General features: G+C 45.7%; 1 long non-coding RNA gene across 23 annotated transcripts; it reads left to right on the top strand.

The window, feature by feature from the left end:
* Positions 1-271: 271 nt before the first annotated feature.
* LOC311512636 lies at positions 272-88,167 on the top strand. Of its 23 annotated transcripts, none has more exons than XR_014709492.1 (7): positions 272-480; positions 23,962-24,154; positions 30,510-30,536; positions 63,980-64,088; positions 67,534-67,751; positions 79,382-79,465; positions 87,802-88,167. It is a non-coding gene; the product is annotated as an uncharacterized lncRNA (long non-coding RNA). The 23 variants fall into 23 exon arrangements; XR_014709493.1 differs by lacking the exon at positions 272-480 and adding an exon at positions 23,659-23,673; XR_014709494.1 differs by lacking the exon at positions 272-480 and adding an exon at positions 23,672-23,734.
* The last annotated feature ends 33,729 nt before the right edge of the window (positions 88,168-121,896 follow it).

Below are 121,896 nucleotides of genomic sequence, written 5' to 3'. Positions count from 1 at the left end.
CCCAAACATCTGTGCCTCTCAAATGATCCAATCTGTCCACCAGGGGGCAGTATTGAGCAGCAGAAGTCAGTGTCAGGGGCAGACTCTTTTACCAAGCAAATGCCCTATGTTCAGCCCCAAAGAAAACAAGGTGGATGTTTCTATACAACAGATCTATTGTTTATTCGTATTACTGCAGCCCCTCGACCAGCACCCCATTGGCCTAGATGCTGTCCAAACAGGACAAAAAAGAGGATCCCTTCTCTCTCTCTCTCTTTCACCATCGCCTCCTCCTCTTCCAGGTTCCAACACTGCTCTTGTCTAAAAGTAGCCGGTCAGTCTTGCAGACCCACATGGGCTTAGTATTAAGCAGCTGAGGAAGCCTGTTGGAGTTCACGGGACTATTGGTGTGTTTAAAGTGAAACACCTGTGTACATGTTTAAAGGCTTAGGGCCTAGGCCAGGTCTCTTGCCTCAGCTCAAAGAGAATTTGTCCAGTGTGGTGAGTGGCTAAGATTTTGGTCCTGATCCATTTTCTTTGTTGGGGGGCTCTTCACCTACTAACAGTTAACCTGTAAATAAATTCCAGGAGGGGGTGGGGGAGGGCTTTTAAAAATGGTTCTGGTAAATGGTGAGAAGTGAAAATTTAATTCTGGATCTTTATTGTTTTGTAACTTGAAAAAAGACAAAGAAACATTTAAACACAGCCCCGAAAGGTAGACATGACTTTTAAAATTTTAATTTATTCTGGTTTGTTTTTTTCTATTGTTTTCCCTGTTCAAACAAATCCTACAGAAAAACAGCAGGGAAGAAATAGACTGTATTTATGCAAGCAGGTGTTATTGTCTAGCAATGCAGCTTTCGGTTTGAAACCGAACAAGAAGGCTGAGTTGGATCTTAAGAAAAATTGCAAGAAGCCCAAAGAGGCTAATTTTCATTTACACTAAGGCCTCTTTGCTCCGTTCTGGAGCTCTAAAGGGGCCTTACACAATCAGCGTGGTGTAAAAAGGCCTTAGTGTAAATGAGAATCGGGCCCAAAGCGCCTGTTACTTGAAAGAGTTAAAATCAACTGACCCTGTTTCTCATTCAGCTTTATTTTTATTTTTCTGTATGAACTTGTCACATTTAGCAGTAGGAAATTAAATGAATTTGGAAAATAGAGCAGAAATCCAACCCATGCTTACAAATCAAAGATGGGAGGTAAAGAAAGAAAAGATCTGGAAGAGACAGTCAGCTGGGTGGGTTAACATATCCCTCTGAAGAAGGGGAAAGTGCATTTTTTATATTATTTTTAAAGGAAGGAAGATTACAATAGAATAAAACTGAACATGGAGCTCTAATTTTTTCACTCTACTTTAAAATTTGTCTTTTTTTTCCTTTGCATGGACTCTATAGGAAAGCAATAAGTTAGTCTCAACATTAACTATCATGATGCTGCTTCCCAACTATGATATTTACGTAAATATAAGCAAAGCACTTTTATTCATAACTCCAAAGACTTTGCTACATTTATAATATAATTTCAATAAGGTATTTTTTCCCACCTGCTTTTAAATAAACAATGTGTTCTCCAGTGAATTATATTTTTTTGAATTTAAAACTTGTATTTTTTTATCTTATGCAGTTGATTAGATTGGAGGGAAGTTAATGAAAACAATTTAAAATGAATGACTCCAACTGGCTCCTCCTTAGAAATATAACAGGCATGGTCATTTCCTTTGCTGTAACAACAAAATTCCTGATTAATAATTATTAATCATATACAGCGCAATAAGGTGATATAAGCAAGAATTATGTTTGCTGAATGCACTTGCAAATATTGAATCTTCTAGGCCCCAAATGCTAGTTTAGGACCTTATTTTGCTAATACATTTTAAATAAACGAATGACTCCTATTAAATAGAAATTATTTCTGCAAAGATGCAGGTGAGTTTCATTGTCTCTGACAATCGTTCCAGCCCTTTTCAACCTCTGCTACTGAGAAACATTCCCTTTTCTTTCATTACAACTTAGTTTAACTACAATATTTTAATGCCTGTTATTTTTCCCCCCAAGAATCAGACTTGCTTTCCCCCCCCCCCATCTCATATTTTATTATCTTTTTGGTGTTAAATTCCAGAGAAATATGGTTAACACTGTGTTAGGATTTAAGGGAGAAAAAATCATTAACATTTGTGTATTTTGAAAGTGTGTGCCTGTGTGTTTGTGTGGCCTTGTGTTTGCATCTTTGTTCTTATGGTTGTACCTCAGCAAGAGGGGATGTCGTTTTCCCTTGTGTTTTCCTGTTGGTGTGTTAGATTTGTTCATAGAGAACTACATGGAGTCTCTAGATTTCTCCTTATTTAACATCCACGTGCTTATTAACAAAAATATGGAGGCAGGAGAGTATTACAGGGTTATGTATGAAGTTATCCTAGGCGTCTGTGTGCAAAGATGGGGAAAGACCTTCATTTAGTAACTTAATTGTGTGACTTCAGTGTGTGCTGAATACATGAGTTCTAAGTCTGTGTGTGTGTGTGATGATAAATTGTGGAAAATATCGCTGATCAATGTAACACATACATCTGTAAAATCTGCCTTTTTGTTTAATTTTGCTCTCTCCAATAGGACCTTGTGACTTTAGACTCCCTTGTAAACATTTAAAATTAGAACAAAGGTCTTTTTCTTCTTTTTTTCCGTTTGTTTTGTCCCTCAAAAATATTTTTTAAATGTTGCAAACTCTGACAGATTTTCAACCTTCCAGGAGTACCGGACGGCTGGGATCTAGCTCTGGGAACCCCCTTTACAGACTCATTATCAGAGCCAATTCAGAAGGATTATATGGTTTTGTTTCGTGTTCATTCCCTTTCCTGGCTGGCTTGCCTGACCACAGGGCTTGCCTTGTCTGTAGACACACAAACATCACCCGGGATTGCTTAGACTAGAGCCTCCCCGTAAAACTCTTGTTTTAATCTTTCGTTAATGGGTCACTTTAACCCATTACAACCCCCTTCCCTTCTCTCTCACCCCCCTTTTCGAGTGGGCTGTTTGATTTTTTTGGTGGAGCCAGGTGAAAACAACAAACCCCAGCGAGATCAACAGGCTGGAAGACTAGAATGAACCCACCAACCAGCCGAGTCCATTTCAGAGCCAAGGATTGGGAGCAAATGACCCCCCACCCCCGGGCCACCTGCTTCCACTTCTGGCCGCTCCCAGCACAGCCAGATAGTGCAGTGATTCTGTGTGGATGCATCGGGGAGGGGGTCGAGCCAGACCCCCCCCCCCCGCTAAGTTCACCCCTGTTTTGTTATCACCGTGCACCAAGAGCATCTTCCTTCCCTGCCCTGGAGCTGGGGGGGTTTCTAGAAAGAAAAAACGCCCACCCAGCTTGTGACGGGGGCTGCCTTCATTCGGTGCAGCCTATTACCCCCTCCCTCCCCCCAAAGCCGGTCTATTTGATTGTTGCAGGGCAAACGAAGGGATGGAAATATTCAGCCCCTGCAGGAGCCTTGCAACAGGGGAAGCAGAGTTTATGGGAAGGGAGCTTATGTTCGGATGGGCTGGTTTGGAGAGGAGCCCCCCTTGCCAAATAAGACCTTTAGCAGTCTCCCATCTCGCTGTATTTGATTTCCTCGTCCAGATCTCGCTCTCACACACACCTGGAATTCACAGCACTAAGTACCGGCTCACGGGTTTCTTCCTGGGTTACGTGATCCGAGTTTTATTTTAGACAGGTACCGATAACGCCCAAGGACGGCGGGTGGGGATGGAGAAGCTAAAAGCTCCCCTCCAGGTTGTGGCAACAGAAACATTAGCTCTGTCGGCTCTTCTCCAAGGGAGTGAGAGTTTTAATTTGATGCAGCAGCAGCAGTGGGATGGGACATGGCTAAAAACCAGGTCTCCCCATCGCCTGCAAGCCAGGAAAGGAGAGGGAAGAGATCAGTCCAGATTTGACCCTTTTCATTTTCAGGATTTCCTCTGCAGGGGGGTTTCAGGAGTTCAAGTTGCCTTGAAAGGAAGCTGAACTTCACCGATGGTTTTGTAGTTGGCAGGATTGTGTGTGCAAATCTCCCCTCGATTCCTCGTTGTTAGTTAAAAGGTCTTTTCGAGTGGAGAAATGATCAAATCTCGCCGTGTTTCCACACTGAGGTTTTCCCCCAGGAAACAAACAACGGACACAAAGGCACAAACTCCCCTTCAAACAGCAACACCACCGAAAAACACAAAACAAACCGATTAAAAACCTATCCAACCCCCCACCTGTAAAACAACGCAGAAAGCCCAAACAGCGGCAAAGAAACAAACCTCCCCAGCATCACACGAGAACAGAAGCAAACCACACAAATCTCCGAAACAGACCAAATCAGTCCTGGGGGGAGGGGGATCCAACAAACGCCAGAACTTGCAGGGAAACACCAACAACCCAGCCCAAAAGAGAAGGACCAGCCAGCCAGTCTTCTTAGAAGACCTAAGGCCTATAGCTCGGCTGCCATCAAAGAGGAAATCACATGATTTACAAACGAAACAAACATCCCCTGCCTGGAATGTTTGCAACCCCAAATATTGCAGCCTGCACAAATGGCTTGTGAAAGTGACTAGAAACAAACGTGAAATGGACACAGTTGCTTTCCATTGCTTAAACCCAGAGGAATAGAAAGAAACTCAAAAGCAAACCGGGCATTTTTTAAAAGAAAAAAAGCTTTCAGTTTCACTATTTGTGATTCTGAGTGAGGCGGAGAAGAACCCTTAAACTGGGATTTTAAAAATAGAAACGTCCCTTTTTAAAGAGTCCTCCCTCTAAAGATACCTCGATTAAAATCTGGGGATACATCACGGCTTCTCCTTATCACTTGGGGGTGGGGGTTTCAGGGAATCTGCTCTGGATAAGTTTCACTGGCACTTTTAATATGGCTTTCAAAGGTTGTCCAAATCTATGCCTAATTCCTCTCCTGAGAAGTTTATCTTTTGGTGAAGCGTGGCCAGAGAAGATTCAAATCTTGAACTGAAATGGCGCCGGTAAAATAACAGGCTAATGTCAATATTTATTTCGTTTTTCATTATTGAAAAGTAAATATTTTATTTTTAACATGTTTAGGTGAGCCCATGGGTAGAAAGCAAATTGAACGGATACTCCCTTCCCTTCGCAGGCCAGACTGTTGGGTATTTCTTCTGTTGGCTTGTATGGGTAATTTAATGGAACATATATTTCTTTCCCATTCTCTCGCTTTTAAAATAAGCATTTTACACAGTGGATTTTTCTCCCTAATGTTTACACGGCACTGGCCACCAGGGGGCGCTAGAATAGAAGATTCAACCTGGTCCTTTCTCAGTCTTATTACATTTGTCTAATTATCCGTCCATCCCCTGTCTACTATATCTACCCATCCCTCTACCCAGCCAGCCATCCCTCTACCCCTGTAATCTCCTTCTCTGACAACTGGCATGGCAACACCTTCATGGTGCTTCAGAAATGCAGGCCTTCTACCTCCCTCTGGCAGTCAGAAGGGTTGACACCTGCCCGGATCTACCTGGCCATCCTCCTTTGACTTCAGTAGATTTTGCAAACTGCAAACAGCTCGTTGCTGCACGGAATAAGACATCAGGGGTTGCTTGTTGGCAAGAGAGAGAAAAGCCGGGGAAGGGTCTGCAGGGGGGTGGATAAAGCGTAGGGATGATTCATGAAAGCCTGATTTAGCAGGTGAGATATTTTCCATCATAAATAGGGCCCGATCAGCTCGGTGCGTGGTTTCTGGGCCTTCCTGGGAGCTGAGGTTCTTGCTCCGCATTGAAATTAGGTGTTTCCTAGCTTGTCCCTCCTTCAGAAAAGTTTTCCCAGTGCTCCCAGGTCAGCCTGTCATCCTCACGGTTTTACCACAGCTTCCCTGGATTTTCTCTGACCTGTAGCATGGAGGCCTGTTCTGATGTCCTTGTACAGCTCCGTGTCCTAAACTAGCCTCAACTGGTGCATGGAGCTAGGTTAATTTGGCACCTGGCTGCGACATCTTTGAGCTCCTGTTACTGATTTGGATTCCTCGGGATTAAAATAAATAAAAAGGGCCCCATTTTCAGCTGGGGTAAATTGGTACAGTTTAGTTGACTTCAGGGGAGTTATGCCAGTAAATTCCTGCACCAGTGTAACTGGGGACCGAGTCTGACCCTCAGTGTATCACAACACATTTCCAGGTGTGGGACCAAATTCTGATCTCAGTGACTCCGGGGTAGGCCCAAAGAGTGAAATCCTTAGCTTCTGTAGATTGACATAACTCCAGAGAGTAACTCTTCGGAAGTCAACAGATGCTGAACATGTGAACAACTGGAAGACTTTAAAAGACACTTTTAAAAATGGAGCGATAATGTTGTTTGTATTACAGGGCCACATTGTGCTAGACACCTAGTGAGAGACAGTCTGTGCCCTAAAGAGACCACGCAAAGGGTGGGGGAGGAAACAAGAGAGGAAATAACTTGCCCCAGGTCAGGCAGTAGATCAGTGGCAGAGCAGACTGGGAATAAAATCTGGATTTTCAGACTCTCACTCTCGTGGAATTCTGCACCACTGCACATGTGTAGAATTAATGTCCCCTGCAGATTTCTTTGCTTCCCTGCAGAAAAATGACTTTCTGATGGAGAAGCAAAGGGAAGCCACAAAAGCGGTCATGTGACCCTCCCCAGCAGTATATTTCAGGTACCCAGGGCAGCCAGCAGAGAGGTAAATCATTGTGGGACAGGGGGCAGGATTGGGGAAGACCCGGCTGGTGGTTCCTACCCTGCCCTGGCCTCAGCTGCTAGTCCTAGCTGGGCTGGGGAGGATGGGACTTTCTCTTCTCCTGCATGGCATCCAGGGCTGGGTCAGACTCACCCCCAGATTTCTCCCTAGGCTGCAGGAAGCTCTGCATACTCCCCACCCTCTGCTTCCTGCACCCATCACTTCTCAGGTGCAGGGGGAGGGATCACTGTATGGGACCTGCTTCCCTATCTACCCAATGCCCATGCAGCCAGACCCCCTCATATCCAGACCCTGCTGCTGAGCCTCACCCTCCCTCCCTGCACCCAGAACCCCTCCTGCTGAGCCCCAAGCAGCTGCATCTGTATTCCCACACCACTGAGCCCCCCCACTGCCCCAGAATCTGGATCCCCATACTGAACCTCCCAGAACCCCTTGCTGAGCTCTATTTCCCCCCCCCCCCCAAGACGTCCCCGCCTCTGCTGAGCTCCAGCCATCTTCACCTGGATCCCCTTGCAGAGTCCCATTACCCTTGCACCCAAATACCCCACAAATCCCTATGCATCCAGATCTCCCTCCCACACACACACACACCTGGATCCCCCACTGAACTACTTGCACCCCGATTGCCCCACACACAACCTTCTCAACCCACATCTGGATCTTCCCACACGGATCCTGCTTTGCTGAGCCTGCCTGCCCACACCTGGTGCACCTGGCACAGAGAGCGGCAGGGTTCTGGGGTATTTCTGGGGCAGGCCAGGTCCTTGCTCTGTGTCAGGTGCAGCCTCACCACTAAGTCTGTGTCCTGGGGGGGGAGTTGCAGAGGGATCTCCCACCTTTGTGCAGCCAATGGCCTATGCTCCCCAATGCCATGTTGGCGTCACCACGTTTATTTGACAAGATGTGCAGAATTTTAAAATACTGTGAGCAGAATTTTTATTTTTTTGGCGCAGAATGCCCTCAGGAGTATCTAGTGTACTGCCCCAGTAAGCTACGGGGAATTGGGAGGCTGGCTGTGCTAGTAGATGCTGTGTGGTCTGCAGGTCATGGCCCCGCTCTGTGCCTCAGTTTCCCTATCTGTTCAACCGGGGTCTTGCTTTTCTAAAGCTCTTTGTAGGTGTAAAGTATTCCATTGCTGTTATTCGCACAACCCTGTCTCTGGCATTTCCCAGCTTGACTTTTGCTTGAGGAAGGTTTCTTGCTATGAAATGTAGACTAGAAGATACCACAAAGGATTAAAAATCACAGATCATCTTCATTTGCTGACGGTAAGTGCAGGAGTGGCATTCATTGTACTCAGCCTGTGTGATGTCCATGTCGCAGAGAGGGAGGCTTCCTGGCCTTCCTGTGGCTGTCATACACTATACATTTTGCAGTTGCACTAACTCAGATATGCATACCCACCCATCCCTGCACCCGCATCCAGAGACACGCACACATCCATAGGTCAGGCAGGCACCAACATCTGTAGATACAACCTCTCGGCTAGAGATGTGCATGTACAAACAGACACACCCCCTGCTATACATACGTCTAGAGATGTGTACACGCCAGGAGTTCTCAACCCACAGCCCGGGGGCCTCTTGTGGCCCAGTCAGCACACAGTTGCAGCCCACGTGACATCCTCAGGGCCGTACGGGTAGTGTGTATATTGTGTGGATGTGGCCCCCATAACACAGAGAGAGCTGCCTATGTGGCCAGCAACGGTAAAGAGGTTGAGAACCACTGGCTCACACACACACATGCTGACATACACACATCTAGAGATGTGCACCTATTCAGAAACCCACACCTACCAAGGCCGGCGCATATATCCACGAGAGACACTTGTATCCATCCAGAGAGACACACCCCTATTCAGACACACACATACAATTCCAGACAGACAAAGGCATATCCAAACTCTCACAAACAGACCCAAATATGCATCTCCACACACACACACACTTACAAACACTTTATGTGTGTGTCTCTCTGCTTACTGAGTATTTATTTTACAGAAGACCATGCTCTGGCTTTGAAGTAGATTTAAACAACAAAAAAAAGTGTTATACCCCATATAAATCTTTAATCAGAACATATTTTCCCCCTCCGAGTTTGCACGGCGGTATACAATCGGAACGCAAATCAAAAGGAAGCATAGTCAATTATTCATCTGGAATCTATTTCTGCTTTTGCTACAGAGGAGATTCGGCTGCCTAGTTCTGGGGTGCTGGGCTGTTAGTGCCATTTAATATTCATTCTAATATGTTGAGTTATATCCCCAGCGTCAAGAGCTTGCATGGCTGCCTGCAGCCTCCTGTTTATCCATCTTTGGGGCTCTCGGGTATTTCTCCACTGATAGTTATAAATCCTTCAGAGGGGCGAGGAACAGGTTACTAAAAGAGCGCCAGATCTTCAGCTGGTTAAATTGGTGCAGTTCCATTGAAGTAAATGGACATTATCTTTCTTTACCCTAGGCCCCTTTACACCACTGAGACAATGTAAAGGGGACTTAAAGTGGGTGCTGCTGTAACTTGCTCCTACTTTAACACCTCTTTACACCCTCAGAATCCTGTAAAGGGGTCTTAGTCTGACTGAGAAGCTAGTCCAATGGAACTACACCGCTTTACACCAACTGAGGATATGCCCCTATTGACTGTTGGCTATTCCTTACAAGATATTGTCATGCCTCTCGATCTTGAGACCTCCCTTTACCCACCTACACAAGCTATTTATAAAACACCCCCTTGGAATATACAGCAGACACAAGCCCCGTGTCTTTCCTATGAAATATCACATTATGTCGTTTGCTTTGTGTTTTGCTGCTAACACAACACAGAGGCATTTGGAAAAGCTAAACATTAGGGCCGGATTTCCAACGCTGTTCAGAGCAAGGCACTGGGTATATTTTATTGTTTGTGTTTTTATGACTGTAGGAGGAATACTGGGGTCCCTAGAGATAAATGTCCCACACAGTGAATTAGTCTCAGGATAAAGTGGAATCCTATAGTCCGTGTCAAACTCAACAGATCAAACTGTGAAATAAATTTCCAACAGTAAAAATATACAGTTCTGGCCCTTTCTTTTAATGGCCTTCCGCCCATTCTTTCGTCCCTTGAAATCTAAAGTAGTGAAGGATTTCATTGAAAATAATGGATCATTTTCCCATTTATGCATGATTCAGGGATTAATAACCTAATCCCATCAAAGGACATCTGCTTATATTGTTCCTTGTCAGTGAAAGTAAATAGACCCTTTTAGTCTTTAGACCTAAACTCCTCTGAGGTTATTGTGCTAGGGGAACCTCCTACAAAACCGTGGCTTTCTATTTCACTCCTGCTGCGACTAACCCTGGAGGGAGAAAAACAAACTTTGCTGGTCCCTGGACATAAAGGTTATTCGCTAGAATGGAGAAGGGTTTTATGGGAGGCTGGGTAAGTTTAGAGACCAATCCTCCCCTAAGGTTAGGACACAAGAGGAGGTTGTGTCCTGGGCAGACCTTTGAGTGTATTGTCCTTCATCTATATAAGATTTCCCCTTTCAGAAGATTGATACGGTCCCTTCGTGCCCCTGTGACTAAAGGCTTGTCCTCTGTCCTCATCAAAAACTGCCTTATTTACGATGGGTTTCTTATCTCTGTGTTTGGGGGTGGGGGAGAAGTAGATTCCTTTACAGCAGAGTCTGATCCAAAGCTCGTTGGAGCCTATCTAGGAATTGCTGCTTTTGAAATATCTTGGAGTCCAGTGGCACCTTGATGCCTCATTGTTCTTGTGGATACAGACTAACACGGCTACCGCCTGATACTTGAAATATCTTAACTTAGTGAGCCAGATCCTTGGCGAGTGTGAACTACTGTCACGATACTGAAGTCAACGCAGGATCTGCCCCGTTGTTGTGAATAACTGCAAGCATTCTGTGGTAGGGACTGTGTCCCATTGTGTGCGTAGGCAGTACCTACCACAATGAAGTTCCTGTATCAGGGGACTGGAGGACATAAATAATGGACATAAATAACAATGATCATGTGAGGTCAAGAGGCTTGGAAAATAAGTGTGTTCTTCTTAGCGGGGAGTGATAATAACAACTTAGCTCTTATGTAGGGTGGTTCATCAATAGACCTCAAAGTGCTTTACAAAGGAGGTCTGCCTTACTATTGCTATTTTACAGATGGGGAAACTGAGGCATTGGGCATGGTAGTGACTTGCCCAGTGGTCTATGATGATGCTAATAGCTTGTGCCGCTATGCAGCCTTCCGTGAGGGGATATTAAAGCACTTAGCAAATATAAATGAATTCACCTTTCCCCTGTGACCTATGTTTGGATCATTTCCATTTTACAAATGGAGACTCTCTCTCTATTATGTAGTTATACGCCCCCTGGCACTGAGCACCTCACAGTCTTTAAAGGACTGACTCTCATAACACCACGGTGAGGCAGGGCAGAGCTATTATCCCCATTGTACAGATGGGGAAACTGAGGCACTGAGCCTCACCGGCTTGTCTAAAGTCACACAGGAAGCCTGTAGCACACTAAGGGCCTGAATGTGGGTTTCCCAAGTCCTAGGCTACCGCCTGAACCCTGAGATCTTCCTTCTCCTCAGACAGAGAGAGAGAGACTGAAACTTGCTCAAGGTAACACAACAAATCTGTGGCAGAATCCAGAAACAACTCCTCCAACCCCCTCTCGCAGTTCTGTGCAGGTGTGATTAAATAAGCCTTGGGCTGTGGTCGTTGCATGCAATTGGAAGTATGTCTGTGTCTCCTTTATTGTACACATTTTATGCATTCTAAGATTCAATTTTACCCGGGAAGTGGAATAAGCAATGTTTTTTTTAAGGCGTCCTCATCATCTACCAAATTTGGGGGGTAATGAAGGGATAATGCCTTTGTTGCTTTGGAAAGGTTCCTTGCAGGCTACAGACGAAAACCAGGGAGGTTATAGTCTCAGACAAAGAGAGTTTCAAATAGACTACCAATAATAACACGCATATACTGCTAGTATTAGTTATGATAGCATCTGGAGGCCCAGTCTGATACCAGGCTTCTATTGTTATATATATATAGACCACCTCTGCCCTTAATTACCTCAGGGAAAGCTTGCATCCAAGTTTTAGCCCGTCTATAGTCCGCTAAATTCACCCCACTAAGGCTCAGTATCCTTCAGTTCTTGCAGGTCGATATCCAGGTCGACATATACTGTGCCTAAACGTGTGTGAATAAAGGACCCATTGAAAGCAAAGGCTGCTGCTATTGAAGTTGGTGGGAGATTAAAAGGAACTAGAGAGAACTAAATGGTCACAATTGTCCCTACCTCCTATAGCTCAAAGAGGAGAATATTTGAAAATGCAGGTTATCCCGTAAACACACAGATATGGATTTTTTTTTTAACCAGCGTATTAATATCAGGCCATGTGCATGCAGGCCCCTTTTGATAACACAGGCCGTTCTCCAGCTGAGCAGTTAACTTCTGACCAAAGCCCGTTGGACTCCATGGCACTTTCCATTGACTTCGGGGGGCCTTGGGATCATGTCCTTAGCTTCTGAGTCCAGTTTGGGGCACTAGGGGAAAGCACCTGAGTGACTTTCAGTGGGATTTCGCCTGGTGTAAGGCCCAGATCCTCTGATGTATTTAGGTGCCTGGCTGAATGGGAATTAAGTGTCTAAACTTCTGATGATTGGAGCCTAAATCACGTTTGGAAACAGGATCTAGACGCCCAAGTCACTTTGGTGCATTTGGACCTTTTGCCCCTTAGGGCCGTTGGTGGGTGGGATGAGCCCCGTCATGGTTACAAACTGGTATGAAATCGAGAAGTTGGGGAAGAATATGAAGCCACATTTGATCTTAACCCATTTCATATAACCCAGTAAACCCCTCCTTGGTTCCTAAGCAATTCTGTCTACATAGAACCAAGGGCAGCAGCTCATGGCCCCAACTTAGCGAGGTACTTGAATATGTGTCTAGCTTTAAGCACACCTGCACTCCCATGGGATTACTTTCATGCTCCAAGTTAAGCGTGTGCATAAGGCCCTTACTGAATTAGGGTTTATGTTGTTAAGGGCTGGCCTGTAACATTTCAGTTAACAACATTCATCGATCCAGCTTAAGCTCTCACATGAATTCTCTGGGTGTGGGGTTTTCCTTGCTGCCATCATATAAAGTGATAGTTTAGTTTCAGAGAAACAAATAAAATCTTGCTTCTTGACTGTAAGACTAGTTTTTAACACCTAAAATGCCCAGATAGAAAACAGTAAGATTAAGAGGAACTCTACATCTTAATTAAATTCAGAGAGCTGCACTGATTTCTTATTTAATTATTATTATTTCTGTTTCACATTCTACAGTGAACTGTATTGCATAATATAGGGAGTAGATTTCATATAGCTAAATTTATTTTAAATTCACTTTGGGCCCAATCTTGGAAAGTCCATTGTCTTCAATGTGACCAGTAATGCATTTAGAGTTGATCACATGCACAAATCTTTACAATTTTGGGGCCACAGAAATTTGTCATAAGGGTGTTATAAGTAAGACATGTATGAATATCCTACACAGTAGCATTACATATGGTAAGCATATAATATAAAGTAATATGTGTATATAAAATGTACACATATTCATATCTAGAATGCATGTGTTTATATCATTTACACACACACACAGATGAATTTGTGGGTAGGTAGCTTATATGTGTAAATGATATAAACACATGTTCATGTATAAAATCTTCCTGCTAATACACTTGTTAAAAGAGTCTATGACCCTGATCTTGCAGATATCTACCTGTGTGTAATTAAATATGTATGTGGGCTTGTGTATAGTGTATATTTGTGTGTGTGTGTGTATTCATACACACACATACATACTCAGACATCTGATGCTCAATCAGACATATGTGTGTCTTGCTTATAATATACTTGCTAAAAATTCCCATATGTGTAGAAACTGACATAGGTACTCTATGTAAAATGTCTGCATATATTTCTTGTTTACTCTTTTCTCATTTTTTTATTATTAATACATAATAAATGGGCTCGATCCTGTAGTTATTAGATCAATCTCCCAGGAACTGCCTTGACATAGTGCCTTTAAGTAGATGTCAGCATTTCCCTTTAAACAATTAATATTTGTGACTTTAAAAAGTCCAATTTCTTGCAAAGGATGTTTCTGAAAAGATCATTATGGAACTGACCCTGAAGGGGGTGGGGGATGAGCAAGCAGGTTTACAACAATCCTCCTTGAGTTGGAACAGAACAGTTCTGAGTATAAAATGAGTAGCTCTTTCGGAAAAGCGACAACTTGTGTTGTGAACACGGTTTTCTCCCTTAGCCTGGCCGGCACCGAAGCTGAGAGATGGTTCCTAGAACCGGTGGAAAGTTCTCAGGAGAACTGATCAAATAAGCCCTAAGGAATCTATGTTGAGATCAACTTTAAACAAATATTTTCTTTTTTTTTTCTCCTAGTGGTTCTAAAAATCCCATCTCAGGTGAAAGGTTTCGACTTTCAGCGGAGTGTAGCCTTTTGAAAAGCAGGGTGTGTGTTTGTTTGTTTTTAAAGGAAGAAATAAAGGATTTGCAAGAGCATGAACTGGCCGGCAGAAGTGTCGATTCCACTGTGCGACTTTCAGTTCTTGAACCAAGCTGGGGGCTGGCAACAGCCGCTCGTTTGCCTTGCTTCTTACCACCCCCCAGCGTCCTGAGTCTAACCCTGCCTGGAGATTCAGACGGGACGAATAGTTAGAGCAACACATCAGACCCAGAGCCCTGCAGATCTTTGCACCAGAGCTGCAGTGTCACGGTAGCTCTTATTCCAGTTTAAAATCCCTGTGGGGGGAGTTAGTCTACATCGCTCAGACCCCGTCTAGATGAATCTAGCCAGGACGGTCTCCCTTCTTTAAGGCTTCCCTGTGTTTGATGTCAAAAGAATTTGTTTCCAGCCTTTCTGAATGTTGCCTCTGGGTAGCTCGAAGCTTGTCTCTCTCACCTCTCCCACCTCGTCTCTCTCCAAACTTCGGGGTTACACATAACCCCACGCACAGGGATATAGTTAGCAAACTCCTTCCACTGCCGTTGTACAAGAGACTCGATGCTTTTGTCGAGTGCCGGGCTAAGGTATAAACTGGAGGGTGGGAGGGGTTAGAAGGGACATTGCACTGAAGTGACTTTCTGCATTTGTGAGCTTCCTTTTAACGGTGGTTTCCGAGGGGCAGCCCCGTCAGTCTGTATCGGCAAAAAGAACAGGGGGACACCTTAGCGCCTAACCTATTTATTTGAGCATAAGCTTTCGTGAGCTACAGTTAGCATGCGTCGGATGAAGTGAGCGGTAGCTCCCGAAAGCTTATGCTGGAAGAAGTGGGCTAATCTCTAAGGTGCCACCAGTCCTCCTGTTCTTTTAAAGAATCTCGCTTGTTGCAAGCGAAGGGGTGTATTTTCTTCGGGGCGCCGCAGCCAGCCTCGGTTTTCTTTTGGGGGAGCTGGCTCGTCTTTCTATAGCATCTTCCTTTTTCTCACCACCGGTTAAAACGTTGACTCTATTTTCTGATGCGCCTGGAAGACAGACCGAAGAGCTCTTCCCGGCAGAGAGTGATTTCGGTTGGCCGACAACAGGCTGGCTTTAAAATCAAAATAATTGCAAGGCACGGACTGCGTTTTGAATAAAAACCTCATTTCCAGGTGCCACTCTGAGAGGGGGGTTGGTTGGTTGTTTTTAGTCCACAGTATCTTAGTTCCACCATTTTTAAAAAACGAAACGTGTGTGTGACTGTAACGTGCATGGCTGCATCAAAATCCACTCAATCTGGAAAAAATCCTGCAAATATCAGAACAACTTTATTTTTAAAAAACCCCAACACCTTCTCTGAAAGTACTTCTTCCCCAGCCAGGTAAAAGAATGAACACAGCAGGTGCAGTATTGGAAAACAGAAGAGTGGAACGGCTGGCGACAGCGGTAAGAAATCCTAGTGCAGAAATTATAGCTGGGTGTATGAAACACATAGACCTGGACCCTGGACCCATGATCAGACGATAGAAGCAGATCATTCATCTGTGCTAGACACTGTGTTATGCAATATGTAATGTGCTATTCCATATACTTAACATGCATAAATATTAGATGCTGTTTCGTGTAATAGATACAGAATGATGTCTATTGACTATATATTTGGCGTATCTCTAATGGTGTATTGAATACTAGGCACAATATTCCATATTATAATGCACAATATCAAATAACACGAAGAAGCTAATATTCTATAATAAATTGCTTGTGTATTTCATAGATACATAGTGCTCATAGAATATGTGTCTATAACAGGCATCTAATTTCGATGTATAATATTTAAAAGCTTTTGAAGCTCTTTAGAATATTAAATAGCTAAAAACTATTATGCATAATATATAAATATGCTCTTTGCATTCAGTTACCAAAGGAGAAATTGCTTTTTTTCCCCCTATAAACTTAAACTATTGAGGAAGATTTTTTTTTTAAAAAAAAAATCTCAGCAGCGATTTTACATCTTCACCTTCGTTTCTGCCTTAAAAACCAAGAACAACTTTCTCTCCTTCCCTGGGAGTTTTGGCTGTAGGGCCCGATCCCTGTAGAATGCAGGATCGGGCCCCAAGAGGAACCATCCTGTTCCCCAGAAGGTGACACACGTCGATTGTGTGGGCGCCCCCGGTGCAGGAGTGAAGGCGGTAAAGAAATCCAGTGTAAACTCGAGGTAAAGAAACCCGAGCAAACCCCACCCGCTCCCATTCCCTTCCAGAGCAGGTTCGCTTGGCCAAATTGTTGCCCCTTTCGAAGCAGGCGAAAAGAGGCCAGGAGGGTGTGTGTGTGGACTTTATGAAGCGGGGGGCTTCATTCTGGTTCCCCTGTGCCAACCGCTAACCCTGTACCATCACCCCGTAGCCTGTTGCATCTCACTGCGGAGATGTCCCCCGAAGTGACCTTTTGCAACCTCGCTGAGGAAATCCCATCAATTGTGTGTGTGCGCGCGCAAATGTTTGTTTTTGCTTTGCCACGGTTGTTGGCCGGCTGCATAACCCCAGCGCTGGGTTGATTCGGATTCTCACACTCACACACACCAAAGCACTTTTCAGCCACGTGCAAGTCCTAAGATGCAGAGGAGCGACTTTCTCCCCGTGGTGTGGGAATAGGACGGGCGATCTGATGCATATTTCAGTGTAACCCCTGGTCTCTGCTCGGGCATTCTCCCCTCTCCTCCGTTTTGGGTCTCTGACGCTATCTGACCGGTCCGCCCAAGTGTCTCCAGGTGACTGGCTCTGTGCAAATGGGAGCTGAGTTAAAATGTCCCACAGCTCCAGGGGGGAGGAGAAGCTATTTTGTGGGCTCCTAATGCCACGCCAAGGTCGGAGATGGAGCCAGATCATTCCATAGCAAGAGAAGTGCTCCCCCCCCCCAAAAAAAAGAAACCCTAAAGAAGTCTGTCTTCAGATGGAGCAGTTTCCTTGTGCTAAATTCCTGCCCGCACCCCATTTGCAGCAAGTCAAGTGATGCTCAACTTTTGCATCCTACAGCCAAAAGGGATTCCCGTCTGTTGCCTCCAGACCTTGGGGCGGAATTCTGGCTAATCAACGTGCGCCGCTGAAATTTAGATTAGGGTTTTTCTCCCCCCCCCGCTCAGGGTAGGAAAAAGATTCTTAGCATACCACGAGGTGGTTAAAGTCCTTCGATTTCGTTTCTTTTTTTTAAAGAGCATTTTTCCCTCTGCAAGAAAGAAAGAGACTAAAGTTTAGGGAACCAATTCCGAAAAAAAATCCAGAATGGCTGCATTGTTTCAAAGAAACCATTCATTTGACAAAGTACAGTATCTCTTTGAGGTACCTGCACTATCTGACCGGTTTATAAAGAGCCGCGTTTCTCCTGATCTGTGGGTTTTGTTTAAATCCCCACCCCCCACGCACACACTGTGATGATTAACAAGAAAAGAATTGCACCTTTAAGCAGAACAAGGTGCTGTGCCGGGCGATTTTAGTGCTCGCCAGACCCGAGGGAACTGGTCAGCTGGGTCTGCTGGAGTGTGGCTGTAGGAATCGGGACCAAGCAAAGAAAGAAACTGACGGCACCGCGCACTGAATTGAAACGAGGAGAACAAATCATTAAAAGAAGCAGAGGATTTAAAAAAAAAACCATTTTTCCTTTCAGTAAAACTAAGTAAAAAAAATGATTGAAGATGCAAAAGCTGATGCATCTCTCTCACACACAAACACACACACAGACTTCATGTGAAGTGTGTGTTTATCCATATGTGAGCAATATATACTCTGTGTGTGTGTGTGTGTGTGTGTGTACAATATGTCTGTGTTTATCTCCTTTGCGGGGTATGTGCAAACATAACTATCTGTACCGAGGTATATACATGGGAAAATATATCCATCTCCTGTGAGTGTAGACGTGTGTCTGTGTATACCCCTAGAGCGAGAGACGTGTGTCTGGATATGCTTCTCTGGCTTAATAAGATGCGATCTCTTAATACTAAAAAATAAACGTCTTTTTGACCCCATCAGATAGGACAGGCATATTTATGTCCTGTGTATGTGTGTTTATTACATGCAATGTGCACCTCTGGGCACTTACAGCGTATTACATATTTTACATTATCACATGCCTATAGCTAATTGCATATGTAATAACAGAATATAAGCAGGTTCTGTATCTTAAAGAATTGCACGCAGCCAATCCTGCCCAAGATGAGCTGATTATGTTAGGAAGTAGTTGAAAAAGCGAGAACGGGATGGTCCTAAGTGGCATATTTGAATTTTAACTTCACTAAAGGAAGGAAAGCTGAATCAAGAGGAAGGGGGAGATATCAATTCTTCAGCGTTTTTGGCTTTCTGCTTGTGTCGTTTTTTTTTTTTTCTCTCTTTAAAAGAGGGATAGAAAATAGATTTCAGCCTCAAGGCAAGGATGCAAAATGGATGTTGCCAAAGCAGGACCGCTATCAGGAGAAATAACACGTCCAAGCAGAACAGCCGTCCGTGTTGTCTAGTCCTGATATTGTACCCACAGTCACAGATACAAATGTCCCACCGCTGCCTTCGCGCTTGCAAAGTTCAATCAGGGGGAAAGAAAAATACAGTGGCTCAATCCAGCAAGGTCATATTGGTTATTGGAGAGCACCATGCAGTCTGGCCATCTTTTGTGTTGCCTACCAAAACAATCCCAAGTTTGAACCCCCCATTGTCTCCCCCCCCCCAGCTCAGGGTGCAGGAGAAGCGAACCAAACTCCTCGCGGCGCAGCTGGGTCCCTTCGAATCCACGCTGAGCAGCCAGAGGCAACGGGGGGGGGGGGGTAGGGTTAAAACCGGCTCTAAGCAAGTGTCTCTTTAAAGAGGTCTAAAGCCACCTTACCAAAGTGAAGGACGGGGGAGAGCAGAGACGCCAGGGCGGGGTTTCAGCAGGGCTTAGCTCCGAAATGCAAGGGGCTGGTTTCAGCACCCAAGGGAGCAAGCAGAAGGGGAGTAGGTAGGTGCTCAGCCCTTTCAAGCCGCTTCATTTAGGCGCCTAAACAGAAGCTAAGCCCTTTTGACTGGGTCATCCAGTCTGCTAAAGGGACCCCCCACCCTGCCCCCAAAGACCCTAGGTTCCATAAGGGACTTCATGAGTAACTTTCTCATGCGGAAGCATTCCCAGGCCAAATTAGGGCCACATTTCCCCCAACACTGAGAGATTGTTCTAACCTTTACCAGCCCTCTTTTTCTAACGCTTTCCACCCCCCACCCCACGCCCCGCCTTGCAACTACTTTCAGCGCAATGGGTCTAGAAAGGATTTTCTCACCCTTCCCTGCTTGTCCTTGCTCATGGTGGGACAGTCCATCAGCAGGCCTGGGAATACGTGTTCCTGCAATAGGCTTCCAGTCGCTCCCTCATTTCAGAGGGCACACCTAAGACTGCAGTCGTGTTACTTGTGTGTGGTGTCTACCACGCTATAGGCGTGATGTCCGGCATGTGTCTTCTGCAGTTACGCCTCCATCCGAGCCCTGTGGAATCAGTGGAAATCAGAGGGCTGGAAGGGCGTGTATAATTCCTACATATGTGTGGACTTCTATACACACACATTACACATTTATACCTACTATCTATACATCTATGTGTGTTCCTAAATACACTACCTATATTCTGCCACATAGAAATGTGTGTGTACTTACACACACACACCCCAGAAAGTTAGTTATGCTTTTTATGTGCACAAAACATGCTGCCTACTATGTAGATACCTTCGCTACACAAAACACACACATTTACATACATAGAGGCTGTATTTTAGTGACGTGGGTGTATATAAGTGTGGGGGGCGGGGGCGGCGGGTGCAGCGGGTCGGTGTACACAAACACACATCCATCCCTCTAGAGCGATCTAAGCGTGTGTGTGTGTGTATTATATAAAAAGTGAGATAGAGATGCAAAATTTTATATATAACATCGGTGTCTACATCTATCTCTGTAGAGATACAGATGTGATTATCAAATTTGCATCTCTATTGAGGTTTTATAGATGGGTGTGTTTATATAAATATTATATGTTTAGATACAGATCATGGGACGGTGGCTCACTTTTTAAGGCCCCTTTTCGATGCTAAAAGGGGGTAAAGGATCTTTAGTGTAACCGAGAATAAGGCCCTACAGCTAGCTGTCTGTGTTTGTGCCTTTAGCTAGCGGTGTATTAACAGATCTGTTCAACGAGCAGTGGCATGTTACATTTTAATACAGTAGATTATAATTGGACCACACTAGAAGGGTAACAGTCTACGGAATAGACTCCGAATCAAGCCAAAGCGTCCATGCATTTAACACATGCAGTTATGTTAGTCATATTTTAATGACTATTTACCCTGCAGAGGCAGCCCGGTAAGGAGACTGCATTGTCCCCCAGTAAAATACGGGTCCCTTTTTGACGAGGGGAAAGTTACCAAGTTAAAGCTCTCACTGTCTAATCTGATACACAGCAATTGTTTTTAAGGGCAATCAGGACATGGACGTGAATTCTTTACCGTCAGCGATTCCCTGTCAATAAATAGAGGGCTGCCCAGCATTGGCCCTGCTGCGATTTTTCAGAGGATCTGGGGGCAGGGGAAACCCAGGCCTGGTTTCAGACGGGCACAGGCCTTCTCACGCTCCCCACCCCATATGCTTCAGCGTGGTGGGGATGGAACTTCTGGTTTGGGATAGTCAGATTATCTATCTATCTATCTATCTATCTATCTATCTATCTATCTATCTATCTATCTATCTATCTATCCCCATACACCCCCATCTATCTAATGTGGTGTGATATGTGTACATACCACAGAGTTATATATTTGTAACCAATATAAGCTATAGGAGTCTAATGATAAACCACAAAGCAATATTACATATTACTGTAGGAGAACACCTCTATAGAAGTCCATATGTTACGTTAGCTACAGATTTATAATCTTGTATGAACACCTTCCTGTACCTAGCTTTAGCTATTGTGCTGGAATATAGTTTATAAACCACTCCGGTTTTTGTATGCTCTGGGATAATAACTATTGCTGATTAATGTGTCTGTGTATCCATTCATTTATAACAACTATATAGTTTCTAAAAAGTGAAAATGTCTATTTTCCTTTGCTGCTCTGTCGTTTAAATGACTAAACCTTTGGTTTGGTTTGTTTTAAAGATATAATATCAGGTGAGCATAAAACTCCCCAAATATTTCCAAAGGTAAAATAAAGAAACAAAACAAATCTAGATTTACAAATGAAGCTGAAATCTCCAAAGTCTGACGGTTTTCTTTGCAGGAATTGTCTTTATAAACAAACAAAACCAGCCCCGTAGAATAAAGCAAAGACAAGAAACTGGCTGTGCCGGGTTGCAGATCAATCCCCACCCCGGGAGAGCGGTGCCAACATATGATCGTCGTGTAAAGGCAGAAGTCATCACTAATTTTAATTGCTACTTGGGAGTATGGAAGAAATTAAAATCCATTTATTTAGCATAATCTGGTCAAAGAAGCAACCTCCCTCCCTAAAATTCAATCAAATGGCACAGTGGCCTAACAAAGCTGGATTGCTTTGTGCAGGAAAGTAAGTGTGTGTGTGTGTGTGATACGTTGTTGAGAATTTGCCAGAAAAAAACGATCGTTGCATATTGCCAAACTCGGTTGCACATGGGCTTTGCAAAAACAAATGGACAAACCCCCAGATCAAAATATGAAATATGTTTCCCTTATAAAAAAGGAAGTGAAATTTCCAGTTTGGAAAAGAATCCCAGAATCGATCTCCTTTAAGGGGATGTCCCATTTCTGTCCATTCACTCTAAGTTAAAAAAACAACAACACACAAACAAACAAGAATGTAGCTCAAGAAGCAATTGGGAAAAGACATAATCTGTTCCATCTGTCTGATGGAATATCGAGAGAGAACATATTACCCTGAGACCTGTTTTCATAGACCTGTTCTGTGGGGACTTTACCTTGCACCTCTGAGCTTTTTAAAGACCTGCCGTTATATTTGTCAACTGTAAACCAGTGGCATCCACAGTTCTCTGAAATTTACGTTGATCTGGGAGGGTGAGATATGCAAGTGGGTAAGGGACTCCAAATAAGGGAAGTCAAATATATTATTCACGTCCTAGCATTGTTGCACGACATGTCATCCCTTATGTGGAGTTAACCTGATGTTCGATGAGGGCTTTTGAGGTGACTGTACCACGTTAGATTCCCTGGTTGCTTCTCCCCTCCCCCGGCAAAATATGAAATTATTTATTGGTAGGAATCGATTCCTGTTTTCCGTTGATTTTCAGAATTTACAGTTCTCCTCCAAAAACATTAACCCAGGTGGGGAAGAACATTTTATTAGGAGTTAGCCATTGCTGTTCTTTAAATGAGATGTGATTTGGGGTTTGTGTGTGTGTGGGGGGGATCCAAATTCAGATTTAATCCATGGACGGGGGGAGGAAGCCAACATACAGTGGATTGTACTTGAATACATTGACACAGCAGTAATAGAAATCTGGGCTAGGCTACCAATCTTTTCCTCCCCATTACACTCTTATGCTGCAAATATATCTACTCACCTTCGACCCCTGTCCAGCCAGTGCCACTGGGACTTGCTGCTAATCTACCCTTATTAAGCAACAAAATCCTGATCCTTTAATAAGCAATCAAATGACCCCTGCTGATAAGATTGCAGGTAACTCTTCGGGGCAATGGCATGCCCAGGAAAGCACACTGAGGGAAGGTGTCTGTACACCCGGAAGGTAAAGGCGTAGTGGTTTGGATTTGTCAAAGAAGCTTGCAGTTGCCTCGAGTCTAATGAAATGGGGGTAAACACTGTCCATGAAGCAGGGTCATCGCATGAACATTCCCTGCCAAGTCTCCCGGGGAGCTAGCCAGGAGGAGACACTGCAGGCTGAGTTTTGTTTATTTCAGACCCTCTCGGAGCTGGGCACTTGCGATTTTATTTAAGGAGGATTTTTTGTTTTTTAATTTTATTTTGCAGTGTCCCAAACTGCGGATTGGGGTTGCCTGCCGGGTCGGTGCGTCTGTCTGGGGCTGCAGCAAATCGATGCAACATCACGACGTGGTTATCCCCTGCTTCTTTGCTGCTCTGTCTATTTCACATGGATACCAAACCTCCCCCCCCCCACCCCCCGGGACCTAGGACAGGCAGCGTGGCACCGTTAACTTCTGCCTAATTAGGGGACTACTCAAATAACTCCGTTTAGTGACCCAAAGGATAGCTCCCCCTGCCCTCCCGGACAACGCTCCCGATTTTCCAGCAAGCCCCACTTTGGGCAGTTAAAACCCCGCTGGCTTGTTAAACCGGAGAGCAATCCGCTCCGAATTTAACTGCTTCCTGTTAAAACCAGCAAAAAGCCCTCCAATGCGTTTCTCTCTCCCCTTTCCCTCCCCCCACGTTTCAACTCAGCAGCCGTGCTGTCGTTTTGTGGCATTGCTAAGAAACGCAGCTCGAATTCATCCTGCTCGCCTCCACGGCTGCGGAGCTTGGGTGCCATATTTGCATATATGGTAATGAGCTTCTAATTGCCAGGCTGATGGGCTTTGCTGATCGATTGCTATAAATACACAGGTTAAGAAAGCTTTGCAATATTGCTCCCCTTTTCCCCCCCTTCAAAATATCCTTGCAATGTACTAGTTTGAGCTCTCAACATTTGCATATCATCTTTTTTAAATATAATACGTATACTTTACGTATAGGCTACGTGGAAGTCTCCTTTTGCGGCTCCTATATATCCTTACGCCTCGCATTTCTTCCCCCCCCCCACTTTTTTCCCCCCTTGTCAATTCCATCTTCAGGTTCCCTCCTTGAAGACTTTTTTCCCCCCTCCTCCAAGGATTAAAGGAAGAGGAGAGAGAGCAAGGACAGCGAAGCAGAAAAGATGCAGAAACCAATTTCTTGTCTAGCTCTATCCAAACAAGAAGATTGAGGCGAAGATTCCTTCCCCATCTGTGCAGCAAAAAGCGAGGGGCTTGGAGGCAGACCCATGAGGTAAGCATCAAAACGAGGACCTGGAATTTTTTTTGTTTTGTTTTGTTTTAAAAGATTCCAATGCTTACGTTCCCCCTTCTTCATCAGAGCCACAGAGGTGGGGGGAAGGGGAACAGGGAGGAAGAAGTTAGATGTCTTTTTTTCTCCCCTGCTTTGGGGGCTGGATCCAGTAGGTATCACCCCTGGCACAGGGGTGGTGCTGGTGTCGTTTTAAAAATCAAATTAAAAATATCTGGCCAGATCTATCCGCGTGCTTAGCCCAGAAATTGAGATGGGAAGCTTCCCCATTCATGGGGATCAAAGAACACCCCTCAATTCCTTGAACCCCATTTGCATCGCAAGGGAGAATTTGTCTGTGTGTGTGTGTATGAAAAGCGAGCAATCAGGAGGTGTCTCTTTTTAATTATAATTACCCCCCCTCTTCGCTTCCTTTCTGCTAATGAGCAATTTTTTTGAGGGGGGGAAAGGGGGGGAAGCCAGACTCACGTGATGTTGGGGGGAAGGCGGGTTTAAATCAAGTCCCATAGAGTGAAAACAATATGAGATTTGCCAGAACAAAAGGCTTGCAGGCTTTGGTTGCTGAACACGTCGGAGGCCAGACAAGCCGCTCAATTATTGGAGTTGGTGAGAAAATAATAATAATTAATAATAATTAATAATAGAGGTAAAAGAAGAAGCAGGGGGTGGGGAGGAGGTTAGAGCATTTCTCTCTCTCAGAGCCTCTTCAGTGGAGGCAGTGAAGCAGAGGTCACCAAGGCGAAGTGCAAAGCGTGTTGTGGGGATGCAGATTTTGCAGGACAGGCAGCTTGCTTTGCAAACACAATGCGGTGTGATGGGGCCGGCTGGAAGATGGACTGAGGCGCAAATCGTATCATACTTTGTGTTTAAATCCAGCGATCGGTGTTTTAAGTGTGTGAGAGAGACATATATACGCCCCCCATGGGAAAATAGGAGTCACCCCCAAGAGAGGAAGGCGGGGGAAAAAATCCAGCTCTTCCAAATCATGTTGCAAGAGGCAGGAAGGTGGCATCTTTACCTCTCACTGTGGGGGAATAAGAGAAGGAAAGTGAAATGAACACAGCATCATCCCAGAGGGGCCAGGGCAGCGTGCTTAATGCGGATATTTATTTTAAAAGCATCAGGAAACAAAGCCAAAAACTTTGAGGGTGTGTGCGGGGGGGGGGGGGCATTATAAGCAGCCTGAAGGCATGCCTGGTGATTGAACGGCTGCTGCTGGGAGAGGGGTGAAGTGGAATTATGCCTGTCTTCAGAGTTGTCGTTTAAATACATTTGTTTTAGCAGTCTCCCAAGGGAGGGTGTGTTCTAGCTGTGGGACAAAAGTTAGGCTTGGGAGGGGGGGCAGGGCTGGGTTGTCTGCGAGGGCTCTGTGACAATGAACTTGAGACAGGGCTCATCAGCATGCAAGAGGGTCTCTCTCAAGTTCAGGGCGCCCTGAGTTCCCAGGCATGCTCGGATAAAAAGTGAATTCATTATGCATTTTCTACGGGCCGTTAGATCCTGCTGCCTTCCAGCGGGAGCCGGGGAGTCTGCCCTGGAAACCAGACATGATATAAAACAACAACAAAAAACCAGAACAAACAAAAACAAATCAGGACCTTCGCCAGCCGGTCATTTATGGACACTGGGCAAAAGCCTCCTCTTCCCATCAGAGGGAAAATCAAACCTCTGATTCCTCCCTACAGTTTGAGAGTGTAGCTTTACACACACACACACACCCCTAGATTCAAAGTTTTGCAAAACCAGGGGGTACGTACCCTTCCCCCTCCCCATCCCAGTCTAGACTTTCATTCTAGTGTTTCCTTTTCCTTTATTCAAAGCAACTTGTTCGAGATGTGATTATTATGGTAATTTCGACTCTCTCCCCCCCCCCCCACTCCTTCCCCCACTTCTTTTAAAGACCTCCAGTCTGGAAAGCTCAACTTGGGGGCTTGACAACCGACTATTTCATTTCCACGGTCTTGAGGCTGACCCAGACGAATTCCTAGACTTGAAGAGGCTTGGGGGTGAGGGACAGGGGCGGGGGCGGGGGCTTTAAGGTTATTGGACACGCTGAAAGAGGCATCACCCCCACTTCAAGGTCCCCCCCACCCTTTTTTTTTAAAAAAAAGCCCTGCCACCAGAATGTTTGCCATTCATGTGGATCTCTTCATATTCTCTTGAGCCTAGTGGGGCAGAAAGAGGGGAGAATGGGAATGGCTGGATCATTCTGGGGTGTCTGGGAAGATTTCCCCTTTGTCTTTAGATCAAAAGATAGGCATGGAATAGCCTGGATCCTGCAACAGCGCTAGCTCCCTGTACTTGAAATAAACCCCAGCGGCATGATTGATCTGTTTCTCCCCATTCATTTTTGATCAGGATATTTTTTTTTGTTAAGGTTGGGGTGGATTTTTTTTTTTTGCGGGGGAGGGGAGCTGGCTCTTTGCAAGATTTGTTACCTGGGTAAAGCCCCGCGTTCTTTTCCAGGAAGAGGGTGGGAGGAGGGGGGAGAGGCAGGAAAAAAAATCCTGAATGGGTAGACCGCAGCTACGTCATCCCGAGCTCCAACCAGCCATCCACAAGTGGGTAGGATGCAGGAGGGACAGGCTCATTCTAGGTACATCTGGTGGGCTGCAGACTTTGGCACGGAACCTCCTTGGCAAGCTAAGGGTAAGTGCTAATTATTATTTGCAATCAAAAGGGGAAGGGGGGGGGGGACTGGCTAGGGCGCCGCGTTGCAACGGAGCCTGGCGTGTTTTAAAGGCTCTGATTCAGGGCTTTCCTGCTTTGCAACTGCAGATGGAGTCGGCTGCGCAGGGAAAGGCTGGCTAATTTCTTTTACGGCGATTGCTTGCTGTGGTCCTCAAACCTCCCCCCCCCCTTCACCCCTTTACCAGGGTCTTCTCCCCTGCACCCCCCCCCTCCACGCCTCAAAGATCTAAAAGGCACATTGAGGGTGGGAGCAGGGGACCTGGCCTGATTTAAAGCACCCATTTTAAAATAACCACCCGCTGGGATGGAGCTTGGCAATAGAGTCTAGACATCATCACAAACAAAAACTTCCCTGCCCCTCTTCCCCCGCTCAGTTCGCAGCTGCCTCCAGCAGATTAAGAGGAGCCGATAAGTTTGCAACGAGGGAGAAAGGCGAGGGGTTACGCCTGCTCCTGTCCTATTAAAATCCGCTTGGCCTCTCAATTTCGCCAGGAAGAGGGGAATGAAATCGCTTCAGAGTGTGGAGGGCCAATTGGGTCCCTTTATCCTTAAAACACCGGGGGGGGGGGGACCCTCCAGCGACTGTAGATTCTTTTTTATTTCCCTCCTTTCACCTTTTCTCACCTTCTACATCCACTGCCCTTCAAGGGAGGTGCAGGATAAGGGACAGCTTTAATTTTCAAAGAACAATCGTGTCGGCTCAAGTACCGCTCTGGGGAGGGTGGTTTAGGTTGACCATCAACTGGCAGATTCAAATGAGCTGTGTTCGTGTGGGTTTCATGTCAGGCTGGTGCTTTCTATGTCTGCTGAATACCGGTTCCACCCTCAGGAAACCTCCCGGTAGAAATGTAAGCTCGCTTTTGCGCGGAAATACAAGATGTGACAGGGTCAATTTATTGCCTTCTGCTTTTAAAAGGGTTTTGGGGTTTATAAGACCTAAGCGTGCATGGTGAGGGAGCAAAAATGAATGAATATTTTAAAAAAATGCACTCCTCCTAATTATCCCAAGGGGTGGGGGGCGACATAGCACAGGTGTTCTGGAAGGCCTAGGGTTGGATTTAAACTGGAATCAGTTCATATGTCTAGGAGAAATGAGGGATACAATGAAAAAGAAGAAGAAGAAAGAATGTAAACACCTCACAGACCTTTAGACAATATAACTAATTCCTAGATGGGGGGAAGGGGTTGCAGACACACACATAGATATGTCTTTTTGCAAGCACACTCAGATCTCTGTGTGTTAATTGTGTGTATATATGTACACACACACACAAACATATAGTTCCCCCTTATATAACACATACATACCAGCCACTGATCCAGGATCCCTCCCCTCCTCCCCTAAACACATGGCTGAAATTCTATGGAAAAATATATGGATATTTTCTTTAACTGTGTGTATCTCTCTCTCACTTGCTCCAAACTGTGTACACATATATATCACAACGTTTCTGCACACACATACACACACACACACCTATTCTAACTCTCTTTGATAACTATGTATTTTTAATCTCTCTCTTTTAGCATGACAGTGATTTGAAACCCTCCTGCTTGACTAGTTAACGACTGACATTTTTAATAGGAAAGATTATTAGTGTATTCGAAACCAGAACTCCGAAATAACATGATCTGTAGCTCATGATCAAATAAGCAGATCTGCCCTGATGGGTTTATGTGTATAAAAGAAACTTAAATCTGAGTTACAATAGATTTAAGTGCTGGGCATTAGCTCTGGAATTTCAATCCCAATGCCAATTCCAGCTTGCAGTGGTTATATATCCCTTCTGGTAAACCGGAGCAAGTTTGAAAAGTACAAAGGGTATTACACAGAGCCTGCTTTCACCTTTTCTGGAGAAACAGACAGGGAAAGGGAAAGATTTGTTCCTCAGTAAACTTCTTATTCTATTGGCTCTCTCTCTGTGTGTGTAATGTGTGTGTGTGTGTATTGATAAAAAGAACAGGAGGACTTGTGGCCCCTTAGAGACGAACCCATTTATTTGAGCATAAGCTTTCGCGAGCTACCGCTCACTTCATCTCACGAAAGCTTACGCTCAAATAAATGGGTTGGTCTCTAAGGGGCCACAAGTCCTCCTGTTCTTTTGGCGGATACAGACTAACACGGCTGCTCCTCTGAAACCTGTGTCTTGACAGATGGCAAAATCATTTCTCAAAGCCCTTATTTTGCTGTTCAGTTCAATGCTGGGTTTAAAAGAAACCCACTCCCATCTAGCAATACGGGTCTGCAGCCGACCGTGGGCCAACCTTATTGCGCTTGGTGGGTGACTCGTCTCTTTTAAAGCACCCTAGAATTTAAAAGCTGCCTTAGAAAACTGTGTAGCAAGCAGCTCTCCCTCAGAGGTGATACACGTAGCAAAGCAGCCGGAAGTGCATTTGTCCGTTACCACCACACAGGAGGAATATGGCTTCCTGACTATAAATAGAAGGAGCTAAACCTTGTAATGCAGCGTGCAGAGAGGAGGGTTTAAGGTGAAATGCCAGGCTCTAAGAATTCTCCACTTCTCCTGTCTGGATTTCCTTCCAGTGGCTTGCAGAGCTGTGGTCAGGCGGCTCCTCTCACCTTGTGTTATGACACACACCTCGGTGTGTTATGTTCAGGCATTCCGGTTCGCATGCCCTGGGAGGAATATATAGTTGTGGTACAGTCTTTTGTGTCTCGAGAAAAATCGGCAGCATTTTCCGGAGCTCCAATCCGCCGGCTGCCCAGTGATCGCCCGTGGAGACGTACACTTTTGAGTAGGCCAGGTGCTATGAGATTTTAATGCCTAAAAAGATGGAATTTTTATTTTTCTGAAGAATAGGATTGAAGCATAGGAACGCACGGCTCTCTCTAATCACCTTTGGGCCAACAATGCAAAAAAATTCATCCTAAGAGACGCTTAGGAATCTTCAAGCCTGCAGCTCAGAATGCAATCTTGATTCTGCAATCGGTCCTTTGATGTGCCTGCCTTCAGTAGCCCCACGTAACTTTATATAAAAATATCTACAGCATGGTTTCATCTTAATGCCTCACTTGTTCATGAAAAGGTGCATCTCTCTCTCTCTCTCTCTCTCTCTCTCTCACACACACACACCTCTGCAAATTATTCTCAGCCTCCCATAAGTCTTCTAGATCGGTACGTGTAAAATGCTTTGTTAGTAAAAAAGTACACTGTCATCAGGGTTATCCCATGATATTTGGAGTGCATATGCTGACTACATGTCTTCCTAGTGTATGTATCCCGAGCTAAACAGCCAAGTCCATTGGGTCTCTTCTTTTGGCAGGTAAAAAACGAACAATAAACAAAAGCATCAACCTTTGGATTCCACCGCCCCCCTCCCCACCACCCCCAAGGAGCTTGTAGTATTGATGTGGATTTTAAAAAGAGAGAGAAAATACAGATAGGTCAGAAAGGAAAGCGGTTGTTTTTTAAAGATTCTGCCTTAATAAGGACTGGGAAATATTTAAACTTAAATAGATTTCAGGGTAATGTCATTTCCCCTGAATCCCCAAAATCCTAAAGGGCCCCGTGTAGCCATTTGACTGCATTAAGCAACAGAGCTATCGACCTGCTCCCAAGCTGGGCTGAAATTGACCAGGAGTGCAGCATTCTTAACTCTTCCCTTTTAATCTCTTCTCTTGCAGAACAGATCCTGCTGTCAAAGGTAACAGGTATAGTCCTTGCTTTGCTTTAGATCTCTTTCTGCCTCAGTTGAATGCAAGAACGGGAAATGCATTTACTCTCGCTTTGCAAAACTTTCTCCTTTCCCTCCTCTACGTCTTGCATGGATTTTCCCTACTCCATTCCAGATCTGTTTATTGCTTCGCTTGCATAAGTCTTTGCATGCTTCCTTTATGTATTTTACTACAGTGTGATATAGTCCCATGATGCTACTAAGATAAAAATGGGTGGGACAGCTTCATACACTGTACATTATTTCATACTTCAGTGAAGTCACTCCTGATTTACATCAATATAAGAGAGAGCAGGATGGAGCCCTGTAAGCAGATGAATATCACTTTAACTCTTGCTGTGTCATACAATCCGCCCAGTAATGTCGTTTCTTCACACTCGGGCACACAGCGTTTTCCCTTCCCTCCCTCTCTCTTAAGGCAAGTACTTGCTGGTAGCTCTTTGAGCAAAGACACGCAGGCAACACACACAGGTGAGCAAGAATAAAACCCCCAGCGTGCCTTTTCGGGTTCAGCCCTGCAGGCATGCATAGACGCTGCAACATGTGCAAGATCCCTTAAAAAGGGATGCAGGCTCTTTCTATTCAGACACAGTTAGTCATTGTTTTTCTGTAGACACTATCTTCCAAAGGCAGACCGATAGTTTTAAGCAATTGCTTTGATAAACTCATCTACACACAAATTACAAATTCCTATCTATCTATCTATCTATCTATCTATCTATCTATCTATCTATCTATCTATCTATCTATCTATCTATCTATCTATCTATCTATCTATCTATCTATCTATCTAATCTTCATAGTAAACACACCTATGAGCGAAAGGCCGATTCGGGAGATGAGACACGTTTCTCCCATATCAAGCAGACAGGTAGGAATCTGTCCTGTGTGCTCATTTCTTACAGCAGAAACAAGTCTATTACAATGAGAGTAACTATTAAAAGTAATATCATTCCTGCCCATTTGTAGAGTGTTTAAGGGAAAAGCCACTAAACAAAAAACCCAAAGCAATCCTTTGCCAGTGCCAGGAGGAGGGTATAAAAGACAGTTGAAAGGAGCCTATTACGCCCCTCTGACATATACAGTACGAGCAAAGAGAGCAATTTCTGGGGTTTGCCAGTTTTAATAAAGAAAATGAAGGGATCTAATCAGGGATTTGAAACGACGATTTTCAAAGGCGTCTGTCTGAAAAGTAAAAGGATCGAATGCAGTGTTCCATGGGCTACACATGTCCAGAATGCATCGCGTGTGTGTGTACATATATACATCTAATATACATGTTATATATACATACACACAGTATGTGTGTAGTTATAGAGAGATGCGTGTTTATCTACATATATGTATGAGTGTGACCTTAAATACGTGTGCATATAAATATCCCTCTATAAATGCACATAATATGACATAAGTGTAGATACACGCAGCTGTAGGGACAGGTGTGTATGTGTATACTCACACACGCATATATAAAGAAATAACACAAATAGGTGTTACATGTGCCTATATACGCGTTCCCCCCTGAGATTTTCTTATAAAGATGCGCTGAATCTCGTGTATAACGTTCAGAGTCTGCGCCTGTTTCTGTATATAAGCAGGCTCTCCAGCCACAGGGCGTGAAAGCGACTTAATTTTAACAGGGCCATCTAGGCAAACGTTACCTAAACACCTCGCAAAGTAGCCACACGTCTCCGTCTGCATTTTACCAGGTGTTTGGGTCCCTTTGCACACATACCCAACTGCGCTAATGTTTGCAAATGCAAAATCTAAGCCCATCGGGTTTGTTCTTCTCTTTAAAAAATTACCTACCATTTAAGCCTCCTATTTCTGAATGAAATCTGACTGTTCTTCTTGGCTGGAGAATTTACAGGCCAAAGGTGCAAGTTTTCTTTGTTTGCATAAGGGTGACTTAAAAAACAAGAACACAACCCTGTCTATAGAGTGGAGAACAATAACTTTTGTATTTTTAACTGAAATCAGAATGAAAGATTGATTTTAAAGCAAATGCAAGGCGTCTAGACAGAATTTTCTCGAACTATTTAAATTTAACCTCCCGTATATATGAAATACTTTAAATAAATACAATCGCTAGACCTCTATATCCTGGTCTATTTGTTGGAGGAAACCGGGGGCGGAGGGCGGGGGAACAGACAGGAAAGTGATGGTAAAAGCCATGGGGAAGAAAATAAATGTGTGATCATACCCTGCTTTTAGATGGAAGCAGAGGAATGTAAGACAAAATAAATCAAACCAAAACACTTCAGAGCGGCATAGGGTTCCACAAACGACCCATTTAATTAGATGTAAAATTATCTGTAAAATAACAGGGTTGGGGACTAGAGAGGTGGTATAATGGTTTTAAAAACAAGGAACTCGCAGCAAACGATTCGGGGGTCCACACACAGACGTCTTGGAAACAAAGAAGTCCCCTCAATACAGCCAGCAGGTCACGGGTGCTATTTCTGCTGGTGTCTGTGCCCAGTTTTGTACATTTCAGAAATACCATCAGTGACCTGAGGCTGGATTGATGTTAGTTCCTTGCTTCTAGGACATACACACGTCAAATAAAATATGTGCGCTTTAAAAACAAGGCGCTTAAATCAATGCAGCAGCGGCCTGTGAGACATGATGTTCCTGAGACAAGGTGGGGGGCGTCATATCTTGTATTGGACCCGCTTCTGGTGGTGAGCGCGCTGGGCTGCAACAGCGCTGCGTGCAATGGTGAAATTTACAAATTTGGAGCCGGACACCAGTAGAAAGGGAGTCGATCGCTGGCTAGACCTGTGGAAAGAGAGGAGAATAGGGTTAGTGGAGAAATACTGTTTAGCAAATCCCCAGGCACTCGTTTGGGAACTCAGATCTCTCGGATGTTGTTGGAATCGGTATGTTAAAAAGTTCTTGGGTTATTTTTTAGTTCAGTAACTGGAATTGTTTGCTGAGCGTTAAAATACTCCGGGGGTCTGAGATTTAAATAATACATCAAAATAATCTGATCAGTGGGTGGCTGGCTTCACTGAAGCCGATGAGGCAAACAATCGCAGGCTACTTTATTTGATTTTGGTTTGGGGACCAAACTTCAGCAGCTTCAGTCCCAAATGCTAAACCACGGGGCTAAAATAGAGCCAGACGATGCAAAGGCAGTGAATTATTCTGCAAAAGTGCCACCGATTTCCACCGGTACAGGACAGGGTGGGCCTGTGGCTGCCTGGCGAGAGTGGGAGAGACGTTTTGAGAACATCAGCGTTGTCTATGTCACGTCTGTGGTCCGAGGCCACAAAGACGTTTGCGGCGGCTGCAAACATAGGTTATCCTCAATGGGCGTGAAAAAAGTGTCGTCCCCCCCTCAGCATTCTCTGAGGGTTGTTCCTCCTCCCCCCTTTTGCTATCTGATCTTGAATTAAAAAGAAACTAGATTTTTTTTAATATTATATCCAGCGCCATCCCCTTTGATACTGTTTTCAGATCTCTAGCCGGATACAAGACACATCTTCCGGCCTTTGAATTGGTGGACACGTTAAACTAGATTAGCTAGATCAGCAAACTCTTTTAATTATGAAAATGTCGGAGTTTCGGTTAGGTTTGAAGAGCACATTCAGACATCCTGGGGTTTGATTCTGAAAAGAATCAGATTTTACCAAGAACCCGAAGAGCTCTGTTCCCTTTCACCCCCAGAAGTTGGTCCAATAAACGGTATTCCTCCACCCAGAAGTTGGTCCAATAAACGGTATTCCTCCACCCACCTTTCTCTCTCTCAAATTTTACTCAGGCTCTTGAGATAATTAACTGGAAAGAGTTTGGTAAAGGAAAAATCTGGCCGGTATAGGCCGATGAGGACAATATATAAGCAAATGGGATATCAGTAATATTGTATATCATCAATAAGGCATTAGCCATCTTACCAACAATGACAACATTGAAAAATGAAATAATTAAAGTGTGGATAACAGTGTGTGAGCAAGCGTTTTATAACGTCAAAGGGGTTTGTTTTCGAATAATTGGAAACAGTTCAATATAAAGTGTTTATAGAAAAGTTTGTGAGTTGTATTTCGGCCCCCAATTGTTTCCAACCCCCCCACCCCCGCGCTTAAATGGCTAGAAGAATGGAAAAGACATTAAGTAAGTTTAAAAGCCCGAGCGGGGTGGGAGGGGGGGGGGGGAAGGGGAAGCAAGGCACAGAGAAAGAAGATGAATATAAATAACCTCTGAGGAATTTCAAACATTTAAGGAAGCAACAAAAATGAAACACACTGGGAACCTCTTTCATACACTTCCTTGAGACTTCCTTCAAAGGTATTCCCACCAAGAATCTGATGTCAAAAGAATACCGTTATTTCTCCAGGAATTTTTGATAGTTTCTGACCAGGAGAAAATTCACAGCTGCAACAAAAATTCCCCAGGCTTAGTTTGGAGAAACAAAGAAGGAAGGAAGATTTCTATGCAATTTAAAGTGGATTTGCACCCCCCGCCCCAAGACCACAAAGAGACCTATGCAAGTCTCCTCATTGGGTAAGAGTTGCTAATGGCACCTTTACTCCTTCAAAGACAAAATAAGAATCTGAATAAACACACCACATCCCCATACATGGGTTTGGAGTTTTTTTTTTTTTACATCTTTCCTGTGGCTCAGAAAGCGCTTCTTGCTCGGTTACTGCTTCTCTATGAATTGCCGCAGACGGGAGGACGTTTGGTCAAATATGTTTTATAGCAGGAAACACAACCCCGTGGTTTGTTAAAAGGAGGGACAGAGAGGAGCGCAGTTGGGCTGCCAGTAGCAGGAAGGAAACTCCTCTCTGTTCTTACTGGCATTGCGCACGTGGAGACAAAGGTATCACTCTTGGGCGAAGGAGGTAGGTTGTAAAGAAAACCAGAGAGAATGTGAAGGACGGGTGTAGCTAGCGTGGTGCAGACAGCGTGATTTTGTTTAAGGTTGAAGACGACCGCCGTCAGGTCTGCCACAGACACCGTTTCCTTATGTAGTGACAGGTGAGGCCGCTAACGTGCCCGCTCCACAGGCCGCAGGTAGCAATTGAGTTGAGGCTGGAAAGCCAGGAGACTACGCAGCAGTGGCCATTCGCTGGGAATGTTTGGGTCATGAGAGTTCTCTGATCCTATAGCAAAACCGGAGGGAACGCGGTGTGAATCCGGAGCGCGCGCGATCTGAATCCGGATCGCCTGAATCTCCAAGAAAGGGGTAAAGCGGCGGAGGTGGGGAATGTTAACGTGGAGCCAGGATAAAGACACCTGGTCCGCTTTTTAAAATGATTACCACGATCCCTTTCTTAGGTAGCTCTCTCTAGCTTCACTGGGCAGCTGTTCCGAAGGCTTTTGACATGCGTACGTTTCTAGTTATTCCCATAGATGCAGAATAAGGCCTAAAGCAGGTTGGAAACATAAACAAATCAGGAAAGATGCATCTGAATGTACACCAGGAGTGAAACCGAATTCACTCCTCAGCGGGGTAGAACGTAGGGATCTGGGGGAGATTATTTCCACTAGGCGGGTCAAGGGGAATTGCAGGTCTGAGCATCAAAATGAAAGTACAGTAATGACAAATAATAAAGTCAACCTGATAAATAACAATCCGACTAGCCATTGGTTCCCTGGGTCAGGTGGGTATCAGAGACCCTTGAAAAAGCACCTTGGGAAGCAGATTGCTTTGTTAAATTGCAAGGTAGAAGGGTTGGAATAATAGACTTCTCTGCTTTCCCTTGACGAGTTACAGTTCTAATCTTTGTCCTTGGATGCTGTAAAGAGTTGGTTTGATCAAGCCATGCTCAGAAGAAGGTAAAACCAGATTTTTTTAAAAAAAAATCCCATTCTGATGTTAAACCAGATGAATTCCCACCCAAGTCTCCATAAACAATTCTAGGGCAAACCGATTTCTTTTAATTGTATTTTATTTCAAGTTTTAGGGTAAAGGAAAACGCCACTTTACTAACCCTGTTGTTATATATACGTATTTCAAAACAGCAAATAAAAGGATAACTAGTTAGCAGCCCTTCCGGTCACAACTAAATAACGATTCAAATCTGATTTTATCTAAAGTCCCAGTAAAATCATCAACCCCCGTCACGTAATTAAAGACTCACAGGAGACCACTGAAAATGCACACAAGAAAACAAAAGGTGGCTTTGGCTCAAAGGAGCTACATGCATTGGGGAGAAATGTCATGTCGTTGCTTTACAAAATTATTTCGGTTGTGAAAGGAGGGATCTGCAAATCAAGAGATAGATATGACTGGGTATGCAAACATATCTGTACGCTAGATGTAAATAAATGGGTCTATAGGTGTGTGCATACTCATCTAGATGTATATACAATGACACAATCAGTGTTTGACGCCTTCCATACTAACCTGATCGACTACGGTTAGTGAGCAGTACAAATTATAATTCGGTCAATGAAAAGGGTTTGATGTACAAAAAACCAAAAGGGCATTCGGGTTTATTGTTTTAAAAGTGAATTCAGATATCTGACTGACTCCTGGCTTCTGTTTTCATGTGCACCTGGAACTAGGTGTCTGGCAAATTATTATCCACTGTTAAGGGGAAAGCAACCTGCTCCAGCCAGTGTGTGTCTGTCTAGGAGGGTTCCTACTTCCACTTGCCAGCTCGGCTCTGCTCATTGAATGAACTGGTGGGAGTCGCAAAGCGGTTGGAGGCAGGGCGGGTGACGTCAGGCCGGCCCGAGCCAATCAGGGGCAGCGGAGGGGGAAGGCCGCGTGAAAAAATGAATGAAAAGTGCAGCTCGCATCCCTTCCCCCCCCCTCCCCCTCCAGGCGCAGAGGCTGCGGGCAGAGCTGGCGAGCGAGCAGGGGCGGTGGGAGAAGCGGAGGGGCTGGAGGGGGAGGGATGGAAAAGGAGCAAAAACCAGCCGGTGAGCTCAGAGTTGCTCAGACCATGTGCAGGGCTCCCCTTGCTCGCACCGGGATCCGCCCGGGGGGGAGGGGGGGAATTTTTGCCCTTCTTTGGCATTGAGTCCATGCTGGAGGGGGGGTCTTTCTGGGGCAGCCCGGCTCTGCTGCCTGCTGCAAGGACGCCCCAATTGCAGAGAAGGCAAAGCAGCAGACCGATCGGGGGGGGGGGAGCACAGGAGGCGAGCCCGCGGCTTTCTCAAGGAAATCGGCTCTGTCCCACCCCCAAGCATGTAAGTGCCTTTAGCCTAGAAGGGAGTAGCTGCTTTTAAGAGAGGGGCTGAATGGGGTTGAGGTGGGTGTTTGCACAGGGTCACCCGTGGTCTGATAGAGATTCTTTGAGCTTGTCTGAGCCTATATGTTTCTCTTTCTCGGTCCTCGCTCCCGTTCCTTCTGTATTTTCAATCCTCCCTTCTCCTATTCTACAAGGCATTGGTTTTAGAAAATCTATATCCCTGATGCTTTACAATTTAGCGTTTTTTTTCCCTCCCCTCTGCATTCTTGAAATGCTAATGGAATCAGGAAATATTTTTGTGTGGTCACTTAGTGGTATAGGCATCTATAAAGTTGCATGCTTATCTATGGATAAATTATGTTCACCTATGTCAGACCCTTGGTGGTTTTTTTTTTAGGTTTGCAAATTTGTTAAAGCTCTGTACATTAAACATTATATATATATATAAAAGATTTTAATTCTCTACATTAAAAACCTTTGTTGATATCAGTGGAAGTGAGTCAAAACAGATTTGCACCCAGTTAAGAGTTGAATCTTTTGTGTTGCTCTCCTGAACACTGCACTTTTGCTTAAAAATGAATTTCAAAGGGCTGAATCCTGTCCCATTGAAATCAGTGGGAGTTTTGCCATTGACTTCAATGAGTTGAAGGATCAGGGTCCCCAATGAATGTATGTTCTCATGCTTTGGTTCCTATTTTTAATATTTGCATCTTTTTATTTATTTCCCCTTCCTCCTAAAAAGACGTGCGCCACTGAAACCCACTGGAGAAGAAGAAGATGTTTTGTTTTTGTTGTTTGCTGCTGATGCTGTAGACTTCAGGGGTTGGTTGTTATCTTTGGTTATCTAGCTGTATGAGTGGTGTCAATTCTTCATAAAGCTAGATAACCGAAAGTAAAAATAACCCCATTACACGCCTGAGGAGGATGTGGAGAAGAAAGAAAGCCATTGAAAGAAAGAGGGAGGGGGGGAAAGAAAGAAGAGAGAGGAAAAGAGGAGAAAAAAGAAGGAAAAAAGGCACCGTTTGGAAACTGGATTTAAAACCTGAGGTAGGATTTTTTTTTGCACCTATTTGCATCGTATCATTTAAAGAAGGGGTTATCAGTTCAGTGCATGTCAAGAAAATACCAGTCTTAAGCGAAACTAGCTTCCTATAATTGAATTGTAGTAAGTAAAACTTCTAATAAATGGTGAATTAGTCAAATAGCAGGACACTGACTAAAGAGAAGATATGCACTATAGTTGCATAACCAATCAGACCATAGGGAGGAATGTTGGATTGTCTTCTAAAAATACTCTTACTTATGTAAATGTTACCTTCCCTATCCAGGGGGCTGGGTATTGCATTATACATAAAAAAGCGGTAATAGCATAGCATTTATCAATGGTTGCTTTGAAAATAGGGGCTCTTGCTTTTTTTCCACTCTCTCCCCACCCCCCATCTGTTATGTACATATATTTAAAACATTTTGTTCCCTAACAGAGGTCATTTATCAGGGCGAGGAGGGGAAAAAAGTGATATGATGGTTTGGAAAATGGTTTCTTGACATTTTCTATATCATTTTCCTCCCATTATATCTACCTGAATATTTAAAATATATATATTTTGTTGCACATTCCTTTTCATGGATTCAAGATTCCAAAATTGGGAATTTACAAAGAATCTGTTCTGTGTGAATCTGTGTGAGGATAATGGGATTTTACTGAATTGTGTATAATTCTTCCCTTCTGATTTCAAATTCACTTTGGTTTTTACCCCTGTCATTGGATTTCCTGCCAACTTGCTCCAGATGCAATTTGCGAAATGTACCTACTTTACCTTGAAAGGGAACTTTGGGTCAAAGATTTGTACTAACTGTGCGTTACTGACCATTAATGATCAGATTGGTTGACTTAGACTTCACCTGCAAAATATACCAACTTGTTTGGAAAGGTATCTTGATTGCTCTTCGAGGAACTCAAAGGTCCTGTAATGGAGTTAAAAAAACAACTCATGACTATATTCCAAGAAACAGATTTCATAATCAATGAATAAATATTAAATTTCAGTGACATCACCTGAGATAATTTTGAAAAAACGTTTTGTAGCATTGCAACTTCATGTGAATCTTCTCCTGCGATGTATACAATAGGATTTCACTCTTGAATTTTGTTGGACCTGTTAATTTCCATCCTGTGTTGACTGAGTTCATCAGAAACTTTTTAAAAAGAGCAGGAGAAACCAACACTGATATACCTAATCCTTGCTGTTGATGTAGTTCTTAGTGCAATATGAAATATTTGTCCTATTTTTATATGATGATTCCAAATTAATAAACAAGATTTTTTTCCCCCCTCAGACATGGCCCTGTAATTCAAAAGAATTCAATACATGCATACTATCTATTTGCGAGCTACTCAGTGAAAATCTAAGAGGAATCTCCCTTAGCTATTTTGTCATCGATCTATTTAGGTATTTATATCATCACAAGCACTTTAGTATCTGAGCACTTCCCATATATTTATGGATCTATTTTCCCAGTGCTCCTGTGAGGCAGGGAAGTTATTAAAGCTCCAATTTATCAGTAGCCTGATTCTCTTTTGTACATCTCCTTGCGTCATTGCTTACACCAGTGCAAAGTGCTGTTATTCTGGCCTGGTAGCCTTTCCACATTCACTGGGCACTAGCATAAGCGACAATGCAAGGTGCAGGGTGATGGAGAATCAGATTGGGTAAGGTTAAGGGACCACGGAAGTCAGTGGAAAGATTCTCATTGATTTCAGATCAGACCCAAAGTGACTTAAGCTAAGTCATGCAGAGAGTCTGTGGCAAGGCCACAGTTTCCACAGTATGCATCCGATGAAGTGAGCTGTAGCTCACGAAAGCTTATGCTCAAATAAATTGGTTAGTCTCTAAGGTGCCACAAGTCCTCCTTTTCTTTTTGCGAATACAGACTAACACGGCTGTTACTCTGAAACCTGTGGCAAAGCCAGAAACTCAGAGAAAATCCTGGCCTCTCTGAGGTCAGTTGGAGTTTTACCACTGACTTCAACAGAGCCAGTTATTTTGCCCACAATCTTGTGAGTCCCAGTCCTGTGCTTTATCATAGCAGCATTCTTCTTCCCCAAAAAGCAGACTCATAAAATGGGTGACATTGAGGAGATGGGCTGACATTAGAGATGTCTGAATACTGCGGGGGTAGAGTGGGGAGCGTTTGCAATTCAGCATGGCTGTTCATTTCATACACACATTTGCTATGCACAAGCACTCGTGTGAATGCATTTGTTCACCTGAACATTTGGGGCATGGCTGCTGGTAGGGTGAACACATAGGAGTCCCATGGAAGCGAGGGTGCTTGTTATGCATGAACAAAAGCATTGGCTGTCGGCCCCTTGCGACCTGCCACTGGGTATACTCCATTTAAAAAAAAAAAAAAATCTGTCATCCAATCAGAGACAATACTCGGTGTTTTTTTTTTTTTTTTAAGGTGAGCAGTCACATGCTCTCAGTAGTGTAGGGGGACCCCAGAGGCTGTAATTTGTTGGCATAAACTGCCTGGGAATAGCAAAGACGTTATCAGAAATGGGGATCTGTGGAGAAGAAAATTTAATTCACAACAAATAATTCCGTCAGATGTCGCTGACCTCTGGGATAAAATTCCTCCCATGGAAGTCAGTGGAGTTACACCAAGGATGAATTTGATTCGTGCGGTGCAGGTTGCAGTGGGGGAGTAGGCTGCAACGTTCATTGCTCGTAGTAAGCAATCAGGAGCAAGGGCTGTGGGGCCGAAGTGCCGCTGTCTGACTCGCATGAATGGATCCCTTTGGGCCTAATTTTCCCTTTATACCACTCTAGCACTGTAAAGGGGCCTTAAAGTGGGCACAGATGTATATCCTCCTTATATCCCCTTTATACTAGGGAGCCAGCCCAGTGTGCAGGTCAGTGATGAACTGGAGCCTGTATAGACAATGGGCCTGGTTCTCATGGTTGCTCAGGCCCCTGTATCAACCTGGTAAGGTAAAGGAGCCTTAAAGTAGCAGTAAATATTCACCCCGGAAAGGGCCCTTTACACTTGCAGAGTGGTATAAAGGGATCTTCGTGTAAATGAGAATCAGCCCTATTAGTGCCTCACAAGCAGGATTTCAGGTTGTGAATTCTGTGCAGTGCTGGTTCCTGTCCTCCAAGCCTTTGCTATCGAGACAGGGACAGAGTTTTCTTCCTGCTGGTTGATTTTGTCTCCCTGATTTTGACGGGTCGATTTGTCCCTAGGGACTCGGCAATATTCCGTAGCTATGGCATCATCCCAAGAGACTCGTGTAGTTCGGGGGCGGTCTAGGTGCCTAGTGTAGAATGTTGAAGGGGAAATGATCAGAGAAGGAAGGATGGGTGGGTTTTTTCCATTCTTGTCTGCAATGTCTGGCCATTGCTAAGTATTGAATTAGCTACCCAAGCTAAAGGCTTGGCCATTTCAATACTGATCTGGCAAACCCATCTCCCTCCCTCCTTCAGCGCAAGCCAGTTGCAATCAGAAATCCCAATGTGTTGGCGTGACATTGATCCAAATTGGCTGTATGTAAGCTGCATTTAAGCTTGCCTGGACATTCTGATTTGACTGGTAAATACTCAGCAGTGTCCGTTCTGTTCTCCTTATGGAGGCATAACTCCCATTGACATTCATAGGAGTTATGCTTACATTTCTTGTAGAGAGAGATTAGCGCCCTACGTTCTGTTACGTGCTTAAGAGTGGCACGATATTTATTTATTTAAAAAGAAACTGCAGTCCTATTTTCCTCTTCAGTCTTTAAGTGAAGCACTGTGGGAGGAGATGTCCTATATCATAATAGTAAATAATAATAATCTCTACTCTTACAGAGAGACATTCATCTGGAAGGCTCCTAAAGAGGTTTATAGACTGTGGGCTTAATTTCACTATTGCCCTGCACCTTTTATACTTATGTAAAGTGGGCACAAAATGCTCCAGACCAATTTCTTATTTACATTAAGGCTCCTTAGCATCACTTTGCCCATGTAATGGGGTCTTAAGGTAATTGACACTTGCTTTAAGGCCACTTTACATTGCCAGAGTGGTGTAAAGGGGCCTCAGAATACATGCAAATTAGGCCCAGAATATATGAAAATTGGGCCCTACCATTGAAATGCAGCCACTTCTAGGGTGGAATTACTGCAGCCCATGTGCATTAATAAGAACACTGCACAACAATACTGAGGTGGGAGGCAAAGACTAGCAATGGAATTGTGGGTTTGGATTTGAGTGGCATTAGGCAAGGCAAAAGTTGTTGAATAAAATGATCTGCTTTAACTATCAGCTGTAAACTTCCTACATTTCTTGGGTTCATAAATTCAGATCCTCATATTGCTGCCTTCTCCCTCGTAAGTCTCAGTTATGAACCCAGTACTTTGTGGCCTTAAAACCTAATTCTTATCTGGTCTGCATGAATAGTCAAAATCCATAAGAATAGAGCTGGTCAAAAATGTCCCCACTCTGAGAAATTTTGACAAATATGAAAATATTTTCATTTCATCTAAATTTTCAGTGGCAATTTTTAACTTTTAATTGAAAAAGGAGAAGTAGTTTGGTTTCTGGTGACTGAAAATGAGAACATTTTGGACCCCAACTTCGGGACATTGAATTTTTCTGTTTTCAGGTGGAAAAATTGATTTTTTTTTTATTTTTATCTTTTTGAGGAAAGTAGATCCTTTCTGCCAAAAGGTTTGTTTTGTCACAAACCCAATTTTCCAGAGTAAAGATACTTCAGTGGAAAAATTTTGACCAGCCCTACAATAGATAAATTTCGGTCCTTAGCCGAAAACATCTTCCTTCCACTGTTGTACTGTGGGCCAGTTGGTTGCATTTCATACATGTGCTGTACGTATATAGTTGTACAAAGACTCTAGGATGAAAGGTGTCCTATTAAAGCAAGCCTTTATTATATTCCACATTTGAAATTGGCCAGGATCCCGTTTTTGACACTCTGACTCTTGTGAAAAGTGATGAGGTCAGGGCCTGTGTGTGACATTTCTTCCAAGCTGTCAGTCCAACATCCGGTTTATTCCACGCCTAGCTCCTCTGTTGTGGTTGTTCCATGGGGAACTCATGGGCTGTTGTAATGAAAATTTTTACCCTGTGCGACACTACCAATTTCAATGGAGTTGAACAATCAGAGCAGAATTAGAGCCAGTGACCAAGACTTGCAAAAGGGAATAGTGATTTTGGGGGGGGGGGTGCCCAATTTGAGGTGCCTTAAAAATTCTGATTTTCAGAGGGCAGATTGAAATTTGAGGAGTGGGATGGGAGGGAAAAGTCAGGCCTCTTTAAGGCATCTCAAGTTGGGTACCCCAGAATCCATCAATCATCTTTAAAAACCTTGGCCTTTCATGCATACAAAGGGCCTGCTTCTCATTTACACTACAGTCCCTTTATGCTCCTCTGCCAGCTTAAAGTGGCCTTTAAATGGGTGTAAACTCCAGTTATTTACTTTCAGGCTCCTTCATGCAAGGGTGGAAAGGGGCTTTTGTGTAAATTTTGCTTTTGGATAATTACTGCTTTTTAATACATTTAATCAGAGCCCTGATGGTGAAAATTTTGTCAAAAAAAATTCTAAATTTAAACAATGCATTCATTTCATTTCAGTATTAACAGGTCCTGTTACAAAGATGGCTAAGCAATTTTTATTTAATTACAACATAGACATATTATATTGCTCCTTTTGCTTTTTAATTACCCGGTCAATCCACAGAAACCTCATGGTAAGAGCTGTGTTTGTAGTTTCCACAGGAAAGATTGGGTCTCCTAACCACCAGTGATCATTTGTCTTAGGGTAGCACCTCAAGGTCCCTGCTGAAATGGGTCATGGCATTCTGTTAGGCTGTTGAAAATCTAAGCCCCAGTTCCTCCATGATTTCTGGGGAGCGGGGATGGTGCCTCATAATCCCCAATTCGGCAAAACACCTAAGCATGGACGGACTTGACTTTAAGCAGGTGCTGAAGTCCCATGGAAGTCCATGGAACATCCGCGTGTGTCTAAATTTAAATCGGTGCTTAGTGCGCTGCTAAAAAGGAGTTGACCGCGGAACCGCGGCCGCAGTGCCTAGAGTTAAGCATGTCTCTGCAGGATCGGGGCCTAAGTAAAGGGTGGGTGAAAAGGATTATTACCCCAGTTTGACAGATGGCAACTGAGGCAGAGAGAGATTAAGGGTCTGTGCCTCATTTACACTAACGCATCTGCACACCGCTCTGGCAGCGTAATGAGGCCTTAAAGGGTAAGTCTACACTATACCAAAAAAACCCATAGGAGCAGAAAGTCTAGAGCCCAGGTCAACTGATGTGGGCTCGTGGGGTTGAAAATAGGAGTGTACACCCACCCTCCTCATTGGGTTCCTAGCTCCGGCCTGAGGGGGACTGTACACACTGCTATTTTTAGCCCTGTAGCATGTGAGCCCAAGTCAGCTGACCCGAGCTCTGCGAATCACTGCTGTGGGTTATTTCCGTGCAGTGTAGATGTAGGGAGCAAACTGGTGATTCTCCTTTACATTCACTAGGTGACTTGACCAGGGTCACAAAGTCAGTAGCGGAGCTGGAAATTGAACCCAGATCTTGCAAGTTCAGTCCCATGCTTTAACCAAAAGATTGTCCTCAGTCCCTAGAGGGAAAGGCAGCTCTTGATCTGAGCCCAGGGAATTCCTGTGTTGCTTAAAGGTGGCAGGTCAGATATAATATGGAGCTGTGGAATGATTATTCTCTGTCACACTAGCTTTCTGGGTTAGGAAGGACCCACTGAGCCATGGGAAAGAGAGAGGTTTCCTGACATTTGTGCCTTTGGAGGACAAAATGCTTATTAAAACCCCCAGCTGTTGAAACAGGAGTGTGTGTGTGTGTGGCGAGGGAAAGGCCTTCTTTGTGCAGAGAACACAATCTTCCCTCTTCAAACAATCGGGGCTTCAGAATTGCTGAGCGTTTTCAAGGGAGTGATTTTTATGTCGGGATTATGATAAACCGGCGGAGTGGGAGAGCTAAGCTGCCATACGAATCAGCTCAGGCTCTGCTTTAATTTTCAGCAAGTGGCAGAGTTTGTGGGAAAGGGAGCATGTGCGATGCGATGAATAGCCATGTGAGCTCCTGGGCCTAAGACCCGGAGCAGCTAAGGCCTTTGGATAAATCACGTGACTGGCTCAAGAAGGCCTCGCAGTCCCACTTGCTGCCTGCACGTGACTAGGAATGCCGGAGCTTGGGGTTAGTGGCATCAGCAGGTTATTTAGACGGGCCTGGGCCACGTGTCCGTTGAGGCAATGGTGGCCTGTACCTCGTCTCCCTGACGTGGTCCTGGTCCTTTGTCCCCAGGTGGGTGAGATGGCAACCTAGAACCCCCTGTCCCTGAAGTGTCTGAGCTCTGTTCGGTGTAATGAAGCTGCCTTACACTGGCATCTCTGAGGAGAAGGGTGAGTTGTGGGGCCTGCTTCAGACCATTCACCAGGTTTGAGTGAGGCGTTGGGCAGCTTGCAATGGGACCAGCCTGGACTTCGGAGGGGGTAGCCTGATTGAAGTCACGCCGAGCATGGCCTGACGTGGAACTCTCTGCTCTTCGGTTAGTCCGAAGAGACGGCCCTCTGCCAGAAAGGTCGCTCAGATGCAGCAAGAGGTGATTGGATGTGATGGGGGAGCCGCAGAGCTCGCTCCAGGGTATTTGTTACCTGCCAGCAGGCTGGAGAACGTGTCCCCATTCTCCCTGCGCGCACAAGCAAATCAAGGGAAGATTTTGCTGGCCTAGGCTGATATGACAGCATCAGATCTAGCTGGCTGCCTTGAAGAGCACTGTATGGCTGAAATATGCGTCTGCAAGCCCCTAGTAATAGGCAGGACCTGATTCTCATTTACACTAAAATCCTGAAGTGAAAAGGGCCTTAAAGTGAATGAGAATGGAATTTATGGGCTGGAGTAATTCTAATCTCTCTGCTTCATTTCCTCCCACGCAACCTGGAAAATGGGATTTTCACGGCTCTACCTCTTGTGCTGGGAAGGTTGCAAGTGTTAGTTTTGGAAGCAGTTTTGGAAGATGAAATGCACAATTGTACAAATCATTAAGAGTGGCAAATGCAAGCTGCAAATTATGGAGTGTCCCATTCTAACAGATCAGCTGCCAATTTGGGGTTGGTCCGTGGGCTTGCGGTCCAAACTCCTCCAAAGTTTATGGGGTGTTCGGATCCATGGATTTGGTTCAAGTCCATCTCTGAATATTATAGGGTGGACCAGAAGCTGTTAGCGGTGGACATCCTGAGTGACTCCCGGGGAGTTACCTGCCATTTACAGCCATGTGACTGTGATCAGAAACTGGCCTAGAATCTGTAATGCTAAGAGCATGCTGCTTAATCCTAAATAAACAGTGATACCAGTGGGCCTAAATCTCAGTTATAAAGGTCCTTTGTGCTGCCAGAATGATGTAAACTGGGTGTGCATGCAGTTTATTTCCACTTTCAGGCCTCTTTGCATTGTATAAAGGGGTGTTAGTATAAATGGCAAACAGGCCTTAAGTGCATATGCTGACTAGGAGTAGCTGGATATATGAAAATGGAGCATACATTCTGTTGGAGACCAGTGCTATGTTACAGCTCGGTAACAAGTTTCTAAGATTTAGGAATATTTAAGGGGCTCAGTGAGAGATGCTGTGCTCATGCTGATGGGACTGCAAGCCAGTTCTTGAAAGAAAGTTTGAATAATCCCAAATCCCTGTTTTACAGGAGGAAGAGTGCATTCAATATTTAATCCCTGATGTTGTATGCAGAATTCTACAGGCAGTCCCTGAAACAAAGTGATCTGGTCCTTTAAGGGTATTGGGCTTCGCTCGCACAATCCTAGCCAAAAGACCTAATTAATAAATACTGATCATGCTTTTGTTTTGTCTGCTCTGAATGGTCTGGTTGGCTGAAGCTGAGCTGGGGAGGCTGGATTCCTGGGTTCTATTCTGGACTCTGTGTTCCCTTGTAGTTCATTCTGCCTGGGTCATATGCATTGTGGCGTAATAATTCTACGGGGGTCAATGGAATTACACTAATGATTGACCCAACCCTAAGGGCCAGGTCCTTAGCGGGCATAAATGGACATGGGCCCCCACTGAAGTCGAGATATATCCTCAGAGGATCTAATCTGTGATGCCAATGGGCTGCTACCTGCTTTGCAGGGCTGTGGTTAGGATGCGTTGAAGTTTGTACTGGTGCTTTGAAGACCTAGAGTGTTGTTTGTTCTAGACCCATGCAGGACCCTTCCCAGAATAACAGAGGTAGCCGGATCATCCACTGGTGTGAATGGCAAAGCTCCATTGACGTGAATGAAGCTATTTGAATTGGTGTCAGCTGAAGATCTGGTTGGTAATATTTTAAAAAGCAGCAAAAAGGGGGCAATTGATGTAACAAATAGTTAAATAGCTGGGGGGAGAAAATTTTCTTCTCTCAAGGCATTAGCAGTAATCAGCCTTGTGGGGCTTTCGCTAAGGATCAGATGCCTTCAGCTGACTTTCTGTTGAGTGGAACAGAGCTGAGCTTTGCAGATCAGGGTTGGCCCTCCATGGAGCAAGTCCCAGCAGGAGTTTATGGGGCAGATCCCAAGCTGGCGTATGTCAGCATAGCCCCGTTGGCTTCAATAAAGCCTCTAAATTGACATAAAGCCTTGGAGCGAGGATCTGCCCCCATGTATCCAGAGTTAGCACAATTCCTCTCAAGGGATCTGACTTTTTTGGGGGGGACAGAAAATGTATCTTCAAGGCACGGACTCCTTCCGGTCACCAATTGTTCTGGATACAGTCTGGAGTCAGAGGAGTTGGGAAAGGTGCCTCTACAATTACATAGGGTTTGTCTACATCGGGGCATCCAGGAAAGTTAATTCAGACTGACTAAAGGTGTGAATTTGAAGGGGATTAGTTAAACCTCATTAAACCCCTGTGTGAACCCCTTATTCAGAATTAAAGTGGCCTTAATTCAGGTTAGCTTGATTCACTTTGGAAGTGAATTGGGCTAAACCAAATTAAGGCCACTTTAATTCTGAATGAGGGCATCTACCCAGGGATTTAATGCAGTTTAATTAATCCACTTCAAATTCACACCTTTAGTTATTTTGGATTAAATTTTCTGGATATCCCTAAGAAGACAAACCCTAGATGGATTTTACTTTTCCCTGTGTCAGGATTTTTTTTTTTTTTTTGGGAATGAAATTAGGCACATGGGGGCTGATCCACCCATTGAAGTCAGTGGTGTGGTAGTGGGGCACCTAACTCCTGTTGATCTGTGGGAGTTAGGAGCCCATTTGTCTAGGACAGGGGTTCTCAAACTGGGGGTCATGAGGTTATTACATGGGGGATCACAAGCTGTCAGCCTTCACCCCAAACCCTGCTTTGCCTCCAGCATTTATAATGGTATTAAAAATATTAAGTTTTTTTTCATTTATAAGGCGGGGGGTCGCACTCAGAGGCTTGGTATGTGAAAGGGGTCACCAGTACAGAAGTCTGAGAACCACTGGTCTAGGAGCTCTTGTAAATTGCACTAGGCACCTATTTGCATCTGTAGGAACCTAAATACCTTCATAAATCTGGCCCAGGGTGACTATCAGTGCTTGATTTATCATTCATTTCCATATGGATTTTTCTCTTCAAGTCAAAGTCTAGCTGTGAACTTCATCCAGGAGTTGCCAAACCCTCCCCTGCTTTCATTCATCTAGAAGACCCATTGCATGGTCTGAAGAACCTTTATGGAGGTCTGAGATCTGGGGATGGCAGTACAATTATGCCAGGCCTGGATGGGACACAGCCTCTGACTTGCACTAGTAGCCACGGAGAAGAGATCACTCTGAGGTTAAAGACCAGGACTGGAAGTCGGGGGCCAAGTGATTTGTGATTTTTTTTTTTTTTAATTTTATACCTCAATTTTGGAGGTCCCAAATTAAGACTCTCTTAAAGGGATCTGATTTTCAGACTGTGCAGAGCATCTGCCCTCTAAAAATGGTCTCTCTCAAATCGGGCACCCAGATACTTAGTCATCCAAAAGCGCCGTGATTTGACCTTCCTCCCTGCCACCCATCAGCCTTGGAGTGGTGTTTGAAACATGGGGCAGAATTCTGCACTTTGATTCCAATCTCTGAAAATCAGGGCCCTTTAATGGACACCCGAAATCACTAGTCACTCTTGACCTAGTCCCAGTATTGCCTTTACAAGCAGTCCAAAATCCTGAGTCTAGCCTCAAAAAATGAGATTTAAAGCAACACTGAGTAGTTCTTTTTATTTATCTTCTAGTTTCTGAGCTTTGAGGTTACACTGAGACCCTATTTTCAAGCTTTTGTCCATGATGACGAGGGCGAGAAACTTAAGCTCAGATTCCCCAAAGGTATTTAGGTACTTGCTTCCCATTGATTTCACTTGACTCCAGGAGCTGAGGCTTGAGGAAAACCACCAAATATTGTGAAACTCATGATCCAATCCTGAGAGCTGGCAACTCCGACTGTTTTCTCTTTCAGACAGGGGCAAGTTAAAGGGAGTGGGATATTTACTGGGCCTGATTCGCCATTGGCTTGAATCCTGTGTGGACTAGTGCAAAGTGGCTGTGAAATGCTTCCATGGTGAAGTGGTAGCATTTTCGTCCACTTTGCGCTAGTGTAAATAATTTCACAGGGGTGCAGGGCAGTGAAGAATCAGTGGGTTTTTTCCTCCTCTTTACCTGATTTTGAATGATGAATAAAAATTGCTAAGAGAGGGAATTATGGTCAGCTTGTTTCTTCCTGAGCTTGGGAATTTCAACTTCCAGTTCCTCTTCCCCCGCCCCCCCCCCCCCACAGCTTTTGCCATCCCAGCTTTTGCACCAGCTCCTCCGACGGGGCTCTTATCTCCAATAATCCCCCTATAAGAGGTCTTTCTGCTTGTTATGACACCCAGTGAAAGCGCTGGAGAAAGATCCATTCTTTTCTCTTGTTCCCCACAGCTAGCCACTAGCTTGAATGGAAGGCTTTTTTTGTGTCTCTGTGTGCCTGACTAATTGAGCTGAAGGACTTGCGTCTGGAAGGGTTTGAAAGGGTCTTTTGTTGCCGCTGCAGAGTTTGTAGAAGGCAAACGAGCCCTGCTTTTTTAAGGAACGGGGGTCCTGGGCAAATTTGACTCTCGAACACTTGTGCCTCCGGGTGCTATGGAGAAACCAGAGAAAGGGTTGATCTGTGAAAGGATCACGAGCCTCAAACAGTCAAAAATTGAGTGAGGCCCTGGAAAGATTCATGAGATTGTCTTAAAACTCACGAGATTTTTTTTTTGACAATATAATACATTTAAAAAAATTATTTTTCTTTGTGTGCACCTTCTGGTGTCTGAGCCTTAAGGGTTACACATTTCAAGCATTACTCTGCAACCATGAGAGTTAGGAACTTTTTTCTTTTGGCACAGCTGTGTCTACAATGGGGGTTTTATCGGCATTGCTATATCGGTGTGGGGGTTTTGGTTTTGGATTTTCAAAGTTTTAAGTGTAGACAAGGCCAGAGATTCTCATCTAATCAATTAAGTCCAGGAATTGAGGCTTTAAGAAAAAGTCAGTATTGCGAGACTCGTTAAAATCACGAGAGTTGGCAACGCTGTCTTTCTCCTCTTCCAATGCTGCTGTTCAGGAGGAATGTCCAAAAGTCAGCATTATTTTGGAATATGCTTTCATTATTATTTGGCATACAGTTGCACTTAGAGGTGCTCACCAAAACTGGGGACCTGTGCTTGGCACTGTACGTACAGATAGTCAGAAACAGTTCCTGCCAAGAAAGCTTGCACTCTCAATAGACAAAGGATGGAAGGGGAAGCTGAGGCATAGAGGCAAAGTGACTTGCGAAAGGTCATATAGCCGGTCTGTGGCAGACCTGGGAATAAACCCCCAGGTCTTTTGACTTCCAAGTCAGGACTCTGTCCACTAGACCATGCTACCATTATACTGTTTTCCAAACTTCTGTACAGGAGAGATGCTAATTTAAAAAAAAACAAAAACCTAAAATCTGCTTGGGCACCAAATTTGAGTATTTGTGCCTGCAACCCCTTACTCCGGTGATTTCAAAGGTTCTAATCTCATGTCCTGTATTAGGGACGTAACGTGTGAAGCTGGTGTCATGGGCCACGTTTTGTGCATGTCTGTAGATTATTGCCTATCCTAGTTTGCTATGCATAGATGACGAATTCTTGTCTTGCATACGCAATTGAGGCCGTCAGTTTTGGAAATGGGGTCCAGATTGCGTATAGACTAGAGCAATGAAGAGCAACTAATGGCGCGTGTGTGTGTGAGAGAGAGATTTCTGATGCAAACTCTTACTAATTTCTGATTATTTTACTTTATTTCATTTATTTTGCATTCTTCCAATTTCACATTTCCCTGAAATTTCACTGAGTGGCCTTTTTTTCAAATAGGCAACATATGAAACTTCAACTGCTGAATATTTGCCTTGCAAGCTACATTTTGCTTCTGAGGGGATGGGAGGGGGACAAAGAAATCAAATTTTCAGTTACAAAAATATGGTACATTTTTACAATTTTTGTTTGGTAAAATCCTTCTGTTGACCTACCTGCATCTATAGTGGAGTTAAATTGACCTAACTGCATTGCACAGAGCCTGACATTTTTTCACATCCCTGAGCGATGTAGCCAAGTTTTATGTGTAGACCCAGGCCTAAGATTTTTCTTTTTCTTTTTCCCCTATGGCCTACTTTGCTGTCATCCTCAAGATTATTTATTAATACGCAGGAGGCCTGGTTGAAAGTGATTTGTGGAAAACTGGGGTTTTGGTGACAGACATTTTTTTGGAAAAAATGTCTGCTCGCCTCTCCTTTTCCTATTCATTGAAAAATTTTCTCTCTCCAGTTTTTCAAAGAAAAGTTCCATAGAAAAATAACCCCATTTTCCAATCAGCTCTAATACAATCAATTGCCTAATCCTTCCCAGGTAAGTCAATGCTGTGATTCCCCATTTTACAGATGGGGAAAGCCAAACAAATCAGTGGCAGAGATGGGAATAGACCCCATGAGTCCTGGATTCTAAACTCAAGCTGTTGAAACATGCTGCCTTTCCAGAAGCATGAATCCAGCAGATTGTTGTTTTAACATTCAGTTGTATCCATTTCCCTCTGGACCCCCACCTAACATTGGAAATGGCCAATTTTCCTTGGTTTAGTGATATGCCAAAAATTTTCAATTCTTTCTTTCTACCTCCTCACAAATCCAGGTGTTTGGTTTTGTTTTTCCTTTTTTTCTTTAACCTAATGAGCCAATAATTTAGCGTTCTGTACAAATATTTGTTGTTCAAGCTGTGATTGGTCAGAAACGCTACAAGATCTTGATTCTGCACCCTGTTTGGATGAGTGCACTCAGCGTACCAAACTCACTTGTGGGGTTTTTGAAAGCAGAGCTTGGTTGAAAGTTGAAATTTTGATGGAAAAATGCCCCCCAAAGGCTACTTTTCCCACAATTGTTTTCTCTCTCACTTTTTTAACCTCTTGTAATTGAAAGCCACGTTACAGGAATGTTTATCCCAGCACGACTGGCTTGTGGAAATGCTGGCAGAAAGGCAGTGCAAAAGGGGGCATGAAAGATACTATCTTAAAAAAAAAAATCACAGAACTTCATTTTTTGGCATTAATATATTGGATAATATTTTTGACCGGTTGGATGAAATCTGAGATCTTGAAGTAAATGACGGTCCTTAAATATGATGATGTTTATTTGTATTCCAGTAGCATCAGAGGTTCCCAGCTGAGTTCGAGGACCCATTTTACAAGGCACTGTACAAACACATAGTAGGGAGAGTTTTTATTCTAGATAAAGTGTGGGAGGGAAAAGAGGACCAAAGTCTCAATGCGGAGCCAGGAAGAGAACTCGTGTCCGCTCAATCTCAGACCACTGCCGTACCTACTGGGCCATGTAATTTAAAGCAGAATATGGAGATCTGAGGCCTGTGACTCACTTCCCCCTCTTGTGCTTTTAACATGCATGGGCTGGTGGGTATCGCACTGAACTGAGCTGCAGGAGGGCTTCTAGCCCTGCCTCTGCCAGCAAGTGAGGCTGGAAATTTCAGAAGGGTTCTCCGTTTCCACTAGGCTAGGTTTTGAATGAACTTCGCACGTTGAAAATCTGCAAATAGTGAATGGGAATGGGCCCTGGGTGGTGTTTTTCTTCATTTTATTTTAAGAAAATGAACCTGACCTTAAGTGACTTGCTTGGTTTCTCCAAATCAAACATTCAAAAATCATATCGGGGGGGGGGGGGGGGGGGCAAAATCCTGAAAGTGGCTTAAAAACCATGAGGTTTTTTGTTTGTTTGTTTAAATGTTGAGTTATTTTTATTTACCTTTTGGTTTTGGGGCCTTTAAAAGGATTAAGTTTCAAGCTCTTCTCTGCAACCATGAGGGTTATAAATTTATTACTCTGCTTTCATTAAAAATAAAAGAATATCAATTAATCACATGACTCCGGGAAATGGGGCTTCAAGAAAATCGCCAAATGTCACAAGAGTTGACTACACTGCTTACTCAGTGAGTTTGTCAGTGCTAGGAACTGAACTCAATCACCTAGCTTCCGAACACAGTATCTTAATCATAAATCCATCTTCCTTTCCAGAAACTCAGCTTCATCCAACTCTGTTGACTCCTAGGATGAATTTGACACTGGGTATTTGCTAAGTGAATCCTAACCAGCTTTCATCTTAGGTAAATGACAAGTTACATGCTATTTTGTGTGCTCATAAAAAAGCATGAGTGAAGTTTGCTTTCTCAGCACTGTGGTATGAAAATGATGTTGCATATTAGTCGTTAGTAATCAGTAGCTATCTGTGTCAGTTTCTTGGGCTATGCCTGGAAAACGCAGACAAGGTGCACCAATGAGCAGTGGCATTTTTGATGACAGCTTGTGCTTGCAAAAAACCCAACCCAAGCCTAGCTGAACCTTTCTGAAGTGGGATGAGTTGGTTTCTTCACCTTAAGTTTAAATCCCTTTTTAAACCCTGACAGTTGGTATGGTATGATGAGATTGCCTACAATGGCATATGGCCCATCCATGACTCCTAGCAGCAAATGGCCAGAGATGGGACACTAGAGGGGGAGGGCTATGAGCTACTACGGAGAATTCTTTCCAGGTTCCCAGCTGGTGGGTCTTGCCCATGTGCTCAGGGTCTAACTGGTCGCCATATTGGAGTGGGAAGGAATTTTCCCCTGGGTCAGATAGGCAGAGACCCTGAGGATATTTTTGCTTTCTCTGCCACATGGGGCACAGGTCATTTGCTGTTTGAACTAGTCAGTGGTGGATTCTCTGTAACCTGAAGTCTTTAAATTAAGATCTGAGGACTTCAGTAACTCAGCCAGAGGTTACAGGCCTATTACAAGAGCAGATGGGCGAGATTCTGTGGCCTGCGAATTGCAAGAGATCAGACTAGATGGTCCCTTCTGGCCTTAAAGTCTGAAGTTATTCCAACTTAAATACAACGGCTGGGGTTTTCCGAAGGAGAAGCTAAAAGAAATTAAGCACCTAAATCATATTTAATTTTGGTACCTAACTCCCTTAGAATTCATTACAAATTGCATGTAACTCGCAGGGAGCCCTATCCTCCAGGGGACTGTCTAGCAAGGAACTGAACATGCTTAGCTCCGCTGAAGCCAATGGACATTGAGGGGACTCAGCACCTTGCAGCAGCGGTCCTTTATGGGCCCAGTCCAGCCACGACTGAAGTCAATAGCGAGACTCCCGTTAAAGATAGGCTGGCACATGTGGGTGCCCTTGTACATATTGGGTCTGATTCTTTTTCCATGCGCACCTGAAGAAACCGGGAGTAGCTCCACTCAGGTCAGTAGGGCCAGAGGCTTATTCACATGGAGGCCCCTTGACAGCATTCTGGCAGGATAAAATCTGGCAAATGACAGCTACTCTCACTTTAAGGCCTCTTTCCTTTCCTTTGCCATATAAGGCCTTGGTGCACCTGAGAATCAGCCCAATAGTGTTATGCTGATGTGAGTGCGTGCTCACTGTATTCATTTTTTGTTGTAAATGATCCTCCCCCCCTCACCTCACTTCTTTTCCTCTGTTTTTCACCCTGTCTCTTTAGTTGTTTTTCATTTCACCTGCTCCATTTTCCATGCTGTATTTTCACTGGATTTTATTGCTCCCTTCCCACCCTTCTCTGCTCCTTAATTTCCACTCCACTGTCTCTCCGAAGCAAAATACACACCCGGGCCCTGATTCAGGAAAGTATCCCACCAGGCGCCCTCCGTTGTGAGTCATTAGTCAGGTGGCATCGAAATTCCAGCCTGAATTCTCATTTACCCTCTGGCCCATTTAACAGCCCTCTGACAATATAAAGGCGTATTAAAGTAAGTGTAAATATGAACCGTCTAAATGTATCGCTGCAAAATACCCCTCCTTTTTTAAAGGACCGTTTCCATTCCTGGATCTGCTGTTGTGGTTTTGCTGTTTTTATTGTGATTTTTTTAAATTTCAAGTGTCACAATATTTGGTGGGTTTTATTCTTGAAACTCCAGCTCTTGGAGTCATGTGAGAATCAACTTTCATGTAATAACATAGTCTAAGTCCAGAAGGGACCGTCAGATCATCTGGTCTAACCTCCTGTATATCACAGGTTCCTAAACACCACCCAGGACCTACACGCTAAACCCAACAACTGAAATTAGACAAACGTTTTCCAGCCCTCAGCAGGCTAAACTATGTTAACAAAATAAGTAAGTTCTCTTAGTTTGGGAGGAAAGCTTGACAAAATGACCTGAGCATGCCCAAAAGGTTGAGACCAGAAGACTGATAAAAAGAACTCCAACTTTATTATTTTTAAATCCCATGGATTTTTTTGGGGGGGGAAGAAGGGGGGCGCAGGTCTGATTTATGATTTTTGAATGCTTGAGGTTATGATTAGGACAGTATGGCCAGTGTTGTTAGTTGCATCACGGTAGTGCCCAGGAGCCACAGGGTTCAGCACTCCATTGCACAAGGTGCTGTACAAATGCAATGCTCTATATTACGTTAGCACGCAGAGGCCTCAGTCAGATTGGAGCCCTGTTGCCTAAGCCTTGTACAAAAATAGGGCAGCATTTTCAAAAATGACTAACGAGTCTGGGCCCCTGAATTTTAGTCTTGCCCAACTTGAAACACCTTAAAGGGGCCCGATTTTTTTTCAGAGTGACCAACACTGTCTTAAAAGGAAACCCCTTTAAGGTGCCTTTAATGAGGCACCGAAAATCACGAGATGCTTTGGGAGAATGTTGGCCGTATCATAAATGACCATTGCTGTCCCAAAGAGCTTGCAATCAAAAAAGACAAGCGATAACAGGTGGTTGAAATAAAGAGGTAGGCATGGTGAGGAAGGACCAGGTGACCAAAATTATAGGATACTTTAGCCCAGGCTAGCTGTGCGTATAATTATGTAGCCAAATAGCGGCAATGTAATAAAATATTTCTAATTAATAACAGCTCTATTCAATATTGAGAATTAGATATATATTTAATAAAATTGTGTTTTACTGGTCACTTAAATATTCATTATTCTTGTGATTCATACATTTATTTTGCTCTTAAGTGAAATATCTAGTTTAGGTGTTAGAGAGAGTGATTTTGGGCTACTCTATCTATCCATCCATCCATCCTTGCCCTGTTTCCATCACTGCAGAATGAGTCCCTATATCATAGCATATTCTGTAAGGCCAGAAATTAATAGAACAATAAGTGGAAGCTGTGGAGCAAGGAATAATCCTATTGTGTAAACGTTTGTCTGTAGGCCTTTACTCCCATGAGTAGTTCCGTTAACATCAACCAGACCACATGCTTTGCCCGAGTGAAAATTTTGAGGGGTTTGCAGGGTTGTCCGCAGTTATTGCGAGACTTATTCTGTCTTTTTTTTTTTTTTTGATCACTCTCCATTGTGGGAAATGACCCGTCGTTTTCCAATTTTAAAACAAAAATTAAACATCCAATATAGGGTTGGGGTTTTTTTTGCATGTGAAGGCGAGAGAGAATTTTTTTGCGGCCATCCTGGCATCCGGCTGCTGGTTGGATTAAAGCAACTGAATCCCTAGCGGCTGCCGTAGTTTTTGCTGATTTATCACAGAGGGGCTTTTTTTAACGTTCTATCGATGGCTGTTTTTAAATTTCAGGCTTAAGCCTGCTTTGTTTCTCTTCTCCTGCAGACACAGTGAACGAAGAGGGTAGCTGCTTCCATGCCAATGTTTTTTTTGCTTTGTCTTACCGGATGCCCTGGTTATGTTCCCTCAACCTTACGCTTGTGTGAAAAGCGGGGCTCCGCAAGCAGGAGAAAAGGGCCGTGTTTCTGTCGCCATTTACCAGCCAATTTTGGATTTGGGGTGGTGGATCAGAGTTTTGGCGGGGGCGGGGGCCACGGTGTCTGTGAAAGTGAATAGGGGAGAAAAATAAAATAAATAAATAAGCCAAAGGAAGACACTGGCTCTTTCAGAAGCACCGTGGTGGTGGTCAGGGAAAGAGTTAACCCATTAGCAATTCCGAGCCCCTCTTCCGATAGTTAAACCTGATTTGCATACATTTGCATAATGAATGTCATTTGCATTCTTGGAGGTTGGCTACTTCTGTGGGAAAAGTCAAAGCGGGTTTGCGGGGAGGGCGAAGGGAGGTCGGCAAAGGAAAAAAGGGAAGATTCTCCCCCTCCACATCTCTCTTATTCCCCCCCCATCCTCCCCCAAATGGAGAATTTAACACAACATCTTGACTGCCTTTTCCTTCCGCAGGGGACACACAAGCCAAAGACAGATAGGCCTGCCGAACTACATCCTTTTAAAAATTGTTTGTTTCACCGATCTATTCCCCACCCCTCCCTGCACTCATGGCTTATGTGCATATGGGTGGTGGTGGTGGTGGGGAGGGGGGGGATAAAAAGGATTGCAGAAAGGAAAAGGAGGAAATCCACCATTTTAGGCAGCTGGCATCTCTAAAATGGCCGATCCTCCTCACAGGTAATGAGTGATGTGCTCGGTAGCATGCTGCGTGTCAAAGTGGCTGTATTGTTCACCTCACTGAGGGACGTGGCACGGGGACCCGTGGCAGAATTCCTCACCGGGAGGCGGCTGGTTCGCTAGCAGCTGAACGGAGGCTACGTCCTCACTGCAGGAAAGAGGTGTGTTGACATGGAGAGAAAATGCTAGTGGAGGCAAGGCACTGTAGTTTTGACCTCGAGGTAAACTCCACGTAGGGGTTATAAGATTGACCTCACCTAGTCTCATCGAGGTAAAAACGACCCGGGCCTTGTCTGCACTAGGATTTTACATTGCGATCGCTATGGCGGTGTCAAAAATGCAGTGAAGACAAAGGGAGAGTTAATTCAGGCTATCTCCTCACACGCTATTTGCAATGGGGTGGAATACAAGTGTATGTGAACATTAAAAAAAAAAATAAAACAAAACAAAAAACCCCAAAAAACTCTGTACAGAACAGTTGATATCACTTATTTTAACCCTTGACTGCAGAATTTTCTCTATGTGAGATGGTTTATTCATCTTTATTATTTTTTGTGGACTGCAATAAATAGTAGGAAAAATATATATATTTTTGGTTTTCTGAGTAAAAATCTCTGAGCTTAATTTCCTTCACCTTGGATTGTCATTTACATCCGTGCAAGATGGGTGTGAAACACTCCCCAATAAGAATGGTGGTGTTTTATGCCCACTTTGCTGGTTTAAAGGACAATGCAAGGAGACTTTATTTATTTTTATCTAAAACCTTACTGTATTAGGCCACCATAGGCATTGCTCTCCGTCATATATGGGAGCAGAAGCTACCTATGTGATGTAAGCCAAGTGTTCTCCTATACACATATATGTGAGGGTGCCCAGTGCAATGTGTGCACACACCCTGGAGATTATTGCAACTGAGACAATTTTTGAAAGTCTCATTCGCTTTTTCCCACTTGACTGATCAGGACCCCAGTAGAACTGAAGACTCTGATCTTGCAAAGACCTACTCTTGTGCTTCCCTTTAAGCTTGTGAGGGGGCCGCATTGGCTTCAGTGGGACCACTTAGAACATAAGAACGGCCAGACGGGTCAGACAAAAGGTCCATCTAGCCCAGTGTCCTGTCTTCCGACAGTGGCCAATGCCAGGTGCCCCAGAGGGAATGAACAGAACAGGTAAACCTCAAGTGATCCATCCACTGTTGGCCATTCCCAGCTTCTGGCAAACCCAGACTGGGGCTTAAAGTTCAGCATTGGCTTTGCATGATCCAGGCCCAGTTCCGATTAATTCCCTATTTCTAGTCTATTTCCCTGTTCTTGTGGCATGGCGCAATGCAGTTGGGTTTGGGTTCTTAATGCTGCAGGGCAAGATTGGCATCATGATGTGAATCCCTCTCTTTTGCCCATGTGTGGGGAAAGGCAACATTCTCATTAGGGGTTTGGCAAAGCTTTTATTTTTGATTTATTTGTAGTACTGTCAAGCCAAGAAGCCCCAGGCATGGACTAGAGGACCCCATTATGCTAGGTGCTGTACAAACACAACAAAAATGGTGAACGTCCCTACCCTGAAAGAGCTTCAAAATAAAAGCCCAGTTGTCTCCCTGATCCCTTGTGCTGACCCCCTCCCTTTGTTGTATCAGCCTCGCATCCCTCAGCTCTTTGGGGCAAGCGACCACCGTTTTGTTATGTGCATGGACAGCACCTACCACGATGAGGCCTCTGAGTGCTACGGCAATAAATATAATCGAAGTGAGCCTGACTCTCACTTACTCTAAGGCCTCTTTATACTGCTGTGGCCGTGAGAAGCAGCTCTAAAGTAGGAATAAATTAGTTACCCTCACTTGAAGGCTCCTTTACACTAGCAGAGTGGCTTAAAGAGGCCTTAGTGTAAATGAGAAATCAGGCCAATAATAATAATTTGGGCTTGGACTCTCTTTAGCCCAAGTTATAAAGGGCAAGCAGCTGTGCGTCTGTCTTTGACTGTTAACTTGCTTATCCAAGAAGGGGAAAATATTTGCCTTGAGCTTGCAAAAATGTGCAAAGGCTCTTAGTTATTTTAGCATAGTGGCATCCAGTTAGCCCCTTTCCCACTGCTTTTACGTATAACCATAGTCACTGCAGGGAGATTTCCATCCTGCTCTTATGCAGAGCACTGCAAGCTATTTGGTAGCGTTTTCTAATGGTTAGAGCATGGCAGGACTAGCAGTCTAGACTCCTGGGTTGTATTCCCAGCACAGCCCTTGACTCGCCGTGTGACCTTGCTTCATTCTGTCAGGATCGGATTGTGAGCCACTTACTTCCACTGAATAGCTTCGTTGATTTTGGAGGAATTACTTGTGGCTTACGGTACTATTAAACACGAAGAAAGGGATCACGGTCAGATCCAAAGTCTTCTATTTCCCCATCTGGAAAGCAGATAGAGCAAAACCTTAGGTGCTGGGAAGCTAAAATAAACATGAAGCACTTGAACAGCCATGGATGAAAGACAAGACAGGTACCTGGAGTTTGCTAGCACTATAAGCAAATTAAGCCTTTCATAAAAGTGACACCCTAATGGTCCCAAATGGTATGGCCCAGATGGCGTAAATGAGCTTGACTCTGCTGAAGTCAACGTAGCCGCCCCATTGACAGCAGTCAAGGATCTGGCCCAATATTTTACAACAACATTTCAAGTGATTTGCTGTAAGGGAAACCAGACCCTTTCCGGTATGAAACGGCATTAAATAAATGATGATACACTATGCATAGCCAGCTACCAGGACAAACCCATTCCGATCCCCATTCCTGGATCCCCTCCTATTACAGAAGCAGGCTCTGCAAAGCTGGGAAGATGACGGGAGAATGGCTGTGTTACTAATGGTAGTAGGCTGTTTTTACTTTTTGGTGGAAAGAGGATTATCAGCACTAGAATTTTGGCTGCTGGTGGATCCCTCCCGCCCCGTCCCAAGTAGCGGGATGCCAAAGTGTTGTGTTCTAAGGCCATCATCCAATGCCTGTTGAAGTCTATGGGAGTGTGTTCAGAAGTTCCTCAGAGAGCAAATGATGGTCTTGAATGTAAAGGCCTGGAACTTGGGCACTGGGTTCCATCACAGACTCGCTACTTGTCCTCTTCTGTTGGGATTTTGAACCACACCCATCACCAGACTACGTGAGTGCCTTCCCTGTAAAATAGATGCGCTGTGGTTACGTGCTTAGTGGGCTTGATGAGTCTCTGGTTCTTCTCCCTTGTCAGGTGATAGAAAGATCTGCTCTGGAGTAGCATTTTGCTCCTTGATGGGGAAGGAGAGAAGGAAGCAGCTGATGTTCTGAATGTCATTCTGGTTCCAATACAGCAGGTTGATCGAGCAGGGAGGTTTTTGCCGTGTTTCCTAAAGGAAGCCAGACTCCAGATTCTTCTAATCTACTCTAGAAGTTCATTCCAGAGCTGGATCCATGTAACTGGTTGCTTTGTCCCCGACCACTCTCACATGCCTTGTGATCGGCATCTGTAAAATACACTTCCTCACTGGGATGTTAGTGAAATTGTCCTCAAACTCTCCCATACGACAGTGATTGGGGAGGGACAGGGCAAGATAGATGAGGCCAGATTTTCAAGCCCTCAGCACCCACAGGTGGGGTCCAGTGTGCTGAGTGCTTTTGAAAATCTACTCACTGACTGCAAGGGAACTAAGCTCTTTGACCCATTGTGGTTGTAGATCCCTTCTGAAAATTCCAGCCAGGCAGCTTGATTCCTGTTCACATGAAGGCCTCATTAAGGCCCTGATATGCTGCCAGAGTGACATAAAGTGAGAGTTCATCACTCCCGCCAGTGTTCGCTGTCTGGGATAATTCAGGCTGGAATCTTAGCTCATTCTGTTTGTTTTATCTGTCAAATAGTTGTGGATGGTGAATTTCAAATGCATAATCACAGTTGTTGCCAACTCTGGTGACTTCTATTGCCAGTCTTGCAACATTTGCTGGTTTTTTTTCTTAAGCTCCTGCTCCTGGAGCCATGTGATCATGAGAGAATCTGAATTTTTTTTTAAAGAAAATGTCTATTCCCTCTGGTTACAGAGAAGTGCAAAAACCAGAAGGCAAATAAAGAACCCCCCCAATTTATTTTTTAAATCTGAGTCTTCAAGCCTCAAAAACCCGAAAGCCATGACTCATGATTTTTTGGAGTCATCAAGAGTGTAATTATGAGTATTTGCACCTGAAAGTCTGTTCTAACCATTACACCTATGCAGTCAGAAAACCGGTCACGTGGCATTGTTTCCATCAAGCTTAACGTTTCCCTGTAGTACTTCACTGTAGTATCAAAACTCTTGGGCCTGCACATCCAATCAAAACAGCTCTGATACGGATATGCCACAAACTGTTTGCAGATGAGCTACAAGGCTCCATAACATTAGCCGGGCAACTAAACCCTTCGTGCAGTCGTTTACACCAAAGCAAAGAGAGCGTAAAACGGGTCAGTCGTGTGTGATTCGCATTTTGCACTGTTGAAAATGACTGCACAAACTACAATGGAGAATCAGGCCTATGGGCCGAAGGCTGTTAGGTTTTTTTCCCTCTCTCGTGACTTAAATGAAATATTTTGGGTCTGTTCCTCATTTACACGAAGGTCTCTGCATCATGTTGGCAGTGCAAAGGGGCCTGAAAGTGAACGTGACTGTAAGTGACATCCATTTTAGGGCCTTTTTATGCTGCCCAGGCTGTGTAGGGAGATCTTAGCATGAATGAAGATCCAAGTCACTGTGTCAGCTCAAGCCAAAATGAGCGCATGAGTAGAGCTGGTTGGGGGTTTGCAGGTGAAACTGTTTTCCACTGAAAAATGTTAACTCGCTGAGACCAGTTTTTCCTGGAAATGTACCTATTTCAGGCAACAGCCTTTGTCAGGCAAGGCTTCTCAGGTCCAAGATGGAATTTCTGATCAAAATCAGAGAGTCAGAACTGGGATCAAATCGCTGGTCCAAATTGGAGATTTAAACCATGGTCTTCCACATCCCAAATGATTGCGGAGACCGACAGAATTGGCTGTTCTGGGGGATGGGTTTTTCTCTCTTTCACCCAGCTCTGCTTGTGAGCTTTTCCATTGAAAACCTGCATGATCTTTTCTACCAGGGCTCAATTCTGGAAACAACCACAAAGGAAGTAATGCAGGGGAAAGGGCCATTCACAAACTGACCTCTATCTTCCTGTCCCGGTTCCTGCTGGAAAAAGCAGGAGGAGAACCGAAGAGACCTTCCCAACAATCTCTCTCTTGCTTGTGAATTATCCAGCCATGAAGTCTATTGCTGTTTAACACACAAAGGGTTTCCTTTCTTTTTCCTCTTAGAGCCTAGCCTGGATGACATTTTAAGGTGAAGTTCTGCGCATGCAACCTTCTCTCTGGATGGCGAATCGTGGGTCTTTAGACCCTGCAGAAGTTCACTTGGAATCCCTGGGTAAGTGGAGGTATTTGAAAAGCATTCTATCTGCTCCCGTAATGGGGGCAAGGTTTTTTTTTGTTTATTTTTTTTTAAACACAGATGTGGAGTCATAGTATAGTGGGGGTGAGTTTCCAACTCGTGTGTGTTTATGGGCAGGCACAAGACCACAGTGTAATAAACCAAGCTTCCCTAAAAATCATGTTGGAGGGAAGAAGTGTGTCTAGGGGTACAGCAAGGATTAGGTACCTGGACTGTTGCATTCTGTTCCCACCCCTGCCATTCATTCACTGGGTGATCTTGGACAAGTCACTCCATCTTTCTGTGCCAGATTCTCCTTCATACCCAGGCCCGATAAAGGGGCTTTGAAGTGGACATAACTGTAATTTACACTCACTTTAGGTCCTTTTAGTTATCTTAGGTACACATATGGCCCTCCATCACCGTCCTAGCTGAGCGCCTCACGATTGTCCATGCGGGTGAAGATAGGGAAGAGCTATTATTTGCATTGTACAGATGGGGAAACTGAGGCACAGAGTGATTTGCCCAAGGTCACAGAAGGAGACTGTGCCAGAACAGGGAATCAAATGCAGCTCTCCCATGTCCAAGGCTGTTGCTGTAACCACCCGACCATCCATCTGCTGCTAGAGGGTGAGAATCAGGCTCACTGTGTCTAAGCTTTCCTGTCTGCAAAAGTGGTACAGGAACAGTTAAGAGGCCAGAGGCCCAGATGCTGGACTGGGCATTAAAAGAACTGAGTTCTCCTCCTGGCTCTGATATGGATCTGGCTGTGTGACTTTGTACTTCTTTTCCCTTTCCGCCTTGTGCCTCCCCTGAATATTTCAGTATTGTCAAACCCCAGCACTCAAAGAATGAGGAGAGATTGTACTGGAAATAGAGAGTGTGTGTGTGTGGTGGGGGGGAGAGGGTGGCTTGCTTTGCTTTCTGGTTTCTACACCTTTAGGCCATGCTCACTTCATGTTTTCGAGCTTTTTCTCCACTACCGTATGGGCTCAAAACTTATTTTTTTTAAAAAAAAACAACCCCAAATGCTGAGATTCTCTCAAAATAACATGACTCCAGGATCTTTAAGGAAAACCTCAGAATAGAATAACTCTTGAATTGGGAGAGTTGGCATCTACCTGTCTGTCCATTGTCCGTGTGCCTGACAGCCACGGCTGCATACAGAAATAATCACACTTTTTTGCTTTCTGAAGAAATAAAGGAACTTAATTCTCATTTACCCCACAGCACTGGCAGCATAAAGGGACCACAAAGCTCGTGTAACTCACACTTCAAGTCTCCTTTGCATTTAGGGTGACCAGATGTCCCGATTTTATAGGGACAGTCCTGATATTTGGGGCTTTTTCTTATATAGGCTCCTATAACCTCCCCGCCCCCAATTTTTCACACTTGCTGTCTGGTCACCCTATTTGCATTGCCAGAGTGGCCTTTTAGTAGAGAAATGAGAATCAGGCGCAAAGGTTTCTATGGACAAGAGGAGCTACTGAGAGGTATCTGATTCGACAGGGATGAAGTGCCATATAAATGACTTCAGAGTTAGACCAGGCGTGGAACAGCATAGATATTCGAGATCTGCACCTGAGCACAGAATGATCTATAGATCGTTAAGCATGCAAAGCAATAGATCGCTATGGACAAGTGGTGATCGAGTGATATGGCAGGTGACGCAATAGATAGATATGCATGTGTGGCAATGGATCTGCAAGCCAGGAGAGCAATAGATTGACTGGAAGATGGTTCAAGGCAGGGGTACTTTTCTCTGTGGGTGCTAGGGTATACTGGAGCAGGTGTTTCCATCCCAAAAGAAATTAAATCTGCGGGTGACAGAGGAAAGGCTTCCCACAATGGTGGATTGTCCTTCAGCTGACAGGCTCTTCAAAGTTTGACCTCCGAGAAAGGTTGGGGGGAGGGGTTGGAGTGGGAAGGGAAAGGGAGATGGGAATGGACTGAAGTCTGGATCTGACCCACAGACAGTGCTTTTATTAATGAAGCACAGCTGAAGCAGGTTCTGTGCCAGCGGCCTCGCTTGATTCACAAACTCCTCATTGTTTTAGAGTTGGTTCAGCTTGGTTTTTCCCCTCCCCAGCCCCCCTCCCGTTGTCTTTCCTCTTTTCTCTCTCTCACACAAAGATGTCAGTGTGCTGGGGACTCGGCAGCGGCAGTGTTGTTTGGGCCAAAAAAAAAAAAAAGGAAAGAAAAAGAAGAAACAAGCCAAGGTGAAGAGGCTTAAATCAGCTTAGCCCAAATGCCAATTAAAACCGAAGAGGATTAGCCCTTGCGATGGGGAGAATAGACTGTCATTGTACCCTTAGGAGCCTGTGTGTGTGTTCCCCTCCAGCCCTCAAGTCTATCTCACTCAAATTCTCTGTCAATTGTCATCTCTTTCCTATCTTATTGGGATGGAGAGATACACGGGGCGCAACTCCTCATCTTTGGAGCTCTGCCAATATACACCAGCCTAAGATCTGGAAATGTGCGAATTAAATGCGAAACTGGAGATTCTACCAGTTGAAAGGGGAATTTTTAAAAAAATGTCTGCATACATTCTCATGTATCTCCATTTTGAGGTGGACTGAATGACTGTGCTTAGTCTGAGCTGTTTGCCACTGAACAATCCCTGCCCCAAACACCCTGCTTGCAGATGCCAAGCTCTTAACCTCAATGATATCTCATGGCAATGAGTTGCACCGGTGAATTGCGGCAGAACTGGGGTGAACAGGTGACCATATCTCATTGTTAGGGTGACCACATCTCATTTATTAATTTATGGGAAGATGAAAGACCTCTGACATTGATGTCTTGGAGTCAGTTCACAATTATTTATTTTATTAGAATTATGGGAGCACCTAATAAGGCCCTGATCTCAGGTGGGGCATTTATGTTCGGTGCTGGAGGCATGTAACCTGCTGGTGAGTGTATTATAGATCCCCCTTTGTACCAATCCACAGAGGTTATGAGCTATTACAGTTGTCTTTTGTGTTTAGCTCTGGAGGTCCCCAGTTCAAACCCTGGTGTGTTGGCCAAGATAGCAGCCATCACACATACACATAATGAGAGACAGTCCCTGCTCCAAAAGATACATCTAAAGCCTGATCTCACACCCTGAGTTGCAGCACTTTAACTAATGTAGTTAAATTGGTGCAACTTTGTGTGTGGAAATCTCTCTTAAATCTGTTTAGACCTAGTTTATATCAGTTTAGCTTGCAGCATATAAACCAGATTTAAACTGATATAAGAATCAGGGCCTTGACTGCATCTTGTTTTATGCCCCTAGTTGTGTTCACTTTCCACAAACACACATGCAATGGTACAAATGCTTGTGGGAATCCAGTTTCCAGCTCATATGCTCCAGTACTGGCAAGGAAGTGAATTTTTAGTTCACTTTTCCATGAAAATTTACACCATTAACTCGACTGACAGTTTATGCTCCTCCATTCAGGGAAAGGAAGTGACACCTTGTGACCCCCTTGACCAATGAAGATCAAAAATGTTGGCGATTGAGTAAGGCAGAGCAAAGCTGTGGAGTTAATGAGACGGTTGCGAGATGCTCCTCGTGGTCCTGTCTGGTCTATGCAATTCACCAATGAATAATTCCAAATTCTGAAGAAATCTGGGGAATCTGCAATCTGCTCATGGACACCCAGCCAGCTGAAAGAGGTGAAATACATGAAGCGTATGATTTGATTTGGGTAGGAATATTCACTCAGGTTATTCCCTTTCAACTGGAGATAAGCCTGGCTGTAGGACAAGTGTAAGAAGGAAATTCTGGATTTCCCATTGCATAGGTTTAGACACCAGAGAAGACCTGTCACATAGATATGGAGCCACATCCTCAGTTGTTTCAAAAATTATGAGGGGTATAGAACAGCTCCCGTATGAGGAGAGAGTAATAAGATTGGGACTTTTCATCTTTCAAAAGAGATGACCAAGGGGGGATATGATAGAGGTCTATGAAATCATGACTGGTGTGGAGAAAGTAAATAAGTGTTCTTTACTCCTCCTCCTAACACAAGAACTAGGGGTCACCCAATGAAATTAATTGGCAGCAGGTTTAAAACAAACAAAAGGAAGTATTTCTTCATACAATGCACAGTCAGCCTGTGGAACTCCTTGCCAGAGGATGTTGTGAAGGCCAAGACTATAACAGGGTTCAAAAAAGAACTAGATAGGTTCATGGAGGATAGGTCCATCAATGGCTATTAGCCAGGATGAGCAGGGATGGTGTCCTTGCCTCTGTTTGCCAGAAGCTGGGAATGGGCAGCTTGATCACCTGTTCATTCCTTCTGGGGCACCTGGAACTGGTCACTGTCAGAAGACCAGATACTGGGCTAGATGGACCTTTGTTCTGACCCAGTCTGGCCATTCTTACGTTCTTATGTTGTAAATCAGCACCTCTCCATTGACTTCAATGGAGCTATGCCAATTTAGATCAGCCGAGGAGCTGTCCAGCTCTCTCGGCTAATGGAGCAGTAGGTTGCTTGGTATTGGATAGAAGAAAATCATCAGACACAGATGGTTTCATACTACCTGGAGAGGAAGCATGGCCTTGTGTTTAATGCAGAGGACTCAGTGTCAGGAAGGCAAGATTCTTTTCCTGGCTTTGCCACAGATATTCTGTGCCCTGGGTGTGAATTCACTTTGCCGATCTGTGCCTCGGTTTCCCCATCTGTGAGGTGAGCATAGTAACATCTCAGGGGGCTTTAGTTCTAGAAGGGTAAAGGATTGTTAGTCAATCAAGATGAAAGTTGAGGACCGTATTTCCTTTTAAAAGGCCGGAAGGGGCCACTTCCATCTAGTGTAACCGCCTACATAGCACAGGGCAGAGAATTTCTCCCCTAGTAATTCCTGCATCAGGCTCAGAGCTTGTGTTTAGCCAGAGCATGGTGTTTTCGAAAAGATGCCCAAGGTAGCCCAAGGTAAAAACTTCAAATGATGGAGGATCTACCATGTCCTCTGAGAAATTGTTCCAATGGTTAATTACCATCAATGTTAATAGTCTGCACCTTATTTCTAGCCTGAATTTACTTAGCTTCTGTTTCCAGCCAGTGGATTTTTTTATGCCTTTGCCTGCCAAATTTAAAGAGCCCTCTTCTATCAAAAATCTTCTCCTTATGTAGGTACTTGGAGAAACCAAATGTCTATGATAAAGGAAAGCAGAGATTTTCCCATAGATATCCACATCCTAATACCCATTGGACACCAATTGGAAAGGCCTAGGATGGATATTAGTCCTGCTCAGGTATGCCTTCTGAAGGCTGACTTTTCACCCAGTGCCCAATTAGCCTGTAGAACTCATTGCCACATGATGTAACTGAGGCCAAGAGTGTAGCAGGATTAAACAAACGATCAAAAACTAGATGTTTATCTGGGTAACCAGATGATAGAGAGTCACAATGGGATGACTTTAAAAGCCCCCAGCATTTGGGAAGGGATTATAAATCCTCTTTCTTCAGGGAGTAAAACAACCTCTCACTGGGAGGCAGGTTATTCCATAGCTTCCTGCTTAATTTTCTAAAACATCATCAACAAGAGACTTTTGCACAATGGGACCATGATTGTACCTAGACTGTCCCTGCCCAAAGAGCCTACAACCTGGATAGACAAGACAGGCAAAGCATTGGAAGAGAAACAGAGGGCAAGTGTCTCATCTAAGATCTCAGAACATGGCCATGGAGAGTAGAACCCAGCTCTCCTGAGCAGTAGTTTAGTGGCCTGCCCGCTGGACCACACTGCAGCTCTAAATTTCTTCCACCTCCCTGTGAAGCACCTGGTGCCTGCCACTGTCAGAGCCAGGGGACTGGGTGAGAGGAACCCATGGGCCCGATCCAGCCTGGTCACTCAATTCCCGTGGATGTCTGAGAGTCGAGGGCACACGGCGTTTTGCAGGGTGAACGAGGATGAATAGAACAATGCAGATCCTTCTTCTCCACAAAGTGGCTTCATGTAAACACAGCGGGACAGAGGGCTCAGTTAGCTTGATTTATCCCCCCCGTGCTTCCTTCCCCTCTCCTTTCACGGCCTTGTTCCAGCCAAAGTCGGGGCATCCATTCTGCGTGCTGGGTGGCTCTCTGGATGAGAGATGGGTTTAGTACACTGTACTCTGTGGCTAGTACTGTACAGGGCGTTATTCAGATCTCCTCTCCTCAAGCAGCTAGCAAATCAGGCCTTCCCTTCGGCCTGGGGAGCCAAAGGCAGCATCTGGGATAGGAGGTTGCAGTGTGTGCATTTACACGCATGCCGGTGTACCATCTGGGAGTGAGTGAAGGACTGAATGGTGCAGTATCCCAGCATATGGGGATAAGGGGAAGAATCTCTCACGTACATGCTGTTCCGTTACCAGGGGAGATTTTTTTTACCTAGTTTTGTGCCATCGGCTGTCCTGGTTTAGTCTTAAACTACCAAAATCCATAGCTCGGTGTTTGCATGAGAGTGCAGTGTTGGGACCAAAACACTCCCTCCTGTTCCTGAGTAAATCCCCTTCCAGAGAGGTGTGAAAGGATCTGAAGCTACACATCTGTACCACAAGTGACACAATCTGCGGGCCAGAGTCAGAGAGGTGGAACAGACTCTTCGCTCTTCTGCTTCTTGTTAGTCTTATGCTCTTACCACTAGGGAACGCTTCTTCCAAACGTCTTACCTTTTGGCTTGCTGTCAGTACAATAACAACTGCTCGCTAATTGGCAACATTTCGGTGATGCTTGATTCAGAAGACTTAGTTGCCCTTGGGGCTGGGGGAGTCGGGAAGCATTGCTCCAGGAATAGATCTTGTTCTTATGGCAGAGGAGCAGGACCCAGGAGACCTGGGTAACGTTCTCAGCTGTGTTGCTAGTTAGCTTTGAGTTTGGCCAAGAGTGGTTTTTTGTTTTTTGTTTTTTTGTTTTTTTTTTGTTTTGGGTTTTTTTTTCCTTTTCCCAAAAGAACCCAGCACCTCTCATTAGGGGAGAGATTTGCAAAATAGCTCGGCATGCTGGGTGCTCTGCCGTTTTGAAAAATTGGGTCCCAGTTGTGGGCGCTGAACATTTGGAAATCTGGCCCTGAGCACTTTTGGGAAATACCGAGCCAGTGTTTTGGGTGGAAATAATGCCAAACTAGTTAATTACGCATGGCCAGAACTAGCACTAGCTGTTTGAAATTTTGCAACCAATTTTTGAAAAATGGCCTTGCCTCCCTCCCCCCTCAAATAAATATTTTTACCCCAAATTTCCCCCCCTTGTTTTTACAAAATTCAAAAATGAAAACCTTTCAGTGTTGGGTTTTGCCTGTTGTTTCTCCTTCTCCCCCTCTTCCCCCTGCCTCCCTTTACTTTAGTGGCAAAATGTGGTGGAATGGGTTAAAAATCAACAACAACAAAAATCTTCTCCAGAGTGGATGCGGCATGGCTGTGTAACCAGAGCCCAATTCGTGCCATCCGGAGAGCTGAGGTCTAGGCCTAGCACTGACCCCGAATTGTCTTGGGACCTTGGGGAAGTGACTTCAGCTTCCCTGTCTGTAAAATGGGCACAGCGATACTTGCCCGCCTTTGTAAAGCGCTGTCAGACTTGCAGATCAAAGGTGCTCTAGAGGTACCACACATCCTTATTGGTAATTGTTTTCCTGCCAAGATTTGTCCCCCTTTAACAGTGCCCCAGACTGGTTAATGTTTTGGTCATGGCTTCCCTCTGGCTTTGGTGGGTCTGAGGGTAGCTCTCTCAGCTTGTCATTAAGAGCCCCCTTACTCCTCTATCCATCTACTGTAATATCAGAGCACCTTACAACATCTGTCAGCCCTGGTGCAAGGTCTTGTCTATACATGCAAGTTATTCCAGAATTGGGAGTGAATTTAAAAGCAGACTAGCTCTTCCAGAATATCACCATGTGTGAACACTCTCAATTCAGAATGAATGCTTGAAAGAAAAACTTAATCCAGTTTGGATTAAGGCACTTTTACGTGTAGACAAACCATAAGTGACTTGCTCAAGATCACCCAAGGAATCTGTGCAGAGGAGGACATTAAACCTTGGTTGCTTAAGTCCTGCTTGACTGCCCTAACCACAAGTCTGTATTTCACTCATGCTCACTAGTGGTTTACTGCAGAAATGGGCCTGTTCAAATCCAGAAAAGTCAGACTGCAGGCACAACACTGAATTTAAAATAAAAAGAAAGAAGGGCATTTGAGTGGTGCCTTTTAAACAATGAAAGCAATATACCCTTTCCTCAGACTGATACCAGTGTGAGTCGAGTAATTCCACTGAAGTCAATGCTTGATTTTTAGAGCTGTTGGAAATATTTTTAACAAAAAATGTTCGGGGGGGGGGGAGGCTTTTTGACCAATAGAGAAAAATGTTTCATTTTTTTGGTTGAAATTTTCCAGTTTTTAGTTGACCAATGGGCCAAAAAGTTGTTTGTGGTTTGTGTTAAAAAAAAAAAAATCTTGAAAACAGGTTTTGCAAACCAAACCTGTTTCAGTTTCTTTCCCTTCCCCCTTTCCTTTCTGAATAACTGAAAGTTTTACACTGGAAACGGTTAAAAACAAAACCATTTTTTTCTTTTCAAAATTCCATGCAAAAAAATGTCATTGGCATTTTTTCGATCATGTCTACTGATTCTCCTCTAGCTTACACCGGTCGGTGGAGCTGTAGTGGTTTGAGATCAGCATTAAGACCAGCTCCGTCCCTAGGTGATGCTGTCATTTTTCAGATCACTCAATGTGTTAGTGTTCATTTCAAAGCTCCATGCAGAGGGAGGGGAGAACAGTGGGGACCTCTGCAGAAATGTCTGTGCATTGTATGAACCCACTGAGTCCCTGCATTTCTTCTGGGGTGTTCTTGATGTACTAACAAGGTTGTCCAAAAGGGGTGGATGAGTGAGAGTAAGTGGGTCCTCAGGATGGAAATTAGGAGAACCAGATATTCTCACAGGAAGTTCTTTGGTTCTGGAATTTACTCTTGGTGATAGTTGGCCAGAGTCTTGTCTTACGGTTGGTTTGTGATGTGAGATGCCTCTCTTTAGCCAGCATTTCCTTCAGTGTGGGTTTCGGGAACGCCCCAGGGCTTTGGTCTCTTTACTTTTGGGAGCTCAGCTGGTGTGAGTCCTATTGGATGATCTGTGGTGAATAGAAAATAGGGTCCAAACTGGAGAAATGCTGAGCATTAGCTCTGGGAGGTGCAGGTTCTCAAATACCATGCTGATGGGCGCCTTAGAAGTATTTGCAATGACTAATGCCTACCTGAATAGAGAGCATGACACGTGTCTCAAGGTAGAACCTTCTCCATTGAACACTGAGAGCTGCCCAGGGATCTCCAGCATTATTAGCCGTAAATATTACAGTAGCATCTTGAGACTTCAACCAAGATCAGGGCCCTATTGTGCAAGGTGCTGTTCAGACATGTAGTAAGAATCAATTCCTGCCTCAAGAGCTTACAATCCCGGTAGGTTAGTAGCAGAGCCAAGGTTCTGGGTCTCACTCCATTGTCCTGCCTGCAACCGCCAAAGGAGAATTCCATCTCCATTGGAAAAGGAGGACTTGTGGCACCTTAGAGGCTAACAAATTTATTAGAGCATCAGCTTTCGTGAGCTACAGCTCACTTCATCGGATGCATACTGAAGCTCACGAAAGCTTATGCTCTAATAAATTTGTTAGCCTCTAAGGTGCCACAAGTCCTCCGTTTCTTTTTGTGGATATAGACTAACATGGCTGCTCCTCTGAAATCTCCTTTTGAGATTGGGTGCGGAGAGGCACCATTTTGCTTGGACTCTGTGGTTCAGCCATTCTTGCATGGGAGCTCCAATGTCCCCAAGGATCTTAGTTGTACGTTTAACTCTAATTGATGGCATCTGTGACTGCTGTCGTGTCGTCCCACCCCCTCCCCCCCAACATCACTGAAGGGCAGCGATTTAGTTACTGACTAAAGCGGTTTTACCATCAGGGGATCCAGTGTTTAGCTGAGTCTGAATGTTGACCATGCAATGAATTTCTATACCGTTGTTAACGTTATTTATTGAGCACCAGTGTGCACTGTGCCTGCAAATATTATATACTTACAGTAGCACTCAGTGCGTACTAGGTGCTTTCCAGGCTCTCAAGAAGGAGCCATCTCTGCTCAAAGGTGCTCACAATCAGAGGATGGATGGGCTAGCAGAAGGAAGTTGGGGGAAGGGGAATGATAGGCAATTTAGATCCAAGTAAACTTGATTCACCATGGGCAGGGGATCCATAGATGTGGATCTTCAAGAGAGACTTGAATGTGGATGGGGAAGAGGATAGAGCTGATTGAAAATCCTTCAAAATTTTCCATGGAAATTGTTGAGTTGTCAGCCAGATACTTGAAACCCAAAAGTTTCCATCCCAAAAATTCAAAAGCTGAAAGATTTCAGCTGAAAATCACCAAGATTTCAGCTAAAAACTCAAAGACCAAAAGATTTCAGCCAATACCAGAAAAAGCTTTTGGTTTTCAGCCAAAATCTGGTGTTCGGCAGAAAGATTTTTTGACAACAAAACTTCCCATGGAAAGCAGATGCTGTCTGTCAAAACCCAATTTTCCTTCCATAAACCGTTTTGATGGAAAAATTTTGCCTCACCCTACTAGGGGACCTTGTGGATGAGCTCGGGGGGGGGGGGTCGTACCATGCTTACAGGGTTGTGCAAAACAAGGCAGGAAGGTGACGGTATGGAAATCTGACTAATGGGCTGATGAGGTTGGGAGCATTGCTGGGACAAAGGTTGGGGGGAGCAAAGCAGAGATTGACTGACTGGGGAGGATCAGTAAGGAGGGGGCAGAGCTTTGACAATGGTGCAAAGATTAAATTTGACGGGATATCAGCTGGGAAGCCAATGAAGGGGGCACGAGGTCCTTTTTTCATTTCTAGCTGGAATTCAAAGTCCTAATCTACAAGACCTTTGTTGGGTTGGTTCCAGGTTACATCAGAACACCTCTCTGAGAAGGCTTTTCTCCTGCTCAAGGCATTTCTTTCCACCCCCCCCCCCACTGAGCAAAATAAGAGAGAGAAGTAGAAGGGGGAAAAATGTATTATACATTGGGAATGTGGGAAAACCAAGAAAGTTTAGCTTCCTTCCTGGGACGCGATTATCCACCTTCAGTTGTTCAATGTTGAGATGCCCCAATTCCAGGAACCTTAAAAGTATGAAAGATAGATGCTGCATTTGGCAGGTGTTGAGAATGCATGCTATGGATGGATGTCATGGACTGAGGGATGGAATGGTAGATGCTAGGGATGGAAGGATACAGGGGGCATATACTGGGGAGGGGAGAGTGAGCGAGAGAGCAGAAGCTACTATTGGATGGATTGAGGTGCACATGGCAAGACTCTGTGACTATGGTCCCCTTCTTCATCTTGCCATTCCCGTTGTTTGTCTTAAATGATTGGATTATGAGGGTTCCAGGACAGGCCTAATTCTCCCTACTGTTTGTACAGTACCTAGCACAATGGGGCTCCGTGATACTGACTGAGGACCTTGTAGGGTCCACCATGACCATTCCAAGTGATACCTGTGGCTGGTTAGGTGGCTGGAGAGATCCCAGGCACTTGAGCAGGCCTCTTCTTTCACTAGGGTGCAGCAACAGAGATGCGAACACTGATGGAGCTGGGAGGAGAAAAACAGGGAAAGGATCCCATGCCGAGGAAGGTGGGGGCTGGTTGGTGGGAAAAGAGGGTAGGGGAAAGAAAGAAGCATTTCTCTTTGGAAAACATTCATGCCACCAAGTTCCGAGCACCCGGACCCCCTGCATTCGGTGCCAGCCAGAATCCAGGGAGTGGGGGCAGGGTGCCGCTCTGTAGCTGCCGTGTAATTTATGATATGAGAGGCCGCCATTGTCTGGGCCCATCCTGTATTTTTCTTAGGGCTCTGCCTCTCTTCCCAGACCCCTGCTGCGCTCCTGCTACTGTACGGTTGCTATGTGACACGCTCCCTATGCCGTCGCTATGTGGGGAATGGCTGGGGAGGGGTGATGACTGCCGCTAGACCCATCTGGATCCTGAGGCCTACCTCCCAACAGACTAGCCTGAACTTGGCCCCCATGACGCCCAGAGGGCCTGGGAATGGGTCTTTGCCTCCCCTCAAGTTCATGGCCAAGGGAGGTCAGTTGACAAGGCGGGGGGGGGGGGAGTTGGGCATTTGACTCAATTCTCCCTTCTCCATAGCCATTCAGCTCTGTCGGTGTCCCCGCTGCATATTGATCCGTCCGTCCCTTTCTCCCGCTGACATGTGCGCACATAAATAAATTACCCCCACCGCGTGAGTGTGGAACAATCTGTCCCCTAAACTCTATTCAGCTCCAGACAGGCCCCATTATTCCCCCGATTAAAGCCGCCGGAGTACTTTGCAAGGGATACTGTTACTCTGTCAAACTGTAAATAAGACCCTAAAAATAAAGAGAGCTAGCGAGTGAGAAGAGAGAAAAGCTAGACTAATGCCTGCTGCTAGGGAAACCGAATGAATCCCTAATGACCGCTGTGTACAAACTGCAAATAATGAAGCAAAGCTGACAAATGGACCCTGGTCTGTTTTTGATGAGCTGTTTGTTATGGGATTCTCAGTGAGATCCTAGTTTTAGAGCAGCAACGTCGCCAGCAGGGACCTGATCTTCTGCATTTCTCTTCCCCTTGCCCTTTTTTCACCTCTTCATCTGGACAAAAAAAAAGGGGGGGCACTCCTGTAAACTTCCTGCCTTCCGCTCCCCACAGTGGCTGAGATGGGATCTTAACCAATTTCCTTCTACCCCACCACTACTAAATTGCCCCCAATCCAGTCTCAGCCCTTGCTTCAGGCTCAAATCAGGAGAGCGCTTAAGCACCTGCTTAACTTTTTGCATGTGCTTAAGTCTCATAGATGTCCTTGGGATTTACACCCATGCTGAAATGCTGCCCCCAATCAGGGTGTCCTGCCTCAGTCAGGGACTGTGGGGAAGAATCATGCTGTCTGGTGCTGACTCTGGATTTGTTTTGGCTGATGTGGGCTCATTGCAAAATGGCTGTCAATTGTTACCCTAGAATGACCTGCACAATAGACAGCCCTGAATATTTCGCTTGTCCTTTGATATTTTTGTCATTGTTAGGTGCTCTCTTGCTGATGGTTCCATCCTTTCTTGATGCTTGGCTGATGTCTTGTTCACATGCTCAGGGTCTAACTAACCACCAGATTTGGGGTTGGGAAGAAATTTTCCTCCCTGTCAGATAGGCAAGGATCTTGGGGTGGTTTTTTGTGTTTTGTTTTGTTTTTTTTCTTTCTCGGCACTCCCCAAGGGGAGTGAAGCACCTAAATACCTTTGAGGATCTGGATCTATGGATCTCTAATGTCACAGATCCCCATTCCAGATCACTGTTACATTTTGGGAAGACAAAGACCCTGGGAATAGTTTTAATTTTCAGTATAATTAAAAAAATATATTTTAGTGTGAATTTATAGTGAGATCAATTGACCCATCTTGAGCAGTAGGAGGGTCTAGTCTAGTGCAGTGGTTCTCAGACTTTCCCACACCCCTCTGCCTTTTAGCTGGGATCTAACCAGATCTGCCAACCTAATTAGAGATCGTGCTTAAGATAACTGACCAGGAGTCAGGAGAGCTAGTTCTCCTCCCAGCTATGCTGTAGGTGATTTGAGGTGGATTGCATTACAAAATGTGCCCTGTTACAAAAGGCCTTTTGCATATAAATAATTTTCTTTCTCCCTGGGTCAGTTTTCCCCATCTGCAAAATGGGGAGATTTACCTCACAGTGGATGAATTTATTCGTGTGAAACCATCCTTGGCTCGGCAGGTGCTAGAGAAAAGGCAAAGTGGTATTAGAGGGACTCGACTTTGGTGCAGTTTTGAACCTCTTCTAGATTCCAGTGGTGGTTGGAGATGGGTGTTTTGTTTCGGGTCCATCTTGGATTGTTGTATAATCAACAAGCTGTTAGCCTCCCCCTCCCAAACGCCCCCCACACAGAGAAAAGCTGCTGGCCCATTAGAAGGAGGATGGCCCATATTCTGCTTATCAGCTTCAGCGAAAGACCTCAGAGGATTTTTCTTCTCCAGCTCCTGCCCCATCAAAGCCCTAGAGTACCAACCCACTAGATGACTTGCCAAAGACAATTAAGGGAAACTTGGGCTAGCTCTGGGAATTGGAACCCGGTTCTCCAAGGTCCTAAAGGAGTGTCTGACCCAAAAGTGCATCCTTCATAAGGACATAAGATCAGTCATGTTGCATCAGACCAACGGTCCATCTAGCCCAGTATCCTGTCTCTGACTGTGGCCGGTACTATATGCTTCTGGCAGTCCCAGGTTTAAGGAAAAACAGAGCATGGGGTTGCATACCTGACCATTTTGGCTAATAGCTATTGAGAGAGAAGTTAATGGAGGATGGATTAAATTTTTTTTTAACTCGTTTATATTACTACTCTGGACGCCAACCCACTATGGATAGCTCCCTGAGCCAAACTGGGTGGAGTGACGTGGCCTGGACTTGGCTGGAGCTTGTTCGCAAACAGCACAGGGCGAGGTGCAAAGGGGCTTTGAACCAGAGCAGTGTGCTCACTCGAGGGAAGGGCAAATTGATTTCAGCAGAGAGCTGAAAAATTTGAGTGGCCCTAATGACCCTTGCTTGAAAATGTCCCTTTGACTTAAAATGCCGAGTGCAATTCATTACATTGCCCTAGACCTTGTGCTGTCATCTACCCCAAAGCAAAGTGGGTGTGGAATGTTGCCCATTCTCCTTCAATAGCTTATTGCGCTCACTTTGCACTGGTGCAAATGAAGCGTGCAAGGCACAGGACAACAGTGAATCAGGCCCCCAGGCTGATGCACGGTGACTGACATCAGGTAAAATCCCAATGAAGATAAGGCCGTTTGTAGCTTTTATATGAGTCAGCAAGTCAAGATGAATCCTTTGCATCCCCGTAGTCTTTACCTTGACCTGCTAACTGGAGTGACTCTGCAGTTCTTTTGGAAATTTAAGTGCTTGAAATCTAGAGAGAAACCTCTCCTAGTGAGATTTTTTCAGTCTGGTTTCCAAATATCAGGGTTTGATTCTCCTCTCACTTAAACTGGTTTCATATCAGTGTAAAGGAATTGACTTAAATGGAGCCGCTCTGGATTTACACTGGTGTGAGATGGGAGTCAGGCTCCTTACTACTTAGTAATTTTTATATTTATAGTGCTGGATTCTGATTTCATTCACACCAATGTAAATTAGGACTAACTCCATAGCTGCCAGTATAAATCTAATGTAAATGAGAAGTGTTTCATGCCCACAAAGTAATAAAACTGTACAACCATCCTCTGAGATACGTCACTATTACCCTAATTTTACAGATGGGGAAACTGAGGGACAGAGAGGGGACTACACTTGCTCAAGACTCATGGCGGATCCTGGGATAAAACCTGCCTTCCACTCCTGTAAGTCTGTCTGCTAGACCTCATTGCCCGTCTAAACTACTAGCCAGAGTCACAGCTGCTGTAAATGTCCGGTGCTGTGCTGACATAATCGTAGTTACACCTGTTTACACCACCAAGTGACCTGGTCCGCAGTAACTTTTTGAGATCAGCCCGTTTCGGCTTGCTTCTGAGAACGTGCTGACCATTTTCAGGCCGTTCTGGAAGGGGGGTATCTTCTCTGGATCTACACTGCGCAGAGCCGGCCCACTTCCAATGCAGCCCCTTAGCATTCCGTCTCGTGGCCCTGCGTGTCACGTTGGGTTGTGCTGATGTCCGCTGAGTGTGACTTAACATGCCGTGAGCAAATCTGTGCCAGCAGCGTGGCTTCCGTGCGAGGGGCACTGTGTTCCTCTGTGCTGTTCCTTCTTTAACCCACTCTGAACATGTCACCTGACAGTTAGGGCAGATGATGGGCACAGCTGCACATTGAAACTGTTGCAAATCGCTTTGAGAGGAGGAATGTAGGGGAAGCATTAGCATGTGCTTAGTCAGCCCAAACGCGACTGCTTAATTTGTGCCAGGGCTGAGCCCTGGCACCTCTAAGGCTTGCTGATTTCTTATGAAGGTAAAGAAAATTGCTTGAACCCCCAGCACCTCTTTCATGACAAATTAAGCCCTGCCAAACTCGCCAGTGGGGATGGATGGGGAGGGGGGGGCTATACACTGATACAGAGTACCAAGGCCCAGTACTTCAAACCATCTGCAGGCTGAACGCCCATGGACAGCGCTGAGAGTTCTGTGTGTTCAGGGCTTACAGGAACTGAAGTAACTCGAAAGCTTGTCGCTTTCACTGAGAGAGGCTGGTTGAATAAAAGAGATGACCTCCACCCACCGTGTCACTCTTAAGAGCTTTTCCCCAGCTCGGCCATTGACCTGCTGTGTGACTTCAGGCAAGTCACTTTCCCCTTTCCATGCCTCAGTTTACCTCTCCGTAGAACCTCTTTCCCTTGTATGGGACTTTTGACAATTTTAACCTTAATTGTTAAATGACTTAGACTTTGTTTATATGCACAAGTTGTCACTTTAACCATTCCAGTACAGTGAAAGCAATGCAACCCCCACATAGCGTGGCTGCAGCTATATAGGTGTACAAATGCTTAAACCAATACGGCTATTCCTATAGGGGAAGGGGAATACTGGTATATCGATTTAAAAAAAAAATCATTCTTACCTGATATAGTTATGCTGGGACAAAAATCTGAGCAGAAGCTAGGCCTAAATTCTGTTGAAAATGGAATTTATAAGAACTTTACAAACACTTAGCCTGATTCTGTTCCACTTCCCCTTAAGTCATTTACACCTCTGCAAAGGGCATGTAAACTGACTGTAAAATGCTATGGGAGTGTACACCTATCTTGCACTGGGGTAAATGACTGCTTAAAGAGCAGGGCAATTAGAGAATCAGGATCACTAAATTAGCCTCAGGCCTCCCCTTTGTAAGAGTTACAGAGCAAACAGGTTTCAGAGTAACAGCCCTGTTAGTCTGCATTCGCAAAAAGCAAAGGAGTACTTGTGGCACCTTAGAGACTAACCAATTTATTTGAGCATAAGCTTTTGTGAGCTGCAGCTCACTTATGCTCAAATAAATTGGTTAGTCTCTAAGGTGCCACAAGTCCTCCTTTGCTTTTTACAGAGCAAACAGTTCACCTGCCTCTGAAATGCTTTTGTTTCTGGGGTGGAACCTCTTAGGTGCTTAACAGTGCATCATAATAGGAAGTGACACAGAAAAGTATGATTAGTTGCAACTGCTGGAAGCGTTTAGGGAGATGGAATGTAATTACCGGCACTGGATTTTGTACCTTGTATGAAAGACTAAAATAACAATTAAGCAAAATTAGATAGTTCTTGATTCTTTAAACTGGCCTCCAACTTTGTGCCTATAATCAGTTGTGGGTGCAACTGATGGCTTTTAGACCTCTAAATTATTATTACGGCAGTGCCTAGATGTCCAAATCAGGTTGGGGCCTATTGTGCGAGGTGCTGTACATACACATATTAAAAGACAGCTCCTGCCTTAAAGAGCTTGTAGTCTAAGTAGTCAAGACAGAAAGAAAGGAAATATTATCATCGTCCTTGTTTTTGTAGATGGGGAGAAGTGAGACCCGGGGAAATCGCAAGCAGCCTGTGGCAGAGCAGGATCTGAACCCAGAGCTGCCAAATGCCAGCTCACCTCTTTAATGTCTCGAATACCTGATTGTACTGACCATTCAGGTAGCTAGATGCTTGGAACTGCACCTGTGATTGACTGAGGCCTGCACAATTCATTGTTCTTGCAAAACCTGGGACTCCTTTAAAAAAAATCCAGCCCTACAATTCCACAGTTGGTCTGAGGGAAGAGTTCATTTGTTTTTTCTGAATGAATCCAGCCTTTGGTTTACGGACGATCAATTTTCCCCCAGTGTGTTTCTTTGGAAGGATACTTTTTTCTTTTGTTTTGTTTTCTGACTGAAATGCCTCATGACTTGAAAGAGCCATTCGTAGGACAATCCTTAAGCTTCGTGGCATGTGCAGAATTTCAAGCAGCAGCACGTAGCTTCAAATCTCCCCTTTATTTTTGAAGTAGCAATGGGTTATTTGCTCAAGGGAGAACTCCTAGTGGCAGCAAAGAAAACCCAGAGGAGCAAACTAGATAAAATGCTGATGTTGCCCTGTATAACCCACTTCTCCATGAGCCAAGACACTGTGTAGCAGTGTTTCCAACTTTTATGATCCCTGTGCTTTTCTTAAAGTCCCAGCTCCTGGAATCAGATGATTAGGTGAAAAATCTCAGCTTCTGGTAGTTGTTTGTTTTTTAAAAGTAAGTTTCTAGCCCTTGTGGTTGCAAAGAAGATGCGACCCCTGAAGGCTTCAGCACCGGACAGCAAGTAAAAAGAACCTTCCTTTTTTTATTCTTTAAAATCTCATGATTTGAAAACCAGTCTCAGGATTTCTTGGGACCTGGCTCATAATAGCTGAATGCTTGGAGTTGGTGCCATGCATCCAAAAATGAAGACCCAGCATCCACTCTTCTTTTATAATTAAGATGGCAAACTGAGGCCCTAACCCAGATCAGGGCTTTATTGTGTTAGTCTTGGTCCAAGCACACATACACAAATGCAGAGTGTCAGTGGCCTGTTATCCTTATAATCTAAGGCCCTGATCCTGGAGAGACTTGCACATGTGGTTAACTGTCTTCACTGTGAATAGTCCCATTGAAATCACATGAGTAATGTTCAGTACCAGGTGCAGGTCTTTGCTGGATCGGGGCCTAAATTGGTAGCATGGGAAGGAAGGGCTCATCTCCGTTTTTTGTAGACTGTGGAGGGAAGCGTAGGGAGACCCCAGGGGGAGGGGGAGGGGGAGGGGGCAGATTTTCAAAGTATTTTGCCACTTAACCATGCAGATGCAATTTTGAAAGCTCTTATGCAAATTAGGTGCCTAATGCCTATCAATATCAATGTGTCATCCAGCTCCTAAATGCCTTTGAAAATCTAGTCCTGAGGCCTAGATCTATGAAAGGACTTAGATGGCTGACTTCAAAAGAGGGTTAGAAACATAAGAACTGGCACACTGGGTCAATCCATCTAGCCCAGTATCCTGTCTTCCCGCTTCTGGCAAACAGAGGCTAGGGACACCATCCCTGCCCATCCTGGCTAATAGCCATTGATAGACGTATCCTCCATGAACTTACTGAGTTCTTTTTTGAACCCTGTTATGCTCTTGGCCTTCACAACATCCTCTGGCAAAGAGTTCCACAGGTTGACTGTGTGTTGCGTGAAGAAATACTTCCTTTTGTTTGTTTTAAACCTGCTGCCTATTCATTTCATTGGGTTGCCCCTAGTTCGTGTGTCAGGAGAAGAAGTAAATGATACCTCCTTATTTACTTTCTCCACAACCAGTCATGATTTCATAGACCTCTATCATATCCCTCCTTGGCCCTCTCTTTTCCAAGCTGAAAAGTCCCTGTGTTATTAATCTCTCCTCGGATGGAAGCCATTCCATACCCCTCATCATATTTGTTGCCCTTTTCTGAACCTTTTCCAAATCCAATGCATCTTTTTTGAGATGGGGTGACCACATCTGCACGCAGTATTCCAGATGTGGGTGCACCATGGAGTTGCTATATAGCAGAGCTCGATGACAAACTCCCTGAGAGGAGCAGGGCTTGGGTCACATCCCTCTCTTCAGCTGCTCGCCTTGGCTAGCTTAGGCAGAGCCCGGTGTAACATGCTGGATTTTGGGGCTCCCCTTCTGAAGCTCCCCTCACTCCCTAGGGAGCCTGGGCCCCGAGCTCAGGGCTTGTGGATTCCACTGGGTGGCAAGACGTCTCAAAGTTAGAGGCTGTGATTTTCAGCATGGCAACACCCAAGTCCCTTTGTGGGTTTGGGCCTTAGGGGCTTCCCCAGGAAATGTGTAGGGAGGTGAGAGATTGACCCCTGACCCCCAAAGCCCAGGCCAGCAGTTTAACAACAAGGCTACCCTTCCTTTTAAGGGCCTGGCCTTTTTCTATGCTTCGGGTTAGTGTCTTTTACTGGGATCCGTTTCTATTTGCAACATCCCTGAAAGGGGGTTCCAAAGAGGATGGCTCTAGACTGTTCTCAATGGTAACAGATGACAGAACGAGGAGTAATGGTCTCAAGTTGCAGTGGGGGAGGTTTAGATTGGATATTAGGAAAAACTTTTTCACTAAGAGGGTGGTGAAACACTGGAATGCGTTACCTAGGGAGGTGGTAGAATCTCCTTCCTTAGAGGTTTTTAAGGTCAGGCTTGACAAAGCCCTGGCTGGGATGATTTAACTGGGAATTGGTCCTGCTTCGAGCAGGGGGTTGGACTAGATGACCTTCTGGGGTCCCTTCCAACCCTGATATTCTATGATCCCGTTTCAAAAAAAATGAGTCCTGACCGTGGCTAAATCAAAGAGGGACCCCCAGCGAATACACACGTACCAAGCAGTCATCGGGAAGCTTGCCCGGGCAAATGATTCCTTTTTGTTACAACCCCCTTTTTAAAGCAGGCTGAAATACCGCCCTGCTGTTTCATGGGAGAGCAGGTAAGCCATTTATTTGAATAAACAGGTACATGCCATGCATCACAACCACACCTGCAAAGCCTAGCCCTAGCATTACACCAGAGGACTTGGGGGTCGATGTTCCATATTCCATAAAGTAAAATAATTAAGAATTACTAGTTGCGATGACTTCAAACAGAGCGACTCCAGGAAATAAACCCCTTCTTTATAATTAGTGGGATTTCCTCTGCATCAGATGGAGGATTGATATATATTTTTTTTAATCTGCTCACATGCTTTTGATTTGGGTACTCAACTAACTCGTACCAGCTGCTTCCACCCCCTGCTCCTTCTGCTAAAGCCCTCGCAAAGGAGATTTCAGGGAGGCATGACCTGGGCTGAAGTCTAGGATTTTCTATTTTGCTTTGTGTAACTTTTTAAAAAAGATCCCAAAATAATAATAATAAAAAATCCGCATTGCCCAGGTCAAAATGCTTGCATTCTCCCAACTGTACGCCCTCTGTACGATCATTTCTAATGCATGTGCTATATGACCTGTCCACAGCTCTGCACTGTCCTACGTGCTAGTGTGGGCCCCACAGGCTAAATTTTGCTGTCAGTGTAAATCTAGCATACCCCTGTTAATGTCAGTGAATTTAATCCGTATTTGCCCCAGAGTAGCAGAGATCAGAATTTGAACTCTTGTCTGTAAAACATGTGGCCGTCAATTGCGTAAGCCATAAGACACAACAAAAGGACTGATGTGGGAAGAATTTGTTTACAGGGCTCTTGTCATAGAATCATAGAAGATTAGGGTTGGAAGAGACCTCAGGAGGTCATCTAGTCCAACCCCCTGCTCAAAGCAGGATCAACACCAACTAAATCATCAAGTAGATAAGGCTTTAAATGTAGGTTCTGATAACAGTTATTTATCATTGGTGCTACAGAAGCAACCAAAAATCAGGTCCCCGTTGTGCAGAGAATGGAAATTGCTTTTCATGGAAGCTTTTGAGATTCCGATTAGGAACAAAATCTACAAAATTTCAAAATTCTTCACAAAATGGAAATTCTGGGGGAAAATAAAATCACTTCAGGTCAATCAAAATGATTCATTTCTATTTTGACATGAACAGATTGCGTAGGATCTAATGATTAGACTATAATACAAAATTATTATTTTTTTAAAAGGCTAAACCAAAAGTCGTTTTGAAAGGGAAAAATCAAAATGTTTCCTGTTCAGTGTTGCCTGAACTATTTCCCCTCTTCTTTTTTTCCCCAACCTCAATGAAATTTCAATGGATTTGCTGCTGTTTTGCCAAGCATTGGGATTGCGACAGAACTGCATTGTCCAATGGAAAACAAGGCCCATTGAAGATTTTCTGCCCGGCTCTTCTGAGAGCTGTATGTGCCCAAAGGAAACGGAGATGGTCTCTGCTCAATGCATTTACAAACTAGTTAGTCAAAGGATTATTCCCCCATTTTACAGAGGCCCAGAGACATTCAGTAACTTGTCCAAGGTCACAAAGTGACTCAGATGGAGCTGGGAACTGAACTCGCAGCTCCTCGGACCCTCCTGTGCAGTCAGTTTCTTAGGAAGAGTGTTTGTGAAGCAGCATGGGCCCGTGGACAATGCGGCAACTAGGAGACCTGGGTTCTGTTTCTGCCTCTTGCCTGCTGTGTGGTCTTGAGGAAGTTACTCTGCCGCTCTGTGCCTCAGTTTCCCCTCTTGCTCTTTGTCTGGCTCTATTTGGATTGTAAGCTCTTTGGGACAGGACTGTCTCTCACTATGTATCTGCCTGGTGCCCAGCACAATGGTGCCCCAGTGCTACTGTATTAGAAAACAATAGTAAGTGGAAACAGTGAATTTTAAGCCAATATATTATTTACTCTTAATATTCATAAAAGTCATTATTTATTCATATTCATAGAAAGCAAATTTTCTGTTTGGGCGGCAGACACCTGCTTCCAATTGGACTGGAACCACCACATGTGACCTCTGCATCCAATCAAAACAGCTGGACTATCAAGCTGTTACAATGAACCTCTCCAAAGCATGAGTTATTTGCAGGAAATTCTTGGGTGAAAACTTCCGAGAAAATTGCAGATAGAAAAAAGAGTGAAATGCAGGGAATAAATTCTTCACCCGAAGCCCGGCTCTGGTGGGAATGATCAGCGAGAGAGCACCAGGTCTCTGTGGCCGGATGCTGACCGTGGGCAAAGTGAGCACATGCCATATCCTCAGCTGGTGGCAATTGGAGTCGCTCCCAGTGACTTCACCAGAGCTAAGCTTTCTGTGTCTGTTCCCATAGTGCTGTCCTTGCAGCTGCAGTGGTCCTATGTGCCCAGGTGAAATTCACGGTACTTCAGTGGCTGTGTGAGGGACCCGCTGGCTAAACAGTTCTTTCACTGTCCCTATGAACTGTGGAGAGGACCTTCAAGCCAGCCGTGCATAGGCTGGTATGGAAGGCCAATATGATTTGGCCAGCTGAGGCCATGTTTATATGACTCCAGTGGCCTTTGGACCCTGATAGGATGGGTGATCGTATGGTTAAAGCACTGGGTTGGGACTCTTGTGATCTGGGTTGCATTCCTGCCCCCTGCCACTCCTTGTGTGATCTTGGGCAAGTCACTAATTCTTTCTGTGCCTCAGTTTCCCAGCTGTAAAACAGGGATAATAATTTTCCCACCCCTTGTCTATTTAGCTTTTCAGGGCAGGGATTGTCAAACAATGTGACTCCACAGCACAATGGGGATTTAGTGGATGGTTTCATCCAGTAGCATGGAAAAGCACTGTGGGAATGGCACAGGGCAAACCAACCACTCCGGTGTGTGCCCTAATATCCAGGCTTGGGGGATATTAGACTCCAGGCTGGAGTCCAGAGGTAGGTACATAGAGTTTAGTATGCCCATGGCATGCCTCTTCCCTGTCTGGAGTGGTGTCGAACACAGATTGTATAATTAGAGAGCCAGTGAATACGTAACTGTACAATTATGCAAATAGTGATCAAAATCACTGTTTTCAGCAGAAATGCCTGAAGATCAAGACAGAAGCTTCATGCAACCTTAATTTAATCTGGTCCTGCAGGAGAGGGGAGGTCTAATATATGACCCAACCTCATGCCTGCCTTGGTTTAGCAAGGATGTGGGGCAGGGGAAGACCACAGTGCTTTTAGCATGTTAAGCAAGCCCCGCGGCATGGATGGATAAAGGAAAAAATGATCTTGATATCCCTTTAATCTATTGGTAAAGCAATTTAAAAAAAATTGAAGTGTTGATATTTAGAGTGTTTTTGTCTCTTTCTGATTTGCAGGTGAAGGATGCAAGCCGGAAAGAAAGAATTTGATCATCAAAGAAATAAAGAGCAGCAAACTCCTAAAAACCTGGAAATCTGCGTTAATTGCTTCTGAATGTCTGTCTGAAAAATTATCAAATTGATGCCGTCGTGCTTTTTTTGACAGCCTGTCTGTTACATTTTTTTTTTTAAATATTCATGCACGGAAATCTAATTACTAGGCAAATTTAATGATAATGAAATGAAGGCACTTCAGCGGAAAGCGTGGGGACCCTGTTCATGTTTTCTCAGCCTCTGCCTTGTTCAGAATGTGGGTTGTGGTTTTTTTTTTACAACTGCCTTTCTTCTACTTAAAAAAATTGCCAAAAATAAAACGTGGATTGCTGAAAATGTTTGTGGCGTCTTCATTTAAAACGATGTGGCAATTACAAGGTGATTAGAGGAGTTTTCCAAAGATCAAATGAAACTAACCTGATCCGATCAGGCAGACGAAATATTAGTTTTGCATTAAGCTGGTTCTTAGAGGCCTCCACTGAGGTGTGGGCCTCCCCATAACAAGTGACAGGCTACCTGTCTTAGTTACTTCTATGGCCTCCATAGCACTTGGGTCCCCTTAGCATATTTATCCTTACAACTCCCTGGGAGGTAGGGCAGTTCTGTCAGCCTCATTGTACAGGTGGAAAAATAGAGGCACGGAGAAGCTAAGGCCCAGATTGTCAAAGGGATTTAGGTGCCTGACCCACTGAAATCAACCAATGGGAGTTAGGCACCTAAATACCTTTAAAGAGCTGAACCATTGCCAAAAAGTCACACAAGAGACCTGCAGCAGGGCTGGGCCTCGAATGCTGACCTCCCAAGTCCAAGGCTAATTCCCTAACTACTGCCCCGTCCTTCCTCTCAGTCCCTGCCCCCAAGAGTGCTCATTCTAAAGCAGAGTGACAGGCAAAGGGGAAAACAGAGGCACACAGTGACTTCCCCCAAGGTTGCATCTCAGGTCAGTCGCCAAGCACAGGAGAGAGCCCATGTCTAGGGCCCTAACCACTGGGCCATGCTACCGCAATATACTATCATCTTAGCAACAGGGCTCCTGGACGTATCTGTGACACGTTTTATTTGGAACGAGGAATCCTCCCTGATCCCCTGGAGGTCCTGTGTTCAGAACCCCCTGGCTCCCCTGAAGTCCGATGGTACCAGCAATAGCGCTGGTTGCATAATGCTTCATGGTAGCTTGAATCCTGACATGCAGGTTGGTTTGAGAATGAACACGGGGGGGGCTTTATTCTGCTATTATCCCATGGTGCTCAACAAAGTTCTGTGGATCTTGATGAGTACAACACCTGTCGTTCCAAAGGATCCCAAAGTGTGTGTCTATATAGGAATCACTTTGCCCACTGCTGAAATTGCCTCATCCAGCTAAGGGGTGGAACCTGTCAGGCAGCCTGGTATAACAGCATCCTACAGTGATGTACAGCTGCTTAAATAAGGAAGGGACCTATGTGTGTATGCTCGAAAGCTTGTCTCTTTCCCTGACAGAAGCTGGTCCAATAAAATATATTACCTCCCCCACCTTGTCTTTCTAATATCCTGGGACCGGCATGGCTAAAACTATACTGCCAACGACAGTGATTTCAATGGAAGTTATAAGCCTGAATGCCTTTGTAGATTTGGGTCTTACGAGACTGGGATAAGACAAACAGGACTGGGGTGTAAGACCCTTTTATGCTGCCTGAGTGGTCTAAAGGGGCCTCAGTGTAAATTAACATTTAGGTGCATGGAGTTCAGCTCCAGATCTGGGGTCTGGATTCAGGATTGTGGCTTAGACTCATTCCCACCTGTTGGCTAAGATTTGTGAACTTTCAGGGCAAGACTGGACCAAGTTTCAGATGAACCCTGGGGAAGTTGGGAGGGAGGCTGGGGGATTTATAGTTTACCTAGGGAGCAGCTGGTAGCCCTAGGAGCAGCAGGCTGGTGCAGGGGGTCGGGTACTAGCCTAAGACTTTGGAGAGCTAAGTTCAACTCCTGGCTCTGATACAGAGTGTGTGATCTTGGCCAAGTCACTGAACCTCAGTTTTCCATCTGGCCCATGGGGACTGTGGTACTGCCCTACCTCACACGGATAAATACACTCCAGCTCATGTGGTGCTCAGATGTGATGGGGATAAGTGCTTGAGCTATCTAGACAGACACAACACCGGTTATGGTGAGTAACCATGCAGAATTCAAAGGGTAGTGGCTGCAAAGACACATGAAGTTGCCATATGAACAGAAGCTGATGGATTTCAGGCAGCTCCATATGCAGGGCCTTGCCTATATATCCAATATGGCAACATTCTTCCCTTAACACCCATGCTTGTAGTGACTGGAAACAAACACAAGCTCTAAAACAAGGGATATGGTGCTGAGACTTAGAGTTGGGAGAGGGATTCAGATGAAAGTTTGAATGTGCCTTGGCTTGTGGGTACCGGTGTGGGCCAGCAATAGAGAACAGCACACACTGCAAAGTTTGCTCTAGATCCAAAACTCAGCTGCCTGGAGGGGCTCAGAGTGATGCTTATGTAGAACCAGCAGTGCGGAAAAGCGAGCTGATTGGCTTGATGGGCAGTCAATCACCGAGAGAGACAAAGGCGGGACTTCCCAGCAAAGAGTTCTGGGTAGGGAATCCCTTTATAAAATGCCCTAGCCTAGGGCTGGCAGCCAGAGTTGCTGGAGGAAGGGGACCCTGGAGTTCTTGGAGTTCTGTGCTGGAAGATATTCCTTGGTTGGTGTGTTTGTTTTTTAACTCAGGCTTGGTATGATATTTTTCTAAACTCTCCAGTTTGTATCTTGCTACTCTAGTGGATAGTCTGGCTGTTGTAGTCTGCTACAGCCAGACTTCTTGTTGTGGGTCAGGCCCATCTCTGTTTAAATAATAAGCACAACAAATTGTAATTCAGCAGCAGAATTAGCATACAGACTAACACGGCTGCTACTCTGAAGCATATCCACGAGTGAGTTTCTAGATCTTTAAAGCTAGAAGGAACCATTGTGATCATCCAGTCTGAACAGCACAGGCCAGAGAATTTCATCCAACCGTCCCTGCATTAAGCCCCTATCTTGTGGTGGAGCTAGAAGACCTGACTACAGAAAGATGTCCAATCTTTAATTTAAACACTTCAAATGATGGAGAATGTACCACATACTTTGGGAAGTTTTCCAAGCATTACTTAGCATGGCTTTTAAGACGTTGCCCCTTATTTCTAGCCTGCATTTATCTAGCTTCAGATTCCAGCTATTGGGATCTCTTTATGACTTTGTCTGCTCAATTAAAGAGTTTTCTACTACCAGAAATCTATTCCCTGTATAGGTACCTCTACACGATGACTAAATCACCGCTCAAACCTTCATTTCTAAAATTACAGATCATTGTACCTTAAAACAGCACAGAAGCTGAAAACCAGTGCCTCTTATGTTTGTCTGGATTAGGGGCTGGGATCCATCTCTCATTCTGGTTCTGTGTTAGCATTCGTCTGCGTATTCCTACCAATGCAAGTGAGCACAGACTCTGCATTGTGAGAGCTGATTTCTGATCTTGGATGGGGGTTTCCCATTCAGAGTATGACTTTACCTTAGGGAAATCAACGACTGAAGTCCAGGTGCCTGATTCTGCTTTACCCTGCTCTTTGCCCAGTCATTCACGAGTGCAAAAAGCTAACATTCTGGCCTGGTTTCATTCTATGGCCGCTTCACACTTGTGGAAATGACTGCAGGAGATGCAGGGCACTGGAGAATCAGGTCCAGGAGGTTGTGATCCTGGATGTCAAGGCTTGAAAGTGATTATTTATCGTTACTATTGCTGTACTATTTGGGGACCTCAAGTGAGATCAAGTCCCCATTGTGCAAGGTAGTGCACATCCTCATGGAAAGAGACAATTCCTACCCTCTAGAGTTTACAATCTAAACGGACAACATAGATGAGAGAAGGTGTCCTAGCTCAGATTGGGAAATTAAGGCCCAGAGAGATTTTAAGTGAACTGCCCCAGGTGATGCCGGGAGTTAGTAGCAGAGCCAGGAACTGAGTGCAGATCTCTTGAGTCCAACACCAATTCCCTACCTACAAGGCTACCCTTCCTCTCTGGCGGGGGGGTGGAGTCCTAGTACAGGTTGATGCAAGTTTATCAAGGTTAGAACATGCACCTCAGTTACCCATCTGTAAAATGTAGCTAATGCAATGCCTGGTACCGCTCTGCTAGGGATGTTGTGATGCAAAATTAGTTCATATAATGGGTTGAGCTCCTTTGACAGAGTCTGTAAGTACAGAGAGCCAGACCCCTAGCTGGTGTGAATGGGCCCAGCTCCACTGGAGTTGATGGGCCAGATGCTCAGCTGGTGTAAATAGGTATAGCTCCTTTGGTGGTGATGGAGCTCCCCTGATTTACCCCAGTTGAGGATCTGGCTCAGTTTTATGATCAGAGTGACAAAGAAGAATCAAAGGGGGGGGGGGAAGAAATCCTTTTTTGTCTGAGATCTGTCCATTTCAGCGATGCAGGGGGGCATGTCTGCTGGGCTGGCGTGAAAGGTGGAGTTGGGTGGAAGATGCCATCCTGACAAAGGGCTTTGCTACCTCATGTGGGGTACCACGCTACAGTGCCCTCTCTCCCCTTGGCAGGGTGCAGGGCTCTTTCTCTGGTGATTCAGAGAGCAGTGAATGGACACAATGCACTGAGCAGCAGTGTTTTAAATTCTCCACGTTAATCGTTCCCGTGGTGGGCAAGGGGTGATTGTTTGGGATGAGACAGATTGTCTGCCATGCCATCTGCCAGCTCAGTGCTCGGGCCTGGAACTGGGGCAGATGTGGGCATCCACCATTCCGCCAACACAATGTGGGACAGAGATGCCCTGGGGGTGATAAGGGGGCAGGGACAAGGCCCCAACCATCATCCACACCCTCCCATCCTGGTGACCTCTGAAAACCGCTTGTGCTATCAGCAGCCATGGGCACGGCTGCAGATTCCCCCAGCTGGCCTCTGTTGGAGAGATCCAGACCCATCAACTCATTGCTCTGCTCCAGACCCTCGCTGCCACCTGGAAATTTTCCACCTTCAGAACCCCACTATTTGGAGGGGAAAATGCAGCACCCCTATCTACAAGCCAGCGTTTCCCCATGCCCGGTCTGTGAGATCTCCCTGATGCTATTTAGGAAGGCAGCAAGCCAGTCCCTGGTAGCAAAGAGGTTGGGAAACCCTGAACTAGACCACATGGCCATTACTTTAAACTGCAGCTGCAATGCCAAGCTTAGATCACCTTAGTGGAATTTCTAACGTCCTCCTTTCAAATCTTTCAACTGGTCTCCTTTGGCTCCTACTGGGGAGGGACCAACAGCCCTGGGATTCAGCAGAACCAGTAGAAGTGTTGGCTCCATTCCAAAACCTAGTTGCCAGTGGGAACCAACAGAGTTGCTCTCACAGAAGCATACACACGCTCTCTTTATTTTGTTGAGCTCGTCTCGTGGCATTTATCATGCCAAACTGACATTTTTCTATTAGTGAACCGCAGCCCGCCACGGTGATTATAATTGTCACTAATTTCTTTCTCCTGCAATCAGGTTTGCACCTTGGCACAAAATGACGGAGACCATTCTGAGCTCTGCTGGCTACGAAAGTGTTTCCCCTAAGGCAGTTGAGGCATGGGGGAGTGAATTAGTAATGGGTTATGGGGCCTTTAACCGCTGGGTCACCAGAAGACCTGAGTGACACTTTATGGGTGAGACTTTTTTCCCCCTCTCAGAAAAATGCAGATTTTGTTTGATCAAAACATTTAGAAAATTTTGTGCCATTCCCCCCCAAAAAACATTTCAAAATATTTTTGAAACAAAATGTTTCCCCTTTTCCATTCAAAATGACTTTTCATTTTGTGTTCTTTACACAATTTTTTTTTAAAGAAAAAACCCTCAAACAAAACAAGTTTTTTGTTTTGGGTCGAACGAAACATTTTGTCCCCCATGACGTGCATTTTATTTTTTTTTTTTAACTTCAGTTTGCTGGAAAAAAAATGGGAAAAGTTCATTTGGGGTCAGCCTGAAATGATTTCTCTCTTAATTTTTCTGTTTGGCAACTAGTTGCTCTTGAAAATCGTAGTGCCAGCCTCAGAAGAAAGACTGAGGGTTGAATGAATGATGGAGGTTTGCAGAGATTGGGAAATACCCCAGCTGGGATGAATACATCCCTCCTGCATGCATCTGGGTATTGGCGTAATCAAGCCCGAGTGGGAGCTGCTGGGTGCTCGAATGCATTTGAAACCGGTCCCAGAGGTCATGATCCGGGATGTCAAGGCTTGTACGTTATTATTTATCATTACTATTGCAGTAGTATTTGGAGACTAGGTACTGTACATCCACAGAGAGATAATTCCTCCTGCTCTTAACCGCTCGCAATCTCAATCGAGAACACGGATGAAAGGACTCCTGCTATCTCTGAGTGGCAGATGGAGAAGCTGAGGTCCAGAGAGATTTAAGTAAATGTAAGTGCCCCAGGTGACAGAGTGGGTGGCAGAGCCAGCTTCGATCTGAGTGCCTTGGGGGCTCAGCTCTGAGTGCTTTGGGGAGGGGGGGGGGAAGAGTGGGCAAAGGGAGGGAGGCTGGAGTCCTAGCAGAGGTTCATGCAAGTTTGAGCAAGGTAGGACTTGCACCTCGATTATCCATCTGTAAAACGTGGCTGGTGCTACCCATGGTACCGCCCTGCGTGGCTGAGTTAATTCCTACATTGCTTCGAGATCCTTAGGTAGAAGGGGTTCTGCAAGCACAGAGGGCTGGCTTCCCTGGCTGGTGTAAATTAGCATCGCTCCCATTAAGTCACAGAGCCAGCCAGTGGCAGCGGGTCTCTTTGGAAAATCCAGCCCTGTTTTAGATACTAAGTTCTGGGAAAAACCTGCTCCTGGAGGATTACAGTGATGGGTATTTGAGATTTAAGAGCTGCTCACCCTTCAACGAGGTGGTCTTCTCCCAGTTTAGCACAGAGGCTGAGGGGAGGGGGTCTCCTGAAGGGAAGGAAGGAGTTAACCTCCAGGAGGCTATTCAGTCTCTTGGGGAGAGTTCATGCAACCCCCTCTTCCCTTACTCCCTACCAAAAATTTATCTAAGCTTCCTCCCACCCATTTATCTCAGGCCCTTCGCTTGTATGTCTCCTCATTGGTATGTTAATGAGGGTTGCAGGCTTCCAAGGAGTCCAAAGAGACTTGTTTATCCATTAGGGCCACTCAGTGGCTGCCTGCTGCATTATCAACGCACTTGGCTAATTACTGCCACTGAACTGGCTAGGCCGGAGCGGATCCTGGAGGGAGGTGGTGTGGGGCGGAGCGTGGGGCAAAGCTCAGATTTTGGGGAGGGGTGGCTGACTGTGTTCCATTATGAATTTTGGAAGGGAAAATCAAAAATCTTGCTTCAGGGTTGGAGAAACTCTCCAACTATTAGAGATACAGATTATCCCATGCCCGTTACTGTGGGGGTTCTTGCACCTTCCTCTGCATGGGTAACAAACGGTGTCCCTAGCCTCTGTTTGTCAGAGGGTGGAGATGGATGGCAGGAGAGAGATCACTAGATCATTACTTGTTAAGTTCATTCCCTCTGGGGCATCTGGCATTGGCCACTGTCAGTAGACAGGACACTGGGCTGGATGGACCTTTGGTCTGACCCAGTCTGGCCGTTCTTATGTTATGTTCTTATGCAGCATGCGCTGCTGACCGCTGCCAGAGAGGATGCTGGACTAGATGGACATGGGTCTGACCCACTCTGCCAGTCCCTTTGTTTACATTTGCCCTGTCAGTGCTAAGAGGTTAGGGGGTCTATTACAGGAGAGGGTGGGTGAGATTCTGTAGCCTACGATGGGCAGGTTAAATTAGATGATCATGATGGTCCCTTCCGACATTGAAGTCTATGAAGTTGGCATAATTTACAGCTACAGGACAGACTGAGGGGACTCCTGAGTAAGAGGCTGGTGCCCTGAGCATTGGGCCATCCTTCCTTTCTTCCTCTGCCTCTGAGGTGCGCCCATGTTCTTGTGCAGCCTTCAGAGATGCTGGAAGAGGCGCTGTCCATGGTATTGTTAGAAACAGAGGGTGTGATGAGGAGCCCTGCCTCTGACTTCTTTGGGCTTTGGATCAGGCTTGCCGAGGGCTGTGACAGGACTGGAACCCCACGGGATGGTCTGACTTTCTCACACTGTCCTTCCAGTTGCACCTCCAATCCTTGCTGCTCTGTGCAGGGACAGCGGGGGCTCGATCCTCCGTTCCTCTGCATCTTGTGCAGGCATCAACGCTATTGCAAAGCACGCACTGATCGTTGCCAATTCTAATCTAGTTCTGCTCCTGCTTTGCACTGGTGTAAACATCTGCCCAGGGCTGTGACAGGGCAGCGATTGCATAGGGGCAAATGGAGTGCAAAAGCCAAGCAAATCAGAATTGTAGGGCAGGGGCTCTCCTTCGTGTGAAGGTCCCTTTCCTCTCTTTCCTCCCCCCATTTTAGTCCCCTTGGTGCCACCAGAGCTGTGTAAATGGGCCTCAATGTGAATCAAGCCCACCCACTTTGCACTGGGGTAAACTACGATGCTACGGGCCTGATTCCCATTTACACTAAGGTCCCATGAGTGTAATGGGGCCTTAAAAGGAGTAGATGTGTAAACTGCATCTTATCTAAGGGAGTGGTGTCAAGGGGCCATGGTGTAAACAAGAATTCAGGCCAAGCAGCAGGGCAATGGAGTATCCAGGGCCTTGCCTTTACTCTGGATTTACACTGGCGTCAGTAAGAGTAGAATTTAGCCCTCAGATTATTATTTAGACCCTCCCACCCCCAAAATAAAATCATGGTTTGCAAAAGATTCCCAGAGTTTTCAAATAGTAACACAGGACCAAGAAAAAACCCTCCAATAAAACAAAGCAGTCAATTGTTCAGCCAACTAAAATTACCGGCACATCAAATAAAATATGTATAAGCATTCAAATAAAATTTGCATTGCAATAATGCTTTATTAAGCCCATTAGGAGATTAAAAGAATCAACCTGTTTGTTCCTGTTCACATCATTAGGGAAATTTGCATTTCTTTCCCTACCTCGAACTAGCCACTCTCCACTGCTTCTCTTGCAAGAGTCATTTTGTTTCTCAAGGAACCTAGCAAAGATGGCCCAAGAAAGAGGGGTGTGTGTATGTTTTAAATCAAAGCACTTGACTTGGCTGCGTGTTTGTCTGCATGAGTGTGCAGCAGAAGAGGGAGAAGAATGGAGAAGAAAAGATTTGTCTGCTCCCATTTCAGCTAAAATGGTTAATTAAGACAATAGTGGCTATGAAACAATTGGGGCCTGGTCAATGAATGGTTGTCTAGACTCTATAGTTCAACTGCACGTTCTGTCGGAATTTTAACTTGGTTCGTCTGACCCCACCCCCCTCCACCCCCCGTTACCCCGCCCCTTAGCCTACGTCCATAAGTTCCTTTTCTCTTTTGTTTGTGGGGTTTTTTTTTTTTTTTTTGTCCTTAAACAATCAATCTTTTGAGAGATCCCAGCTGGACTGACAGCTCTGCTTGTCCGAGGCCTTCGTTCACTGCAAAGCCACCTTCCCAGAGCCGAACACAGGGATCATAAAAAAGAGGAGTTATTGTTAAGTGTTTTCTCTCCCAGTGTAAATTCTCACTGATTCTCACTGGCAGTGGAAAGGGACACCAGCCTGCAGCAATGAGGCCTCGGTGCGAATGAGAATCAGGTCTGCATCTTTTTCTTGCCCTCGGAAGAAACTTGGTCAGGAGTTGCTCGTGCTCAGGCAGATCTGTAGGGATGTATCGAGCTGATTCTCATTGACCAGAGGGCTCAGATCCTCAAACGTATTTACATGCCTAACTCCTACTGGGGAGTATCTTGGCCTGGCACCACGCTGGCAGCCTAGCTAGGTGTAACTAACAACACCCACACTGTACTGCCCTATCTACACTGGTATCATTAAAACGTTACCGCCTCCCTCGTGTGGATACAGTTATAGCCTTAGAAAGGTGTTTCATACCAGTATAGCTATTCCTGTATGGGAAGGAGAATCAACTAACCTGGGAGCGGGGGTTTGATAGCAGTCTTCAGCTACCTGAAGCGGGGTTCCAAAGAGGATGGAGCTCAGCTGTACTCAGTGGTGGCAGATGACAGACGGTCTCAAGTTGCAGTGGAGGAGGTCTAGGTTGGATATTAGGAAACACTATTTCACTAGGAGGGTAGTGAACACTGCAATGGGTTACCTTGGAAGGTGGTGGTGGAATCTCTGTCCTTAGAAGTTTTTAAGGTCAGGCTTGACAAAACCCTGGCTGGGATGATTTAATTAGGGTTGGTCTGCTTTGAGCAAGGGATTGGACTAGATGACCTCCTGAGGTCTCTTCCAACCCTAATCTTCTATGATTAGGCACCTTCAATATCGGTCTCGCTACATCCACACTAGAGGTTGTACCAACATAACTGCAGCTGTTAAAAATCACCCTCCTAACCGAAAGGGTTGCCCTGCTCCGAGCTGTGCATGTGGCCCAGACCCAAATACAGCGGTAATTTGTGCCCACTTTAAAGCCCCTCCAGGTTGTGTAAATGAGAATTAGGGCCATCAATACTTTTGGAAGAGTTTGAAATTAGAGTCAGAGAGTTTAAGGCCAAAAGGAACCAGCTAATCTGGCTTCCTGTATCTCACAGGCCACCAGCACACCAAACCCAAAAACTGAAGGAGACCATGTTACTACAGCCCTCAGGAACCTAGACTATTCTGTGCCAAGATGCACCAGTGCTCAAGCCCCCCCACCACCATCTCTGCCTCTGCATTTCCGGTGGGACCTCAAGCAAATCTCTCGACTTCTCAGCGTGAAGTCCTCTGGCAATGTGTACCGAGAACGCTTCCCTGAATTGTAAATTTACAATAGCTGGGGATCTGAGCCACCCTGAGCGTTGCTGAAGGGTGTGAAGGTGCTTTAATGTAAATTGGATTCAGGCCCAAGGTGCAGGGCAATGGGCCTTCCATGGGAAGCCACCGCAAGGCGTGCAGCCTCTGGGCAGGCAACGCTTTGCGCTCATGCATCGTGATTTGAAAAGCACGCTAGCGCTCAGGGAGCTCTCTCTCCGGTAGCGACTCCCTTCTTACCTTCAGGGGCTAGCCCATGCGGTTTTAAAGGACAGCAGGAATGGCCTCACTGCTATAATGCAGTGCACAGCAGGAGGTGGGCTAGCTGCAGGTCCAGCCACGTCCTCTAAATAGGAGCTCGATTATTCCAACCGCATACATGCAAATGAGGCCTGTCTGTAGACAGGAGAGACAAAAGGTCATTAACTTCCCATGTCGAGCCCCCAGCACAGCTCCTAATGTACCATAATTCTAACCCGCTCCCTGGCCTTTGAGTTTTATGTTGAAGATTAAAAGGCCTCACGGCAGCCTTGTTAGGTGCTGAGAGAGGTTTTCTGGTGAGCTAGACAGAGCGATGGATAGATATAGTAGGGCATGTACTGCGATCAGTGGGCGTGTATGGGGATCGATAGCTATGAATGAAACAAACGTTTAGTTCATCTTTATAAACTCTTTAATTTAAAAAACAAACAAACGAAAACTGATCACAGGCCAGATCCTTGCTCTCGCTTTGGGTATGTCTACACCACATTGTAAGCCTGAGTCTGTGGGACCCGGGTTTGTGGAGTTGACGTTTCCAAGCCCACGCTTGAGGGTCCACGCTTCATTGTAAACCTGGGCTTAGAATTGCTCTACCCAGGTTTCACAGCCCTGCTAACGCGTCTATATTGCACAATGCAGACCTTGTGACTTGGATCAGTGGCTCAACCTGCATCCACGCTGCAAAAGGACAGTGCTTGGGTCCAAGTCAAACTGATTTGTGTGTGGACGGAAGCTGGGCATGAGCTTAAACCTGAGTCCGAGCCTGGGCTCGCTGTGCAGTGTAGACTTACCTTTTAAGGCCCCTTTAGTCTGACAGAGTGATGTAAAGGACTTTAGTGCAAATGTAAATCAGATCCTATATGTGAAATCAAGTGCCTGAGCTTCCCCCGAAAAGCAGCTAGTGGTTAAATGCCAGGATGTTGCATTGGGCTAGTTGCAAAATCAGTGTTGTGAGCTCTCATGATTCCATCAACACCCATAACATTGTGTCTTAAAGCCCCAGGTCCTGGAGTCAGGTGCTGACATGACAAATCTCAGTCTTCATTTTTAAAACAAGAGAGTGTCTAGTCCCAGTGGCTGCACAGAAAAGCTTGAAAGTGTAACCCACGCTCCCTGCCCAGTGCATCTGTAGAGTTTCAGAAGGCAAAAGAAAAGAACTTTTATGATTTTGTATAAAAAGCCAATCATGAGTCGGGTCCCAAAACATCATGATTTGTTTTTTTAAGGTGATTCTGCAAATCCCGTGTCAGGATCAGGATTTAAGATTTTGAATAACTTGCTCAAAACTTATGAGTGTTTGAGGGGCGCGTGTGTGTCCTATTTGAGGGGTGTGTGTGTATGTCCTTGCTCATGAGTTCCTTGCCATAGCCTGGGGCCTAGTGTATAGGGTCCTGGGCTGGGATACTGGAATTTTCTTTGCAGTTCTGCTGGTGACCTTGGGCAAGTCAGTTTCCCCACTCTGTGCCTCTGTTTCCTCATGTATAAGATAAGTTTAGAGCCGGTCAGGAATTTTTTGACAAGAAAATTTGTTTTGGTCAGAAAATGCCAGTTTGTCAAAAACCCAAACCTGTTTGCAGGAATGGATCCGTTCAGCCAGCGTGCGTGTCCTGCCAGCAGAGTGGTGGTTTGGGCAGTACCGGAGACGTGGGACATTCCAGTTCAAGTCATAGCTCTGTCTGATTTTTGGAACAGGATCTGTCTTGCTCTACATCTTGCAGTTCCCAGCGGAGTACCCGAGCTGCTGGGCTCTTGGCTGTTCTGGGTTCTCGCTCTGTTTTTCACAAAAATATTCAGAATCGCGTTTTCATTCTGCCTAGGCACAAAAACAAATGTCGAAACCTCAGTGTTTTTCCCCCCACGAAACAGAATTTGTTTTCTAGCCAGCCCTAAAAATGGGGGTGATAGTGACTTCCTTTGTGAAGCGTTTTGAGTGTATTTTTTATTACTGATGATGTGGGGCCGGGGATGGGATCTTTGGTCCTTTGTGGGCCAACCCCTCCTTAAAATCTGCCTTGCCTGAGTGCCACAAACACATCCTGGGTCCTTGAAGCCAACATCTGCTGAAGCCTCATGCCTCCAATCTCACAAAATCCAGCCCACCCTTAGCTCCCCCACCCTCTACAACCTGGCACATGGATACAGCCTTGATGCCATCCTTCATGTGAGCAGCCCTGACTGCGGTTGTCATGGAAACACATGGGTGGGCCGTTAATGTATCTGGAGATGGTGTGCACGCACAAAAAGCGAAGCAAGGCGGGTTGGAAAGCACATTCTGCCGTTGCTGTTTTTCTTTAATTTGAAAGTGATCAGATGCCCTCTGCCGCCAATCTCTGCAAGTCTCCTCCTTGCACGGAAATGCAGCAAACAGGTTCTGCGGGTCAGCTGTGCACTGGCTGATGCTAAAATTGCAGCCTTCCTGAATCATCACAGCTAAGATTGGCTGAAGCCTGCCTGCCTGGCTCCTGGTGGATTGGCTCGGGAAGGAAAGCAAAAGCACACAGGGGCCAGATCCTCCACTGGCATAAAGACGGGGAGCTGGCAGAGTGATGTCAGTTACTGCCATCTCCGGATTAGACTTTGTCGATCTGCCCCCGACTACTAGCCTGTTTAACTGGCGGGCTTTTGCCTGAGGTTTCGTATGCGCTGCTGTGATGCGGAAAGAAGAGAAGGGCAAGTGAAATAAGTGGCAATATTTTTAAACTGGTGCTGATTCCGGGGGGCTTAAAGCAGATCCAGCGGTGTGGGACTCGGGAGAGCTGGGTTCAATTTCCAGTGCTGTTGTGGACCCCATGCGACCTTGGACAAGTTCTTTATAAACTGGATCTTTCACTCTTTTTCCCCCCCCCCCCTTCCCATTTAGATTGTAAGTGTGGTGCTCGATAATCACATCGGTGCTTGAGGCAGATCCTCTTGATTCAGGTACCACTTCCAGTTGCCTCCGCATAATAGCGGCTTCTGCAGATTTCTTGTCTCTCAAGCAAACCCAGGAAATGTTCAGTTCCCAATACCACAGTGAACTCTTTGGGATAGGAAGTGTCTTATCATAGACATGTAGGGCTTGAAAGGACCTCAAAGGGTGATCTAGGCCATGCTGCCTCACCCACCGCATGCTGAGGCAGGAGTAAGTATGCCTGGGCCATCCCATTAAGTATCCCTAGATCCTCTGCTAAGCTAGTATGTTTTTATATAGCACCTAGCATAATGAAGGCCTTCTCTCAAGTGTGGTCTCCAACTGCTGTCACATACATAATAATTCTCCTGGACCTTGGTAGAGGGGAAAATAGGCAGCAGGTTTAAAACAAACAAACGGAAGTATTTTTTCACACAACGCACAGTCAACCTGTGGAACTCCTTGCCAGAGGATGTTGGGGTCCTGACCCACAGTTTGAGAACCACTGATTAATCAAAATGAAACCTTTCATTTTGGGTCAAACGTTTGACCTACAGTAGAGGGCTTTTTTAAATTTGGATTCCAAACGTTTTGAAAGAATTGGTTTTCAGTTTGACATGAAATGATTTTTTAAAAAATTCTTTCAGAATTGCCCATGAATCAACCCCTCACCCCAGCCCACCCCACAACTGTTTGCCCCGCTCTAACCAGGACTCCTGGGTTCTCAGCTTCATACCTCAGGCCTGGCTTTTAGAGTCCCGACCCACCCCACAGCTCCTGGTTGATTTGAAAACTGGAGTTCAGAAATAAGATCAGGTCTCAGATACCCGAACCAGAGCAACCCCAAAATGGAGTCACCCCACATTAGTGACCACTTTTGAAATGCTTTGCTTGTATGGGGTGTGTGTGTGTGTGCGTTGAAATGCAATGAAGGGCTTCCATTCTCCCTCCCAGGAAGGGAGCCTAGGGTAGTGCAAAGCCACCTTTATGTTCCTTGTGCTCTGGGGCCCTGTAGGGTAAACCAGAGCAGCCTCAGGGCCACTAACTTACGCTCCCTATCGGCCCTGAAAGCAGGAACTAGCCACAGCACGGTGCACTCGGGCCGTGCCCTGGATTCACCATTAGACCTGGGGTTTGGAACAGGGCTCTCACACCATTTACACATTGGCTGGGGAAGCAGATTCTCAGGGATCCTCTTCCAGGCCCTTTATCCAACTACGGTGGTCTCCCAGTGTTAGGCTAGAGGTACAGGGCCGTCCTTTTTGTTCTGCTTAAGGCAGATCGGGCCTATGTGGGTCGGGGCACCTGCGATCTCACTGTCATCAGGGGGTGTAGCAGAGTCACTCGGGACCCTACAGGCTCTTTGGGAACATCAACACCCAAATGAGGGCTGCTACCAGAGGGGATGAAACAGCGGAGGGCGAATAACAAAGCCAAGGGGGCAGGGCTGTGGGTTATTCACCTACAAGAGGCAGAAAAGTGGATTAAACAGATTAGGCCAAATCATGGGGGAAGCCCGGGGTTGGGGGGGGGGGTAGAAAGGGAAGCAAACACTGCTCCTAGATCTTGAGATCCATACGCTTTTTGTCTCAGAGAAAGAGGAGGTGAATGTGACGCAGACGTTTAAATAAGTTTAGCCCCTAGATGGGCGGGTGGGTTGGGGAAGGGGCCAGAGACTGGCAGGCAAGCCTCTCCTCCTGGATTGAGAGTTTATTCACGCACTAATCAAAGTGACATGATGGGGGGTTACAGACTAAAGCCATTCACTCCCTGAGCCGGGGAGGGCAAGAGGTCACCCAGGTTCACAAGAATTGGGGCCTTTGTTATGGAAATTGGTGGAGACCAGACCAGACTGAGCAGCAGAGGCCGGGTCCGCAATCCCCCACCCCCCAATAATAATAAATAGTAAGTAGCTGGTTGAAACTGGCAAGTGTTTTCTGTGAAACTTGAAAAGTTGGGTTTTGATTTTTTTAATTATTATTTCATAGTATCTGTACATCACCTAGTGCCATGGCACCCTGGTCCGTACTTCAGGCTCCTAGGTGCTATGGTGGTGATTTTTCATAGAATCGATCAGTTTCTCAATGAACTGAAATAAAATTTTAGAGAAATCAGTTTGGTTTTGGTCACCTCCACCCCCCACTTGCTCTCAACACTTTCTACTGGAAACATGGGCGATAAGGGGGCGAGGGAGAGGAACCAGAGAAACTCCACAAACTGTTTTGTCAAAAAGCTATGAAAGTTATCAACAGACTTAGTGATCTTGTTTTTGTCAAAAAAAGTTTGGATTATTGATTGAATAATAATAATAACAGGAAAACTCCCCTTCCGTCAAACCAAATTACTAGAAAGGCAAGTTAAATTAATGCAAAGTAGGAGTTTTTTTACACACACACGCACACAGGGTGTGGTTGTGACATGCTTGGATATGCTAATGAGGTGTGTGGTTGAAGATAGATGGTATACATAGATACAATGGATGGATGAACAGATTGATAGGTGGATACCATGGATAGATAAGCATGGTCATAGGTGCTGGAACTGGCTTGAAGCGCTTTCCATTATATACAGGGTTAACAGTTTGGTTCAATGGCTCTCAGCACCCCCACTATACAAATTGTTCCAGCACCCTGGGACACTGTGTCAGAGGTTTGCTGCTTCTAAAGTGTCCCCTTGTGGCCAAGAGTGGTTCTATAGCAGCCCTGCCTCAGTTTCCCTCAGATTCCTGTAAATAATCCACAAAGACTTTCTCCACAAAGACTTTCTCATGGCTAATAACACCCTCGCTGTGGGGCTGGTTTAATAACAAACAGTTGAAAACACTCCTAAGTCCCAAAATAAAGTCCATCACCACAACCCAGACGGTCATACCCCACTCTGAGGTCTTCTGCCATTCTTAGGGCTTTTCATCCAGCAGCTACTCCCAGGGCTTCCTATCTGGAGTTCATCCTTCCTTCCCTCCCCCCTGGAAGAGGATCCAAAACTCTGGCTCAGAGGCCAGCAAATCATCCCCTCTGCTACTCTCCTGACATCTCAGGGTCTCCTGGATGAGACCTTCATTTGCAATCTTCTCCAGGCCTTTAGAAGCTTTTCCTCTGCCTTCCCCTTATATATCCCAGAGGCCTGATCAAAACACATGACCCATCTTTCATTTCCCCAGCCTGAGGAGGTGAGTTAACAAGTGGTTTTTAGACCCCCCTTCCCTTTAAAGGGCCACCCACCCTGTCACACGGGATGGGTGGACACTGGCTAGACGAAGGCACGGATGGATGACTGCTGTGGATGGAGGAATACCATGGATGCATGGATACTGTGGATGGGTATTATCAATGGATAGTTGAAGATACGGTGCAGGAGTGTAACATGTTGGCCCACCTCTGTAAGGGCTAGGAGGCCTGGGGCTAGCCCCACCGTGTTCGACCAACCCCACCTGTGCTGTAATTAACTGCATCACAGCCTGAATGGATGAGGCCAATGTCGAGCTCTGTTCGATTTGGAAGGACTTTTCAGCCAGCCCCAGGGGGAGCCGGGCAGAGAGTCTCTCAAGAGGCCAGCTTCAAGCCTGACTGGTTACAGCTGGACTTTTCTCACCCCCGAAGGGGATGCACTTGAAGTCGCTCAAAAGAAAACCGCTGCCAACCAGATCCGCTAACTAAAGGGGCGGCTTGAGTGGGAAGAAACCCTACAATGCTGCATCCCGACCAGGGGCGGGGTGTGCTGGTGGTGAGTCTCCATGTGACACGTAGGACCAGACAGGGCTAGGCCGGACTTGCCTGTGTTCTGATCCATCCAACCAGCTTGCGCGGCCCCTCCCAGACACATGCCTGGGATTGTGCACTCTCACACACGCTCGGCTCCTGCCCTCTGCAGCAGGTCATGACCTCTTTGTTCTGTGTTTGTACAGCACCTAGCACTGCGGGGGTCCTGGGCCAGGACTGAGCTTCCTAGGAGCTACTTGCAATATGAATGGTTATTATTAACCCTACCCATCCCATATGGGAAAATGCAAGGGGGAGGAGGGATGTGAGGCCAGATGGGAGCTGGACCCAGATAGGAAAACAGTTGACCGCAACAGAGTTAGGGTTTTGCTGTGGCTTATGACCCAGCAGAGGAACTGCTGGGGTGGAGGACTGCCTAGACACATCTCCAGGGGGTGCAAGGCTTGTAGGACTGGCTCGGCAGCAGCAGTATAACCAGGCAGGTTCCCTCCCTCCCCCCCAGTCTCCAGCCCTTTGGACTAGCCTGTCTGGCCCCCGGGGCCCTAGGGCAACGATAAATCTGCCCCCTGGTCTTCTGCATTGAAATGCATCCCCAGTTCAGCCTCTCCAACCCTGTCTTCCAGGGAAGCAGCTGAAATCAAATCACGTTGAGAGCTGTGGGAGGGAGAAAAGGGGAACTGGAATAACAACAAAGCTTCCCTCTCATTCTCCCTCTTTCGTTTTTCATTCCCTCCTTCATCGCCAAAGGAGGACTTCGCTCCCACAATCACATTCACCTCACATGATTCTGTGCAGCAGGAGATTATCCTGGCAAAGACGGATCTTAAAACTTTCCTGAATGAGGGGGCAAGAGGGTGGCTGGTGAATGAAGGGGTCATACTTGAGCTGAGAAACTGGCCTTTGTTGATGGAGTTCCCAGCCATCAAGAAATGGTCAGCAATATTTCTCCCCCTGCCCAGAGATAAGTGTAGATTTTTTTTCTCCGTCTGGAGTGGTATTAGCTAAGAGGGATTTTTTTTCTTTCACCCGTTAATTGAAATGAAATAATAAACATTCCAATGTTTTCATAGACTTTCCCCTGAGAAATAGTTTTTCCTTCCAGCTAGAAAGGTGGGTTTTGATCTTCCAGGGAGGGGGAGGGATCCAGTTGAGACCAAGTTCTAAATTCGTCACTGACAGAAGCAAGAGACAGGTTTCAGAGTAGCAGCCCTGTTAGTCTGTATCCGCAGAAAGGAAAGGAGGACTTGTGGCACCTTAGAGACTAACAAATTTATTTGAGCATAAGCTTTCGTGAGCTACAGCTCACTTCATTGAGGCTGTAGCTCACGAAAGCTCATGCTCAAATAAATTTGTTAGTCTCTAAGGTGCCACAAGTCCTCCTGTTCTAGAAGGAAGAGAGAGGCTTGTCTGTCCTGCACCGAACTAGAACCAAGGAGCTCTGGATTCAATTTTCCGCCTCCGCTAAAGGCCGGGTGTGAACCGTTTCATCCACAAGGCAGCAGGTCTAGGTGTAGAGAGAAGAGCTTAGAGCTGGGTGGGACGAAAACTTTGGAGATTTTTGAAACCGTTTCCTGTCCCAACTTGCGGTGGAAATCTTGAAAATGTTCACAAAATGGAAATCTTAAGGGGGAGTGGCAATCCATTCAGGCCCCTTGAAAGGTTTCATTGCAAGAATTTCAACCCATTTCTGCTTTGATTTCCACCTTCATTTAAAAACTTTTTTTTTTTTTTTACTGTGAATTAATTTAAATATCAAAGTGAAGTGTCGCTGTGAACCACAAAAGTGGAACTTTTTTTTGCTTAGAAAATGTCAAGTCTCCTTTTGACAATATAGAAACTATTTTTCCAGTTTTTTTTTCTAACCAGGAAAACTCTGCGTAACCGACCCTTTCCCGCCCAAAGTTTCAGTTCTGACAAATGGGCACTTTTTTCCACACTTAACTGAAAAATTCCCAACTATCTCTAGACAAGATCTTGAAATGGAATACATGCTGAGGTGCTACATTTCTAGAAATAACAGCTTGGCCTCTATTGGGTACCAGAACCCCTGGTATCACATTAAATAAAGCCCTTCCTGAAACCTGGCCCTCTTTTTCCTGTTCCATCATACTATATGGCCTTGGGCAAGTCACTTAATTTCTCTGGGCCTCAGTTTCCCCATTCACAAAATGGGGATGATACCATTTCTCTTGTCTATTTAGTCTGTAAGGTCTTTGGGACTGGGGCGGTCTCTCATGGTGTCTGTATGCCTACCAAAAAGAGGCCAGGATCTCAGTTGGAGCCTTCAGGTGCTAACGTACTTTATTTTTAGCCAGAGATGTCAAAAGCACCTTGCACAGGAGGGTAAATATCATTTCCTGTGAAACTTTTGTGACAAAAAGTGTTGGTTTTTTCGTCAAAATGGAAACTTCTGGGGGAAACGTCTGTTTTCAATGTATGCAGTGCAGTTGTAGCTGTGTTAGTCCCAGGATATTAGAGACACAAGGTGGGTGAGGTAATATCTTATATTGGACCCACTTCAGTTGGGGTTAGGGACAAGATTTCAAGCCACGCAGAGCTCTTCTTTGTTTGAAAGCTTGTCTCTCTCACCAACAGAAGTGGGCCCGATAAAAGATAAATTACCTCACCCATCTTGTCTGGTTTTTTTTCAATGAAACTTTTCAGGTTTTTCACTGAAAAAACAAAACCCAACAGTCTTGCGTGGCGACAAAAACATCAGCCAAAAATGGAAGTGTTTTTTACCACTCGAAAGACAAAAAAAATTCTGCTTAAAAATTGGTTTTCAGCCTAAATTCTTCAGGTTTTGGGTCTTCATTGAAAATCCAAAAATTTTCACCTTCCCCCAAAGCCTTTCCTGGGTGGAAATCGACACCTGTGCTCATCTGTGGAAATGTGTCTGGAAAACATGGGTGTGGGCATGCATATGCGTTTGTGTGTGGCTCAGTCTACAAGCCACACAGTGAATACACTTCTCTATTAAGACCTCTGCTGGCCACTCTGATAGAGATATGTCCAGTGGCAGGGCGTGAAATCCGACTGACTAGATGTCTTCCAGCGGAAACAGCCCGATGTGTCTGGGAAATAGCTAAATTAACTCCCTGCCTTCCCAGCATTTCCTCCTTGGTTACCATGGGATGGCTGGCAAAGCCACACACAGGTGAGGTTTGACAAGGAAGGGTTTCATTGAGCCAGATTTCCATTTATACTACGGCCCCTCTGCACTACTTTGACAGCGTAGAGGGGTCTTAAAGTGGGCATAAATTAGTCACAATATGACCAACCCCACATGCTCCAAAATCCTGAGTCTGTTTTAAAAAACCCTCATGATTTTTAAGCCAAACACTAAAATGTGGGTCTTTTTTTATGTCTTTTGGGCCTTTTAGGGTCATACTCGGGTCCCATTTTCAAGCTTTTCTCCATAAGGGCAAGAAACATACTTTTTTTTTTTTTTTAAAATGAAAACTGAGAGGGTCAGTGGATGCCGTGAATCCAGGAGCTGGAGCCTTCAATAGCAGCAGGTACTGTGAGACGTGCATAAGTCAGCAACATTGCTCAATTGAAGAGGCATTGGTGTAGATGAGAATTTGGCCTCATGTGCCTGGAGCACATCTAGCACAGTGAGACCACAATTTTAACAACAGTAATAACCCGATAGTGCTTTTCATCTGTGCTTTATATAGGAGGGCGGTACCCGTATCCTCATTTTACAGATGGGGAAACTGAGGCAGAGAGAGGCGGTCACTTGCCCAAGGTCATCCAGCAGGCCAATGGCAGAACTGGGACATAACACTTAGATCTCCTGATTTCTAGACTAACGCTCTGTCCACTAGGAAGCGCTTCCTCTCTTTAGAGCTAGTCTAATACAAGTAGTGGAAATGGGTTAGCATGCTGCAAGGGGGTGTACCAGTGAGTAACAGGCTGAAAAGAAACCAACAGAAAATGTCCGAACTCCCTGAGGGGAGCGGTGGAAACCCCCTGAGATCAGATATTTCACACCAGAGTGGCGGATGATATACTGCGGGGGGCAGGCGTGTCTTGGTTGGAGCTCTGAGTAGCAGTTTCTGTTTTACTGTCCTGTGAAATGTGAGCAGGTGAGCTCAAGCCAAGGGAAACGTGAGCCATCCCAGTGCTCGCTGGATCCCTGCGGGGTGTGTATAGCAATTCCTCACCCCTTCCTCTTGTTCAGTCAAGGCCTGTGGTTCGCTTAGGCCTTCCATTCGCTTTGAACCACTACGAGCACACCGATTTTTTTTTTTTGTGTGTGTGGCTTCATGCAGGCCAGTGCAAGAATTCATCCCTGAACCACACGTGTCTTACTAGGTTCGTCATACGGGCTCTGCTCCGCCAGTATGCAATCCAAGATGCCATCAGTGGCAGTAGGGTGTAGTGGTCGGAGGGAGATTGGGAATAGAACCCAGGAGTCCTGCCGATCCCCTCCTCTTCCAGAGCTGGGAAGTCTAGTGGTTTAGGGCAGGAGGTGGGGGGCTGGGAGTGGGACTCTTGGGTTTATTCCCGGTGCTAGGAGGGAGTGTAGTCTAATGGATTGAGCAGGAGGCTGGGCTCTTGGGTTCGCTGCCAGCTCGACGAGTCTCGTAGTGAGAATGGGGGGGACTCGACTTGTGTTCCAAACTGACACTGTGTCAGGCCGTGGGCCGTGCGCATCAATCACCCTCCCTGTGCCTCAGTTTATCCATCTCCAAAACTAGGGTTAATAATGCGCCTCCTCCAGCTTTGGGAAAGGGCTTTTGATACCGTTGGGCAAATAGTGCCATATAACTCCTGGCGTTTGTCTCGAATTTTGAAGGAGGAACAATTGTCAGCTACTTCTCGAGCAGCACCACAGCACGTTGCTCCAAGTTTAAGTGTGGAGTATCTCTCTCAGAAAGCGTAAAACGGTTGGAGACCTCGTGAGTGGAGCAGAATGTTCCAAATGCATTTTAAAAAATCTGTATCCAGAAGTTGATTTTTGTGGGGTATTTTGCCGCTTGGACGGCCGTTTAAGGGCTTGTCTACGTGGTACTACTCTCCAGAGCCCTCTAATGCGTTTGCGCGCTGACTGCCCTGTGTAGACGTTGCTGGCACGCTCTATTGTGGGTTAAATTAGTACTACATAAGCACAAACTTACCAGCTTTTAGTCCACGCCAGCAGCATCTACACGGGGCAGCTAGTGTTTTGGACCTCACGCACCTCTGAGTCACAGTGCGGCATCAGGTAGGCAAACCCTAAGACGGACACGGCGAACAGACCTCCAGAAGCCTGTCCGTGTCTCTGAACAATCGGCCGTGTTCTGCCTCTCGCTCTCCAGTCTAAATCAAACCTGTGCCCGTTGCTTTGGTATCTGGTACCAGACTTAATGTCTGCTGTGCTAGGTAAGGACCACACCCATTGATGCCAATGGAAAGACTCCATTGATTTCACCGGGTTCTGCAATGGGCTGTAGGTTCCGTACAGATGCAGCAGTCAAGGGGGAAATGCTGGCCTTGATTTCTGCCCCCTGCCCCAAATCGATTTTTTTTTTCCACGTAGATCCCTGGAAGATCTGCTCATCCACTGGGCCAGATTCGCAACTGCTATTAATCTGCCTAACTCCTATTGGATTTCAGTGAGCTATGTGTGTTTACACCGGCTGAAAATCCAGCCTGGTCTAAGGAAAAGGAAACCTGCAAAATCAGAGCGGGGGCCAACCCCGCTTCGCTTGTTGGGGGGCTGGCTCAGCAAGGGCAAGCGGTTCAAAATGGTGGCTTGGCACAAGCCGTCTTCGCCGCCGGCACCTGGAAAGAAAGGTGAGCGCCGATGCTGTCGTTTGCCGCTTGCAGACGGGCGGCGAGGGGCTACCCAGAAGGCCGTGCAGGGGAGACGCGGGGTGAACACTTTCTCATCATTCTTGCAAAGCCAGAGCGCGGGGGTCTCTGATGAGCAGCTTTATCCAATGCTTTCCCCCTCCCCTTGCCCCCGCCCCAGCTCCCCCCTTCTGCCGGTTGCTCTAAAGGAGGCTTTGGTACTTCCGGGTGGTGGCTGGAAAATATTAAGACCGCCGCGAGAGAGGGGGTGCGGGAGATGCGTGACCAGTCATTCCCGGGGATGGGGCGTGCTGAGTGGAGTTTGGGGGGGGAGGGGTTGGAATTGCCAGTGCAAAATGATCCATAAATCGACTGTCTTTCAGCCAGAGAAAGCAAGTGGGAGAGACAAAAGGGGAGGTGGGTTCCCCCCACCCCGGGGGGAATACAATGTGACGAATTCATCGCCAGGGCGGGCGACACCATTAATATACTTTCAGCTAAACAGGGTTTCTATGGCAGCCGGGGGATCCAGGCAAGCCGTGCACGATGCTTTTTGTGCACAGCTGTGCCATGGCATTCGTGTCGAGGGGTATTGGTGCCAGACGGGGGACGGTGCAGACCCGCTACTCGAGATGAGGGAGGGGGCTGGAGAGGGGCGGAGGAATGGAACCAAAAAAAAAAAAAGTTAATGGGCTATTTTTATTTTATTTTTTTTAAATGCTGTAAAGCAAAAGGGGTGGTGGTAGGCGCGAGGCTGGCATAGTCCGTGCACAGGGAGCCGTGTCGGGGACGCCCTCGTCTCAGTGAAATGCTCTGGGCAAGCAGACCTCTCACGAGTGGACGCATCCGGGTAGCAGCACAAAGGAGTGAGGAGAGGGGCTTGTTGAGCCCCCCAAACAAGGGGCTCTCAGGACTCCTAGGGTCCATTTCCAGCTCACCCTCAGTCTCTCCCGTGTGCCGAGGAGCCTGGGAAAATTCTCCTGAGGAAGAGAGGTTGAGGAGATTTGTGGGAAGGGGAGCTGATTTCCCCACAGGCCGTGCCGTCTGTGGCCATTGACACTGGTGGAAAGGGAGCGTGAAACACTATTGCATCGACAGGGCAAGGCCTGATCCTCCCCTGCCTTGAGCAGCTCCAGGGGGCCCTCAAAGTGGGTGAAAACTGCAGCTCCCTTAACAATGTTCGTTACCTTCCCCTGGGGGAGGGGCTTGGTGCAAATGAGACTCAAGAGCTGCCACTCTGATCTAGTGAGGTTGCACACCCCTTTTGCACTAATGTAAATGATTACACAAGTGACGGGCCAGCGGAGAACCAGGCTCCCCGGTGCAGTTTACAGCATTTTGAAATACTTGGGGTCTGATTCTCGTGTGTCATTTACGCTCACTTGCTGGCACTGTACATTAAGCCCGGGCTCTGACTTGGGCTTAAACCCAAGCCCCCCTTCCATCCACACACACATCAGCCTGACTTGGGCCCGTGGACTTAGGCTAACGGACCCAGCCGGGGGGGCCGAGCCCAAGTGCTGCTGTGACTCCGGGCCAAGCCCTGTCACTTTGCAAGGTGGAAGGAACTCAAGCTGCAGACCCGAGCCAGAAGGTCGGCTCAGATGCAGTAGCATGGTTGTAAGACCTGGGCCCAGCAACGGTAAACCCAGGTTTACCGTGCAGTGTGGACGCTCAAGCACGGGCTTGGAAACACCGAGTCCACGAGCACAGGTCCCTCCGACAGGGGTTTGCTGTGCACTGTAGACAGAGCAGGCCCCAGAGCTGCCTAAAGGGGCCTCGCGTAAATAAGGAGTCAGGCCTAGGGAGCTGTCCTGTGCTGGCTTTGCTGAAATCTGTCTGGCGAAGGGACGTCTGTGGCACCTCACCAATCTTATTTTAAAGGTGAATTTATCTGGTCAGCACCCCTGTGAGGTGGGGGAAGGGCAGTTATCCCCATTTTACAGATGGAAAGCCAAGGCACGAAGACCCAAGGAATCTGAGGCGGAGCAGGAATTGAACTGGGGGGTCACTTGAGCCAAAGGGAAATGCTAGACCACCCATCCAGTCAGACACATTCAGTGCATCCCACTGCGCATGAGCCCTGACAGACCAGCCAGACTTGCGGGCTCTAGAGGATCCCTTTGCACCCCTCTCCAGAACCTCTTCTCCATCTGCAAAGTGACCCCTCTGCCCCCACCGAAGGGCCAACACAGACCTCTCCCCTCACCCTCACAGCAGTGTCTCTCCTATGGCAGAGTTGGGCATGGAGGATTCACTCCAGCGTGGATAGAAGCAACTTTGATCCACGGGGCAGACGGATCCAGGCAACAGTGAGTTGAGGCTAACAGCCAAAGGAAAACCTTACCCAGGAAATGAAAGGGGCGGAGGGTCAGTTTCACCCCGTGGTGGCTGGGGCTCCCAGAGCAGCCAGACTACCCTGGTTCTGCAGCGTGGGGACGCGAGGGGAAGCCTTCTGGCTTTCCCCCATGTTCGGGGCTCTGTAGAGCTTTGGCAGAGGCCTGTGCAGAAGGGAGTGGTGTTGGGGGGGGGGGTGGCGGGGGAGGGAGGCCCTAGCTTTCTAGTGGCGACAAAGCCATGTGGAGGAACCCAAAGCAGGGCCATCGAAAGAGGGCTCTGGAGCATCACTCTGAACTGAGCAATAGCCTCTCTCTCCTTACTCCCTGCAAGGGACTATCATCCCACATGGGCCAAATCCTGCTCCCCATTACGCTGATGTAAATTGGGGTTAACCTCGTTCACTTCAGTGGGGTTACGCCTTCTGTAATCCCAGAGGTTTTCTTGGCCGCCTTTGAAATTCCCCCAGGTTACCTGTCTCTGCTTCCTGACTGATTGCTGGGCTTCACACCATTTGTTAGAACAGCTTGGTTTTTAGTGGGTTGTTGGGTTTTTTTTTGGGGCGGGGGGTGATACTGAGTATTTTTGGTATATGGGTAAACCAAAAGGCTGAGAGCCAAATTCTCTGCTAGTGCAAATTGAGGGAGTTTCATGGGGTCAGACCCTCAGTGGTGTAACTTTTAAATGACCCTCCACCCCCTGAAAAAAATTCATGGACATTGCATGAAAATTTCCATTCTGTGTTAGCCAGACGTAGCCCTGCTGAGGATCTGGCCCTTAATTAATTATTTGAAGTGATCGTCTCCATTTATTCTGCATCTTGTGCAGTCATTTGCACTGGATCGGACCGGTAGCGCATTACTCACTTGGTCCGGGTGTCATGGTGTAAATGACTGTGCAAGGTGCAGGGCAATGGAGAATCAGGCCCCGCCTGGCTTGATCATTACACCCTTCTGGCAGCATAAAGTGGCTGTAAATAAATTTCACCTGCTTAAAGACCCCTTTGTTTCTCCGGAACAGCATAAAAGGGGGTGGGAATGAAACTCGGACCTGCTCTGCACTTAAATTTTGGGTTGACATAGCGATGGCGCACAGGAGCGTGAAGAAATCCACAGCCCTCCGCTTTGTAGCTGTGCTGCTCCAGTGTAAACGCACCTAGGTGATGGAAGAATGCTTCCATCAGCCTAACTACAATTGCTCGGGGAGCGGGAGTTCCTACAGCAATGGGGAAAACTACAGTGACAGAAGGAGGCTGCGTCTACACTGTTTACACTGCAAAAAAAGACCTGTGGCTCGTTTGGGTCTGCTGACTTGGGTTTGCGGGGCTTGAGAGGGTGGGGCTATAAAAGAATGGTGTATATGTTCCGGCTTGGGCTGGAGCTCTGGCTCTGAGACCTCACAGGGTGCGGGGGGGGGGGGGTGTCACTCTCACAGCCCAAGCTTGAATTGTCTAAGATACGTTTAGCCCCACAAGCCCCAGCTTGAGTCAGCCTACCGGGGCCCTGAGATCGGGCGCTCTGGGTTTTTTTTTTTTTTTTTTTTAGAGCAGAGTGGACATACGCAGAGACTCTCTATTCGAGCAAGAAAGCGAAGAACAGAGCCGTGTCATCCAGCACGTGTGGACAGGGTACACCAGCCGGGTCAGAAATCGTACAAGAGACGAGAACTGATCTCCAAGGAGAAGTCCGTTGTTCCAAGAGGTGTCGCTGCTGAACGTTTGATTCCTTCCCCGGCACCCATGGCGGTGCGGGGTGTTAATTTTTTCCGAGCGTGGGCAGGAGCATTTCAGATGCTCGGAGCGTGAAAAACCAGGAGTCGTAGGCCAGTGCGGTTGGCAGAGAGAACGGCAGTGGGAGCCTCTGCTGGTGGAAGCCTTGCACTCCCAGTGTGGCTTCCCTGGGGCTGAACGTACAGAAGGAGAGAGAGAGAGAAAGGCAGATTGTAGAAAATGCTAGAAAAATGAATGCCCGCAACACGTGACTCAAAATGGCAATGGGCCAGATTCTCTTTTCTACCACGGCCCCTTTTCGCTGCTCCAGGAGGGCCGTGAAGTAGACTGAAATTACGTCTACACGCGCTTTAAGAGCCCTTTGCACTGTTAAAGAACTGGAAAGGGGTCCTCGTGTGAATAATCAGGACAAATAGGTCTGACCCTCTTCATGCTTTGGCCTGACTAATTCCAGTGATTTGAATGGGGATTATGCCTGATTCACACCAGGGTGAGATAAGAATCAGACCGATGTAATATTAGGGTTGGATTTTCATTTACATTCAGGTTCCTTTACACAGGCTCTGGCAGTGTGAAAGGGGCTTTGCAATAGGTGTATCTTGCAGTTACATCCACTGTACATTTCACTGCCAGAATGGTGTAAAGGAGCTATGCTACAAATGAGAATCTCGGCCTATGGTCTCTGTATGCTGTGTAAAGGGCTTTTGCTCTAATGAGACGGAGGCCCCTAATATTGTCTGTTCTGTCCTGGCCTGTCTGGAGCAATGTGGCAGATTTACAGGCACACATCCGTTAAGGGCCAGATCCTTATCTCGTGTACTTCATCCTCAGAACTGATGGACCACATCCATCTATCACAGAAGTAGCCGTGAGTTGCAAAGGAAGCAGAATCAAGTCTTTAATATTTGTTATTGAATTCTACTTAAAACCAAGTTTCATCACTTAGAGAGAGATCCTCAAGAGGTGTGAACTGGGGTAGTAGTTGGCCTTTAATTGCCGGCATGTGAACAGCAGTAAAAGGAGAGAAGGGAACACACAAACTAATCTTTTTCAAAGGGAAATGTGGGGTGGTATGTGTGTGGGGAGGGAAATCTGGCTCCTATTCAAATAGAATAAAATAAACCCCTACATAGAATCTCAAATGATAACTCAGGTTTTGTCCATTTCAGCCTGAGGAGTCTGCCATCTCTTCTGTTACTGCAGAGGTTGGCGTGGGTGATATATCTGTTATAAACAGATTTTTGTTGCTTTTTAGTTAATTTCTGCAGGCATATCTCTTCCTTCCTTCCCTCCCCACCCGTCCCTGGCCTGATCTTTTTCTCACTGAAAGCTTTTGTGTGTGTGTTCTTTGTTCCTTGTTAATCACACCAATCTTACTTAAAGGCAGATTAATTAAAATACAGCAGCCAGCCCAAAAATAGATCCACAAACAAATAAAAATGTTGATATCCGCTGACCATTCCTCTTTATGCAGCATGCTTTAAGGGATGCTGTCAACTTGAAATCTAGTTGATTTTTAGAAAAGAAAAGGAGTTTAAAAGTTATTTTGGGTCTTTCACCTATGTCTGAGTCTCCTGGCCAATTTTTGTTGTCTTTTTGCAATCACATTTTTTCTGTTTTAATTTGTCTCCCTGGTTGCGCTATGGAAGATCCACACAAACCGGGGAAACTGACTATACGCGGGGGAAATATTGAAACTGACTATAAACAAGAGGCCTGATTCTCATTTACACTAAACCGTTTTATATACCACTTGGGCAGCATAAAGGGGCCTGCAGTGTAAAAGAGAATCAAGCCCAAGAAGGAGCATTACTGGAATCTAGAGTCCTTGTGCTCTCATTGGAAAGATGGTTCTCATGGTTAAGTCGTTAGCCAGGGATTTGGAGAGATTTGGTTCAGTTTCCAGCTCTGCTACAGACTACCTGTGTTACTCTGGATGAGTGCAGCCGGTGAGCCCCAGTTGGCTCACTTAGGATCTGAGGCTCGCTGCCGTGGGTGTGAGGAGCACTCGTAGGGTCTCCACACCAGCTGGGAGGATGAGTCCCAATGCAGATAGACATGTGCTGGCTCTTCTTGAGATAGCACCCCAAAACCAGCAGCATGGCAGGGGTGGCAGCTCGGGCTGGCCACTTCAGTCCGTACCCAGGGTGTCGGGTGGGATTCTACTTGGGCCAGACTGCTATTTTTACCTCAAGCAGACATAGGTGCTGGAACTAGGAGTGCTGGGGGCGGGGGCTGCCGCACCCCCTGGCTTGTGGTTTCCATCATATCCAGGGTTTACAGTTTGGCTCAAAGGCTCTCTGCACCCCCACTCTCCACCTTGTTCCAGCACCCCTGCAAGCAGATCTAGCATGTTTTTATCTACCCGCCCTGGGAAGCACACTCTCACTGCTGTGTAGCTGCCCCCTTCCTGTCTCTGCTCCCCACTATGCAATGGGGGGTAATGGCATGGCCTTAACTCACTGGGGAGCTGTGAGGTGCCCAAATAAAATGGCAATTGGAGCCATAAAAGGGCCTCCTTTCGTCCCAGTGTAAAATGCCTTTGGATGAGAATGGTAGCACTCTGGACTCAGCTTTCACCCGGTAAATGACTGGACAAGGCAAAAGAGGATTAAGCCCCTGGCAATTATTTCCTGTTTTGCAATTATTGATACCCCCTTTATTATTGACATTGCAGTAAATGCGCAGGGCCTGATTCTCTTTTGCACTAAGGTCCCTTTAGGCTGTGGGGTAAAGGGTCTTAAAGTGGGTGTCTGTTTTATGCTATGTATGTTTTTATACCGCTCTCATTACAGTTGTAACTGAGTCCCTAATGGTGCAATGGCAGAGACTATAAATAGGGGGCGGGGGCATGTAGGGTCATGTGCCCTCTGCGGTTTCTTCCAGGGTGTCTATGCCCTGCCCTGAACCCGGGTGCATACAATCGGAACCTTTACATGAGACCCTTCCCCCACAACAGTTACGCATTGTTTCTGTGTAATGGTCATTTCCACCCACCTCTACACCACCAGAGCAGCGTCAGTGAGAATCTGGTCCGTGCACCCGTTCTTCAGCTGGTGTAAACAGGAGTAGCTCCCTTGAGCTCAATACACATTTATACATAATTTTTTCCAGGCATTTGGGATCATTGTTCTTATGAGGACTTCTCCCCCTCCACCCCTCGTGCTGGAAGTCCGGTGGCTATTACCCTGGATGCCTGTAGAACTATAATAGGGTTAGTGGATTTGGAAACCCTTGTGTGTTAAATCCCATAACCACTGCCGGAATCCGAGGGTTGTTTTTTGTTGTTCAGAGCATGTGTAGTTCGGGAGTAGAGGGGAATGACGTGATCCAGATGTCAGTGGAACTGGAGGTTCAATGACACCATGGGCAGATCCTCAGCTGGTCCATTTTGTGTTACCTCCGTTAACTTCAGTGAAGCTAGGACAACTTTCAACCGGTGAGGATCAGGCCCAGTGAAGCCAATGATTTACACCAGCGGCAGGTCTGTTTCTTGTGGGTTGATGGAGGTATAAATTACAATTGCACCAACTTTCAGCTCTCTTTATGCTTCCGGACAGGGCTGGCCTTACAGGTGGGCAACCGACCAGGGCGTCCTGATCAGGGGGGCACCATCTGAGTGCTGCAACCTGGGGAGCCTCGGCTGCTGGAGAGGGGTTAACTGTGGGTGAGCCTGGGCCTGGAGCCCCCCCGGGCCAGCTGGGAGGGGGGTGAGGTAGGCGATGACACCTGGGGGGGAGGCACAGACAGGTCAGTCCTTGAGTTCCCTTGCCCACACACCCGTTCTCCTCCTGCTAAGTGGTCAGGGGGTGTCTGGTGCCAGCGGGAAGCTCAGAAACTCCTCTCTGTGCAGGAACTGGTCCTCGCGCCCTGAGCTGCTGTTCTCAAACTCAAAGAAAGGGCGCCAAAATACAAGTTTTCCCAGGGGGTCATTTCCCTAAGGCCGGCCCTGCTGTCTGAGTGGGGTGCCCAAGGGAACTGGGCCTTGGTTTGTTTGTTTCTGAATACAGTCACACAGATTGGGGCCCCACCTTGATTCTCCTACTGCTGCTTCAAAGCCATAAGGATCAGGCCCGCCTGTAGTGAGGATGAAATGCAATTCCTTCCGATAACTTTTATTCAACCTTTATCAGGATTAGGAAGGAAGGGAAGAAATGAAAAGCCTAGACAATGTTATCATCAATTGCTTCTACATAATTAAAGGCTACATATGTTGGACTTTATCATCTTTGGCATGATACATTTTTTTTTTCCTTTCTAATGGAGGATTAGGAAGAAACGATGCATGGCATACATAAAAAGAGGGCAAGCCACGAAACAGCCTTTTGCCTGCTTTTTAAGAGAATGATGGTACGTTGGAGGGTGGTTTTGTTTTCGTCCCAGAGGTAACGGCGGAAGTTCTCTTGAATCGTCATTGATTCTGCTCTGTGGAGCAGAGAACTTTTTCTTCTCTTTGTACAGCACCTGACACAACGGGGCCCTGGGTTACTACTATGAAGAATAATAAATGACCATCTCTTAAGATGCAACAAATCCTGTATCTTGGCCAGGGGTTGGACAGATGATCCTTACGGTCCCTTCTCACCCAATGCTTCTAAGATGCAAAGGCTGAAATGCTGATTTATTGAAGTCAATGGCAAAACTCCCAGTGATGTCAATGGGGCCGGATTTTCACCCAAAGGGCCCAGTTCTCGTTGATACTAAGACCCATACCAGAGGAAAGGCATCTAAGGTTGTTTCTACACTTGAAAGGGTTTGCCAGTGTAGACACTCCAGAACTATACCGGAATTACGGTTTATACCGGCCACAGGGTTGTTTAGCTTAACGCAGTTCCCCAAATGGAGTTAGCGATACAGGCATGAGGAATGTTGGTGGTGGTTTAACTGTGTCTACACTAGGGTTTTTGCCAGCACAGCTATCTCAGTTGGGATGTGGGGGGAGAGGGGAAATCACAACCCTTCCCAATATAGCTATGCCAGCAAAACTTGCAACTGTAGACCAGACCTGAGTGTAAATGACACTCAGGCCTGCAAACCTCGGCAAATCCTAGGGCCCAAATTCATCCCTGTATAAACCTCTCCCTAAGGCGGGATCTGCCTTGATTTGTACTAAGGCCCCTTTAGACTGTCCTGTCAGTGTAAAGGGGTCTTAATTGTAATTTAGTCCCACTTTAGGGCCTCTGTACTTTGATGGTGTAAAAAAGGCCTTAGTAGAAAGGAGAATCAGGCCCAGTACGTTAGCGGGGCTTGTGATCACCCTGTTACAGCCCCTGGTTGCTTCTAGCACCGAGATGTTGGCTGCATCCCCTCTGTTATATTACAGAACCCGGGAACCTCCAGCGGATCCCTGATTCTTACTCTAAATTCCCAGTGTATGACACCTGCATTGGTCAGGAGATAGGCTGGTCTAAAACTGCACCAGCAACAGGCATTTTGGTACAAATGGTGAAAGCAAGGGAGTCTCATTTACACTGAGGCCACTATATGCTGTCAGAGAGGTAAGTGGATGTATATGTATACGTTCACAATCGGCCTGGTGCAAAGGGGGCTTAATGTCCAGTCTTTAATAGCACTCAGTTACACTGGGGGAAGAGCTGGGTTGGTGTGGAGATGGGAGGGACTCTTCCCTTTTCTTTCTTCAGTTACCCAAATTCCTGGATGAGGGGTTTTCTGTGCAACGGGACCTATAATATCACCAGCTACGAAGTGTTTACAATGAAGGTTTGAGACAAGAGATGGGTCTCAATCAACACTCATACCTTTGGATTCCCGGGGTCCAGACTCTGAACCTGGATCAGGACCCATATTTAACAGCTGGTCTCTCCTGGATGGGCCAATAAAAACACCCAGCGCTGAAAAACCTGTGTATTTGGGATCAGAATCTGGATTCTGATCTAAATGTTGCAGAATTTGGGGGATAATGACAAGAATTAGATATGAATTTGTATTTTTATTGCTGGAGTTGTTAAGTATTTAATATTTTATTACCATTAATGTATGAGCACAACTGTACTGTTAAATATTAATACAGCAATACATTGAATTTTATATATCTTTATCCAAGCATCTTCGGCACTTTACAAGCAAACCAATTCCAATTCAGGCCTGGTCATTATGAATATATCTGCTGATTGTTCTTGATATTGTGAATGACAATGCATATTGAGAGGTCCTATTCTATAGGCACCTAATATTGTAATTAACTGAAAGAAGTATAATGCCTCATTCTCATTTACACTAGGGCCCCTTTACCTCATGCTGGCATTGTAAAGGGGACTCGTGGTGTAATTTACACCAGTTTTACACTATTTGAGAGCATCTGGAAGCGCCATCATCTCCCTCTGAACCCCCAGGCCTTGTATGTTGTTAATCTGTTTGCCTGTTTAGGTATACATGAGCTAGTTCCTCTGCTGATATGGGTTGGCATCGCTCCATTGAAGTGACAAAGGTAATCCTGGTATTCATCCCTAGCTCTTACCAGTAAATCTCAAAGCACTTTACATAGGTCAGTATC

Source organism: Lepidochelys olivacea (assembly GCF_965140295.1).
Source record: "Lepidochelys olivacea isolate rLepOli2 genome assembly, chromosome: 24".
Lineage (NCBI taxonomy): Eukaryota > Metazoa > Chordata > Testudines > Cheloniidae > Lepidochelys > Lepidochelys olivacea.
Note: the sequence above shows the minus strand (reverse complement) of the source record. Positions and strands in the feature narration are given on the sequence as shown.